The sequence below is a fragment of the Electrophorus electricus genome, chromosome 1 (assembly GCF_041902795.1).
Source record: "Electrophorus electricus isolate QZ-2024a chromosome 1, ASM4190279v1, whole genome shotgun sequence".
Lineage (NCBI taxonomy): Eukaryota > Metazoa > Chordata > Actinopteri > Gymnotiformes > Gymnotidae > Electrophorus > Electrophorus electricus.
In genome coordinates, this window is record NC_137497.1 from 39348898 (window position 1) to 39491586 (window position 142689).

General features: G+C 42.1%; 8 protein-coding genes and 1 long non-coding RNA gene across 15 annotated transcripts; 6 read left to right on the top strand and 3 right to left on the bottom strand.

The window, feature by feature from the left end:
- Positions 1-2654: 2654 nt before the first annotated feature.
- Positions 2655-4389, bottom strand: afp4 (antifreeze protein type IV). Its single transcript, XM_081695380.1, has 4 exons — positions 4315-4389; positions 3975-4044; positions 3694-3820; positions 2655-2998 (listed from the first exon to the last, which is right to left on the bottom strand). Exons 2-4 carry the CDS (start codon positions 4018-4020, stop codon positions 2779-2781), a joined length of 393 nt encoding a protein of 130 aa, XP_081551506.1. The 5' UTR covers positions 4021-4044; positions 4315-4389; the 3' UTR covers positions 2655-2778.
- Positions 4390-6377: 1988 nt separating this feature from the next.
- Positions 6378-11268, top strand: rbm8a (RNA binding motif protein 8A). Its single transcript, XM_027013600.3, has 6 exons — positions 6378-6489; positions 7069-7128; positions 7217-7294; positions 8910-9046; positions 9676-9812; positions 10895-11268. Exons 1-6 carry the CDS (start codon positions 6423-6425, stop codon positions 10938-10940), a joined length of 525 nt encoding a protein of 174 aa, XP_026869401.1. The 5' UTR covers positions 6378-6422; the 3' UTR covers positions 10941-11268.
- Positions 11269-15282: 4014 nt separating this feature from the next.
- On the top strand, positions 15283-44810 carry otud7b (OTU deubiquitinase 7B). 4 transcript variants are annotated; one of them, XM_027013612.3, is made up of 12 exons: positions 15283-15499; positions 31172-31356; positions 31805-31975; positions 32473-32700; positions 32921-33022; positions 33426-33553; positions 33735-33841; positions 34162-34289; positions 37232-37381; positions 38000-38114; positions 39051-39135; positions 39504-44810. In XM_027013612.3, the coding sequence occupies exons 2-12, from the start codon at positions 31272-31274 to the stop codon at positions 40947-40949; spliced, it is 2745 nt and encodes a 914-aa protein (XP_026869413.2). In that variant the 5' UTR covers positions 15283-15499; positions 31172-31271; the 3' UTR covers positions 40950-44810. The 4 variants fall into 4 exon arrangements, with proteins under 4 accessions (XP_026869413.2, XP_081575296.1, XP_081575304.1 ...); XM_081719170.1 differs by having other exon boundaries at positions 15283-15416; XM_081719178.1 differs by lacking the exon at positions 15283-15499 and adding an exon at positions 28170-30075.
- Positions 44811-46077: 1267 nt separating this feature from the next.
- mtmr11 (myotubularin related protein 11) lies at positions 46078-68677 on the top strand. Of its 2 annotated transcripts, none has more exons than XM_027013618.3 (17): positions 46078-46488; positions 53048-53117; positions 58511-58647; positions 59016-59085; positions 59173-59312; positions 59429-59513; positions 60001-60148; positions 60370-60457; positions 60615-60703; positions 60901-61025; positions 61887-61965; positions 62401-62471; positions 63368-63540; positions 63784-63954; positions 64866-65081; positions 65651-65953; positions 66097-68677. In XM_027013618.3, exons 1-17 carry the CDS (start codon positions 46435-46437, stop codon positions 66544-66546), a joined length of 2469 nt encoding a protein of 822 aa, XP_026869419.2. In that variant the 5' UTR covers positions 46078-46434; the 3' UTR covers positions 66547-68677. The 2 variants fall into 2 exon arrangements, with proteins under 2 accessions (XP_026869419.2, XP_081575316.1); XM_081719190.1 differs by having other exon boundaries at positions 46078-46268.
- On the bottom strand, positions 68550-71036 carry LOC145658975 (uncharacterized). The gene is made up of 2 exons (XM_081719197.1): positions 69865-71036; positions 68550-69393 (listed from the first exon to the last, which is right to left on the bottom strand). Exons 1-2 carry the CDS (start codon positions 69951-69953, stop codon positions 69039-69041), a joined length of 444 nt encoding a protein of 147 aa, XP_081575323.1. The 5' UTR covers positions 69954-71036; the 3' UTR covers positions 68550-69038.
- A 1534-nt stretch (positions 71037-72570) lies between these two features.
- sv2a (synaptic vesicle glycoprotein 2A) lies at positions 72571-102176 on the top strand. 2 transcript variants are annotated; one of them, XM_035526581.2, is made up of 13 exons: positions 72571-72739; positions 84679-85458; positions 89950-90130; positions 90569-90720; positions 91236-91369; positions 91669-91758; positions 92244-92354; positions 92620-92708; positions 93077-93241; positions 94031-94164; positions 95095-95298; positions 97448-97607; positions 98156-102176. In XM_035526581.2, the coding sequence occupies exons 2-13, from the start codon at positions 84849-84851 to the stop codon at positions 98337-98339; spliced, it is 2214 nt and encodes a 737-aa protein (XP_035382474.1). In that variant the 5' UTR covers positions 72571-72739; positions 84679-84848; the 3' UTR covers positions 98340-102176. The 2 variants fall into 2 exon arrangements, with proteins under 2 accessions (XP_035382474.1, XP_081575330.1); XM_081719204.1 differs by lacking the exons at positions 72571-72739; positions 84679-85458; positions 89950-90130; positions 90569-90720 and adding an exon at positions 90792-90804.
- On the bottom strand, positions 86769-89911 carry LOC145645304 (uncharacterized). Its single transcript, XR_014116127.1, has 3 exons — positions 89470-89911; positions 88810-89182; positions 86769-87755 (listed from the first exon to the last, which is right to left on the bottom strand). It is a non-coding gene; the product is annotated as an uncharacterized LOC145645304 (long non-coding RNA).
- An 856-nt stretch (positions 102177-103032) lies between the features above and the next one.
- bola1 (bolA family member 1) lies at positions 103033-104732 on the top strand. Of its 2 annotated transcripts, none has more exons than XM_035526375.2 (2): positions 103033-103092; positions 103889-104732. In XM_035526375.2, exon 2 carries the CDS (start codon positions 103925-103927, stop codon positions 104375-104377), a length of 453 nt encoding a protein of 150 aa, XP_035382268.1. In that variant the 5' UTR covers positions 103033-103092; positions 103889-103924; the 3' UTR covers positions 104378-104732. The 2 variants fall into 2 exon arrangements, with proteins under 2 accessions (XP_035382268.1, XP_026869414.2); XM_027013613.3 differs by having other exon boundaries at positions 103058-103391.
- Positions 104733-123271: 18539 nt separating this feature from the next.
- On the top strand, positions 123272-135552 carry nr2f5 (nuclear receptor subfamily 2, group F, member 5). The gene is made up of 4 exons (XM_027013615.3): positions 123272-124381; positions 131378-131658; positions 132209-132455; positions 134068-135552. Exons 1-4 carry the CDS (start codon positions 124015-124017, stop codon positions 134382-134384), a joined length of 1212 nt encoding a protein of 403 aa, XP_026869416.1. The 5' UTR covers positions 123272-124014; the 3' UTR covers positions 134385-135552.
- Positions 135553-142689: the final 7137 nt, after the last annotated feature.

Genomic DNA, 142689 nt, shown 5'->3' on the forward strand with positions numbered 1-142689 from the left:
GCAACCATTCAAATGAACAGCAAAACACTGGGATCCAGACAGGGTTTAAATACATGAACTTAATACTAGAAACGAGGGACAGGTGTGGAAAATCAAACGAGGGGAGGAGAAAACGAAACTATGGAACGGAACTAAAAAACACAAGTCAGGGAAAACGAGGAACACGGAACCTGGGAGGGACTGATCGTGGCACCCTGACTGACTTCTTCTCTTACTGAAACTTTGAGGGCAACGTCTACATCCTTGTCAAACTCGTTCCACTCGGTATCCTTGTGTACGATAGGGCACAAGATCTGACGATGCTTAGATGCAGCATGTGGAGACAATAGTTCTATGACCCAGAACAATGATCTAGGTGATCTGCTGAAAAAAAAAAAGGACAAGAAAAACAAAAAGACAAAAAATCTAACATGTTGGCATTATCTGTCTGTTCCTGCTTAGTGGTTGGGGCAGATGTAACTGTAAGTTCTAATTTTAATATTGATGCAGTCTTATACCTATCGTGATATAAATTCTAATATACAGGTAAATGCTAGTTTCTTCTGAATTGAAGAAAATAACTTGACATTAGGTCATTCATCAATTTCTTAATTTAAGCAAAGAAAAAAAAAGAATTTTGTTCATTCATCGATATAAAATTGAAAAAAACCCTCAAATGTGAAATTCCTAAAAGCTCTACGTGGCATTTACATCTCATCAAAGCGAAGTGATTTTCGCTCCGCCCCTCATTCATTTCAATGAAGACAGGCGGCAGTTGTACGCGGTGGATTGTGGGTTGCAGCGCATTGTGACTGGGTACTGTCTACGGTGGCGAGCCTCGAGCGTTCCTCAAGTTTATGCAAATGAGAAGCGAGCTTCTCTAGACGGCGTCCAATCAGCGTTCTGACATGTCACGTTTAAGCCACAACCTAGAATCAGTGTTGGGATAACTTGGAGGAGACTGCTGTGTTGGGTTTTCCTGTGCTCTTCGACATGACTTTGTAGAAACATGGACATAAAAAAAATTAAACATGGACGAAGGTGAGTGAAATAGTTGGTAAACACCGCTAGATAAACACGCTTTTGTTTTAGTGACAGGTCCCAAAGCGGCCAGGAGGAGGCGAATCAAGAGTTTCTCTTCGCTGCCGTGTAAATGATCTATAAGGAATTCTCTGTGCCGCTAACCAGAAATTTGTTCTGGAGCGTGTGAACCCCTTTCCAGAGATGGAAAACAGGGAAGATAAGAATACACTTTACATGGAGAAGATGAAAGAAGACATGATGGAGAAACTCCTTGGATACTGCTCCTTCCAAGTCTACCAAATGTCAGTTTCCTCTTCTGTAACTCTAAGTTCAGTGCTATATTTGAAGGACACCAATTGATGTTTATTACTCCATGAAAATTAAAGATCAGTCACTTTTGTGTTATTTGGAATGTAACACCTGACACTCTGTAACACTCTGACATTGGGGCTAGCGAGATACATAACATCAAGCCTGTAAATTAACACTGCATGCAGAGAGAATCAAAAGCCCACATCAGTAGTTTGTGGTAAGCACACTATGTTCTTACCACAGACTGCTGCTTTAGTACTTGCTATCATTTACATTTACAGCATTGGAGTAATTCACAGTGTTTAGTTCTGTCTGGACTATTTGCCATTTTAGAGTCCGCATAACCATGATATTCAAGACCACCCAGTTGTGATGATCAGCAAAACTACTTTTCAGACATATCTAATTCTACATGAAGTGGAAATACTGAATAGCCGATATGCAGTCAGGAAAATGGCAGTGGTGAAGGGAAAGAAAAAAAGGGAAGTCTGGTACCAGCTGTCTTTGGCTCCGGCTGTCTCCTTTACCATCCAGCCTGGGCTGGGCCGAGAAGCAGTGCTGGATTGAGCATGTTAGTATGTAAGGGACAACGAAGCATGAAAGAAGTCCAGAGATAAGGTTTTTGGAAGCACTGTTTCTAAAATGGCCCTTATATAAGAGAGACGAAGGGTCCAGCCCCTGGGAACAGGAGCTGCTCCAGAAGGGGCAATGTTGGTGCTCCAGTTAAACAGACATGTATATGGTATTTAAGTGTCTGTGGACAGGGAATGTATCCAGCAAAGAGAAAGGGTCTTTCTCATATGTTCTGTGTGCTTATTCTAAATTGCCACACTTTAGTTAGAAAATACAGTTATGAGCATTTCTGTTTGAGCTTAAATTTAGAGGTGCATGTTGCTGCTGTTTATGTATAATAACTGTGATCAATTTTTCATATGAAAGTTTTTGGGCCACCCGTAATGGTAAAGTGATTCTTGAATTTGTCGTGAAATAAAAATTGCAAAGCTGTAAGAAATGTTTTCATTCTTGTTTGTTCAGGAGTTACTTCAGAATGTGCACAGTGGCCATTGCATTTTTGAGCTTGACTGGAATCCTATTAGAGGTTGTTACATTTTTGACCCTGACTGGAATCCTATTAGAGGTCGCCTTTATAGATGGTTAGAGCAGAGTTGCCTGGTAAGGTTTCAGTGTAGTTGGAGACAGTCTGTTCCTGATTAATATTGTGCTGAAGGGCACAGGAGGTTTACTAATGCCTAAAAAATTAATCTGCCTTATATTTGCCTATTTGAAAGTATTTTTCTGCAGATAGTTTTTTTTTTAATAAGAAAGAGAACACAAAACAATTGCCTTTTATCCCCTTTATTGTTTGACACAAACAAATGATGACGTTTTAAAGGGGTGTTGAAGAACAGAGATTTCCCCCTATCTCCATATGCTGGTTTTACAGCATCCTCTGGGAAATTCTTTTTACTGGTTGGGCAAGATGGCCTTGGTCTGATCAACCATGAACTTGAAAAGGTCTTCAACCTGGGACTGCACCAAGTCAGTGTAGGGGGCGATCTGAGCCTGCATGGAAGCAGCCAGGGGCTTGATTTGCTGCTCAATGTTGCCGGCAAGGGGCTTCAGCTTTTCCTGGAGCTTCTCCATCATGGGCTGCAGCTGGGCTCTGCTCTGCTCGATGTAATCCCTGAAGAAATGAGCACGGTGGTGATGAGCACAGAGTGCCCAAGTCTGAATTATACTGGACACTAATATATGCATTAGCTTCAGCTGAAAGGGACAACAGTGTTTTAAACGTTCACCATAACCACTATCTGAATAGTATGTTTCTTGATGGGTATATCTGAGGTTCTATTTACACTAGTGTACAAATTAAACAAATGTCTTAAAATCAACAAATAACATAAGAAAGTTTCCCTTCCCTTTGAAATTAAAATATTAGATTCAGTTTATTAAAGTTTTGAAAAAAATAAATATCCACAAGCTAGATTTTCTGGCCTACAGCTTCAGATTTATTATAAGGTATTATCTCTTGCAATTAATGGGAAATGTAAGAATGATTTCATATACTCGCAGGTAATGGAAACCTTATAAGACTTTTAAACCCCAGCCTCCAACTCCAACTGGCCTATCAGCACTGGGCTGGCATATTAGCCACAGGCTTCTCTGCACCACTTTGTCTTCACCCACTGACTGCAGCTCTTTATTAATAACTCCTATTCCTGATAATAAACTAATTTATTCATTCTAACTATATGTGCTAACCTTTTAAATCATTTTTTCCTATTTTTTGTGTTTTTGTTGGTTTCTTTGCAGATGTTATTTTTTTAAAAATTGCCCCATGTGATTAAAAAAAGGTCAGTGAAACGTCAGAAAACTCACTTTGCTTTGTCAGCCAGCTCAGGGCCTTCCACGGTTTTAAGGTTCTCAAAAAGGTCCTGGAAGTACTTGCCAAGCTTCTCCACTTCTGCAGATACATCCCTCTTGACCAGACTTGCAGATTCTGAGCCTGTTGTACAGGAAACAAAACACATAATTTAAACTTTGAAAGGACTCTCGAAATATTGGCCTATTTTATTGCTATATATGGAAAAATCTTATGTTAGAAGTCAAATTTTAGTTTCTGATAACCAAAATGAGGTGTTAAAATGATAATGTCTTACCAATGGCCAGCACAACAACAAAAGCAGCGATAAGAGCAAACTTCATGGTTGCAGACTGAGTAATGCTTGCCTGGGATTTAAACACAGATTTGCACAGATTTAAATAATTGCCCAGATCTCCTTGTTGTTTAGAACCAGAGCTTTTATCGTTTTCAATAAATACTTTCAAGGAAAAAGGTTTTTCATCTCTGTTTGATTTAATTTGGTTCGGTTTTGTTCAAAACCAGTGTTTGTCATCTAAAATAATTAATAATATGTAGGAAAACAAAAAATTAATTTCTCTTTTCTTAAGTAGAAGATCCCTTAAGCTTGACCACATGAATGGATCAAGAGGTCTTACCTTTACTCCTGGATGTCTAGGACCCGATGGTACATTCTCTTAGGAACTGGGTCTTTTATAATGCCTGGAATGAGGTGGATTCCACCAGTCAAAGGGTCAGCTGTGTTGGCTGAACCTTGAGGCTTTATCTGAACACACTGAAGTGATCAGCTCAAAGTTCACAGCTTGCTTTCTCTCCCTCTTTCTCTCTTCTTCTTTCTCTTTCTCTCTCTCCCTCTGCCTGCAGACTAGGTGCATTTTTATTTCATGTGATAACTTCAGGACCCTTAAATGATAACATTGCTTCCATGACTCAGCAGTAAAAAAATAAGAACTATCATATGTGAATAAAACATTACATTCCTGCCTAAGTTGTAATTTTATGATTAAACACAATGTCATATTGTAGAATCATTCTTATGGAAAATAAGATGGTTTATCATTTGGTCTAACTGCTGTCATGTACATTTTCATAGTATTCCATCTCTCCCTGAGATCTTTAGAAGCAAATTACCTTTACTGTTGTGACATATTAATTTTAGTATATGATATATGTTTAGTTATAGCATGGAGGAAATGGCTATTAGAAAGTGGATTACTTACAACTTAGGGTGCTAAACGATCATTATACATTTGCTGAAATGTATTTTATTAACTATAGTATGGTAACTTGAAATAATGTGAAATCAACAACTTATGTGGCATTAATTTTAGGAATGTATCATTTTCAGTACTTTTTGGTAGTGTTAAAGGTTACTGTTGTCTCTGATCCTTGGACAGCTAGAGCTGGATGCCTTCATCTTAAAAAAGAGAAAATATATCAAATTCACTTGTTTGCTTGTTTGTTTGTTTATTTACCAATACTGCTTGGTAACTAACTACAATTACAATTAATGATGTTTTCCAATACAGTTAAAGTTGTATAAATGTTCTTTTCCTATGAAAGAATAAGTTAGGTTAAATGCATTAGGCTACTTATATATTTAACTTAATAAAGTTAAGTCTATTAAGTTACTGTAGTCTATTACTTAATATAGCTTATCTGTGATTGTGTGGAATCTTGTTGACATGTTTCTGCATTTAAAACTGAAATCCAATACACTGTGACTACACAAGAGTTACATGTAAGTTGAATGTTCATTAGGGCAAAGTCTGGACTAAAGCACTCAGCCAACTCAACTCATTATATCACCCACTGATTGGATTTATCTAAGGTATCCAGGGGTGATGTGTGATGATAAACATTCTGTTGAAGTTCATTTTAATCCACTTAGGTTAAAGGCTTGTGACTGCTAATGGTTGTCTTCTCCCTTCTTTCCTTGAAGATAGCATTCTGAGTGATGATTGGCCTCTCTTGCATAACATATTTTTGTGGTCTATTATCTTATATTTCTTTTTATATATTTTTTTTTATGTTAACCTTTCTCCATTAAAGCATTAGCTAATATTTATTCAGTCTAGACCAGTGAGTTAAAGAAGGTTTTTCTATGACACACACACACACACTCATTAAACCTGGTGTCTATTGTCTGAGTGGAGCGCAAAATGTCGTGTGAATCAGCAGGTTTTAGTAAATGTCAGTGTTGTTCTAATGTCAGTCCACCTGATCCACATACACGTGCGCTCACACATACACATTCTGTAAATCTTGCTTTTTTGGGAGGATTGGTACCATCACCTGTGAGCTGTATTACAGCAGGGTGCTTATTTAGAAAAACAAAACAAAACAAATCCCCAAACTTTTGGGTCATGTGACCAGCCAGCAAGTCATTATGATGAATTTAAAACATGAAGATGAATCATTTTTTCTGAACTAAGAAAACAAGGGATATATTAATGAGAAGCCAAATATTTGATGTTCACAAATATATAATTCGCAATTCCGCTAACTATAGACTAAAAATTATTTAAATATTTAGTGAAAACTAAGTGTTCAGCAGATTCAGAATCATGATACTAAAGGGTAGCACACGGTGTTCTTCCCCATAAATCACGTTATTGAACTGTGATTTAAACGGTAGGTGGCGGTGTTTGCGCTTTCTTTTCTTTTTCTTGCTTTTTCCCCTCAACTTTACAAGAAAGAAACGAAGACATGCGCATGCTCCAGTCTATCCCCACAACCAGACATCATGGCGGACGTCCTAGATCTTCATGAAGCAGGAGGCGAGGACTTTCCTATGGACGAGGACGGTGATGGTACGAATTCAGCAAATGATTTGGGGTTAATTTTATGTGACTTTATCGTACTGAGTAGTTGGTCGCATTTATTAGCATTTCGGTGTTCCGGATGAACGAATGTTTCGCCTGGGGCCTTGTCCGTTGGTCTCAGTCAGCTAGCCAACATGCTAGCTAGTTCAAACATCCTCGCGAGCTAGCTAACCTAGCTGTTTGCTAAGTGGAAGTTGAGTTGCTGACGTGTTAGCCGAGTAGCTAATTGGCAAAAGATAGTGCTTCGCTAATCTAACACGCATGTACTAGATTAAGTCGGCAAAACATTAGTCATTTGTTTGTAGAGAGCTCCGATTTGTGATTCCCGTCGACTTGGCATGCTCTTGGTAGCTGATAGTTTCACCACTTTCCGAATCATAGCCGTTAGCTAACTAGCTACCGTGGTAGATGATCAGCCAATGCATTTAGTTTTAGTTAAGCTAACTAGCTAACAGCCTCACATCGTTTTTCAATCACAAACAATTACAAGAGAGTAAAATAACGTTCTCTACTAGGTCTTTGAATTCCAGCAAAACAGGTTTATTCATCATGGATATTCTGTTACAGAGAGTATTCACAAACTAAAGGAAAAAGCCAAGAAGAGAAAGGGTCGCGGCTTTGGGTCTGGTAAGCTGTTTTGATTTGCTATAAAATAGCCCCGCCTTTTGCTTATGCATGTACATTATGAAATCGTGTTTTAATAATTTGCTCCCAGATGAAGGTGCAAGGTCTAGAGTGAGGGAAGACTACGACACAGTAGAGCAGGATGGCGATGAACCTGGACCACAGAGATGTGAGTTATTGCTATTGTTTTTGAAATGTGTACTGCACAGCCTAGATGCATTGCAGTAGAACTTATACAAACCGTGGGGTGTGTTAAATGGTTTCCTGTTTTTATATCCAGAGTGACCTAAAACATCGCACTTTAACGAAATGGTTTCTCATCTTCAAATGTTAATGTTACAAACAGCACTTGAAGTGGGGCACGTTTCACGAGTGTGAAAGTACGTTGAGGTTGTGGTAGAAAATAATGGATATCATTTTGTATAGCTTAATCAAACATGGCAAAAGCATTTATGGTCATATTAACCCCATCAGCTACAACATGGATGTCAAACTCAGGCCCGCGGGCCAAATCTGGCCCGCAGTGTAATTATATTTGGTCCACGAGAAAATACCAAATGTCTACTAGAGCTGGCCTGCTGGTAGACAGTGCATGCACCGCTAAAATTACAAATCCCAGAATGCTCTGTTGGTGCATTGGCGAATCAGTCAGGACCCACAAGCATTCCCTCCTCTGTTAATATTCATTAGTGACCTCATGCTACCAGCTGCACAACCTGCAGCTTCAGGGGCGTGGCCATGTCATCACAGACATGTACGCTGCTGTGAGGGCTTTTAAAATGAAATTGTGTCTGTGGGAGACTCAGATGCTGCAAGGAAACCTGGGCCATTTTCCTAGCTGCCAAACCATAAAAATGCAGATCTCTACTGCCATGTTCCCAAATGCAGTTTGCTGAAAAACTCAGCATACTCATTGCAGAGTCTACCTGGCGATTTGTCGACTTGGATGCCCAGAAATGTAGGTTTAAACTGCTTAGTAATCAGTTTGCAGTTGATGCAGAAAGCGCACCAACTAAGCTCCAAATTGAGCTTATTGATCTCCAGTGTATTGACACGCTAAAGTCAAAGCATGACGCTGTGGTTGCTCCACGGCTTCCACATTACACACTGCCCCAGCTCTGTGCCCAAGCTGCTCAAATGCTCTCCATGTTTGGCAGCACATGTGTGAGCAACTATTCTCCTTAATGAAGATGGAACGCATGAGTCGTCTGACTGATGAACACCTTCACTCAGTCCTGAGGATTTCCTCAGCTCAGAGCCTGACCCCAAACATTGATGAACTAGCATCCAAGAAGAGATGCCAGGTATCTGGCTTGGACCAGTGTGCATCAGAGTAAATCAGAGTCTAGCAAACTGTGCTTGAATTAATGTTTTCTTGCACTTTTCCTTGCTACTGCAAGGCGTGATTTGAATGGTTTTATTTTCACTGAAGGATTGAAAGATGTCTTATTTGACATTTGATTTCACATATTTATAGTATTAAACTTTGTTTGTCCCAGATTCAGTGTATAAGCAAAACCTAAGTTTGTTTCCATATGAAAAGGTTCATCGTTATATCTGATGAGAAGGAAAAACTTCCTCAATTGTAGACGTTTTTTCAATAAATATCAAAGTTGGCCTGCGTCTTTGTCCAAGTTTTTAATTTTGGCCTACTGTGTATTTGAGTTTGACACCCCTGAGCTAGAATGTGGGATGCTGTTGTCATTCATGTCAGTTCCTCTCACACACTAACTGCTGAATAAGTACCTGTCTTTAATGAACTGCGGGCCTTTCTGTGTTTACAGCTGTGGAGGGATGGATCCTCTTTGTTACTGGGGTTCATGAGGAGGCAACAGAAGAAGACATCCACGACAAATTCGCGGAGTATGGCGAGATCAAGAACCTGCACCTCAACTTGGACAGAAGGACAGGTTACCTCAAGGCAAGTCTAATTCAGCCCACCTTTGTTCGTGTTTTTGCAGTCTTTGTTATAGAATTTATATTTCTAGACCACAAAGCTTTGTAACCACCTGTTGGACCTAGGTTCAATTCAGTGTTGATGACTGTGTAGAGAATAGTGCTCTTTGTGCTCTCTTTCAAAGTCTGTAGTACTGTTCTAATTTTTTATGGGTGTGTGGTGGTTGGTGAGGTTTTTTTTGTTGTTGTTTTGTTTTGTTTTTATTATTAAATTGCATGGAATCTGTAGTAAATTTGATATTTATATTACTCCAGTCATAGTATTTTTCCCTATAGTCACTAATCTCCTTAACTGATGAGAATTTACATTTTGGGATGGCTTTTTTTCTGAGTGCCCACTGGGGGGCAGTATCTTACAAGTTGTCAGGAAGGGGTAAAATGAGAGATGTTGATTGCCTCCAACTGTTTCTGGTGGTGCCTTGTTGGTTCTGCACTATTTCCGTACTTCACTCTCAGTGAATCATACTCTATACACTGTCCGCTTCAGAGATGCTTTAGACAAAAGCAGTATGTCTAAACACTATAGGAATTGTGTCGATCCAGTTGTTTTGGGGTTTTTTTAACTTTGTTTCTTTATATCCTTGTTTTTTATAGGGCTATGCATTGGTGGAATATGAAACCTACAAAGAGGCACAGGCAGCCATGGAGGGGCTGAACGGTCAAGACCTCATGGGTCAAACGATCAGCGTTGACTGGGGCTTTGTTAGGGGGCCACCCAAGAGCAAGAGGAGGTGAGGCTGGCTAGTTGAGCTAGTCTGTGAAGTAGGGTATTGCTAAGACTGTTATGGGAGGTTTGCTATAGATTTGTGTATTTGGGCTTGACAACCAAGAAATCAAGACTGCAGCATTTTTTATTCAATACTTGTTTATTGATCCAAAAAGTGTTACTAATCTGCCTTTTTTTTTTTTTGGAATGCAGCTTTATTTTTAAGATTTACATTAATAGTAGTGTTTGAAATTTTGTAAGCATCAGCTGCTCTTTTAGCTAGTTGGCCACAACAATATTTATATTATATTGTGGTATGGCCTAGCTAAACTGAACCCTCTCCCTCCTTTGGGATGCAGTGCTCACTGCTAATCTAGGCATCTGCTATGCTACTCGAGGCACGGCAGTAGGTGTTGTCCTCCCAAGTGTTTTAAGATGTTGGATGGCTGATCATGTGCAAAGTTTCTGTGGCTTTACATGCATTAGGGAAGCATGTGCTAGCCTTTACCCTCAATTATCAGTTTCTTAATATAGCTTTACAAATGTTTATAATATACATGTTTAGTTGGTTCCAGACTGTCAGTAGTTGGCTCAATGCATTCTCTTTTTTAAGTACAGTTGTTTGCGGTATTGACTATTTTACTATTCATGTGAGAAACATGAATGAATGATAACAACAAACACAAGTAATCTTTGATATTTTAAAACCTTGGTTCTAATTCAGAGTAGTATCGTTTTTTGGGTGCCTTAGTCGTGTGTGTGTGTGTGTGTGTGTGTGTGTGTGTGTGTGTGTGTGTGTGTGTGTGTGTGTGTGTGTGTGTGTGTGTGTGTGTGTGTGTGTGTGTGTGTGTGTGTGTGTGTGTGAAACAAACCTGATCTTGCAGGCCATACATGGCTGCTATTCACTCAATAGTTTTGAATTAATTTTGTATACTTACAAAAAAAAATAAATATGCACCGCATGTTATAATAAATGGAAAAACAATCTCATAATTTATATTAAGTAAAAACTTTGGATTTCTTTGGATATATTGTTTGTGTTTGTATAGATAGATGTTTGTGTTTGTATTTGATGCATCAAATACTGTTTGTTTTTCTCCTCCCTAGGGGTGGAAGGAGGCGTAGCAGAAGCCCAGACCGAAGACGTCGCTGATTCCCTAAGAGCTATCACTGGCAATGTGCCAGCCTGTGCCGCTCTAAAGGGTTTTTTAGTTTTTAGTGCTTTTTTTGTTCTCCTGCTGTCTGCATAGTTTCAAGTGTAGTGGAATAATTTCTCAAATGGAGGACTTGTAATGCATCAGCATTTGCTGTATTAAATTGCATTGTATAGTGTTGGATTTTTGGTTTTACTTAAACTTTTTTTTTGTATAAAATTAAGCAAATCTGGTCCTTTTTAAAACCAATTTAAGTTTAACATGAAACTCTGTGTAACACACTTGTATTGGCTTGTACACTTCCAATAAATTTTGTTTTGGGCCTTTGTTTGTGTTTTGTGTCGATCTCTTGAATTTGTTGTTTCATGTAAAATGATTAATTTGGAAAAACTAATCTTACAACCTGAATATATTCAATGCATTATGCTATGGTTGTGATGGTCATATAGTTTCTTTGCTGTTACTGGTCTTGTATGAAATAAATGTAATTAAATAGCAACTTGAATGAAATGTATTATTAAAAATTCTTTCCCTTAGCCTTCTATCTTAAATTTAAGAAATCCAAATTTTCCTGTTTTGAGTTGTTTCTCCCACAGTATAGTGCCCTATACCTGTGCCTGTGGCAGTGGAGAGGGTGGGGCTTGACAGAAGGGCAGAAACTACCCATGGGAGCTTCTATGCCCTTACATTTACATTTTCTGCGTTTAGCAGACACTCCTCCATAGTGATTTCTGAAAGTGCTTTGTTGTATAATGTATCCTAGCCAGGACAGTAGGTTAGTGTTCTTGATACCATTGAACTAGAATGCAGTTGAAATATAGGGATCAATACTGGTACCTAGAAGTGTGAACAAATAAGCTATATCAGATGACAAGTGCAATGTCAAACTATACATACTAGAGTTTGGGTTGTCCAACAGGTTCAGTATCAATAGTCATTTTAAATATTCTACAAATGGCTTTTATAGAGATGTCTTCCCAGCAATGGAGTAAGACTGTGCAGACCAACTTAGTACAGCACAGCATTAACACTAGTGACAGTGCACCAATTTGTCTTGTCCCCACTGACTTCTGTTGGCTAAACAAGAGACCAAATAGCAGAAGGTGAGGGAGATGATGGCCAGGGGAGTGACTGAGCCAACAAATATACCCTGTACAGCACAAATGGTCCTGGCAAAGGAAAAGGATAATAGCTAACACCACTGCGTGTACTCTGGGCAGTTCAGTGCTGTCACAAAGCCCACTTGTACCCACTCCCAAGCATCGATAATAATTTAGATCATCTCCCCAGCTTAGTGTGGTTTAGCTCACTAGATCTGTATTGTTAAGTGGCACTCACCCCAGATGGCAAAGATACGATGGTGTTCAAGCTAAGCACTGTGTTGTGGCAAAACATAGTGATGTCCTTCAGGCTTTGTAATGGCCTAGCCACATTTGAGTGCTTGATGACGTGAATGCTCATTGTTGTGCTCAAAGAATCTGTGTATTGTCTGCCTGGCTGATATACTGGTCCACACACCCAGCTTTGACAACGCACTTGCTAGCCTGAAGCAGGTATTCCAGACTATCAAGATAGCAAACCTACAGCGGCATCCAAAGACACGCAATCTTTTTCGCTGGGACTTGAGCATCCTGGGTCATGTTGTGAGTGGAGCCAGAGTGGAATGATGGATGCAGTGCAGTGGTGGCCAATGCTGTGGAGCATAGGTGAGCTGTGGGACTTTTTGTGATTATATTTGTACTACTATTGCTTTGTGCACAGTTTGCTGATCTAGCCACACTGCTACACCAAGTCACGGTGAAGGGGGCTATGTTCCAGTGGGATGAGGAGGCTGAGTGTGTGGTCAGTGCTCTCTATTCTCATCTATGTGAGGCACCGGTGTTTGTGTTTCCCAGGGCAGATGGTGAATTCATCATGAACCCAGACGCGAGTGACAAGGGCAGTGGTGTCGTCCTTTCACAGGTGAAGAACAGGGCTCGGAGGGTCGTCGCCTACCACAGTTAATGCTTGAGCAGGCCAGAGCAGCAATGAACAGAGCTGTTGGCTGTCGTGTCAGGGCTAGGCCAGATACCCTTACCTCTTTGGCATCCCCCTCAACCTGAGAACCGTATGCCCTTCATGACTTGGCACCTGCAGTTCAGAGAGCATAATGGCCAGTTCATGTGGTGGATCATAGTACCTCTTCAACATGAAACACCATGCATCTTACTTCTTGTAGAATCTTGGTGCCATGTGTACCCAGAAAGCTGGCCAAGAGGAATGCTGCTGCTGTCATCACTCCAACTAACACTGGAATTGATTCTGGAAAAAGGAAGAGGTTGCAAAGCTCTTCTGGGCAGGAGGATGGCTCTAGACGAAAGCCAGTCTGGGCAGATGAGATGCTGCTTAGTCCCATCGCTAAGGCACTTCATGCTGGCTGGGATAGCTTCCGGGTGCACCACGAACTGTGGAAGATACTAGTGCCTGGGCAGCATGTAAGGAAACATTCTGATGAAAACTGCGTTGACTGAGTTGGTGTGGGGCACTTTGTCATGGCAAAAACACTGAAGCGGCTAGGCAGTGGTTCTACTGGCCAGGCTGTTGCCTGGATGTACAACTATATATGTAATCCTGCAACCAGTACATGGCAAGAAAGGGCTGCCATAGAAGTTCCATGCCTTGCTTCAATCTCTCTGCTCTTGTGCCTGTGGAACGACTATGTTCTTGTGGCCATGGATTATTACACCAAGTGGTCTGAGGCATGTGCAGTCCCTGACCAAAACAGGTCACAATAGAGGCTAGGGGAGGAGTTCTGCCAGTTTGGGGTGCCAGAGGAGCTCCACAGCGACCAGTGGCATAACTTACAGTCGTCAGTCATGTCTGGGGTGTGTAACTGGCTGGGTATCTGGAAGACTTGAACCATGCCACTCCACCTTCTGAGTAATGGCTTGGTTGAGCAATTCAAGCACCCACCACTCAGCTTCATAGAAGCCACCGGGGTAAAGCCAGTGTTTGCCAGAAATGAGCCTCCAACAAAAAAAACCAGGGACAGCCACTGCCAGGGGGACACACTACCCCAAGTTGCAGTCACTATGGGATGGTCTCTGCATTGTGGTGGAGCTCTTAGGCAAGGTGGTATATCAAGACATATTGAGTTCTGGTGGGGCGTTGGTCTGTTGTGGTCCGCAGGGACTGAACCACCCCATACCAGCCCCGTTGCTGAGGAGCAGACTCCCCATATTTTTCCTTATGTCTATCAAGGATCATGTCCATCAAGGATCTCAGGCTGTGGGCCTATGGCCAGGCAGAGAGGTGCATGGTGAGGATTTATAGTATGCCATGTGCCTATACGCTTGCCTTGATTAGTTAATTAATGTATAGTTCAAATAATATAGCTGTGTTTGGTCTCATTTTAGTTAAATCATGACCTTGAGCATGAGTAATGTTGAAAAAGTGCTGTACCGTCACTGAAGTGTGTTTTTTTCTGTTAATTTTCCCTAGTTTTCTAGTAATAAAAGAGCATTTCATTGGAATCAAACATGGCATTTTCTGGTTATTCTTCTCTGCTGGACTGTTTTATAGATTAGGAATATTAAAAGGGAGCATTTATTTCGTGCATTTGTAAAAAACAAAACAAAACAAAACAACAACAAAAAAAAAAACAAAAAACAAATCACAGTATTTGTGTGCGGGAAGGACATACTAATGTAAATCAGAAAAACCCTAAAACTTTAAAAAACCCGAACTGGATTACTATGATTAAAGAGATTGTTGTAGTTATTATGTTCTTAATCAGGATTAAATACCTAGCATTGATGAGTGACCTTTGTGTTTAAATTTGCTGAAGGGGACGCCTGACATCTTTCTTTTCTTACTAATCAATGTATTCCCCTCTAAACAGGGTGTATATCAGCAAATTCATAACAAATAAAGGAATTTCACATAGATCAGTGGTAATTGGAAAAAGGCTATAGTATTTTTTTTATTTCGGGAAGTATGCGTTTTTTTGTGTTGCCTTAGTATTGATGACAAAGTCTAATGTAATAGGACAACATACATCAGAATCCATGACATGTTCCAGTATCATCCTGAATGACGTCATGACGAAGTTGGTCTCCGAAAGACCAGAACTGTCACTCACAAAGCAAAGCTTATCAAGCATTGGTTCCTTAAATGAATGCCCGCCTATGCAAAATGTTATGACCCAATCAATACGACTCCACCGAGTTCTGTCTCTTTGCATTGGCCTCAAAAGCCCAACGAATATTGACTGTCTACAATCATTGGTTTAAGTTTGCGTGACTCAAACTCAGTCGTGTCTCTAATTGGCAGGTTACAGCTGCGCTCTCGGAGATGGGCGGATTTTTTGTAGCGCCTTGGTTGACATTGTTGTTGTGGGAGTAAGAATGTACTTTGTCGTCAAGTCAATATAGATGTAAAATTCAACAATAACTTTTGGATTGATGCAAAGGAGGGCAACAAGTTACTGACAACAGGTACGCTGCTGTGATAACATAAGTATAAACTGGAATGGGACGGTGAATAAGACATTCTACGAGGCCGCTTAGCTCAAGCCAAGGTAAGCAGACAACGGACACTGCTAGCTAACGGTTAGCTGTCCTAGGTAGCTTAGCTAGCTAGTCACTAAGCTGTTGAAACTGTTAGCTGGCCAAAGCAGACACTTGGGAACTAGCTGTTCCCGTAAGATATCAAAGTACCTGATACTTTCCAAGTTATTAAAACACTTGTTAGCGTAACGTTTTTTTTTTCTTCAATGGTAGGCTAAATAAGAAAATCGGATTTATTCACTTGCGTAGATTTTAGACATTTTAACTTACTAGCTGGCTAATCTCGTGCATAACGTTATAATTGTTTTAGAGTGCCAAGAATACAACATTAACCTAGCTAGGCTAGCAAATGCTGAAACTGGTTTTGTAGAGCCGCCGCGAATATTTCGCCTAAAATGAAATGTGGTCAGTGAGAAATTAGCTAGGGACTGATGAGCTGTGATCCTCCATATCTGCATCTAAGTTACAAGAAGCGTATTAGCTAAGATAGCTACACCCAGAAAGCTAGCTGGCTAAGAAAGTGGGCTCGGTTCTTGCAGTGCTAGGTTAGCTGTAAATATTTAAGGTTTGGTGTTTAGTTTGTTTAAAGAGACAGACTGTAAGTTATTTGACCAAAATGTCTAATTGTGACCTAAATAACCTACGTACACTACGACTTTTTGTACAAAATTATAGGTTTGTCATTAAAGGCACTTTAAAAGTTAAAGCTAACTTGGTGAGCTTGCAGATTTTAGTCGGGGTTTAAACCAGTAACACTATAGCAGGATCCGTTTGGTAGTAATAGACCATTCGGAACTCTGGGTGCTGCTGGCCGAGTTTCCGATGGCATGTATTAAGATCGTCCCATAGAGTTCGGAGTGAGGAGGTGCAATTTTAATCTGTAACAATATTGTGTATTATAGTGTTCATGTTAATTATGTCTTTACCACCCAATCTACCAAGTATCTTTAAAAAAATTGGTCATGCTCAGGCTAAAGCTCTTAAACAGTAGTAGAAGTAATAATAATAATTAATAATAATAATAGCAATATATTGTTGAGTTTGAGCCCCTCAGATACACCTCTGAAGGGTAAGAGTGGTTGATATTTTAATTTCCATACTTGCTGCAAATGAAGACTTCTTCACAATGTGGGCATACGGTTACACCAGTTCCTGAATTATTCAATCCTTTATTTACAAGCTCTTTTGTCATCATGTTGTTCAGAGTACGCAACCAACCCCAAACTTAAAAGTGGGGCTCGTAAATAAGGTATGTAGATTTTAAGCCTATAGACCTTGTTTTTCTTTCTTTGTGAGGGGCAAAACACATTGCTAATTGTGAAAATTGTGTGATTTCTTTACCTTTATTTAGGCTTACGCAGTCAATATTGTCATGTTTTGAAATGTGTTTAGTAGCTGTGCTATTGGATGTCACATCTTTGAGCCGTGTTGAATTAGAAAGGATTTCAAGCACTGGACCAGAAATGCACATGGGGAGAAAATTAGAGCAGGGTGGCTTGAATATCACCCTCACTTTGGAATAAATTCAACTAATGGCTGCTGAGCTGTTTTGTTGTTTTGCATTGTAGGAAACCCTCTGCTCATTTTTACAGTGCTTGCAGTAGGTACCTGCTAACATATAGCACATAGTTCTGTTTTTACCTATAGCCCAGTGCTGACGATACTTTCTGTTCTGTGATCCTGTGGTTACAAGCAAGCCAATAATACAATTTATATACATTGAAAAGGGAAATACTAGGCCTACATGGCATATAAGTACCTTTAAACATGCAGGGGTGGCATTTGTACCCTTCACCGATCACCATAAATCAGGTGTTCATATAAGTAATGAGTCACTGACAAGCATTTGTCAGCATAACTCTTGATGCGTCTGAAAGGTCATTCTGATTCCTGTTTAATTTTAAAAGTGGGCCGATTAAATATACTCCTGTCTTACTGGTTTTGTAGGCTGCAGGAAGAACCAGGGTACTGTGATGCTTTGACTCAGCTGAAACAAGCAGGAACACGCAGATCAATATAACACTTGTCACCTTGACAGGGCCTTGCCACCTCTGACCAGTAGCTGAGCTGATTCAGCATGAGTTGATGAACTCTGTTAGCCCTTGCCCATGCCACTGAGCAGGTATGAACATTTTAACATGCCACTCTGTCACTGGCTGCCACTAGGAACAGCTGTTGGGTGAGCGGCCTAGTGGGGCAGGAACCTCATATCACTTACAGGGCCAGGCCTTCTTGGAGCCATAATATTCCCTATGGATTTATCTGCCTCACAGTAGAGAATGTGATTAATACTGGATGAGATACCCCATACCCACTCCCCAGCAAATGGATCAGATCAGTAAGCAATCATACAGAAGGAAGCCGCTCAGATGGGCTTGTTTGATATAACAAGAAAAGTACCATCAATGATCATAAAGGATGTTTTCTGGCAATCATTTGCATACCCAGATGGATTTCACAGTAGCAAGTCTACCTCATTTTCAGAAGTGCTTATAAACTGTATTTCAAGTAAATTGCTTATTGCTAGCCCAATTGCTAGTAGGAATGCTTGAGTTTAGAGTTATTTTTAGTTTTATACATCAACTGGGTGCAGTGGCCCCCATATGTTAAAGTGAATCATTAGCCTACTTAAACAGCTTTCAGCACTCTGTCTGTTTAAAGTGAGATTGTGGCTCTGTGTTGTTTTTTTGTTTGTTTGTTTGTTTGTTTTTTTCTTTTTTTTAAAATGGCACTTGTTTAGGCTATTTACCTTCTTTGCTCAACAGAATTCCCACTCCTCCATTATGTTTGTGTTGCAGTGTGCATGTGTTACTTTCAGTCATATGTTTTTAGTGTTTATGGTGCAACCCACTGCAAAACACTGTAAACGTTCTCATGTGGCCTGGCTTTTAAAAAACCAATCATGGTTCTTCTGCATGCATACTGTGTGCTAAAATGCATTATTCAGGAGATGCTGATTAGCTGGGTCATGTATGATATGACTTGGAACTAAACGCAACTAGAAGATGCATCTCCTTCATGTTCGGAGATAACTGGTCAACATTGAATATTCTCAATAAGATATGATGCCATGAACTCTGGGTTGCGTAAAACTGTATGTTGGTAAGGTAGTTAAAGTCTGTAGGTGCGTTTAATAATGGTACTTTACTGCATGGCAAGTAGGCCTGCCTGTGTTTAGCTGTCCAGACATATAACTGATGTGTCTGGAGCGCTAACACAGATTGTTGTTGGGTAGAGGGGTGGAGGAGTGGGGTGCAGTGAAAGGGTGATCAGGGTCTAGTTTCAGCATGACTGCACATCCAGACATTGGCTAATAAAGCTATCTCCACCACAGTGCTCACAGCTAGATGGTGGCCTGGCAAATGATGACGCGAACTAGTGCCCATGGCTGGACTCATCAGCCCAAATAGTTCCACAACCTCGGGCTGCAGTCACACCTCCGTCTTTCTCCCTGACTCTCTCCTTTTCTAAAGTCTTAGCAATTAAAAACAAAAACAAAAGCAGCCTTAACATTTACTTGGACATATTTCACAATTATCCAAGTATTACACTGCTTAATTTAATTCAAAGCATCTTCGCCCCAGTCCTAGAGAGTCAGTATCGGAGTTTGGTGAATTCCCTACTCGGACACAGCATTAATCCCAGCAATTAACTGATTGGTTGAAGCGGGTGTATTTGAGCAGGGAAATCCTCAAACCATGCTGGACTTTAGCCCTCGTTGACTGGAGCTTTGCAGCCTTGCTCTGTGTTAAAATTAGGAGGCTCCCTGTGATTGTTGCTTGGAGAAAAATTAAACAGTGCAGAGCGTAAAGGTGGTGAAGCTTTGTCTTAAAACAGTTTATAGTGTTTATTGACAAGTCATCTGGGAATTTGACTGCTGAGAATTTTTGTTTTTATTTGTAATTTAAATTTGATTAAACTCAAGTAAGTGAGGTAATTTTGGTATTAACCCTTATCTTTTAAAACTGTAATTATGCATGTTGCAGTTGTTCCATGTTAACAGAAACAGGCTTAAAGGGAAACCATAGCAGACAGGCAATTGTTTACATAGTTAAGTTAACCCAGAAGACTAAAAAATCAACAGTTGGCCTATTCCACAAAGGGACCACAGTCCATGTTTGGGCCATGTTTTGTTTTATTTCTATTACATTTTGGGTTGTCTGTGACTTCATCACAAATCACACATATAAGATGTTAAAATCAACATAAAAAAGTAGCTGTAGTCTTTGCTTTATTAAACATGTGTTCCACATCTGAACTTTCATATAGCTGCTGGTGATAACTTTGACAGGCTTGGACTGTTTGAGTTTTTGCACTGCAAGGTACAAAGTTATGTTTGGGATTATATTCCAGGAGTTTGTTTTTATTCCATTGTTTGTGTTTGAGTGTGTGATCAGCATTCAAAGGACAACTTTGTTGTTGTCAAGGTTGTGTATTTCATCTTAATTATTATGATGTTGCAAGGTCAGCGATGTCCAAAATAAAATAACATAAAATAAGGTTAATTGAAAAGTCACCAAATGCAAATAATGTTGATTTATTTAATTATTTAGGCTAGCATCTGAAGAAAGACTTTTTGCCCAGAAGGGGAGGAGGGTTTGTCTTACTGCAGTGCACAATTTTAATACATTGAATGTTTTGGATAGCATTTAAAATTGATTAAGAACAGTTTGTTTGGCACTGCTATTGGGGTCAATAAGGCTGAATTGGTAGAGCATGTAACTGAGACGTTGAATGAATTACAAGTCTTAAAGGCTACCTATACCACCGGTCCCTGTGTGAAAGTATGTCGATCACAGGACCCTTTCCACATTTCCTTGGCCCCATGTCTGCACACACAGAGCAGCTGTAATCCAGTTCCCCTGTAGCTGAAGAGCCTAGGATGGCATCACAGGAGTCAGCGTAAAGCTGCCTTCTCCACCGGCTTCAGGGCCGCACGTGGGGACTCGTGAGCAACAATGGCCCCTAGCCTCTAGCTCTCACTTACTTCCTCCCCTGCTGTAGTGGCCCAAGGTGCCTGCTTCTGTCTGTTGCGTTGCATTCCTTAGCTGCTGCTCTGTGGTCATGTCTGCAGACAAGCTCTCTCTCATTGGGTTTGTTTACATGGAGGGTGTGTTTGGGTCAAAGAAAAAAGCAGTCTGTCGTAATACTATCAAGTATATTCTCAACTAGTTTGGCAGGCTTTTTTTGTATTGAGTTTTATTATGTATTGTGTAAGCCTGGGCTTGTTTTGTCCAACGGAAAGCAGCAAAAATCTCATAAAATGTCAAATACTGTTGATCTACTCCCTGCCACTGCCTTAAATGTGACTTTTATAACTAGCAGCCTGTTAAATTGGCATGAGGCTGGAGTGGCATATTCGTAGATGTCCCACAGCTGTAGCCTGTGGAGGCAGGCATAGCAGTTTACTCAGTTCTGACTTCCTCTCTTAGAAACCACCGAGCTGTGCACAAGCTCCGGCCAAAAGTCCTGAAAGCTTGCGTTAAAGATAGACCTTATGTATTTTTCACTTCTATGTATCAGCATTCATCCCTGTGTTCTACAGTATTCTAGTTCATTGGTATGTTTAATTCTAACCTACTGTACTTGGATATATTCTATGAGTAAATGACAAAGCACTTTTGTAAGTCGCTCTGGATAAGAGCGTCTGCTAAATGCCATAAATGTAAATGTGTTATCAGAGTACGCACATCAGTTGGTTTAGATTACATGTGTCCACCATTTAAGTATTCTGAAAAACACACTGGGCAAGAAAATTCATGGTGAATATATTGTAGAATATATTGTAAGCTATAGCCTAGGGAAAGCCCACTCAATGTTAAAGTAGGGGCAGTCAAAGAGATTTGTTCTTGCTTTGCTTCACCAGGGAGGGTGTGATTGTCCTTTAGTTTTGATTACAGGAGATGTTTGGGGTATGTGAGCCTAACATTTTACTTCTTAGGAAGGCAATGTGTCATTGAAAATGCTGATTTCACACAGATTATCTGCAGAAGTACCAGTCTAACCTAGCTGTTTCCCCAGCACTCTTAAACAACTCAGAGGTCACTGCTTTACAAACTTTGTGGACCATGGCTTGTATATCTTCCAGTTAATATAAGTTGCATACAGGTTATACATAACTTATTGTTGACCAAGCTCTATGACAGTGTTGACCTTTTCCCGCTGTTGGTGAATTCTTTTCTCTCAGTATGAGTGACTGATTTTATCATTTAAAAAAGCATTTAAAAAAATCCTTCATAGTCTGCCTCACCAGGATATGAGTCATTGCGGAGAGGCTGATGTACAGTACAGGGGGAAGCCCAGTTCATGTGCTCAGGTTGATTTGACGTCTTAACACATTGCGTCTCGTTTGGGTTGGCGCAGCTTCCCCATAACTGTGAAAACCATGGCACATTGTTTGCGCGGGTAAATGAAAGCAAAACTGCCGCTATGTCTGTGGAGTTGCTGCACAACAGTTCCCCAAGCAAGGGTATTTCTGGGGTTCTACAAATGAACATTTGAAAAGTATCCTGCCTCACACATCACCGGCCAAGAACTGTGCCAAGTGTTAGTGTGATCATAACTATTATCTTTTGAACATTTTCCTTTGTGGAGGTTTCATGTTTTGTGGTATTTAAGGTATACATAGTTTATTTAGATGTGTTTAATATGGTTTATGATAGACGTTTGTGCTTTATGTGACGGTATGGGCAGATGAAGAGAACAAAACCTTTTCACGATATGTCTGATTTACTGTACCTGTTCAGAACTCGACAAACACTGTTTCAGGGGCTGTTGCTGAGTAGGCCAGGGTGAAGGCCACACAGGGATACAAATATTGCCTGTTGTTTCTCTTTACAGTGGTTCAGGCATAGCAGAACCCACAGCAATCTTCAGCCTGCATGCTATACCTATGAACTAATTTTCTTATTGTGTGTATGTATAGTCCTTTTGATTGTCAAGCTCACGGGTCAGCAGGTGATGTTTTTTCTCGGTCAGATTTCGCCAGTTGTCATGTTATTCTGTGGTGTTCAAAGAAGGGAATTTTCAGGTTGTCTGTTTCTCAACTTTTAGCCTTTTCACTTGTCTCCCTTTTTAGACTTTGCTTTGCAACTTGCTATTTTCAGGCCCTGATTATATGTTGCTGTTTTTGGCTGTTGACTAGACTTTTCTAAACTTGGTGCAATGCTAAGAGCTTGAACATGGTGCTCAGAACTTGTGCCTTGTTTAAAAGAAAAGCTTTGCAAAGTGCTAGCTTTGATATCGCGTGATAAACAGCATTGCTATATTGCTAATACGTTAGTTTCAAAAAATCAAATCAATATAAATAAATTTAGTGCTTTTTACAACTGGTGTTGTCACAAAGCAGCTTTACAAATGTCCCATTCCAAGCCCCCAGTGAGCAAGCCAAGGATGACCGTGGCAAGGAAAAACTCCCTAGAGCATGAAGAAACCTTGAGATGAACCAAGACTCAAAAGGGGGGGGGGGGGCATCCTCCTCTGGCTGACAACGGTCACCTAAATAACAACAATTTAAAAGAGATAAATAATAACAAAGTGAAATGAGCAATTAATGACTAGTCCAATTTTCTAGAGCTCCTAGTCTTGTCCCGAAGGTGTGCATGTGAACAAAACCCATCCTGCAAGAGACTGTTCATTAAGGGCAATGGAAAAGTAGTTGGCTGGTGTGAAGGTGTGGTGGGCTACAGCAGGGGACATCAGGGGTGGTGGGAGTAGCCATGGCAGCTGAGATGGGTTGAGGCTGAGACATCAGGGGTAGGTTTACTTTGGCAGAAAGAGAGAATGGCTTATTAAGCATGTCCAGGTACAAGGGTGTGTAAATTGGGGAACTATAATGTGCAAAGATGGACTCCAGCAGATCTAGCTATGGCAGCACACTAAAAAGAATAGAGCCAGAAGGAAACACAGGCACAAGGGCACCCTGAAACATCAGCACTCTGCCGCTCTGTGAACACACTTGAGTGACAAAAGTGAGGTGAAGTGACGGCATCATAACATCCCAATTTACCATAACTCTCAATGGCCATGGACGCCCAGATCTACCTTTACCTAGGATGGGAAGTAGTTAATAAAATGCCTGATTGTACAGCTAGGTTTTCAGTCTAGCCTTAAATATTGAGACTGAGTCTTGAAAATTTACAAGAGGGTTATTGCATAGTGTGGGAGCTTTATAGGAAAAGGCTCTGCCTCCTGCAGGAGATTTTCTTTTTCTTGGTACTAGTAAAGAGCCTGCAGCTTTTGATCTAAGCAGACATGGTGGATCGTAATGCACTAGGAGTTCTTTAAGGTACTGTGGTGTGCTTTGTTGGTCGTTAGAACTATTTTATAATCAGTACATTTTTCTAAGGGCCAGTGTGAAGTAGCTAAGATAGGAGTGATGTGATCAAATTTTCTAGTTCTAGTAAGAACTCTGGCTGCTGCATTTTGAACTAGCTGGAGCTAGGTACAACCAGATAGTGAGGCATTAGAGTAGTCCAAACTTGATTTCATTTGCCATTATCATCAGTGCTAAATCAAATCCATTGGCTTCCATTACCTGTTAGCTAGGTATTTTTCAAACAGGCTTGGGGTATTTGTTACAGGCTCTAAACACATAAAGTGGATCTCTTTACTTGTACCCTCTGAATACACTTTGTGCCACTGACAATGAGCTGGTCCAGTGCACTGTAAGCGTGCGTACATAAGGATTAATAAACAACCCTGATCTTAGATAACAATGGCTTTATTATGTATTCCTCCTGCTTATGACCTCACCACAGTGGCAAGCATTCTGCGGTGTGGACTCTATGTGCTATGATAAATTCACCACCCTTGCACATTCACTCTTGAGCCTCGAGAGAAGAGAGTAGAATTTTTGCGGCATGACTGTTATGCTGGGATTGTGGCACGTGTGTGTCTGTACGTGCGCGTGTTGGGTCAAATACACACGCGGCACATTCTGGAAACGAATCAAACATCAGTTTGGAACGCTCAGGGCCATGACCTCCCAAGTCCCATATTCCTGCACGCAGCGCATCCCAGCACACTGCGTAGATCCTAGACCGACAGCATGTCCGGGCCTGGTACTCCAGACCTGCTGAATGACATGGGTCCCATCTGGTCACGGTGGCAGCTAGAAGAAAACGGGAATGTGGTACGGCAGGCTGAGAGGTGAGACGCCAACAGTCCAGCCACTGCTGTGTCACATCACTCTGTATGGAAGGGTGGGCGTGAGTGCCTCATTACTAAAAAAGAGGAAGAATGCATGATTTGGGGGGGAACCCTGCTATCTAGTTTATTAAAATAGAGAAATTCAAATTCTGACTTAAGTTCCTCATCTTGTCTGTAAGAGGGTTTTATCTTCAGCTGATTTAAGGCAGCAGGGAATTGCCAACCAAATTAACTGAATCGATCGACACCTTCACAAGAGCCATAACTGCAGAAATGCCCTAACTGCTTTAACATACTTACTTAACTGCAAGGAAATAAAATTGCCTCGAAGGGGTAATCAGTTAGTGCCTCTAGAGTAATGACTTTTTGTAGAGGATCAGACTTAAGGCAGAAGTGCAGAAATTCTGCACTTTGACCTCTTTCTTTGGGTTGTGTGGCGAGGAAGTCCCTCCTCCAGGGAGCTGCCCGTGGTGCTGATGTTAACCTTACCATATGCACATTGCACTAGTGCCTGTACATTCAAGTACTTTTAAAAAAACAAAAAAAGCAAGCCATCAAAGGGCCAGTTGGTTTGTACCGCGCACCGACCACTGCATGGCTGCAGCCCTGTCCCACAGGCGTGGGAGCTGGTGGGAACTGGGCTAAGAGCTTCACTCGCGCTGCACCCGCGGTTGCAGCCAAGTCTCCTGCCAGTCATAGCGGCGAGGTTATTTAATAATCCTAATAGACTGATGACTAAACTGATTAGTCTGTTGGCCAGCACTCAGCAGTTTGCAACAGTCTCCACACCGTTAGTGTGATTCAGCTCGGAACAGTCTTTGCATTTCCTGAACATGGAGGATCGTTATGGCATATATAAACTCATCCCCTGCCCCAGTTAAATCCCTCGGATTTTATGACAGATTTTTAAAGGAGCTATTAAAATCTGAGCTTCAGTAAGCAATCTTTGCATCTTAACAGGATCAGTATTGCTGCTTAGCAACTTTTTTTTTTTTAAATAAAAACATAAGATGACCAGTCTCAGAGGGATGAAACAATATCTGCAGTCCCTGATGGCTGTTTGAAGGTACAGTGCTTAAGGCTTTCTAATGCCACAATAGCAAGAACAGTTCTTAAATGGTTACCATCATCTTAAGAGTCACCAGCTAGGCCTGTTACTGCAGCTTCTAAAAGCTTTGCAAAGTCCTGTCACACTTACTGAAGTGGGTTGGGAGATTAAAGAAGCTCTCCTGGGTTCTCACTTCAGCAGTGGCTCCTGGGCTCTTGGCCATTTCTTGGGCTGTTTTAGGACCGTGTGCCTTTAAGAGGAGGCGGCCGGCGGCCGGCGGCCGGGACTGTGGAAGGGCAGTTGCTGACTCACTGCAGTGTTCTTCTGTTAGGTCCAGGCCCTGGAGGAATAGGTGCTTCTCTTCTGCAGGAGCCAGCATTAGCACTTGGCCCAGTTTAAGTGTGTCCATGTGTTCGCGCACGTGTCTGCGCGTTTCCACGTGCCTGTGTACATCCGTACACAGATGCGTGAGTCCGTGTGTGTGGGCGTGCTTACCTCAGGTCCCTTATCTCTTGGAGCACATCTGGGTTCAGTATAGGCAGGCGGAGATACATTCAGATTGAACTCACAGCTGGCAGGAAATGTCGGCCATCTTCTCCAAAGCAAAGAGTGGAACCCTTTCACCAAACACATCTTTTGGTGTTTAGTTATTTACAAGTTTCATGTTTATTTGATAGCAGGCTGTAGCAGTTACATTTGCCTCTCTTAAATTAGTGGATTTGTTAGTCTGCATGCTGAATTTCACACATGGCTTGGCCATCTTCTTTCATTTACATGTGAAGGTAAAGAAAATAAACTCTTTTTTGTTTCTAAATATTTCTAGTGTACGCTTTATTTAAACACATCTGACCAGGTCAGGGAAGCGGCTTCACTCTGACTCTAAAGCCTTTGTGCATAAAGTATGCAAACGACATGTGCAATGAGCACTGAGCTGGCACTTGAGAACATTTGTCAGCACTTCTCAGAGAACCTTGGCACTCTGACACTTTGCAGACCAGTTCATAAGCTCCACCCCATGTCTTTTACCCACATGGCCTGAGGCTTCAGTGACTGTGCCTCATCCCAAAACATAACCCCCTTCCCCTGACATAAAGATGCACTGTGCTTTCACACATACAACCTAGACGGTCCATGTGACAGCTGCCGCTCCTCTCAGATGACTGAGATGTCTTGAGTCAACAAGTCTGTCTGTACATGTGTGCGCACACGCGTGTATGTGTGCGTGCGTGCACGAGCAAGAGGCATACATCGTCCCTGACGGCTGCTTCCAGCTGTGCTCGTTAGCCACTTTGGCAGCCTGATGCCATCTGTTAACGCTCTGCGGTGAGGGTTGGCTCTGCTGGGGTGTTTATTAGAGCCTCACTCCTGCAGAGCTGCTTCCAAAGCGCCCAGCACATCTGGTGAGGCGCTGTTGTCTGGTGCGCAAGGCTGGGCCTGCTGGCTGCCCTCTCTCGCCCTCTGCCTTTGTGCCCATCATAGTACTCCTCTCTTGGATATGTGCAAGGATGTCAGGAGCAGCAGGACGGCTGGATGGCCCTTTTGCCCCCTGCTCCAGCCATGCAGCCTGACCTGCCTGGAAGACACTCTCTGCTGACCCGCATGCCCTTTGCACCGGTGGCCACTATCTGTGCTCCTGCATTTAAAAGGGCCTTGAGGATCGGATGAGTGGCGTAGACAGAGGATAAGTTGTTGGTGTAATAAAAGATAGCACTGCTGTTTTTGGTTTGTTTGGATTTCCCTCCCTTCACAGAACTAACCACAGTTGTTTTTTGGGCTTCAGACTTGCTCATACTTTGATGCATAAATCACATTTTGGATACCTAGTCCCTGTTGTGATCCCATACAATTAAAATCACCAAAATATGTCCCTTCCTGTTTGCAGGGTTTTGTTTTGCTGTTATCGTATGTATTAGACTGTCAACATTCAAATGCACTGTGTTGATTTAATTTTCCATTGTGAAGCCCTTTGCAGTGTTGTTTTCAGTGTTTAGGTAACTTTTGTAAAGGCTGAATCACTTCTGTTCGTGTCCTCTTGAACTACAGCTGGAGCCTTTAAGTTTCCCTTCCTAAATGTAATCCTTGTGGGTTAATGCCACCAGGCATGACCTCACTGACGTGTGTGTTCGTGCATGTGTATATGTGTGCGCGTACATGCGTGGGGAGGCAATACCAGCATCTCAAAGCACCTACGTGTTGGCCACAGTGCCCGTCACACGTTATGTAAGCAGACAAAAGCCTGCCTATCCAGTGCAGCACAATCTGCCAGGTTCTCTGGCCGAATGCTGCTTTTGAACACTGCCTTGTCTAGCTGGCTCTGGCAAAGTCCAAACCTCACTAACATTCACATCCAGCCTGTCGACAAACGGTCACCATGTATAGCATGTATGCCCTCGCTTACCCCAGCATGGAGCACTCTGTTCATCTACCCATCATAGAATGCTAATAAACCTCGCTGACCATACTTGTCAGGCTCTGGAGCCTTTATTGGTCTGCCTGTCATTTTGTAGAAGGTTTTGGTCATATTTAAGGCACTAAGATCCTTCTTTAATGTCAATTTACGAGATATTACATGATATTACAGATGAGACCACAACCTGGGTTTTTCTCTTAGATACTTGATAAAACATCTTAAAGCCAGTCATGTTTTTTTAAAAATCCTTTCTCTTTCGTTCGTTCTCATTCTCATGCGCTTGGTTATTAGCATGTTACCAACCGGAGGGCTGGCTAGGGCAGCAGCCCTGCACTGTCCTGCCACTCCCTGCCCTGCAGACTGCAGCTGAGGTATTGATCCAGGGAGGCTGAGCAGTCAGCTGCCAGGGCATACTGTGTGTGTCCATGTGTGTCTGTGCAAGCGCCTTCATGTGTCTAAGCTCCTCTGTGCCTGTAGGCCTCTGTGTGCATCCTTGGGCTGTGCACTATGGACAAAATTATATCTCACCATTTATGTTAAATACCTTGATAACAATATGAATATAAGTCTGGTTTTACACTTGCTGTTTGAAGTGATGGTTAAATATAGCATATTTGTTTTAGAAAAGATGGGTTTAAAAAAATAAAATTAAGCAGTGTCAGAACAAGCACTGTGTTGGTTCACAAATAGGCTAAAGGAAAGTAAATTCAAAAGATACAAGGTACTTGCAAAGGCCTGCATTTTCCACACTAAACTAGAAGGTTGAACAACGCATGTTTATATAAAGCTGTTCTTGTATGCTTGATGAGTTCTGCACAAATGCATAGCTCTGCTTTATTTTCATATAAAGTAGTGATAACTGGTTTAGTTCAACTTCCAGATTCTTTTGAACTTGAAGAAAGAATTGATTTGACCTATTCAGCAGATTAATGTTTGCCTCCTGAAAGGGAGAATCTATTATTTTCATCGGATAGGTGAAATGTATTGGCTCAGAAAGTGAGTCAAACTTCCCAACACTAATGTAAAGTGCAGAAACACAAGTTTGCCCATTTGATTAGTCCTATATACAGCAAAGCTGTCCTACAGATTTAGCATATCAAACTGTCCTACAAATTAAACATGTGAAAAAGAGCTAAAAATGACTAGTTCGATAGTGTAGCTCAAGTTTCTGTGCATACAATGTACATGTGTGTTTATTATGCATATGTACATGTATGAGCACTAGTTAATCTGTAGTAGCAGAGACTTATTGGTCCTCACATAAACCCCACCATGCTGACAGCTCCTTCATTCTGTGGCCTTTCTTTATTGAAACTAAATCTGCACTGCTGCCTTTTTTGCACTCATTTTTAGCATTCTTTTTCCCCCACTCTCTTTACTCGTAGCCTTCATTTGCACTCACTTTACTCTACTCTTCTCTCAGTAAAGATGTGTGTGCTTCACTACTTTGCACTGTATATGCAGTGGGTGTGACCTGTGTTGCTGTAACTGGGTAAAACACTGCAGCGTTCTGTCTGCAACGTATGTGTTCATATCACGGTATAGATACCCTTCAGCTTTAGCGTACAGGTCCGTGGGCATGCACGTGTGTGTGTGGGTGGGCATGCGTGCTTGAGGCGCCAGCAGATGGGCGCAGGCTGCAGTTTTCTCCCAGCCCCTCTCTTTCCCCCATTAAGTCTGTTGCAGTGTCGTCAGCAGCCAGCCGGCGAACGCAGTGTCCATCATCTCTGCGTGACGCGGCCTGCCGCATGCCCGGCATGTCCGCGTGCTAGCGATCGGGGCGTGCGAGAGTGCGAGGGTGCATGGCAGATGCAGAGTGCCCATGAATGAATGAAGGAGGAGAGGAAGAGAGACGTTATGAGTCACGATCCACTAGTCCGAATAGGCAGCTGAGTCAGAGCCATCGGATGAGGCCGTGGGCAGAGGCGGGCTTCTCTCTGATTGATTGGATGTGCTTCCAATCCCACCAAAAAGGCCCAGTGAGTGTCAGTGGTGTCGATACGTCTCTGCTATTGTAATGATGTTGCTTCCCGCATGCCGTCACATCTACGGTCACTTCCTGCAGCCTTCCTTATCGACTCCAGCCTACATATCGGTGCCTTTGTCCTCCCTGGACTGCAGCTTGTCTTCAGCTTGGTGACCTGTCACTCTTACTCTGCCTGGCTGCGCTGATAGGCCTACTCTTCTTCGCTGTAAACTTTACCATAGCAGCGTTCCTAGTGACATCCCCAGCACAGCCTGGTAAGTTGTATGGGAGCAGTCTGGCCAGTACCTTTTGTAGGCTCACTCCTCTTTGGTTGCAGGCTTTTAGGTCTGGGCAGTGCCATGAGAGGCCACACTTCCGAAAGGGAAAAGTGCACTGATGTGTCCTCAATTTATCAGCCCTTTGTTCAGTGATCTATGGCTTCCTCTCCGGTGCTTTCAGATGGTTCCTGTCTTCGATTATTGGTGGCCTGTCCCAGGCAGGCCAAAAACACGTTTCAGTAGGGTTTCTGATCAATTACTGAGGGGCATTATGAGAATATTGGAAGAGAGTGTTTAAGCTTAAGGGCAGAAATCAGGTTGAATTATTTCTCCAAAGAATGGGACCCCCAAACTCTGAAGCTTTGCTTTTGACTGCTGTCAATGTTTGTAATTTAGAAGTGTGTTCTATGGCTCCAGTGACTCAAATCTCAGATGTGTTGTAGGACCTCTATTGCTGAGGGCACGCTTCAAAAATATAACCTCGCACCCCTGATTGGAAATACCGAATCATATAAACACGCGAACTATTTATTTTAAAATGACACCTCAGGCCTAGTCTGTCACATGTAAATGTTTTTGAAATACATGTGTATTAAGACCATTTCACATTCAGTACAAATTGAGCTAAGCAACAGCACTGATCATGCGCAGGCATGGGACTATGGAGCTGTGTGTGGAGCTCCAGTTATGCAGACACGGCTTAGCTGTCGAGGCCTGGCAGCAGGGCCACTGATCTCTGTTTATCCGTCTCATTTATTAGGTTAAGCAAACACTCCCTCACTCTGTCTCTCGTTTTCTCTCTTCTCTCACTCTTTCTCTCACCCTCTACAGGTGTGGCAGTGCTAGCACTGGCGTCGTACGGGAGAGCCGCTCCCCCGTCTTTCTCTTGCTGCCCTGATGCCCCCCTGTCACACTGCCGCTTCATGATCACATGACCTTGGACATGGACGCAGTCCTCTCCGACTTTGTCCGCTCCACGGGAGCCGAGCCCGGGCTGGCCAGAGACCTGCTGGAGGGTGAGCACAGGCCCCCTGGACCTCCACAAGTCGCTCCTCACAGATTCCATGCCGAAAAAGAAGGGTGCAGGCCACTGGCGACTTCCTGATAAGCCTTCCCAAGCGTTTGTTGGGCTGTCAGTTGAATAATCCAAACCAAACATATGCAGCGAGGTAAAGCCAGGACAAACCCAACGGCTGTTGCCGAGCAACGCTTACAGATAAGGATAAGTGTTTAAAAATATATTGTCCTGTGGTATGCGCGGTCACTGGGGCCGCCGAGTTGCTGTTTACTCAGGCCGCCTCTGCAGAAAGTCTCGCAGGCACATGCCGCCTTTGTTGACATTCAGTTAATATTCAAACTCCGTCTCCTCTCCGACGCTTGGACAGCTGGACATCTGGCTGGCGGGCGGCCTGTTCTGTCAGACAAGCATGCTGGGACGGTAATCTATCTTCCCCCTACCCCCAGGTAAGAACTGGGACCTGACTGCAGCTCTGAGCGATTTCGAGCAGCTGAGGCAAGTGAATGCTGGGAGCCTGTCCTACACGTTTGCCGAGGAGCGCAAGCGGGCCATTGTGGAGAGGGATCTGGGGCGTGGAGGCCGGCCGCTCCTGCACCGTCAGGACGAGGTGGTGCAAGGTACAGTCCCGCTGTGTCTTGCCGCAGATCCAGGCCTACAGGAGCCAGTGCTCAGCGCAGGGCTGTGCTGCACACACACTCTCTCCTCTGGCACTCGATACACACTGGATGATTTGGAAAAGTGATTGAAAACGCAATCTCTAACCATCTACAAATATCACAGTGCAATACTTTGTAATTGCAATATGTTTGTACATTTATAAATGATAAATATTCACTTAAAATTGTTTTATACTGGTCTGGGTAAGTATATATACAAACATTTACATAAAAATAATTTATTTTCAAATTGTGAATGATAGTTTGGCTACAGTTATGAACATGCCTAAAATGAAATATAGTAGTACTCATGCGCTTCATTTCAGTTGCTTTACAGTCTCTCACCTCTGGCTTAAAACTATGAAAAATACCTTTTTTTTTTCTCCGGAAGTCCCAGCTCTTTATCCCTTTTCTGCTAAATCTGACCCAGAGTTCCGTGTGCTTGTGTGGGTCTGCAGCCACAGAGAAACGCTTGTCGCGGGGCATCTCTCACGCCAGCTCCACCATCGTGTCGCTGGCCCGCTCCCATGTGTCCAGCACGGGTACCGGCAGCAACGAGTCGCTCCTGGAAACGCCCCTCTGCACCTTCCAGCTGCCCGACCTCACTGTCTACCGCGAGGACTTCCGCAGCTTCATCGAGAGAGACCTCATCGAGCAGTCCATGCTGGTGGCCCTGGAACACGCTGGTGAGTCCCCTCCAGTGTGCCAAAGGGTGGCGTGTGCCATGCCCAGGCAGGCAGGCGGCTGTTCCTGGGTCAGTTTTACAACGTCAGATGAAGCTTGTTGACTACAGACTATCACTGAGTGATGGCAAAAGCCTGCATATGTCTAATATGAATTATGCAATATTGACTGTAAACATTTGAAAATTATAAAATACAGTGCAAGTTAAATGTTTATGTGCAGGCCGGCTGAACTGGTGGACAAAGTTGGGGCCCGGCTGTCAGAGCCTGTTACCCCTGGCTACGAGCGGAGATGGAAATTGTCTGCTGCATGCTGCGTCTCTAGGTGAGGATCCAATCTGTACCCAGGCAAAAACGTTCAGCTCTGCAGAACCCCTGAAGCCCAATATGTGCACCTGAATCTGCACTCTCAGTGACCTGCACTCAGTCCACAGGGGCTGTGAAGTGCCAGTCCTAGGCCTGAGCATGGTATGATTAAAGGAACACTCCACCCAAAAAAGAAAGTTGTAGTTCAACCTATCATTCCGCCAAACAGGTCCTGCCAACTGCCTTGTTTTTGTCTGACATATTCTGCTCATACAGTACTAATAGTATGTATTTCATGATGTGTGAGTATTGGATCTATTGTTGGGTCCCTCACCCAGTCATGTAATTGTTAGAATGCAGAAAGGCAGAAACTTGGTGCTTTAACTCTGTAGAGTATAATGACCTCTGCGCTTGTTATGCAGGTATGTGGGGTTTCCATGACCGAGACTTGATGCTGCGGAAGTCTTTGTACGCGCTGATGGACCACGGCCAGGAGAGGGAGGCACTGAGGCGCCGCTGGAGGTGGCAGCAGACCATGCAGAACAAAGAGGTGAGCAGGGGTCTACCCCCGGGTCACGCCTGCTATGCTGACCCTGACCCTGGGTCATGCCTGACCAGCAGACGGTTATTATCTTAATATACAGTTTTGGATAATCAGTCATATGGGTCAAATGGTGAATGCTCCATTCACACTCCATTAACGTATATTGTGTGTGTGTGTGTGTGCGCAGTCTGGGTTGGTGTACACTGAAGAGGAGTGGCAGAAGGAGTGGAACGAGCTGTTGAAGCTGGCCTCTAGCGAGCCCCGGATACACTACACTGGCAATGGCAACAACGGGTGTGTTGGCTTACCTTAGCATCGTTAGCTTGTTTTACCTTCTTTTGCTTTATCTTCTGTATACAAATAGTCAACCATAAATTTTGTTTCCATAATTAGTCAACCATAAATTTTGTGTAAACACAGAGGATAAATAAAGCTTAACTAAACCAGACCACATTAAACAGTGTCAAATGTAAATCACTGAGCTAAATTAAACACTGTAAATGAAAGTGACAAGAAAAAATATTTAAACATTTCTTGTGTTCTCAGTTTTTTTTTGTTCCGTCTCTGTGTGCCTGTATTTTTTAATCTCTGTGTGTGTCTGTGTGTCTGAGCAGGGTAGAGTCACAGGAGGAGCCTGTGTATGAGAGTTTAGAGGAATTCCATGTGTTTGTGCTAGCTCATGTGCTCCGCAGACCTATAGTGGTGGTTGCCGACACAATGCTGAGAGATTCCGGAGGAGAAGGTATACATTTAAATTCTTCAGGTTTTACTGGATAGCATCTGTGTAGTATTCTGAATGAGACTTCTTTTACTCAGTACTTTTTTCTCAAAGTAGTAATGTTCCACTGAACATCGTAAAAGGTGTTCCAAATAAAAACAGGTGGGGGTGTGGTTACCATGTCATGTAGTATTATATTTACATTTGTTGGCAGATTTTATACTTACTAAGAGACAGTCAATATCGATATGAATGATTTGAGATTGTATAGAAGGTATATTATGACCTTTCTTCTTGGGGCCAGATCATAGGAAGTGTCTAACCCCATTAACTACTATGTTGAAAACAACAGCATATCTTGGAGTGACTAGGAATATATTGATATTAATAAATTTGTCATATTTAAGTAATTGACCATCTTTATTAAGCAACTGATTAAGCAGCAGAATTCCATTATCAGACCATCTCTTGTTGAATAGGGACTTGTCTTTAAATTGAATTTCCTTATTTTTCCAAATAAAATCCTTGTGTGGAGAAAAGTTATGTTTTTACAATAGTAACCAGCTTAGTAACATTTGTTGACGAAAGGGAACGTTTAAGTGGTAGCTTGGATATGACATAATTGTGTGTTGGTAAAGATGGAAGACCACATATAGAGTTAAAAATATATGTAGGTCTAAAATTCCATAAAGAGGGATTTTTGATAATAGCCATTAATTGATTTCACGTCGGTATAGAAAAGTCTAATGCATTAAGGGCCAAATAGCTTGGCTCATTCATTTATAAGTTTTTACTCTTCCAAATGAAATTAAATAAAGTCTTATCCATTTACCACAATAATCTTGTGGAACATCTCATGCTATGGAAGGTCAGATTAATTTAGACAGACGCTTTCAATATAAGAATTGTTCCAGATAAGGAAAGATCTCTGTTGAGACAAAGCTTGTGTCTTCCTGAAGTAAAGTGGAAGGGGTGATGGTCTCAGTTCCACTAATGCAGAGGTATTCAAACCACAGTCCTCAAGGTCCAGGTTCTACATGTTTTCTACCCTTCCTTTATCTGATGACAGAGTGGGCAGCCAGTTATATTGATCATTTAATCAAGTAATTATGAAATCCAGCACTGAATTTGGATTTTAGGTCCAGGTTTGTATACCACTGCTTCACATTTTTGATCTTTGTAAGTTACAATGCCAAAGTACTTTAAAGTACAGTGATTGTCATATATGATGGTAGTTGTTTGGAAAGAGTTCACATTTTGCCACATTTGAGATAGTGGCCTGAAGCTTTGGAGAATGTATTCCACCAATATGGATTCTTTTCATTCTCTTTTTGGAATAATGAGGCTGAATAATGTAGATAGTTCTTTCTACTATTGACACACCCATAATACTGCAGTTTTTAATATGAATCAACATTGCTAGTAAGAACAGATAAGGTGAAAGCGGACATCCTTGCCAGATGCCTCTTTGCATATCTAATCTTTTTTTAAGTGTCTTGTGGGAGTTTAATGGAGGCGTTGTTATTCTTATAATTAGTTTTTATTTCATCTCTGTCTACGCCTACTAATGGTACACGATGTCACTAAGTGCTTCTTTTCTTCTTTTTGCTTCACATTTGGCAGTTATTGTAGAATCATTCTGAAGGAAGCAAATTGGTTACCGGTTTTCATGTAGTAATTTGTCTTTTTGCATTGTTTTACAACTGTATTAAGCCTTGAGATAAAGTAGGTGGCAAGGCTAACCATTTTCAAAGCATTTAGGAAAACCAAAATTTAAAGGCTTTCCCCCTAGTTTCCTGTAGTAGTATTATGTTGAAACATTGTTTTTCCACTATTTAATATCACAAACTATTTCTCTGTAAGAGATTGATGATTTGGAATCGGATGTTTGTAAAGTCTTTCACAGAATGAACGTATTTTCATTGGCTCTTCTGTAATAGAATTTTATGGTGATGTTTTTTGAGTTTGAAAAAGTAACTTGAGTTTTGCTCCACTTGCTCCAACCATATTCCTCTAGCACATAAGCTACTATGGTTTTCAGAAGCTAGACTGTTAAGATAAACAATGTTAGAAATTAACTCAGGTTCTTCTTTTTGCTTAACACAAGTTAAATTTGATCCAAATTTCATCATTTACTTCCTTAGTTCAAATGTAAGAAGCTCCTAGTTTTTACAAAGCTTTTTGGATAGATACTTTGCCATTTGCACTTGTACCATAACTCATTAGTAAATGGGCAACTAGTTTGGTTACAGGGGTCATGCATATTGCCAGACCAATTGACAAGCTCAGCCAAACTATGCTGATTGTTTTTACACATAATTGTTATAACAGTAATATTTGTCATGTTTTAAAATTATTTAAATGTCTATATAGGATTATTTATATTGGGCCCTTAGCAGTATGGTTGTAAATTGGCTTTGAAAAATGCTGGGTACAAGAATGTGGACCAGGTGTTGTATTCAGTTCAGTTGCACATTCACTGAAAATAAATCATCACTGGGACTGAAAGGAGGTTCAGCTAAAGGTATTAGCAGTATAGTTTCAAGTTTATTTGTAGTACAATTGTTTTCTATTTATTATGAGTAAAAAAATAAGTTGATTTGTTTCAAAAAATGTCAGTTGTAGTGTGTTTATTATCTCGGTATTGTGTGACAAAATGTAAGGAAGAATGTTTTATGATTCATAATACATTTCATTTTATTACCTAAAACAAGCATTTTACTCGAATGATTATTGAGTAAAAGAAGCAAAGCCAGCTTGTGGAGAAAACACGTCCATCTGAAAAAGTGGTGGGAACATGTCTCCAGTGGCTCTGGCGTAAATTAGACAGGTGTCACAGGCCTGTGAACTGTGGGTCACACTTTGAAAGCCACTAGTGTAGTCATATCACTTCTAGGCTTGGTAATGCTGAAGACATGCTCCTGTCTCCATATAATTTGTCTCTTCTGAACTTTCTCTTTTTCTAGCTTTTGCCCCGATCCCATTTGGTGGGATTTATCTCCCCCTGGAGGTCCCAGCTAGCAAGTGTCATCGCTCACCACTGGTGCTGGCCTATGACCAAGCCCACTTCTCTGCCCTGGTTTCTATGGAACAGAAGGATGGCTCCAAAGAGCAAGGTTGGCAGGGCAGGATTTGGTTTTCATCCGAGTATATTTTTAGTTCACTTTTCACTGTAGCCTAATGACTTGTCTAGGGATTATGAGACTCATTGATCCAGACTCCCACAAAATGTTTCATTGTTCTTATTGTCCTCTTTACATGTCTAGAGCATCCTTTGCAAATCGGTGTTGTTTACGCTTATGCTGACATTTGATATTACGATGTATCATAAACTTGGCGAATACGCAAGTACCAAATGTATTTAGTTGTTAGCACATATGAATGCATGCATTTATTAAAAGCACCCACTAAGAATCTATTGGGAAAATCTGAAACTGATATAAAATGCTGATTAATTAGAATGCTGTTCTGTCTGTTATGCTCGTCCGTGTATTGTGGCCTTATGTAGACACCAATATTGCAATCACAAGTAATTTATGATCTACTGTAAATGTATTTATTGGCTTCCAGCTCCCAGCACACCGGAGACAGTTAATCATAGTTCTGGTTATCTGTTTAAGATTTGTGCTGAGGGACATATTCCATGAAGAGTTACTTGATATATACAGCCGAGTCATTGAGTCAACAGGAATAATGGTTAAAAAGACACTAATTAGAGGCTCTCTTCTGTGAAGTGGTGATTCCTCTGACTGACTCGGATCACAAGATGCTGCCTGTGCACTTTGCTGTGGACCCAGGCAAGGACTGGGAGTGGGGCAAAGACGACGCTGACAACATGATGCTAGCCAGGTTTGGTCTCACCTCCCTTCCTTCCTTCCCGCTGAGGTTGAAATGAATGCCATGGCAGCAGTGCTTAGACACCATGGACCTTGACATGCAGTCAGATGCATGAAGTTTATGTAAAGACAATTTTCCACACTCAGTTCAGTCAGAGGGTTCACCCTAAGTATTCGTTTGACTGAAGATCTTGAATAAGTTATGAAGCCTTATGAATCAGTTGAAACAGGCAAAGACGATCTGATCCTGTACTGCAGTCTGCAGGCACCCTAGTGTCTGGTCAGAGTGAATACTCTAGCAGAACACCAGTGGCTCATTGCATCTTGGGGACCTTTCTAGCAACCTTCTCTTAGTGTCTTCTCCCCAAAAACTATATAGATGTCTAGTTCTAGAAAGTATTGCAGGAAAGTCTGGAGAATATCAGATATTCTGGATTAGCCTTGCTTTATTCTACTATGGTTCTAGGCTCGGTTGTGACTAGCAGGGATTGCCTGATGCCCTAGATTAGCACCACTAGTCCAGTTATTAGGAGATTATCTCTCAACACTTAGAAAAGTAGGGCACTGGGGAACCTGCAAATAGGACAGCACATCTTAGTTTTTATTGTCCGTTGGGTTGAGTTGCAGTGTAGAATGGCATTTAAGTGACTAATAATATGAATGTTAACCAGGAAGTGGTGCTAAATGAGGAAACCTTGCTGTGACCTTTTGTTCTTGTAACAAAAGATCATACATTTGGATCATCTATGACATCATCATCACCCTTTAGTTGAGAAACTGCTCTAAACTAAATCTTATTCAATTATTCTCATTATAGAAAGCTATTATAGAACAATTATGTATTGTGTCTAACTGGCTTTTGTAAAGTAATACAATCTTGAGGCAGTATTGAGAGATACATATCTGTTGAGCTGTGTTTAGGCTTCTGTTGTATTGTCTTCTCTTCTAGTGTTACTTTGTCTCTGGAGGCAAAACTCCACCTACTGCACACCTACATGACTGTGACATGGCTCCCTCTACCTTGTGAAGTACAGGTGAGCTAAGAGCAGTTTTGCAGCATCGAATTAGTAGTTGCTTTTTTTTTTTTTAAGTGCACAGATGTTACTGCTATTTTGGAGAGGTTTTGTCTTAAATGGCTTACAAACTAGGCCTTCTAAAGGCACAAGAAGCAATAAATCAGTAAATTCCATATTCTGTGGTTTTATGTATATTCATTTTAGAAAGAAAGGGCTTCTCCTAATGTCTGAGGGCCTGTTTACTTGAAAATGAATTGTAAACTAATTGAACTGTTTAGTGTGATCTCCCTTAATGAATCTGTCCTTAATGAACATATTAGCAATGTTGTTGTGTTGGCTGAAGCCATCATCCTCACGGTGTAATGGCTGTGTCTTCTGTCCTACAGCAGGCCCCACTGGCCCAGCCCGAGTCTCCGACCGCCTCAGCTGGGGAGGACGCACGCACGCCTCCAGACTCAGGCGAATCTGACAAGGAGTCAGTGAGCAGCAGCTCAAATGGCAACGGGGACAGCAGCATGATGGGCACCAGCGGGACTGCAGGCAAGTCTGCTGGGGGCTCCTCAAGCTCCTCTAGCTCGTCGAGCAACGGCTCCGCCACGGCAACGGGCGCAGTGGGCAAGGAGAAGAGCAAGAAGGACAAGGAGAAGGAGAAGAAGCGGGTGGACTCTGTGGCCAACAAGCTGGGCAGCTTCGGCAAGAGCCTGGGCAGCAAGCTGAAGAAGAACGTGGGCGGCTTAATGACCAGCAAAGCAGCGGCGGGCGGTGGAGGCGGAGCCAAGCCAGAAGGCGTCGAGAAGAAGAAGGGCTCACTGCGTGGCCGCAAGGACAGCAAGGACGGCTTGGCCTCAGCGCAGGCAGGGTCCGAGGACTCGGGTAAGGGCTCGCCCTCGTCCGGCAGCGAGAGGCAGAACGGGAGCAGCTCGTCGGAGAGTGACCCATTCAAGTACAGCTCGGACGTGAAGGTGAGCCTGGGCATCCTGCGTGCAGCCATGCAGGGCGAGAGGCGCTACATTTTCGCTGGGCTCCTGACCACCAGTGCCCGGCAGCCCTACCAGGAGGAGATGATCCACCGTTACCTGGCCGACGCAGAGGAGCGCTTCCGGGTCGAGCAGGAGCAGAAGAGGGAGGCTGAGCGAAAGTCCGCAACACCTGTTGGGGCAACCAACGGGGTGCAGCTGAAGAAAGAGCCATCGGATTTGGGGTACCGGAGCTTTGAGAGCAAGGAGGATGCAGTGGATGTTGCCCCGTCCACTTTCACCACTCTCAAGTCAGCCTCGTTCAGTCCGTCAGGGTACTCGGGCGTGGTGCCCATCCCTAGACCTAGCTTCATCGACCAGGCACCCTCTTCTCTCCCCCAGCACCTGCATATGCACAGCTACGTGGACGCCCGACGGCAGCTGGCGGGTGGCTCGCCATCGCCCTACCCTGGTCTGCCGTCCTATGCCACCCTGCCCCGCCACTGCCCCCTTGCGCAAGGTCATCCCCACCCCCAGTACCACCCACCGCCCTCCGCCTCAACGGTCAGTCCATCCCACGCCGTACCCTGCTTCTCCTCTTACGCCCAGGAGCACGAGCTGCCCAGTTTCCCGGGCGAGGGCTACATTAACGGTCTACGAGACCCACGCTCTGTGTTGGACGGTCGTGGCGGACCGCTCCCCATGAGGCACTATTCCCTAGGTAGTGCTGGCGGCCTGGCCAGTCTGCAGTCGAGCCGGTGCCGAACGCCCAGCTGCAACTACTATGGACACCCGGAAACCTGTAACTACTGCTCGTACTGCTACCGAGAGGAGCTGAAGAGGAGGGAAACGGAGCCAGCCATCCACCGCTTCTGAGCGCCTCATCACCCCCGGCCTCCCGAAGGATTCCGCAGCTCCCTTTTATGCATGTGGGCCTCAGGGCATCCTGTCGCGAGGGCTCTCGCTTCAGACGTTGGATAGCTCTTCCTTTGTGAGCTCACAGGGTCTCAGTGCAGGGATGGCAGAAACCAGGTGTCCGTACCTCTGATGCATTCACCATGGATTTTTGGCAGGAGCTCGACGCGGCCGATGCCGGCCTGTCCTTTCGCGCTTCGTCGCTGCCGTGCGTGCTTCCGGTTCGTTCTGAGTATGTAGGAGGTGATCTATTTTGGGGCACGAGCGTGCTGCTGTGCATTAGCATACTTAAATGCACAGAATACATACGCCCTTTGTGTCAACACCAAGCACAAACAAAAAATGCAGACATGTACAGCGGCTTTGTCAGAGAGGAATAAATAAGGTTTCAGCTTAATGAGGAGTTAACCGAGTTTTTGCCATAACATGTTAGACATCAGCACATAACACCACTAGCCAGCACTGACGGACTTTACCCTGTTGGGTTGCTTAGAGTTCTTTACCCAGATGACGCGATGCTTTAGCCCTAACCCAGTTTCTCAAGCCATGGCCTGACTTGTTTAAATCAGGCTAGCAGGAATTTTACGACTCTGGGCACTTTTGCTCCAAAACATGCTCTGTGTTTTTGTTTTTGTTTTTTTTAAGTCCTAAGGAGCAAAAACCTTGACAGCCAAAGGTTTTACTGTATGGCAAGTCACTATAGTGGATGCAGTTGTTAATATGTCATTATGTGAAGTCTTGCAGTGTTGATTTTTTTAAATAAAGAGCAGAACTAGTGGATACTACCTTAAGTTGAACCCAAAGTTAGCTAAACCATTAAGCCAGCTACATTTAAATAGTTTACATACTTTGCCCTGGTGGACATTTCACCTGTCTTAAGATATTTCCCTGATGAAAATATTCATTTATAAATGAAGACAGTACTACTCTAGTGCTAAAATGTTTATCCTGCAGTAAATATTTTGCTCAAGTCCTTGCAATACATACTGTAACACAATGATATTTATCCTAGTCAGCAAAGTTCTCAAAGTTTTGATCAGAGGTCCTTCAAAATTTCTTTTTTTCCCCTCCCTCTAGGCAATAATGTCCTATATAGCAAATTCATTCCCTTATTGTGAAGGTCCCAGGTGACCTCTATGTGCTGATGTCCCTCAGATACTGAACATGGGTCAGTGGACTTTTCTCTGCACAAAGTCAAGCACTTTTCTTAAGTCTAGAGGTTGAGTGTGTTCGCGTGCTTTTCCTTGCGTTTTTGTTGTGGTGTTTTAACGATTCTAATGAAGAGGATGGTGATTCTATTGCTCTCGACTTTGCTGTTTCCTAGTTGCCTTCTCAGTCTTGGTCCAGTCCTTGTGGAGATTGTTGAACTGAACTCAAATGTCAGGCTTTTTTCTCTCTCTCTCTCTCTTTCTTTCTCTTCCTTTTTCCCCATTAATGCACTGGTAAGAGTCTACTCATACAAAGATACTTTGTATAATACTTCTCCTTGGCCATGAGCTGCATGTCTCCGCATACATTGAATCCTGCTATTACTACAGACCTGACCGCTGAAAATCTCACACCATTAAAAATGGAAAGAGCTTCCAGAATCTGTATTCCCAGTGACTGTATTCCTTGCTAGGTGACCAAGTTGTATCGTTGGAGGGTTTCGCTGCTTTGATAACTGATTTGTGTCTTGGAATAGTTCACTTTGGTCACTGTGTAAATGCAATCAGTGTATTTGGCACCCAGTTAATAATCTGAAACGGGTCATAATGTTTCACTCAAAAGAAAATACATTTCGTGCTAAGATGTGTGATAGTAGCTGGTGAAAGACTGCCATGTCACACTTGACCTTGCTTTGGATGTCTGGATCTCATTAACTTAAGAATTCTGATGTCTCTCTCCATTATACAGTGTGTAATACAGTCTAATGTACTACATAATATACCTATTTAATATAGTATGTCTAAAAACATTCAATGATTATTAGACTGTTGTCAGACAAAACTTCTTTTTAAACTGTGTAGTGTTCTCAGTTTGTGAATGGTGATGCTGAAATATTTGGCTCACTAGCACCAGCGCTAATAACTGAAAATGTTAGTAGATAGCCCTTTGCTAACTGCAATAATTCAACTGAAGGCATATGTCCAAAACCTCAAAGTGGCTGTCTGAGAGCATATTTTAGTACCATTTTACTGATTCTGCTTTTTCAGAATTTTTGCACAATTCCAAACTTGTCTACTGACAAAAATAACATGCTTCTTTATACATGGCATTTATATTTCATCCAATGTGTTCATGTCTAAAAGATGATAATTTTCTTGTCTCTGTTTCATACAGTGCTATATTTTCTGGTCTTTTGAAGTAAACTCACACTGATTTTATTTTAGTACCATACAAAACTCAAAAGCACATCGACTATTTAATTAGTGTTTCGCTTCCATGTATTTCCCAGATGTGGCCAGTGGGTGGCACAGTTAGACAGTTCATTATGGGTAGTTCTTCAGCTCATCCAAGATCAGTTAAGTCTCATAATGCCGTATAATGGACGAAAGGATTTCCGCGCTGCAGTTATCTCCTCGTAATAAAACTTGTCCTGCTCCTTTAGAGAGTTCTCTCTGGGTCGGGCATATTTCAGTGTAATGCACGTAATTATGGATCATTTTGCAGCTTTTACCAACCATAATATCTGCTCAGACATCTTGTTACTATCCTATTAAGTCTCAGAGGAAGATTGTGTACGTTTGTGTGTTTGCGTGTGTTTTGTGAGAGAGAGGTTTTAGGGAATGTCCTGATGCAAAAGCTACAAACAAGAATATATCAGTGAAATACCAGCTGAATGGTTTTTATTTCTTGCACCATTAAATGAAACTAAGTTCCATTTAGTTCATTTATTTAAAAAATGGAATGCTTATGTAACTGAGCATTGGACTTAAACAAGACTGCAGACCTTTTTTTTTTGTTTGTTTGTTTTTTTGGTATTAAAAATGACAATGAAAATGGTTGTACAAATACGTTCAAGTTATTTTTGTAAACCAAAATGAGTTTTACAGTATTTTTAAAGAAAAGAATGTATAAATGGCAAGACACTAAACTTGAGAGGAAAGTGAAGAAGCTGCACAGTCATCTGAGTTTGTAGTCGAGTCAGTATTCATTGGATGTGTACATTTTGGCTGACTACCAAGAGCCTCTTCAACATTCTGATTTCTTGTAAACACACTAATTCCTTCCTTAATGACCTGACAAAATGCTATGATTTTAAAATCTATATTTATAGTAAGACTTTTCAGAGGTTTCCTTTTTGGAATGTTTATTTCTGAAACTATTTTGTTGTTTATTAAGAGTCTGGTCGTCCAGCAGACCTGCCTTTATAATTTCCATTCATTTTGAGTTTCTGTTTTGAACCTTTACAGGCTACCTTCTTAAATATTTTGAGCTCATGTTTTAAAAATGATTGGGGACTACACCTCCTATCGGATAAGGGTGGACTTAATTTTTGTTATGTAATGAATTTGCTATTTTTATATTATACATGTTCATGGATGTAACGGAATCAGTCATCAGCATCTACTCAGCATGAGGCTGAAACTCTTGCATGTATAGTACACATCACAGATGCAGTTCTTTCATCCAAAATTGTGCGATACTTCTGGTTAATTGAGCAATTCATTTTAGTTTATCTTTCTTTTCTTTCTCAGATTTTTTTTTTTTACTGAGAGGCAAGCCCAGGCTGTGTGGAAGTGTTATCTAAATGGAAAGAACATCTGGTTTTGTGTTGGTTTAATTTTTTTTCTTTTTGCACCATTTGAATAAAATTTCCATTGTATTTAAACACGACAACAGTATTGCTTGTTCTTTTACTTATGCACCTGCGCTTGAATATGCTTTATATACTTTTTGTGAACAATAGATGTGAACAGAAACATGTTCCCTTCTAAAAATAATTCTGTACTTCACAGCTGTGAAAATCTCGTCATATGTGTGATGGGAGTTCACTTTTATTTTTGTTTTTTCTTTTCTTAATTACACTGCATCATATTTTAGGTCATGAGTATGCAAAGACAGTTAGTTATTTCATAAGAGTTTTATCAGTACATGATCAGGAGGGCTTAAGAAAGCTGCTCACGTATGAGGAGCCGTCTTTCCAGTGTGAACATTTGAAATGCTATTTGTGCAGTGGTTCTTTTAGATCAATTTCATGTTTGCAAATAACACTTTATGATCTTCGCAGTATATTTGCTTACTGCAGCCTACCACTCTGGTCATTCAGTCTTCAGAGAGATAACAGGAGAAGGCCTTCAGGTAAATTCCATTAACATCCCCTCTTGTACATAACTAGGATGACTTTTACATTAATAAATTACAGTTGACTGTTAAATGAAATGTCCAGCTTTACACCCAACCTCTCCTGATTATTAAAGTCAAGGTATGAGTTTGGTCCTGTGGCGTGATGGACACCATCCTGAACGACCATGATTAATTATTTCTATTAGTTTAAATGTTTTCCATGCATCATTTTTTAATTATTATTATGCTAAATTTTGTTATCCATGATAAATTCAGAGTGAGGGTCTGATGAATAAATCATACAGACACAGATATCTATAGTATCTGTTTACATTTCTTTTTTGGCTGTGCTGGTATCCATTTCAGTAGAAGCCAGACAGACACAGGGTGGATGCAGAGTTCTGATCGTGAGCTGCACATCTAGATGAGTGTTTGCTGCCACCAGAAGTGATATATCTGAGTCGTGTGCAACACACCTGGAAGAACACCTATACTATGTTTTGCTGATGCAGCAGTCACAAGGTAAATGCATAAAATGCTTGACACAAACTTTTCTTTTGTATGCTTCTAAACTGTAAAGACAAAAACTTAAGTATATAATAATAATGTAGCATTTTGTTATTCGACATTGAAAGTGAAAAGTGAGTACTTTGCACTTCAGCCATTGGGCCTCCGTTTTACTATTTGGTATGAAAAAGCCTTTTTTGCTTGCAATGTGTGCTGGCCCTTTAAGAGACTTGGCCGCCCAAGTCCTTTTTTTGTTACTGTTTTAGTGCACCAGTATCATTTCACTATGGCGAAGGCGTAAGCGAATAAAAAGCCTTTTTTTTTTTTTTTTAATCGGATGGTCAGTTCATATTGTATGTCTCTAGTGACGCGCATTCCTTTAGCGAATATAAGCACTGAAGTGAAACTGTTTTTCAGAGGCAACATGAAGGGGTTCTTGAACACCACTGAACACAACCAGCCCTCTTTGCTTAGCTGTAGAAGGGCCATCTGTTCCCCGCGGCGGTGAGGCGGCCGTTATACCTTTAAACCGACTTTACCTTTACCGTCTATTTTTCGAGAGATGGGGCGGAGTAGCAACTCGTATTGGAACTCTTTTCAGTGAAAGTTACCGTGTTGCAGATTTGATGGTTTATAACTGAAAACCGATAGCTATTTATTTCTGGTCAAGATGTTGACGGGATCTAAGACAACATTTAAAGTAAAACAAATGCCAGACCTAAAGGTAAGCTACACAATTCTGGTGAGCCTAAGAACTATACGGCGTTTTTATGTCGGGAAAAAAAAAAGCCCACAGTAAACGGGAAGAATAGCTGTGTCTTTTTAACGAAATTTGGGAAAGACCTCCCAAATATTAGAGCATGATGTTTAATTAGCTTATTTAATGACTCACTTTCACAGGCATGGGACTTGTGATGCTTTATTCACTATCACTTTTGCAAAGCTTCAGCGGTCCTGACGACTAACACTCCTTCTCTTTCGCTGTCCCTCCCTCCCTCCCGATTTAGGACTTAAATTATTAAACTGAAATTTAATTCAAAAACGCAATATTAAAGAATAAACTGAAATTACAACCCATAATGGTTCGCCAGTTAATGATTAAGTTGACGATGGGGTCTCGACGTTGTTATTATGCGCTTATAGTATGAGTTTAAGCACTGTTTTCAATCTCCGCTGTCCGCTCGCCCGCCCAAACTGCATTTGGCCAAATATAGGCACTGCAGAACAACTTGCTGTCTTTATGCTTCTGTTTCTGTGACACGACTTCCATCATGACAGTACATGTGGGTGCGTGATATTTACGTGACTTATGGTCTATTGGCGCCCTCAAAACTAAAAATTGTATTGCAACCCGCATAGTCCTAAGTGCAATGACTTACACATTACATCATTTTGGAGCGTCATACTACAGAGGTCGGCACGCAGTCTATTGGGTTATTCATTAATAACCTGGGTCTTCAGGACGTACTTTCATATTCTTAAACCAGGCTTGCCTTGCTCTGCTTTTTAGTGATATAGAAGAAATTCTTAGATTACTGGCTACATGCAGTGCAATAGCACAATGTTTTTGAAATGTTATTTTTTTACATATCAGCTTTTATAGGTTTATTTTATTGCAGCCTGGTTTAGTGTGGCACAGTAGTAATTCGATTTCATCTACCCCATGTTTCGTGTGCATACACTATCATTAACTCAGCACTGTATGTAGAGGTCAGTGACCTGTAAACATAGCTGCACTGGAATTAAACTGAGGGGAAGCCATCGAGAGTTCTTGCTCATGGTTCCTTCACCTAAGATCTACAAATATATAACTGAACTTTTAAGAAAAAATAGGGAAGCTAAGAGAATTTTAGCTTCATCACTGATTTTGCGTGCATGTATGTGTGTGTGCGTGCTTGCATGTGCATGCATGCATATTTATATTTTTTGTTGGCATTAGTATCTTGTGCTGTGGACAAAGAAAAATCAACTATTGGTCCTGGGCAATGATGTGTGTTATTGGAATCTTCCTAGACTGTAAGTGTGTCCCAGTAGCTCGTTTTTCATTTCTCGTCTTGCTGGAGCCTGTTTTGCTCCTGATTGTCTTCCCTCTCCCTGCTTATGTTAAGCTGCCGCAGGGTTTAAGCACACCCTCTGGCCCCACTCACGTGCACAGTGGCTATAATGGCCTCCACATCTGGTTGTTTCCGTGGCAACTGCAGGCAAGGAGGAACACACTATGTGACGATTCTTCCACTGCTATAAATACTTATACGCTGTATTTAAAAAAGAAAATGAACTCCGCAAACCTAAATCTGTATGTGCATTCAGTTTTAAGTAGGGGATTCACTTGAGCTTTTGTTTGGTTTGAACATTTGTTAATTTGCCCATGCATATCCCAGACTTTGCCATGAAGTTATACATAATGAAATTAAAAGTTTCACCGAATTCTTTTATTTCATATGCCTCCCAGACCTTTAGATCCCTTTACCAGATCTAAACAGGTAGTTCTACTCTACCTGTAGAACGAGTGTTATTCTGTACACATTTGCACATTTAATTTGTGTGGTTTCAGTGCCGTATCCACTGAAACCCCAAGTGAGGAGTACCTGAGGGTATTGCAATGTCAGCGTTTTAATACCACTGAAGTAAGCGGGGGGAGGGCTAATTCTGTAGCAACAATCACAAGACTAACCACAAGGGGCTTGTTTTTCAGAATGTAGTGGTCCATAATCAATACTGTTGCTTTAGTAAAATCATGCTTAGTAATTGGATGGCCATGCTCCTTATATTTCAGTGGTTACTCACTGAGACATTAAAGTGTGGCTGTCTGTCTTTCTTTGTCCTGTGTTCCACGTGGAAGCGGTTAGACAGACACCCAGTGCACGCTTCTGCCTCTTCAGACCCAATACCAAACTATGGCCCAGATTGTTTCCATGTGGTTGAGATCAACCTCGATGGAAAAAGGGCCCGACTGGTATAAATATGAGCGAGACACACACCCACACCCTCTCCCTCTCAGCCCAAAACCCTCTGAGTGGAGTGAACCTTCCTCAGATGACGCAGGAGCAGGAACCTACCGATCTGCATACACAGACAGTTTGTTCTCTCTGCTAGCTTTGGTTTAAGATTGCTAAACACATTTACAATTCTTCCTCCCATTTGTCTATAACTACTTCAGGATTGATCCATAATGCACAATTATTAGTCAAGTTGTTTTTTGAGGATTCATTTTATTATTGAACAACTACAGGGCTCTTGGTCAATCCAAAATGTTAATAAACCTCGAACCTGAGTGTTTAAGAAAGTAACAGTGAAATTTTGGCTTTCTTAGGAGAATATCTATATGTGCATAATTATTGGGCAACTATTAATGTGTAGAAGTATTATGCAACTAAATCAAAAATTGAAGTTTTTCCCATCTCACTTGTTTATTTTCATCTGTTAAAGTGAGAATAATAAACAAGCAACTCAAAATCTACAAATAAACATTTCATATATATATATATATAACACACCCACACACCATTCTTTTCAATAAGTCATAAGATTTCCATTCATGGAGTCTGTCAATTTCTTACTCTGTTGATGTTCAAATTTTGTGCAGCTGCAACCATAGCCTCCCAGCCACTGTTCAGCGAGCTGTACTGTTTTCCTTCACCGTAAATTTCCTGTTTAATAAGGGCCTACAAGTTCTCAATAGGGTTTAGGTCAGGTGAGGAAGGGGGCCATGTCATTATTTCATTATCATCTTTAAGGCTTTTTCTGGCTAGCCACGCAGTGGAGTACTTCAGTACATGTGATGGAGCATTGTCCTGCATAAAAATCATGGTCGTCTTGAAAGATGCAGACTTTTTCCTGTACCACTGCCTGGAGAAAGTGTCTTCTAAAACTGGCAGTAGGTTTGGCAGTTGATTTTGAGTCCATCTTCAACCTGAAAAGGTCCAACTAACTCATCTTTAATAATACCAGCCCATAGTAGTACCCCACCTCTACCTTGCTGGTGCCTGAGTCGAAGTGGAGATCTGTGCCCGTTACCGATTCAGCCACCGGCCCATCCATCTGATTCGTCAAGACTCACTCTTGTCGCATCAGTCTATAAAACCTTTTATAAATCTGTCTTCAGATATTTCTTGGCTCAGTCTTGAAGTTTCACCTTATATGTCTTGTTCAGTGGTGGTTGGGTTTCAGACTTCCTTACCTTGGCCATGTCTCTGCATACTGAACACCTTATACTTCTGAGCACTCCAGGTAGGTTGCAGTCCTGCAATATGACAGCACTAGAGAATAATGAATTCCTGGTCACTTCAAGTTTGATTCTTCTCAAATCTTTGGCAGTTAATTTGCGTCTTTTTTTTTTCTTGACCCTGTTGACCATTTTCAACAAAATGTTTGATGGTTCTGTGATCACGCCCCAATATCTTAGCAGTTTTAAGAGTGTTGCATCTCTCTAACAGACTTTTTACAATTTTTGACTTCTCATTGTCAGTTAAATCTCTCTTTTGGCCCATTTTACCTGAGGAAGAGAAGCTGCCTAATAATTAAGCACACCTTGATATAGGGTGTTGATCTCCTTAGGCCACACCCTCCCTCAGTACATGAATAAACATCACCTGATAAGCATTCAAGTTTGTACAGCTTGGAGTTGGAAAATATGCATAAAAATGATGATATAATTAAAATGCTCTCTTGCCTAATAATTGTGCACACAGTGTATATTCATATTCCAGTGTACTTGTGTATTCAATCAGAAGTGTGACACTTTACCTTCTAATTTGCCCACTAGAGTTCTTCTGTTACTGTGAATTTTATTAGCCTAGATGCCCCTCTGTCACCTGACTATGTAAAGCAGGCAAAATAAAGCCACATATTCCAGCTTTGTAAAATCTAAACTGGCAAAGGCATGCATTTCAATGAAGTGTGTGTGTGTGAGAGAGAGAGGGAGAGAGAGAGCGTACAGGTTCCATTATATGATGCTACAGCTCAGTTTGATCCAGTACCTAATGTTTTTTCATTGTTGTTGGTAAACTGATGATATAAACTTTTTTCCCCCCCTTTTCGGGTTAATGACTATTACTTTTAACTGCCTTCCAGAAAATCACATGACCTATTTTAATACTACTGAACTATGTGACAGACATAACTTGGTGGAAGCTATCAGCACAACAAAGTTGGATTTTCCCCATCCAATTGACTAGGCAGAAACAATAGAGCTCTGTGCAGCGATCAAAGTCTAGCGTACTCTTTGTAGTGGGTTCATTCTGGTCACTTTGCATTCTCATCCTGGAACCAAGCTTTGATTGAATCACTGCCTGCTCGTTGCTTCTTTTGAACATTTCGAAAAACGTAGACTCGCACCAGGGTTGCTGAGTTGCTTCTAAAAGCTGAAAGAGACTGAGCTGCACCTCAACTATTGTTGATTCACTTAATATTGATGAAATGAAACACTTATGCTCATATTTTACTGTGGTGAGCTTTAAAGACCGGAATCTTATGTAAATCCTTTAAGAGAGGATGTTTTCCAGACTAGGTCTACATTTTGACACACCTCATCGCTGTTCTTCACATTTCCATAAATCATTGCACTGCCATTGAGAAAATCCCATAAACTGAACAACAAAGCACTGTTGAGTGAGGGTGTATACCCTTTAAAACGGTGCTCTGCACGGCTCCTATTGGCTCATTTAGTTAAAAATTGATGCCTAAAACACAGAAATGCATTGTAAATTTTAGCTGAGGCAAGTAAAATGATTGGGCAAGCTTTGTGCAGTGCCCTGCCGAGCTCCCAGTCATGCCTGCTGCTGCTGTGAGCTTAGCCTGTTTTGGCGTGGCAGCCCGGCAAGAGGAAACAGTTGGAGGTATGTGCCTTGAGGTGGATGGCCTGCATTCTCTGGCTGCAGAAGGGGAAACCATGAGCAACTGGAAGAGCTAGGAATGATGGCGGCCTCCCATGTTAATTTTGCCATTACCTACACTACGGTATGATGGAATTCACACATTCTGACCAAGTGCCATTAGAGGTGTGGTCTATGGAGTATAGCACAGTCCTCAAATTATCACCGAGTATCGTTGTATCAGATTGTTGGAAATTCTCTAAGCTTGGATGTTCAACTTTTTTCTGAAAAGAATGATTTTCTCAAGATCTGTACTTAAAAGGTCTCACTAATAGCATAACTTTTCTTGACACAACTAGACCTAGACATTTTGAAAAGAGAAACCCCAATCGATGATATAACTTGGGCTTGAACAGACTTTTGCTTGTGCTGTGTCCACAAAATCACTTTTAACCTAAATCTGGAAATGGCAAAAACCCCAGAACACAAAGCTTCTGAAAATCTTGAGCAAGTCACTACGTTTCTGGGAGTGAGCCCTCTCTGTGACTTCTTTGTCCTTTTATCTAAAAATACTGACACTGCTTTAGTCCTACATGGAAAAAAACTCTAACTCTTTTCATCTGGTAGGACTGCAGCAGCTGGCTTTAAAACCAGAATGCCAAACTTAAACCAATGACTGCTTCCTAATTAGGATATTTGACTTTTGTGAGCAAGCAGACTGCATGTCCAAACGAGAGGTAATTGATGACCTTTGACGTGTGTTTTGTCAGAAAACTCTCTCCTACAGATGTAAATTTGGTGTGTCTAAGTTGTGAATAAAATTTTCAGAAGAATACCTTGCACAGTCCCAAGCAGGACAAATGGTTGATCTGTCACCTTCACACTGTGTGAAGCTCATTCTTCTAATTCTCAGCATGCAGAGGTAGCGCGTGGAAACCTAAACACCGCCACTTTCTCGAACAGCGTTAGGCCTGCAAGGTCTCTGGGGAAACCTGCCCCCCTGCTGGGCCCCTTCTTAGCCTTGCCAGTTGAAATGCAGGCTGTGTGAAGATAGGCTAGTGCTACTGTCCCTCACTGTTTTCATGCCATTAAAAGCCATCGAGGAAGGGAGGGGCCTGCTGGGATTTACCCCTAAGTAGAGCCACAGTTTCAATCAGCTTGCCAGGTTCAGTTTCTGCGGATTTCTAAGCCTGGGTCAACCTGCCAAAAACATGAAATAAAAAAAAGTAGGCGGAGTGTTGGCTGGACCACATTAGACATAAACCCAGTGGAAGTGCTCTGGAAACTTGAAGTAAATTGAGCAAACACTGTTTTAGTAAAAGTCTGTTTACGCTGAGCAGAAGACCTTGTGGGCATATCACAGTACATGACTTCAGTGTTCTTGGGAAGAATTTAACAAGTATCTTAACATGCATGTTTTGAGATGCTGTACATATCCTTGGCTGACCTCTGCCTCTGCTGCCTCTGCAGGAAAGGATAATGAACCAGAGTGCTCTTCACACCAGAGGGAGAGACATGTTTGGATTATGCTGTTTACCAGGTAAGACCCTAATGGACACACCACTCCTAAGTGAAGGACTGAAGCTGTGGCATCTTCTGTGGGACAGATTCATACTGCCACCTGTGGATTAACCTCTTGGGAAACTCCCACAGAACGTGTAACAAATCCTCCATAGAGCAATAGTGATGATGAGTAAATTCCATATTTTTCAGTTTTTGATCAATAATTAAGTAATTGCACAGTGCCATTTTAGAAATCAGAAACAGTTTGTCAGTAATAAAACATAACTCAAAATAACAGTTGTGTCAGACTTTCCCAAAAATGCCACCATATACCACCATAGTCAAGAGCAGGCCAAATTTGCCAGTTCAGCACTCCTGTGTGCTAGCTTCTCCCTCACAGTGTTAGATTTCACTCCCCAGGTGGACTGTGGCATGGAGGTGATTTACACCCAGCCCTGTCAGCTTGCCTCTGCTGCAGGAGCCTGAACTGCAGAGCTCTGAATGGGAATATGGCCTGAGAACAATTGCTCAGTGTGCTTTGCAAGGCCCTGCCCCCACGCCCCTCCCCCATTCTGCACATAGTCTCCAGGACAGCACCACTGCAGACCAGGAACTTTACTAGGGAATATTTGTCAGGCCACAAAGGTGAACCTGCCAAGCTAACCTTTAACGTTTCATATCAAGAGTTATTGTCGGCACCTCGGTGGGAGGTGTTGCGTATTTCCTGCTGCCATTTGGCTTTCAGTTGTGAACGGCTCAACCCCTCCAGTCCCATGTGAGCCACTGTAACACACAGCCACACAATAAAAACAATCCTACAGAATACACCCCAACACACACTCCCAGCCAGCCACCAGTCATTCTTTATCAATTGTGATTGAGAAGTTCGTGCTGGCCTTCCTCTGGGCTGATCTGGCTTTGGTCTCCCCTTCGTCCACTTTCAGTGACGTTCTCCCAGTACCAAGGCTGTGTGTTGAATCCAGCAAAATGAAACCATGACCGTTTACACCATCCTGAGTGAGCACAAAGACTTTGATATTACATCTGAGGCTGGGATGCATGTAAATGGGCTTCACCTGAGCTCTAGAAACCCAAGCATGCACATGTCATTTGTCATGTCACTGATTCTCTGTTTCTCTCTCTCGCTCTCTCTCGCTCTCTCTCTCTCTCTCTCTCTCTCTCTCGCTCTCTCTCTCTCTCTCTCTCGCTCTCGCTCTCTCTCTCTCTCTCTCTCTCTCTCTCTCTCTCTCTCTCTCTCTCTCTCTCTCACACACACACACACTCACACACACACTCACTCACACACACACTCACACACACACACAATAGCTACAGTAGCATGTGAGGCCCATCTCTGATATCACAGAAGAGTGGAAACCCAATCAGCCACTGGGGGTTAGTCGCCACTGTGGAACTCTGACAGCATTGGACAGGTGGATTTATCACTACTTAATACTTAATCAGAGATGATAAACAGAACAGAAGAACCTCCACAGACCCTACGATTCCTGCTTAGTGTTCAGTTTCCTGATCTGTCAGCAAGCTTTTTGCTGTCATATCATTGCCACTAGCTTTCTTATTTGCTTTGTTGTCTGGGGATAAGAGCTTGTTTAACTTTTCCTCTGCATGTTACAGCTGCATTTCACAAGCGAGGGTGAGAGCAGATTTTTGCCTTTGCTGCTTATATTCGTCCTTTTAAGCATTTTGCGGTTTGATTTTCTGACTAAATCTTCAGATCGCTATACTGAAACCAACAATTGTTGAAGTGTCCCAGGCTGCTCAGAGCTGCACTTGCTTTCTCCTCATCTTACACATGAGGCTCTGGTGAACAAGCCTGCTACAGAAGAGCTGGGTAGAGCTCCCTCCGCCAAGGCTTGAAACGAGCACGCTACCCAATTTGCTGAGCCAAGAGGAGAGCAATTGTGAACAAAAATAAATGAAAATATGCCTAATGTGGGGTTCACTACAGCAAAGCCTGAATTGTTTTCAGGTTACCCTGTTAAACAATAATGGAGTACTACCAGACAAGCCAACCAGTTCTGCTCCTAAGATAAGACTACAGTGATGAACGGAGGGTAGGTTTCCCTAAAGCATTGTCACACAGTGGGCATGTTTATGGGTCAGAGCAAGCAGGACTAAACACTCTGTCTGCTATGAAGGCTGATTAGCCATGGCGATTAAGTGTTCAGGAAGCTTACTGTGTTGAACTTTCACTGGCATCCAGGGCCCCCATGTTACTTGTTGGCTGGGTAGCCTTGAAATGGAGAGATTATGGACTGACTGAGAGCCCAAAAGAGTACATGCCAATTGGCAGCGAAGTGTTTAATTGATTGGCGTAAAGAAAGTCTTTGATGCTTTATTCCTGCAGTGTTACTGGCTTGATTCAGTACTGTAGCAGTGTTTCACTGTGAGTCATGTCCCAGTCATGCTCGAGCAATATCTGAGCTTACCTGCGCTCTTGAGAGGCATAAACTGAAGGAAAATTCCACCAGATTTTCTTTTTTTTTTTGCCTCAAAGGTATGTCAGTGATGCACTCAGCAAATCTTTTTTTTTTTTTTTTTAAACCATAGCATGTTTGCTAAGAGTGAGAGCTCCTGCTTCCTGGTTTTGATATGAAACATCAAGAAATCTTTTTTAAGCTCATCAATGAGCTGTTGACAAATTTTGCTTCATCAGAAAAGGGGAGCATAATTTTTTTACCATATCATAGTTAAAGATCATTTCCTTCAATCATGACTTGATTATAGAAAGTATGAAATGTGAAATGTTCCTTTAAGAAGCACAGTTTGGAGGAAAGACCATAAGCACAATCAGGCTAACCAGACGCATTCAGTGTGTGTGACTTACAGGATGTTGATGGGTATCTTTCTTGAGAAGTGTAGTAGTGGCTCTGTCTAGATGACACTGTTGTGCTTGGATCCCTTTCATTACTGGGTTTTTCTTGCACAAACAGCATTACAGTCTCTTGTACTGCTCCATCTTATGACCCAATGATCACAATATAACCAATAAAGCCTTTGGACATTTTCTTTGCTTTTTGCATGAATCTTTCCATCCACAAAGCAGATTTTCATGTTTGGACAAATCTGATTGTTCCCACATTTCTCTCTTTTGCATCTGCAATTTGTGTTCTAAGAAAACTTAATGAAACTTTCGTATTTGCCCCTATGGTTGCACCACATTTACAGAATACCATATTGCTATTTCATTGCCATGTATATACAAATGTGGTAAGAATAGCAATATATTAAAAAATGCAGTGGTTAGCCATTCTGATGTGGTTGAAGTTTAGCCAAAGTTATCTTGACCACAATCATGAATAATTGTTGCACCATGTGAATGCCATGATTCATTATAACCACCAATCAACACTCACCAGGAATGTCTGAGAATGGTCTGGCTGCTCCCAACACACACCCACAAAAAAAAAAATCTGCATTGCTAAAGGACTCATTGGCACTTTGCATCTTTGTGTGAGATCAGTATTACACTTGCCAATATTGTGATAGAAATGACCAGGCAATGTATTGTGCATCCATTTTTCCCATATTGCCAAGTTGTACAGCACATGTTGTTGTGCTCTGATTCTGAGCAATGTGCTGCTACACCACTGTGCATGTTTGTTTACGCTGCTTTTATTTCTCACTGTGTGCTAAGCGTTAGTATTTTTTACATGGCCATTCTTCTCCATTGTTTGCACAGCTGCACACACTTGTTGCATTGTCTGTTTTCTATATGACTGACTGTTGCTTTGCATGGCGTCCATGTCCAGTATATTGTACAAATACAATATATTGCCACTATATAGTCATGCAGGCGTTCTCTATTTAGTATAATGCATAGTTGCTTGTAGTGTATACTGCATATATGTTGGCTTTGACTGTTGACTCTCTGGGGCTCCTGTCTAGTAATTGTGTCACACACTCCTACCAGTTTGTAGTAGATGTGTCCCTATCCCCTATCGCACCACACTAGTGCAGTGTGGGAGGTTTGAAGGCTGTAATGGATATAGTCCAGGCTACACTGTGGCAGGGGGTGATATATGGGTCCGTGACAGTAGACATACTGTGGCTCTTAAAGTGCATTCAGTTTTACAGGCTTTTTTGTCTAATCTGTTCTATGTTGTTCAGCACGACACACCCATGAACAGACACTGCCTATCCTTTTCCTGATGACAATCATTCTTTTGCTTGTTTAATGTCATATACAATAAATAATATATGTGACTTGAACTGTGGCCTGTTCCTTCTAAATTGTGGTCTGTTTGAAATAGAAGAACGCATATTGATTTGCAGATATACAAGGTATTATGGATGTAAACCATAATCTTTGTTATAATACAACAGTTCAATATTTGGCTATATTTCAGATGGTACTGTGATGCACACTGATAGGATTGATCTGGTAAGGTGCACAGTATAGGGCAAAAAGATGTCTTTTCATTTCATGGAGCTGCAATGTATATAAATTGAATATTTTAGTAAACGTTTTTATTGGCTGTTTGGTTTCATCATGTGGACATACACTGAGTAGACAGAGCAGTTTTAAAACCTTTTAGTAACATTGTAATATTGTTACAACCCTACAAGGAACATGATTAAACCAATACTTAACACAAAAATGGCACAGTGCTCATGATTATCTGTGTTCCTGCTAATGATTGTTTATTGTTGGTCATGTTTTGGTTTTTAAGTAGCATGGTAATTTACAGTCACAACCCTGGAAACTATGAACAGCTCAAGGGAATGAACCCTCCTTTATGTGAGCAAGGCCTCCAGCCCTGTTCACTCAGGCTGTGTACGTGCATGGTGACATCGTTCCACACACTATAATTGCAGAGGGGCTGAGAGCGCCTCAGCTTTCTCCCAGGAGCTAGAGATGAAAGACATGAGCTGTAAACCGGGGGTCTGCTGATCAACACCTGCAGGAAACACTGCACAGGAACTCTGCAGCTGAACAGTTCGTTTAAGGCCTTGGCTCACTGAGTAAACCCCAGCACTCCGTGCGTAAAAGTAGATAGTGAAGGACACAGAATGTATTTTTCCCTCCAGTCTGTAAAGTTTGAACATCAAGCTAACATAACATTTACAAAGTTTACAACCAAAATAGAAGTTTTTCACCTATTGGAAATGTTTTACATAATTAGCTTTCAAATAAACACCTTGTTTCCATTTATCCAATGTCTCAGGGGTTTAATTCTGCTTTATTTTAATTCTGAAACATTTGTTTTATTTGGTTAAAGATGTAGACATGGCTCACAAAACCACTTCCACTACGGGATGTTTGCGTTTATTTGGGTTTAGGCACCATTTGGTCTAATGCATGACTAAGAATTCCAATATGCCACTAAAGGTTTTTCTGAAGCATTTTTTGTGTTTTATTTAATCTGTTGTCAAATCAACTGCTTGTTGCTTGGTGTGCATCTTCAGGGGAGTGTGTGCTTCAGAGAGCCATTTTGGTGAGGAAGAAGCTCTCCCCTAAAGAAGGAGGTGGCTGGCTGTCGGGCACTCTGTTCTGCACCCACTTCAGAGTGGCCTTCGTGCCACAGGACGCCACCAAACCAGATGTGAGTAGCTATCACAAATCCATGTGACTGACCGCCTGTGAAGGAATACATCACCTAGACACGTTGCTGTGGCTAACATTCAAATTAAGGCAAAAGCCGGCCACTTAGTATAGTCACACCATTCAGTGCAACCAATGTGCTTAATGGCCTCTGTTAGCTCTGTCGGTTATCATCCAGACAGAGCCAAATCACTGACCTATCAAAGAGCTTACGGCTTCCAGATAGCCGCTATCATCTTTCGTTGTCATCTCTGTCAGTCTAACCTCACATGTATGGTGCATTGTCTGGCTCAGATGGTATTCTGATGTCTGCTTTGCATGGTCATGGCCCCCAGGGCCTCATTGGGTTCCTCTTCCCTTTCGATTTAGGACAATGCTGATCCAGTGCTGCTGGGAGACCATGATGTTGCTCTGGCCTCCATTGAGAAGGTTGTTGCTGGTAAGGCCCTCAGATTTAGAGAGCTTTGGGTGGGTGGAATTTTTGGCTGCTGGCTGTGTTAACATTGCCAGGTGTTCTCTGTAACAGTGGGACCATCGCGAACCAAACTGGTGACTGCCAACTCCTCGCTGAAGTTCACCCCAGAGAAACTGGTGCTGTACTGCAGAGACCTGCGCATCCTCTGTTTCCTGTTTGACAGACTCACTCCTGATACCCAGGCTGTGGAGGTGTGTGTATATGAATAACTACCATATTTATATAATTACATATGTATATGAATAACACAAAGATTTATGAGGTTCATATTCCTTGGTAAAGCAATGGCTGTTTCATTCCTTCACAGATCACACACACCATTGCCAAGACATACCAGCCACTGAAACCTGGAACCATCCTCTCTTTCCAGAACGCTGCTTTGGGAAGTATCGGTGAGTCAGTATGACATGTATTTGACCAAAGTCCACCCTGATGCTCATATTATTCTCCAGAGTGTTTTGTCATTTTACAACCCTGCTGTTTGCACAGTCGTGCTTATTGGGGGGTTGAATTCCCTTGTTGTAAAAAAAAAAGAAAAGAAAAAAAACAAAAAAAAAACGCCCCGGCCAAAGGCTTGGAGGCCTCTGAGCATTCAGTCTCCCTTAGGAACAATTAGAACAGGAGGTTTGTGCTACCCAGCAGAAAGAGTGACTAAAGTTTGTGTGCTGACTTTCTTTTGGTGATGACCTTCCTTCGTATTGACTGAACTCATTTACTAAGCAAATGAAATATAAAGAAATGTGAGGAAGAGAGACTGGTGGGTTTGGACTACCACCTCCATACACCATATTTATCACCAAACAAACAAAAACGAGTTCACGACTCCGCCAGATGTCTTTCCTGGCTCTCTCAATCTCTTGGTGTCTCATTGTTCTGTAGAAATGAAGCAGTTCTTGAGCAACCGGCAGCGTGACCCCAGCATGGCCTGGTTTGAGAGCCCAGCAGACTGGGAGCAGGAGCTGGAGAGGACAGGGGCCACAGGCTGGAGGGTCAGCTCTGTCAACGATCGCTTTGAAATGTCCACCAGGTACACATGCCACTGAGCCAGTGTGTGAAGGACAAGATCACCACCTGGAAAACACAATCAAGCACAGCACTAATAATCCGCACTCGCCTTACTTCACAATTTCATCTGCTGAGGAGCTGGGATTATCCCACCTGTTGCGTGCCTCAGTATTATGTTTTCAGGAATGCATCTGGAACATTTCTATTTATTCCACACTTATTTTTGGCGCCTTTGTTGTCCAGCCTGTCCAGGTTTAACGTGGTTCCTCAGAAGGTTCTTGACATGGAGCTGAAGAGAACGTTTGCCCATTTCAGCGAGGGGCGCATTCCCGTGAGTCCCCATGCCCTGCTGCTCATCAGCGAGTTTCAACGCTCTAACACATCTGTTTTTGCGTCTGCACAGCTGGGAGCGGTGCGAGGCTTTACCGCAAAGGCTGCATCCAGCGTTTTATGAAGGTAACATCTTCAATGCCATTCTCCTCTTGCAGCGCTGGTGCTGGCGACATCGCTGTGGCTGTGACCTACTGCGGACAGCCAGCTTCCAGAACAACATCTACCATGAGAAGGACGACATCCGGTTGGTAGCCTTCTGCACAGCTCTCCAGTACCTGGATCGTGACATATGTGCATCATGAGCCCAACTGACCTTTATAATAATAGTTAAATGTGCAGCATTCATTTTGGGTTTTTTGTAATATGGCAAATGAATATTAAAAAGAGAATTATTGCTGATGTAATGTCTCTAGCAGTGTCTGTACGGTCTGGCCTGTATAGGAACTTGGAGCTTATCCTCTTTGGTGGCCATGCGGAGTGTGTGGTGGTGGACCTGGGCGAGGAGATGCCTTCACTGGTGGATGTGCAGCTGGCACACGTGCGACTTCGTGCCCTGTGCCTTGGAGGTCAGTGCTAAGAGCTGCTTTGATCTGGTGTAATGCTGAAGCTGTGAATATTTTATGATGAATATTTTAGTCATATTAATGCCATTGTACCTAGACATTATGTTTTATTCTATTCTCTTCTATTGTTTATAAACATTAGTAATGAATCAGTTTGTGGCTTAAAAATTTTTCTAAGGACTGTTGGGAGTCATAATGTACCATAACTTCCAGAGAGTTTTATCATGCATTCACTTGAAAAGTAATGTAAAGAAGGCAGAATTTGTCAAGTCATTATGCATGGGACAAGTGGCAACAACTTAATTAATATTAGTTGTGGCTATGTGTAACCTTCGCTGTGTTACAGTTCTTGAGCAGCAGTTACCCACACCGTTGGGAATCTGGTGGTGTATATTTAACCCCTTCTATCAAAGGCACGACTAGAGAGCAGAATGTTTTTATGTGACTGGAACAGGGAATTGTTTTTGTCATCAGATCTCACATTATGCTAGTGGTTCAGTTCACACTCGCCCACAAAATTCCGCACAGCAGTGTGTGTGTTAGCAAGGCATCACTATATACTTCCAGCGGGGGCGTGCAGGGCTTAACGTCACTTCTCACTACTACCTAGGCTCCTCTTTGTTTATGAATTAGTTCATTTTGTTTTGTTTCATCAAACACATTGTTTACCGATCTGTTCCCGAGGGATCTCCAGGTGGTCTGCGTTTTGCTCAATCCCAGATGGGATAGAAATGGGGCTGGAAAAATGTCTGTGCGTTCCCAAGTTCATGAGTGAGAAACCCTGATCTTATAAACCCTGAATGTGGGAAATCCAGCCCAGCTGCTTCTGTATGTGAGTTAATTTCTTTTCCTTCTGTCATGCAGACATTTCATCATCTGTGTCCATACCAGATGACAAGTGGCTTTCCTCTCTGGAGGGCACCCACTGGCTGGACTATGCCAGGTATGTCTAATATATCCCTACACAGCAACAAGCTGCTGAATTCACTATATATATGTAGGTAGCTATGTATGTATGTATATATTTAAAACTTCTTCAACTTGTTGGAATTTTGTTTTGAGTCATTTGTGTATTTTGTATTTAATAGCACACGGCGCTAAATGAGAGCCCAAAAAATAAATGACTCAAGGCAGCAATTTTCTGTGACACTTTTGTGAAGCAAATATAAACATTTAAACAATTCCTTTTTAATTTTCTTCTCTTGTGGTCACCTCAAGAAAAAAAAACAAAACAACAACTTACAATAAGCAAGAGCCTAATACTATTAGAATTATTAATTTGAAAAAAAATCAGAAAGTAGAAAGCATTTTCTTGTGTGTGTCTTTGTCTGTGTGGGTGGGTGTGTATGTGTGTCTGTGTCTGTGTCTGTGTGCATAGGTGTTGTCTTAGAAAAGCTGCAGAAGTAGCCTGCTTGCTGAAAAGAGGTCATCTGACAATTGTACTGCAAGGTACCGTCTGTTGAATATTAAGGAATTCTAAAGAATTATCTAAAAATAATCTGTCCAGAAGGTTAACAGCGTAAGATGCGGCCCCCATTACATCTGCTTGTAAACAGCTCCAAAAAAGTACAAGTTTACTCAGATTTGACTCATATTTCTTAATCTGATGTCCGTGTGAAAATCATTTTCCAGACCTTAGGTGGGCATAAAAGCAAATGTGTCGGGTTCTGATGTCTTCATTTAAAAATTTAGTCAAAGATGCATGAAAATCTTGCAAGACATACAGAAGTGCCATTTTCCTAGACTGTAATAGACATTGAATTCTGATGAGGTCCTCTTATAATTCTCAGTAAAATACTCAAAAGCTTTAAACTAGTTGCTCTTGCTGTGCTTCAAAGTGATTTCAGTAGAACTCTTTATTCTCCATAGTTGGACTCCCAGTAAATAACTGCCAAAATGACTTTCTCATCAGTCACTGGGGAAGCCTGTTTGCCAGATGGGTTCCAAATGCAAAAAAGTGAATACTGCCACTAGAGGGCGCAGTGCATTAGGAATGTATGGTTTTGTTAATACACAGGGATGATTTTGAGTGTTTGGTATGTTTCTGTTTGGCTGGGTTTCTCTTTCTAGTCAGAGTCTACCACCTGCCTTGTTGCATGCTAAATGGAGCTGATGATTATTGCCTTTGGAGTTTGACTACTGCCTAACTGTACATAGTGATATATAATCAAATTATTTATTGATCTTTCTTGACTATGCAAGCGCTGTGTTGTGTTAGCAGAACATCAAAGCACACAAGAATTGGCAAGGAATTCTGTAAACTCCTTTCATGTGGAATCAAACCACTCAAACCAGGACTTCCTGCAAGTTTTCCGGTGCCATAACAGACGTTTTTGTCCCTGCAGAGCCAGAAGACCGGGACTGGAACTGTGTGGTGGCCAGCCTGGTACAGGTGATGTGTGACCCCCACTGTCGCACAGTGGCAGGCTTTCAGGGCCTGGTGCAGAAGGAGTGGGTCACAGCAGGTCACCGATTCCTCAGCCGGATCAACTACCACAGAGATAGCGACAAAGAGGAGGTGAAGCACTGGAGGATATAGGTGGGGGTGGGTTTGTGTTGCTGGGGAGTGTGGGGATGTGCACACTCGTCCGTGGCCATGTGTGTATGGAGGGGAGAGGGATGTTTTTGTACATGCACATAATCAGTCCGCACAGGTTATACCAATTCGCTGTAAAAAAACAAAACAAAACTGAAGCATCTATTGGCTGTGTGTATGATCAATGTTTACTGAATGATATGTGTGATGCGTTTCCCATGGCAGGCACCCATCTTCCTGCTCTTTCTGGACTGCGTGTGGCAGCTGTGGGCCCAGTTCCCTGCCTGCTTCCAGCTGAGCGAGGAATACCTGCTGGGCCTGCATGACAGCCTGCTCCTGCCCCTCTACAGCACCTTCCTGGCCAACTGCCAGAGAGAGCGGAGTCGCCGCTCGCAGGTACATGCACACACGCACAGAAACATGCGTGCGCACGCACACGCACAGACGCGCATGCACAGACACATGCGCGTGCACACATACACACGCGCGCGCGCGCGCACAGACACACACATACACAGACACGCATAGACATGCACCAACATGCATGCATGCATGCATGCACACACATATATACACACACACACTCTATCTATCTATCCATCTATAGATAGATCTGTATCTCTCTATCTGTCTCTCTCTCTCTTTTAAAAATATATATATATATATATATATATATATATATATAATATACACACATATATATATATATATATATATATATATATATATATATATATATACACACACATATATATATATATATATATATATATATATATATATATATATATATATATATACATACATACATACATACACACACACACACACACTCTGTATATATACTTTCACAGGGTCATTTTTGCTCATTTTCTGAAGCATTTTTGAAAAGTGTAGGGAACATATGCATTTCACTGTACATCAATTACAAGCTACTGTTAACGAGTTACATGGACTGGAATGTGCTACTACACTAGTTTGTTTTTTATATGCAGAAGTTACATACATCCGATACCATCTCAGAATTCTTAGAATCCCAAGCCTCCCGAAAAGCTGATTAAATATTTGAAAGTGCTCTTAATCTCTCTGATTATACCTGGTACCTGGATTGTATATAAATCTCAGTAGGTTGCTCATGAATTCATAATAAGGTCACCATGGTGAACTTTATTGTACATTGCAGGCTTTTTCTCATTGATATTAATATGCACCCCCATTGGTTCATCAGTGTAGAGGTGAGCTGTGTGTTGCAGAATGTGATGCAGTAAAATTCGAGATCTTTCCTTTAACCAAGGCCTTCTCCTCAGCACCTGCCCCCGAGCTACACCCCAGTGAACGGGCTGAAGGCGCTGGCCAGAGCTCCGGCCGAGGAGCCCACGGACACCCCGTACCCTCCAGTGTGGGACTGGACCCTGCAATACAGCAGCCAGAGACGTGCGCTCTTCACCCAACCTGTGGGGCAGCCTGCGTCCCCTCCGGTCGTCCTCAACGGCAACCTCAACACCAGCCCGGAACCTGAGTGGGTGAGGTCACAGAGCGAGGCGGGGTCACTCGGATCTCTCAATATTCTGCATGGCCAGATGAGGTTTAATGGGATTTACCTGGTAAAAGGAGACAGAATATGAAAGGATAATTTAATTAATTACTGAGTTGCTTGTGTTGAGTCATTGCATGCTAATTACATTTTTAGGCTGTCCTGTCTTTTTTACACTGTCCTAGTTGAGCAACAGCACAAGGGTATTCTTTTAAAATGAGGCCAGCTTTTAAAAAATACAACTGTGTCAAATTTAATTCCCTCTTCCAATTAAATTCTCAACCTTAATATAACACCTCATTGCCTTATTCAGAGTGCACCAGGCTGCCTCTCAATCCCTTTGGGCTGTAGCTCATTCTTTTTCACCCCTCCCCCTTCCTCTTTCTCTCTTTCTCCCCATCTCTCTCACTCTCTGTGCATCTCTCACTCACTTTTTATGCACCTTTCTTCTTTTTCCCACTTTCTCTGTTTTTCTGTGTCCCCCCCCCCGTCTGTCTCTGTCTTTTTTTTCCTCTCTGGCTTCCTCTGTTCGTACCTCTCTTTCTCTCCCTCTCTCAGCACAGCGACGGATCTCCAGGCTCCGTCTTCCTGCTGTCACGCAGCGCCTTCTCCTGCCCCGCAAGCCTGCTGCCGTGGCGGAGCAGCGGAGGCCCGGGCTCCTACTGGAAGAGTCACCGCAGGGCACCATCCTCCGAGAGCCTGCCCGCCTTGGAGCGCCTGGTGAAGGCCTGCTACCGGGCCGAACCCTCCCCCGGTGCAGCGGCCTCCCGTGACCCCCACGAGACCTTGCTGCCCCTACTCCTGGGGCCCTGCGTCTGTGTGTGGAGGACCTGCTACCTGCGAGGGGTGCTGCATGCGCAGGTGGGTGCATACCTTTACGCTGCATGTTCTTTTAGGGTTTGGTTTCTGCTGGTTGAAGAACATACACTATGTGCACATATAAAAGGTAATTATTTTTTCTTGTCTATTCTTTGGTGATAAACGATTTTTACTTTTTTTGGCAGGCTTTCACATATCCAATGTCTTCCAACACACGCCACCCCATGGATCAGCTGGCCTGGGAGGTGGAACGTCTCCGTGAACGCCTGGCCGAGGCCTCCGGCGGGCACCCTCCCTCGCGCCGGCAACAGGAGCCTCGCCGCCTCGACTCCAACCTCAACAGGAATGCCAACAATGGGACCTTCCTCTTCTCTTCCTCGTCCTCGTCCTCCTCCTCCTCGTCTTCGTCGTCGTCGTCATCTTCCTCCTCCTCACCCAGGACCTCTCAACAGGAGAACCCTGGGCACTTTTCGGGGCACCCCTGCGTGGCTCCGCGCTCCACCTCGAGGGACGGGACCAAGCACACGTTCCTGTTCGGCCGGCCGCCTCAGACGCAAGCCGGTCATCGCTACACCACCACCCCAAGTGCCAAACTGCCCCGCAGCAGCACCTCCACGGGGGCCAAGCATCACTGACCTCTAGGTACGATCGAGTAAGCAGGAAATAAATGCAGTGCACTCATGACTCAATTAACAGTTAAACCTGCCGGACCAACCTGGACCAGTCATTAATGATATATCTACTTATTATCCTGCTAATTATCCTACTAGCTGTTCAAGGCTTAATATGTAGCACTTTCTTATTTGCCACCCATCTCAGCGTTTTTTTAAGGTACCGATTTCCTTAAGATGTATTTTCATGTAAGGTATGCATTACAATTCAAGGATATTGAAGGTGATTGAGGGGAAAAAAAAGCACAGCATTCCTTGACTATTTTTTAAAAAATGCTTGAAAGTTACTTGTCTGTATATAGTAGTGTTGTAGGAAACTGTAGACATATAATTTTTCAAATATTCTAAGCTCCTCTTCAAAATGTGTTTCACCGTAATGGAGACATGGCCAGAATAAATAAATAAATAAATAAATATTATATAATATAATATATAATATATATATGTGACAGCTGTATGACTTGTCTAGGCCCTACCATAAGTCATGCCAAATATTCATTTAGTCATTTCTTTTTAGAATGGGAATAGAAGCACTTGATTTGAGTAGCTTAAGAATTTTGGTAAATCAAGCAGTTGCTGATATCCTATAAAAATGTGCTCTAATTAAAGCATGTAAATGGTGATAGTCTATTACAACTGTCAATTTGAAAAAGCTTTCCCTCATCACCACTAGGAGGAGACATTTTTAAGGGACCCATGAGACATTGGGTGTTAAACTGCCTATTATAATACAGTATCTATGCCTTTGGAGGTTGTCTATTAGACAGGGGCACAACTGTAGTTGTATATATTGTTCTTATCAATTTTATGTCCAATATTAACAAATGAAAATAGATTACCATAATAAGAATGAACAAACACATTTTGCATCATGTAAATTATTTATAACTTTCTTGCCTCTGCCTTTTCAGTGGATATGTAAGTATTATTTGTTAGTGTATCATTTACGGTAAATAGTGTAATTTGTACAAATGTGAGAGTAAATCATTTGATGAGGTATATAAGAACTGGATAATGGTAGACTGTCCATTGTTAGGACTCACATATTTAAAGAAATGTTTCTGTTGTTTTTTTTATGTTCATGTCACTGGTAAAGTTGACTGCTCAGTGGGGAGTGTTATCATTCATAGTCTGTATCTAAATAAAAACGGTCACAAGGTTTCCTCAGGACAGTGATGACATCGAGTGGCCCGAAGGCTCCCACTACCCTTTTAAATGGAGAAATATCAGTCATAGAAAATAACAAACATCTTTTTCATATGATGTCAGGTTACCAATCTGGTTGTGTTTTTCTAAGATTTAATGGCAATATGATAACTAATCAACAGATTGTGTTGTGTTGTTTGAGTTTAAGAAGAAATGGTACTGGTGATGACTAAGGGTACATGCTCATTTGCTCACATTATTCCGCTGACATGTGTGACATACTAGTTTATAAAGCAGAGTCCTTCAGATGTCAGAGTGTTGTATAAAAGTGCACTTGAAGTAGGTGGCAGTCGTTTTTCTTCCATGGCTGAACGGCGGGTCGAAAGCTCCTGACTCCTACGGATTGAGCAGAAGACTTCACTGTTGATGCCTGAACCCAAGCTTACACAAGCGCCACTTCCGCTCGAGGAAATAACTCTACCCTTGGCCTTGCTAATCGATCTTCCGCTGTCACCCTTCAGTGCGTGACTGAATGAGGCATTGCCATCGTATTGTGCTGTCTTCACGTCCAGCAGCCTGTTTATTTGTTCACAGAGGTACTGGAAATGGACCTCATTTCCCTTCTTTGTTTTTATCCTCTCTCTGATTTGTATCAGTGTACATTGGCTTGATATAGATTAATAAATCTAAACTTCAGTTACTACAAATGTTGTTTTTGTGCCTAAGCTCTAAATGCCCTGATATTTCATACATGCAAAAATATAACACACTGGGCTTGTCAATGTTCTACAGATTTTATATCTTATGAAAATAAATATTTACAACAAAGTTACTTCACAAGAAGCATAACATACTTCATATCCACATAATTCAATTTTACTTGAACACAATTGTTTTTTAATCCACTGCACTGGATACAAAAATGTACAAAAATAATGAATGCTGAAAATGTAAAGGCAACAGAAAAACAGAATATAACTTAAATAATCTATTCTTCAAACACCTGTTGTTGCTCCATTCACAATAAGCAACACAATAAGGTAGTAATGTATAGGAAACGCAACACTGTTTCCTACACATTTTTTTACATACATTTTTTTTTTGTCCTTTATGCCATATCACGTTTTCCATGAGTGTAACAACAGAATGATAAGCAAGATGATCAGTTAGATAATCAACTTTGGATGCTATGACTTACTAAAGGGCCTAGCTGCTTGTATTTCTTTCTGGCAGGTAATGGATTCAGAACCCTGATTAAAGGTGTCATGTTCATTATGCATTTTCATCTAATGGAAATCAAAGAGGAAACATCAGTCCCACTGGCCTCCTCTCTGCTCAACCAGTCGTTGCTTTTGGCTTCCGAAAGGCGAGCCGTGGATCATGACCGGGTAACTCTGCGCAGGTACCAAACCGCTAAGGTGACGGAGGGACTTGCACATGGGGCATGGGTACTCGGCCAGACCTTCGATGTCCTCAAAGGCCAGGTTGACGATCTGATCTGTGCAGGGGTCGCAGTACAGGTGGCCGCAGGAGAGGCGCTTGAGACGGGCCTCGTAAGAAATACAGCATTGGCAGTGGGGTAAGTCAGACCCCAGAGATAGGCTACCGGTTAGGGAGCTGCTGTCCATGCTAGCCGCCTGGCTAGAGCCGAGTTTGGTAGAGGACCTGAGCAAGCGAGGTGGGAGATGACCAGAGTGGGAAGAATTTCGTCAGATCCCTGTGAGATGTGCTTTGTGTAGCCTACCTAAGGCATGCTGCTGATCAAGAAATGTTTCAGGAGGGAAAAGGTTGCGCAATACAGTAATCCCATATTCATTCGAGCGCCAATAAGACGTTTGATATTTCAATAACCAAAATATATCATATTGTCTAGTTATGTATTCAAACCGTTCTCGGACGGAAAATAAGATACGGGCTTTTGATTGCTGTGACAAATCGAAATCAGTTTCGTAAGTGGGAAGATTTCAAGAGAGCTATTGCCATAGCAACTGTTTAATGTAAAATCAATGAAATATAATTCCGTGTCATTTGTAAATGCGTCCAAAATGAACTGTGCACGAAACACAGGTTAAAGAAGAAATGTCATTGTCAAAATGACAGCCTTCCAAAATGATATTTATAGACCGGGCAACTCACCTCTGGGATGACGACGGAGTAGCTTTTATACAATCGAAGCTCAGCGCTGCAACAATTCTCCAAAACATGTCCATGCTGTTGCCTCTCATGGCAAAGTAACACTGTGATCGGACTTCCCGAATGTTGCCTCATATTTGCAAACGTTGTACCATGTAAACATGTTGAACCTCGTTCTTGCGTTTAGACACCCAAAGTCATGTTAAATACGCTAGCCCAGTAATTGGGTCATTTGAAAGCAATTCACGTATGTAGCCGACGAAATCCCGATCTAGTGTTGTAAAGGTGGGAGGCAATCGTATGTAGATGAGCAAATACAATCGTTTTCGATGGTCCGCATGCGTCGCACCTTTAGCGACAGAAACCTTCCGCACTTTAAACGGGTTGGCGCTCCGAGCATTTAGGCTGATTATGCGCGACTATATTTTGAGTCCAGTCAAATCAAGTTTCAACACCAACCTGCCGATAAATTATTTATTTTAGGGCAGTCTTGTGACTTATGACTCTGTGTGTGTGTGTGTGTGTGTGTGTGTGGCGGGGCGGGATTGTCGGATGCCTTTTTGAGAACCTGTTTGACAAGTGCCTCTCGCAATAGACCTCATTTTAGTTTCGTTCATCGCCGTGCAACTCAATGTGCATCTTGTGGTTCGCGTGGTGCAAAAACTGTGACGCATGTAAGAAAACACATTTGTGCTTCCTCTCAACTAAACAGGCTAAATAGTATCTGTTAGAAGCATCCGATTTTTTTTTAACCAGAACAAAATAATTCACGTTTGACCTGATTGACGTTTGACCTAATAACTACCGTTATTATTTTTGAGTTGCAATGAACACTATCGTCTGCATCTAACATTCATAGTTTTGTTTCTGTCCAAAGACAAAATCAAGATGTATACTTATCTGCCTTTCAAGTCACATCACTGGCAAAGTGGTAACAGAAGATATGTACGTAAATCTCAAGCGCTTTTCTAACAATCCTGAAAGTTTGTAGTTCAAACGGTAAAGAACTTGAAGAACTATATTTCCCGCGTAAATAGTGAAGCATTTAAGTTTGCGTACATGCCTTCCTTTCACAATTTAGCGCCAGGAATCAACCTTGGAAGATTTAATGTAAATGTCCTTGTTGGTGGAGAACTAAAAATGGAGTGGATCGGAACGGAAACAGGAGATAAAAAAAATAGATATTGTTGAGACGCTCTACCTCTAGGCAGAGATGCCTCACCGTGGAGGAGAAAAAAAGGGTGCAGTTTTTGCTACGAGTGCTTGTCTTTTATATAATTTAGGTTATACCGCCACCTACTGTGTTCACAGGAATTTCAACTATTTGTTATTCGATTTCTGAGACACTATTTGTTCTGTTCATTTGTTACAGTGATTTATGTTAGTACAAATCGGGCATTTTGTTTTGACTTTCAAGCACTACATAATCTATAAACCTAGAATGTATGCAACAAATAACACGAATTCTTGAATTTTCCCACATTTCCTGAAGAAAATGAACTGTACAGAGCCCAACGTGACAACGGTGGGATTTTTTTTGTCACCAGGACTGATGTGTTATGTAAGTGGATAGGCTATATGCCGAAAGCTGACGTCTCTGGACTGCCCCCCCCTTTCCAGTTGCATACCAGTGACATGCACGAAGCTTTATTTGAAAACCTGGTCACATCATCACACCTGCCTGTTGCTAAGCACTGCATGCCGGATTGGAGCGGCAGCGGCTGGAATACCCAACGTTAGCTCTCTTGCTTGGCATTACGGTCACTGCTGGAAAATGTAATGAAAACTGTCCACATTCCCCCTAGCAAGAAATGCCTTATGATTTTATTGGAAGTTGAATCTTATCTCACCCTCCATCCCAGAGCAGGAAAACTCTTACTTTATTCAACACTTGATGTAGTAGAAGACAGTGTTGTGTTTTGTTTTGTTTTTTTGTTTTGTTTTTTTTTGGAGCGGGGGGGGGGGGGGGGGGGGGCAGTGGGTAGTTGCAGCACTAAACACCTAAGCCTATTTTCGCTTGAGGTTTAAACAAAACAGGAAATTTGTTTGGTTTTTCAATAGTGTCCATAATCACAACTCATCAAGCAAAATCAGTTATTTCTTTTACATGTTATATTAAATAATTGTTCGAGTCAACAAAAGCCCAGCTAAGATGCGTCGAATTGTTGCTAGTTATTTTCCTTTTGTTCATTTTTGATACATACTTTAAAAATACGATAGGGACGTGTCCTGTGCATAAAAAAAATGAGAAGACGAAATCATTACAGATGTATAGATCTTTCTGTGCGTCAAATCCTCGTCTCTATGGCCAATCATAAACACGAGTAAGTGCACGTTCATGCAGAATGTAGTGGTAAGCAGATCCTTTCTCCTACGTATGTCTTTAGATGGTAGGATACACATGTGCAGAATATGGCATTTAATTATATAGACATCTCGCTATTGGCTCAGGGGCACGAGTACCATATCAACCGTGCAACGGCAAAGACTGCGTTCTCTTGAAACGTTTCAAAACACGTACTTTAAAAACTAGACCGTCAAGATAAGCTTCAGAAAAAAAAGGCGCCGTACAATCCGTGCCGTGCATCCTTCTCCGCAAATCTTATATTAACTACTGATTCTATATCGGAACCCCCCTCCATTAAGCGAATGGTGTAGGCCTACGCGCGAGGAGCGAATGGAAAAGAGGAGGGGGACACGCCAAGAAGCGCGCGGTGTAGTAGGGTAGCACCCTCCTCGCGCGCGTCAGCTGTTCGCCTGTTACAGGGCTAAACTGAAGATACTAGACTATTCCACAATCATTATCCTTGCAGCTATCATAACGGGGAGATTAACGGGGAAAACATCACGAGCAACCGACTAGAGTAGACTTATTAAGGTAAGTGATGATTCGTTTTAAATATAGGTGTAATGCAGTCAGTTTGTTGGCCGAAAGCATTTTATGAAACTGTAGTCTAATATATTTGCTAAGATTTTGGTAATAAAACTCATAATTAGCTGTAATTTTTACCGGCCCCTTGCGTCCATATTTCTATCACTGCAGGCATCGTCAAAATACTGTAATAAAAATAACTATTAAGAGCCATCGTAGAAATAAATGATTAGCAATTTATCACAATGCGATGCTTTTAAATCCAGTACACATAAAATATGGTCACGCATTTCGTGCATCATTTTTGCTATTAAAATTAAATGAATGAAAGCTCATGGAGGGTTTGTTGTAAAATGCGCAATGGGTTACCTTTGGATAGGTTTATATTACAGGTTTCATGCCGATGTTCCGACGACATACTGTAATCTGAGAGGAAATGGAGAACAGATAAAATCGCTTGCAAATAAATAGGTATTTTATTGCCGTTGAGTCAGGAGTAACCTTAGCCTCGCCCCTTCACCTTCGAGTTTGACGACTGTGTGAAGTGTCAGCATACGTCTAGCCTATTGAAACTAAATTGGTAGGCCGTTGTACATTTCGTGCGCGGTTTGATCACAACCGTGTTTTAACGCTATAGTTGAGGTTTTGTGTTCCCACTTTAGAAAAGGTAGCGTGATGTCCTTTTTGGTGTTCGGCATCTTCACGCGCTAAATGACCTTGCAGCAGGCGTGAGGAATGGCAACCTGTGATAGGCTGGATGCATGTTCGCGGTCGAATGATAAATAGGGTCTGGCATATAATTCGGCCTATTGGTGTGCCAGCAGTTGTACTACAGCAATTCCAGTCGACCTTGTATTTAAAAGACATATCACGTATTGCGATTTGTTTGTGTACAGTCACGATTCATGGACAGATTGGACGATGAATAAGGTCTCCCCCCCTCTGCCGGAATAAAAAAAAAATGCAATAGACGTGAATAATGCTCGTTGCAAGTAAAAGCCTATCGCCGTGAAATAATAACCTAATAATGGACTTATGAAAATGTTACCGAAGTGAAGCGCCTTAGGAAGGCTCAGGCTGTTAACGTTTTTCCTATAAATGCACAATGCTATTATATTACATTGTTATTGTGTTGGATCACGCAATTATGAACAGACTAACATTTGCACCTTTACACTAATTTAAAATACTTTTACCCAGATGCAGATACTAAATGACTGAATCACATCAAAGGAGCTACAAATAAAGTCTTATTCCAAACACTGGTTTAGTAGACTCCTGGGCAGTTTTCTAAGGCTCTGCTAGAAGCTGTTCTTCATGGCTTTATCGACCTGCCTATGCTGGTGTGGTTCAATATATTTCGTGTTTCGTTTCCCTGCTTTATTTCTAATGTTGTTGGCGCTAGCGGTAGCTTGCTGTGGAGGTTCTCCGTGCTGCAGTGCTCTTTCCTGTGTAACCTTGAACGGAACCCTCGGAGGAGCGATATGATGCTGTGAATGACGGAAGAAAACAGGTTGAGGTTTCTCGCAGGCAGAAAGCGCATTTCTGGACCTACTGCTCTTCTCAGCTTGTGGGGAGACCACAGATCACGTGATCTGTTTCTAGGGCTATTTCTGGACTGGCCAAGTCACGGTTTGCCTCTCGAGAGGTGACTACGAATGATAGATACATGCAGTACAATCAAATGTGTTCAGCTGGCCTTACATGCAACCAAATAACATTTATCAGAATGAGACTTGTCAACACTGATATACCACGCCAGAACAGCTTTTCTGAACAGGCTTCCCGCCCTCTCCCTCTCTGGGGCCGTCGGCAGGGGGACACATGTTGGCTTCCCTTGAAGAGCGATCAAATTGCTGTCAGAGGCGTTCAGTGATAGCGCTGTATAAACCTGCTCCAAGCGTTATTTTAAAAATCACACAAATCACAGACAGGAACCAACCCATTGACTACATGTTGTTTAATAACCAAATAGTTTTTAGCATGAAAATCATAATGCAGCATCTATTTGCACAATACATTGCTGCCATTCCCGTGTGTTCTACCCAAATCCCTGTACGACAACGCCACAAATGAGCGTCGATTGTTAAATTTCCTACAAGAAAAACGCAGCAATTTAGTCTGATTAGAGTTTAAAAGATAGTTGTGTTCAGAACGTTGTCTATTCACTAAGCACTACAAGGGAAATCTGTATCACTACATAGAGAATTGTTACAGGGAACAGAATATGTTATGCATGTCAGCTCATTACTGTTTGACCGCAGACTGCATTGCATGAACAATATGAACCTCATTGTAGTCCATTGTAGCAAGTTTGACAATATGCCAGTCAAGTGGATTAAGCTAGCCACAGTCTTCATTGGTCCCTGAGCTGTGTAAGCAGTCTAAACAATCAGTTGGCTCGGTAGCTAACTCGCTATCTAGCTTATAAAAGGTTTTGTGGTTACAGAAAGAAGTTTGAAAAACAGAAGGCATTTCTTTATTGTGAATAGGATACAGCTGATGTTTGTTTTTCTCATATAAATTTTGTAGTTCAACAATAAAAGGAAAAAAACAGATAGCTTCTATTCAACAGCCTTTGTAGAACTGCACTATTACTGCAGCTGCTCCAAGCTTTGTTTGAAATGAAGACGTACTTAGCCACAAAATGCTAATTTGTTTAATAATGAATTCAGGTCATGGCAATAATTTCCTTAAATGCTAACTGGCCCTTATTAACCTTTTTTTTCATTGATAGAATCATTATAACATATAGATGAAAATGTAGAAATAGAATGTTCTCCTGTAAAGAGTTTTGTTTTTTATGTCAAAATTTGTAGTTCAAAGACCTCAGATGATTTCCCTAAACTCCAGCAAATATTGCAGGCACCACTATATCACTGGCATAGACATGTCTTGTTTTTAAGCACATTCAGGGTATTTCAAGCAATAGCAGGAGAGATGACTTTATGTCCAGAAATTGCAGGTGAAATACAGCAACTCCTTCATAATATTCCCTGCAGTGGAGTCATAGATCTTTTGCAGAGAAATTCTTCTCCTCCAACAGGCAATATGCAGTGCTCCCAGTTTGCACTGCTGGTAGTTCCCCCTTTCAGCCTGTTGAACGAGTCAGCTTCTCTCATCTCATTTGTCAGCGCATGTTCTGCATTGTAACATGAGAGCTCGTGTTTCCCCTTGGAGTCGCGTCATCAAGCACAGCCTGCGCAGACCATTTAGAAGTCAAAGGCACACATCAACGAGGTCAAAGAGGTGTTGTAAATATGACAGGTTGCTTGAGTGCTACTAACTGCAGACCGAGTACAACCCTAGGACTGTAGCCACTTCCACAGATTGAGGCTGTCCACTGTGCCTGTTCTTGTCTGTTTTGACTGACCTTGGATGGTCCTAAACTGTATTGCTCATCGTGGTGTGGTGTATTAACGGGACCTGTTGACGCGGCTCAGGGAGGTGAACTGCGACGCTGCCGACTAAAATGGATGCGCTGCAGATCATGCAGCCAGGCTGATGGAGAGCAGTGCCAGAGCAAGTGTGTCCATGGCGACAGCATGCACAGAGAGATTTGTTACAATGGCTAATGTGACTCATTGTGACTTTGTCCTCTTCTCTTCTCTTCTCTTCTCACCGCTTCTCGCTTTCGGCTCATTTTTTGCCTCTTTTCTCCTCTTCTGTTCTCATGTCTTCTCATTTTCGCCCGTGTTCCGTCTGTGCCATTCACTCTTGGCAGGTTAGTGGGGTTCACCTGAGTCTCCTGGTAGGCATGCGTCACAGACAGAGCCTGGTGTGTGCTTTATGTTGTCAATTGAAAATAAGAACACTGCGGAAATGTTCTCATTGGCCAATAGCACAGGCTGCGGACAGTGCAGAGAAGCAGAGATGGGTCCGGTAAACAGATGCCGACACGTCAGTTTACGGTTATGTTGATAAAATGGCTTGAGAGACACTTTCAGTAGTACATACTGTGATCTGCTAACAAAATGGTGGTTTCTTCCTTCTGACATTGCCTTGGGCTTTGCTCTTGGCTGGTGGAAGGGCTGTGAATGAAGCCCAGGGGGTCTTCATGAGAGGCTCTACGCTGGGTTCCTCCGCCTGGCTGTGAGGACAGCAGCCTGTTATGCTGCCTGGGCTTTGCACTTGGATGAAGCAACTTTTAATATTTTCTTCAGAAAAAGAACCAGAAGTTGCTTCGTTATGCCGCTTTTCAGGTTAGACACATAACTCTAGAAAAATACCAACTACACAGGACAGTTCTATAAGTTTTTTTTAGATGTTTAGAGCTGTATGAATTACAACAATACTTGGCTACAAAATGTGGACAATAATGAAAGTCATGGAATTAGTTATTTGTATAATGCTGATTGGCTCTCAGTAACCTTCATTCATTGCTAGAATTATTATAATATTTAAGTGAAAATTAGAAAAACATAATATTCATGTTCTATAAATTTCACAGCTTGTGCTGTGAGCTTTTTAGAAACCAGGCCAGTATGCATTCATTGCATGTGTAATTCAGAAGTTATATGAATAATATTTATGCAAGAAACCCAAACAAAGCTATTAAAAGGTAATTTCGTATCCAGAGTTAAGAGAGGTCACACAAACAGAACATGTCCTATGACCCATTGCAAATGTCCATACTTGACTTGTAATAAAATTTTACTTGTGGATTTGGTTAAGCTTTTAATATTCTTGCCATGGAATCAAAACAGGTTTTGTTTTTTTCTCTTTAGGGAAGTATTTGATAGTATTTAAGGACATTTAGAGCTGTGTAGGCCTATGCTGAATAAGCCTTATAAGGATTTTTCCAAATACAAAAAATCCTGTCATGTGTTTAAGACCAAGTAAGAATGCAATCTTTTCCTGTGCCTGGGGCTGAGTTCCGAGGCAGACTGGAGGAAGGAGCTGAAGCAGCAGTAGCTGTGAGTGCAGGCCTCTGTTCCTTCTCCACATGAAGGCCAGCACTGTGGGCCACTGTTGCTAAGCACTGATGCCATTTCTCACACAAAGATGTGCAAATCAGTCCAAATCACAATTCGAATATTCAAGGAAATCATACGCTGAATATTCGGCAGTGGGCATCCTAGCTATAAATATTACAGCCTGTTTAAGTGTTATAAGATTGTATTGACTCTATTATTTTAATAGTCATCATGTTTATGTGCAATTTCCGATTCTGAGTGTCTGTAGATTTTCATACTGTCTTATATTTAAATAGTCTAATAGATAATCAAATATTTGAAGAAGCTCTTTGAATAGTCTAATGAATAATTAAATATTTGAATATTCTATCTTATCCTTACTTAGAGCCACCCTGAAAATACCAGTAGACATAAATTAATGTTTGCTAGACAGTAACTAAATCTTTTTTTTTTTTTAGAGCAACAGCAAACTGTTCTATACACCATTTGCTGTAACATCAAAAGATGTCTCATAAACAAGCTCTTGTTTTGTAACTGCATTTTCGGAGATTGGAGGAGAATACAAAACACTTACACTGAGTCTCCCTCTGAGAGAGTGTGCATCTGCTGTTCTGTACCTGTTTGGTTGTATGCTGCTCTGGCTCTGGTCTAGCACCACATACTCATCAGCGTTTGCACCTGTTTCTTGTCTATGGGCTCATTAGCGCACTAAACATACTCTTCTGTTTGCCCCTGGCCTTTCTAAGGCCTTCCCTGTATAACAATAATTTCTAAACCCAGTTTCCCAGTTTATAGTTCCTTGTATTTCTCATTATTCTATTCTCCACCTTTTCTCCCCCCTTACCCTACCTGGTATTGGATTATGGGTCATGGTCTTTTGTACCCCCCCCCCCCCCCTCACATGTCTTGACCTGTGATATGCTCTGATAGTGCCACATGCGTACTACTTCCTATGGCTTCTGGCTTATTCACTTGGACACAGAGTAGCACAGGTGTTATGTTGGCAGTTTTGTCATGATGGGGAGAAAGAGATGGGCTCAAGTTTACCTCGCAGTGAAGAAGGCAAATCTCGAAAAACAGTGCAGAGATTGGATGAGTATAATATGGTAGAATGTAGGCCAAGCTTTATTAGGTGGGGAAGCAGAAGGAGGATCTGGCTGGAAGGTGTGTATGTCTGTGTAAGGGGATGTTGTAACTCATCAAAGCTAAAAATGACATTCTGCTGTATGGTAATAGGTGCACAACTACAGATGAGCCTTGACATGATCCATTCATTTCCTAAGTGTTCCCAGCAAACATCCTCCCACAAGCCATTGGCTCTACTGTTCCTGGTCCGCTCCTTCTGGCTTTATGTAAATCATCTGCCTACATCTAGAATCTGTTGTGGGAAAGCGTTTATTAAGCTTAGTGAATGACCGTCTGCTGCTGGAGCCTTTTGAATGAACCCTGCAAAGGGCCAGCACTGTAAATCCTTAATCTCTGCCAATTCATGATTGGATTATGATTAGCTAGTTCATAGTGAATATGATATCAAAACACCAGGACCACATGATTTTGCTTAGAAGCTCATCTTCGCTGCATTCACTGTATTGGTGTATTAGAGAGCTCAAAGGGCTTTGATTACTCAAAAGATGCTATGGAATATTTTAGTTGTATTACCCCACCTTGAATTGAACTGGAGGATTTTGAACAGTTCCCTCATGCAGAGTGTTTGATCAAGTTTTTCAGGCATAGTTTGTTAAATATAATCATTCAGTGGTCTGTTTTATGAAGCGCTATTTTGTAGTTAACCAGATAACCTAAACAAAAAATCACATATGGAATAGGTGCATCCATTAACTTTTCACCTATTGGACAAAAGTTTCTGGTTTATATATATCCACCAAACAAAATGCAAATGATCTTATTTGAATATATATTGAGTTATATTGTTGAAAGGGTAAAAAATCCTAAATGTGAATTGTTCTGATTAATATGCATCTGACTGAGACTCATGGGTTTTGAAAATATTCTCTCACCTTCTACATAATTCTTACCAAAAAGCACTTTTACTGCATCTTGTAAGCTTTTTGGGAAGTGGTGTTGGATTTCACTTCTAACACCCAAATATGTTAATAATATGCATTTTTAACTCCCTCACCTAATGTTCTCTTTCACTTATTACACAACAGCAGCTGTTGGGTGACACTCTCCCTCCACCTCCATATTCATGTCAAAGAACGCACGTGTGCATTAAGACTGTGTCTTCCCAGTCCCAGTCCTAGTCCTGGTATACCCCGCACACGGAGCATTTTAGTGTCAACTCACCTGCTCCCCTTTCTGAGGTTAAAGCAGGAGCAGGTATATCATTGCAGGGGGAACACTAAAATCTGCAGTGAAAAGTTTTACCACTGATCCACCTTAGCTTTGACATAATTTGATGCATTCCAGAACTGGCTTCAGTGTTCCACGAGTGAGCTCTGCTGGGATTTGTCAGCAGCTGTCTGAGAGCTGACTGATGACTTTGCTGCAGTGACCACGTACTCTTGTGGCTCTGCTGCTCTGCTGATGTCCCTGGCTGAGTAGGCAGCTATGCTCCCTCTGGCACTCTCATTGCAGCTTCAAAACATCCAGTTGCATAATTAGGTCTTTCATCACCACTAAACAAGAGCTGGTGCACTTGCCCGCCCCTTAACACGATAGCTGATTCACAATGAGGTCACTCCTAATGAGGTGTAGTGGAGATGTCATCTTTTGCTGCCGCCTGGATCCTGACCTGCTCCTGTTTTTATGCCTTACTGCTTCTCAATAGGACAGTTTGCACAACCCTTTGGCCACTGTCCCATTGTACCTGATTCTTAGTGTGTAGGAAGAGTGGAAAATTCCTGACTCTCAAGCAGTAGGAATTGAGTGTTACCTGTGCTGTGCCTGCAGTAGCATTTAAACATGAGCCCAGGCTCTATGTCCTATAAATATCTTTTCTCTATAGATCCTTTCTGTTGATGTCCAACAATGCAAGCCCCTTTTGTGTTACTGTCAAGAGGAAAATCCACCATCATATATTATGATGGTGCTGCCCATACACCAAGTGCTCATTTTGCTTTTATCTGCAGTGACGAATGTGCTTGAGTGTGTATAATTGAAATGTAAGAGTTCCGCCCAAAATAAGACTATAGCTCCCTGCTGCGCTGTTAGCCAGGAGGACCTCAGAAAAGCAAAAGCTGTTGACTGCTGTCTCATGCACAGGCTTCAACACTGCAATACACCATCTGCCTTTTCATCCAGCGTGAAACCAGGGGACAAAGGCTTAAAGGGAGGAAAGGCATTATCAAAAAAATACATCTGACCTCTGGTGTAGCTAAAGGAAGCTGGAGATTGATCACTAAAGGAGGGGGTTTATTGATCGGCTGAATGGCTAAACATTACATGTCACTGAACACAATCGATTGGAAGATTCTCTTGTTAACTGGCAATCTGCATATTGGAAATGGGCAGTGAATTTAAAATACTCATCTAAAAACAAGTTTCAGTGGTCTAGGCAAGTAAATCAAGAAAGGTGTCAAAAAGTGCATTTTCAGATGTGCTGGCAGTATTCTGTCATCCATGGATGAAATGTAATAGGAAGCATGTTAGCTTGATATCATCCTTTGCATAAAGCTAACTAGTCTTTACTAGATTGTGTTCATTTTAACATTTTGATATATCATTACATGAATAAACAACTAAATAAATAATAAATAAACAAACAAAAAATCCCCCAAAACATCATTAGGCCTTACTGCTGACTAAATTACACTTATCTTTATAAATTCTTTTTTAAGTCTAGGGCTTAATCTGAGTATTGAAAATAAGCCTGAAAAAGGGAGGGTCTGTAGCTCTTACCCCATCGTGAGTGGTTGGCTAATGGTGTGATGGGGTGAAGGAGATGATCCAGGCAGCTTCTGCTTTCCTTCTGCCTCTGAAAGAAGCTGATAGAAATGGGATGTGGTTTAAAGCATTAGCCTTGGGATTTTCCAGCTTTCCGGCTTGTAGTGAAATCAAACCTGACATTAGAGCTTAAAGGTTTCTTCTGAGACCATATCTGATGTTCCCTTTTAAAAGACTCCTGGGAATTTTCCTTAGTTATAATTATGTCTATGTATATCATTTGTGCAAGGCTTGAAGGGTTGGTGTAAGAAATGGGAGGACCGAATGAATGAGGTAGTCCATGGTAAGGTGTCCAAAACCCAGGACTGATGAAGGTGCTGTGCATGAGGAAAAATTGTCAATGCTGTCGAATGACACTGCTGCAAAATGACAGGCAGTTTTTGGGATATAGCAGAACAACCTAATCAATTGGAACCTTATACATAATGAGTCAACTATCTCCTCTCTTACCTGTTATACATAAGAAGGACGGGAGAGAGGTATAATTCTCATGACAATTAAACCTGGATGTGCTGCTTCCATTGTCTTCTATTGTGAATGCTCAATATTAATTTATGGTGGAGGGTCTGTCTCACCTGCTATGCTGTGGTTGAACTGAATAATGCAATGCATTGTTCCAAATATCTGCTTTCACCTAGAGCACAATCAATTCTGTTTCCATTTTAGTGAACAAATCCTGGCGTTTTTCATGTGTAGGCAGTGCAATTAGCAGAGCATTACTTTTGCAACAGCCTACATGTCAATGCTTTCTTAACAATATCGTGGAGTAGTGGTTTAGCGGTGTGTCATCACACATTACTACAAGACAAAATAAACAAAGGCTGACATCTTCACATCAATCTCTTAGGTAGATTTATGTAAGGGGTGAACTGATTAATTATTCTATCAACTAGACTCTCTCTCTCATAAATATCCATTCCCTAGACTATGGCCCCAAGACATAAATATACCCACATGTATTATTATTATAAGTATTATTATACTCATTTATTGAGTTCTCGTGTTCATTAATCTGAGATGTGGATTGCTGATTATTATTAATCTTTCACCAGTTAGAACTTAATAAAAGTTTGTTTGTTTTTGTCCATGACTTTTGAAATTCCATTATTGCAGTATGTATCTAAGCCCCATTGAGATCAGCATCCAGCAGATCCTGGCTGTTTAGTTTTAACTCATTTTGAAAGGTTACACTGTAATTTCCTCATTTTTGTGGGTCCTAACCAAGCAGGGAGAATCTAATAGAGCAGTTAAACCTGCACGATTGTGTGGTCAGAATACAGATAGTGCTCAGCTCCACACGCTCGAGGAACTATGGGGTTTTCAAAGATCCTCAGAGCCCTCCACTGTGCCATTTCAGACTCTGAGAATCTGGATTAAGAAAGGAACATTCACAATATGGTAGCATTCTGAACATATTTCTTAGTACTTGTATTAGTTTGGACATCTGGACAAATAGCTTCAGGTGGGGATTTCAGTGGGCTGTGGCTGATGGTGTAGTGGTTAGATTGCAGGTTATACAAAAGGCCATAGTTGCTGTGTCTTATGACACCATAAGGCAGGTCTTGTCTGGTCGATGACACCCTAAGGCAGGTCTTGTCTGGTCGATGACACCATAAGGCAGGCAGGTCTTGTCTGGTCGATGACACCCTAAGGCAGGTCTTGTCTGGTTGATGACACCATAAGGCAGGTCTTGTCTGGTCGATGACACCCTAAGGCAGGTCTTGTCTGGTCGATGACACCATAAGGCAGGTCTTGCCTGGTCGATGACACCATAAGGCAGGTCTTGTCTTGTTTCTATTTTGCTGCTGCCAAGTGCAACATGTCTCCACAGGGTCAGTCACATACTAAGATGATGTCATACTGTGACACATATGCGCATACATAGCCCATTGTCATCTTGCATGTTGTTCAGGTTTTGGAAAACTGTCCTGTTAAACAAAGTGCAGCCATAATGTAACTGGCAGTTAATTTATGTCCTGTCTGTTAGCACCATAAAAATCAAGGCCCTTTATTATTTGTTCACAGTGGCTGTGTGTTTGTTATCAGTGGAACAGCAGATTAAGTAGCGTCGCAGATCCTTCTCACAGATCCTAACAGAGGTGCGCAGTTAAGTGATGCCTTAAAAGCCGCCAGTTCTGCCCTGTAAGGATCTTGAAGTCGTGCATGATCTTTTCATGTGAACCATAGAGATGGCGACATTTTATATTCCCCTACTAATGTTGCGAAACTTCACAAAAATCTTGTGAAGATGGCCCATAATAAAGTGGATTCACACTACATTCACAAACCAACAGAATGACTGGTTACAAAATGGCTGTGCTGCTAGGCATATTATATCATGGGACTCTACCATAGGGTCTCTTGCCTTGAATAAAAACAATTCAATGTGACCTAGCAGCACTATAGCTAAGGAGCTGATGCCAAAAAGGGACTCGATTTGAGTAGTTTGAACAGGATGACTATGTACAGTCAGATATTTGAGTATTGTGAAGGTGATGGCCGTGTACAGTCAGATATTTGAATGGTGTGAAAGTGGTGGCTATGTACAATCTGATATTTCTCAAATCAAAGTTATCTGTAATCTTTGTTGGGCATTGATTAGCATTTTCAGAGGTAATACACCAAATCTATTAATCCACCTTATCTGAAGGATGGTTGTACATGACATTGCGAAATGATGTTTTTTCACCCAGGAACATTTTAATTGCAGTGTTTTTTAAGGTGCTGTCAGGTTCACACCTGTCTGTAAGCCATTTCTGTCTGCTTTTTAGGCAGAGAGAGACCAAGCACATTTTATGCCTGGTGATCATCAGTGATTTGCCATATCTTGTCAAAAGCACTATTTCGTTTCCTGAATCAAAGATGTTGTTTTAGATGCATCATGTTCCCATTTATCCAGGATGTATTTATTTGTTGGATACAATACAAGAAAAGAGTTTGTCTTTTTAAAATCATATTAATGAAAACACACTGTGGGAGCCAAAGCACTTTAGGCGTAAATTGTACTGTTATCCTTTACGAGTCAAGAAATTGCTTTGATTACTGCAAATTCCACATACATTTCACTTCAATATCTCTGTGAGGCCTTGCCAAATAAAATCATCTTTCATTCTGTTTTTACAGACTGCAGTTTACAGCCCCACACCCAAACAGGTGCCTCAGACATCGGGCGCTGTCCAGGGTGCTGAGCTGCTAAACCACCTCTGCTGCCCTGATACATGCACCCACACTCCTGCTGACCTCCCTCCAGCCACTGCAGTCCCACTCTACACAGCACCACACAGCTTCCTGACATGGATGAGGGGTACCGAGACCGGACAGCCTTCATCAAAGGCGCCAAGGACATTGCCAAGGAGGTCAAGCGTCAGGCGGGCAAGAAAGTGGGCCGGCACGTGGACCGCATGGCTGACGAGTACACCAAGCGCTCATACACACGCTTTGAGGAGGACGATGATGACGACTATCCGACAGCAGCCAGAGATGGCGGGTACTACCGTGGCGACAGCCGTGCCGCTGATGATGACGATGATGGCGGCGCCCACAGCGACTCCACGGAGGGCCACGATGAAGATGATGAGATCTATGAGGGCGAGTACCAGGGCATCCCACGGAGTGACTCGGCAGCAGGCAAGGCAGACGGTCCTGCAACCGGGGGTGGCGCCCTCGCGCAGTACCGCGATGTGGCCCAGTTCGAAGGCGAGAGGCGCAAAGACCAAGAGGAGCTGGCGCAGCAGTACGAGACCATCCTGCAGGAGTGCGGACACGGCCGCTTCCAGTGGACACTCTACTTCGTGCTCGGCCTGGCGCTCATGGCCGACGGGGTGGAGATCTTTGTGGTTGGCTTTGTGCTGCCCAGCGCCGAAAAGGACATGTGCTTGTCAGAACCCAACAAGGGCATGCTGGGTAAGTCACCCATCACCTATCCCATTCATTCATCCATCCATTCGTTCATTCATTTGTTTATTTCTCTTATAAAAGAATGTTTGATGCAGCCTGAAAGAAAGCCACAGGGTGCATGTAGCTCTTGCACTCTTTGAAAGCACTGAAGGCTGGAAAGCTGGACTGATTCTGGTGCTGTGGCAATGGAAAGTGCAAAGGGAGCATTTTAGAGGAGCTGTAGATGGAATAATTACATTTAAATCTGCTTGTTCGTATTGTTTACGAATGACATGTTTTTAAAAAAGTGCAAGTGATTAAATACTTCCTGCTCTCCAGGTGCACGTGTTTGCTTACACAGCCATTACAAGCGCATTTACAGTATATCTGGATACTAAAACACCTACAGTAACACCTGCCCTTAGGTTAAAATCAGCTGAGGCCAGTAGTGGCTGATGCAGCACGCACAGGGCTCAGAACTCTGTTATAGCCAGCTGACTGACTGCAGCATACAGTGGGCATGCCAAGAGTGATTGATTACAACTTACAATTGTTTGTAAAATGTATGGCATCCTATGAGGTAGAACTCTAAAGTAACTGTACCTATTACGTAGCGTATAGTGTATAATATATATCTTTTGAGCCTGGTGATATGTGATATGCCAATTAAATTCAGAGTTGTAGACCATTGCCCTGTCACATTTCAAGTCCAATACACCATCTGTCAATCCACTGGGCAAAGGCTACAGTGTGAAGCTGGGCTGTGCTCTACACTGTCTAAACTCTTCAGTGCAATGATGCATTTGGAGCGTTAATTAACAGGCAGACAAGATCAACATTTTGCATTGCAGCAGGTGCTGTAGTATAGAGAGAATGGCGCTGACTTTTGGAACATGTCCTCCATTCATGAGACAAAGGCACTGTCTCTGGTGTATTCATGCATGTAGAAGGTGCGAATGGACGTGCATTCAGGAGTTCCTGGCAGTGTGTGTAATAGAGTGTGTATGTGTGAATGTCTGGGGAAAGGGGAAGTGATCATTTGGGATCTTCTACTCTGCAATATGTGGGTTATTGCACAAGATATGTTTTGATCATTTTTGATAATTTGTCATATGTTTTATGTGAATGATGTACAGTATTACTTCTTAATTGCTATATGTACAGAACAATACTTTGTTAGCTTTATGTACAGTGAAGTACTTCCTGTAGTTACATGTGCAGTACAGTACTTCCTGTTAACTTTATGTAAAGGACATTACTTCCTGTTAGCAACATATACAGTACATTACTTCTTGTTAGCGACATTTCATATTTGCATATTGCATGCATAATACAGTTTGCATGAGGAATGTTTTCATAATTTTTAATACTTCGTGTGTTTGTGTGTGTGTGTGTGTACAGGGCCATAATTCTGTCCCTTGTTGAACAATGGCTCTTGACTCATGCTGGATTGTCTCTATTACATACTGCCTGCTGCCTGATTCTTCACTAGGTCCTAGTGCACCAGATGCTCACACACAGACAGACAGACAGACACACACACACACACACACATACACACACACACACAAACACACACAAACACACACACAGGCACATGAGTTTTCCAGAATTTTCATGCTAAGTACACACAACAGGAGCCTTCTACTCTTCATTTCACACCCAGTTTACTGCAAGCAATACATTATCACACAGGGCATTCATTATGTGACATACAGTGCACGGGCGTGAAGACATTGGCATAACATGCAAAACCTGCAGGCAGTTTCAAAGCTGTTTAACAGAAACCAGTATAGCTCTATATAGATTCACACAGTTTCTTAAAAAACCTGATTTGAAGACCAAAATTAATATTTGTAATGCTTAATAAATATTTATCTCCATAATTATGGCTGCTGGCTTGTGATACACACTTTATAATGTATTTATTCATGCAGGTAAAAAGTCAAGTCAAGTCAAATTTATATAGTGCTTTTATACTGCTCTGATTGTCACAGAGCAGCTTTACAAATGTCCAAGTCCAAGCTCAGAGCTCTTTAGTCATCACTGAGCTTGATATGCAGATACTGTAATTTCTCCTCAATCACAAGGCAGTACGAACGTGTACAACCTACACTCAGTATGGTTGGTCTCCTGAGGGATAGACAGTGAGCATTTTATCCTGCTCTGCTGTTGTGCCTTGCTGCTATTGGTTGATGGGCATGGCTTAGCTTCTCCTTGGCCCTCTCCCCAACCTAGGGGTCATATCCAGCGCAGCCAGAGGGGTTGAAGGGCAAAGTGGGGGTACCCATGCTAGCCTGGACACTGTGGACTCTGTCCATTAACTGGAAGAAGAGGTGAAGAGAGAGAGAGAGAGACAGGGAGGCAGACAGAGAAAGCGAGAATCAGTGACATGCAGACAGCTTTCTCACAGAATGGGGAGGAAAAACACTATAAATAACACCAGACCTTTCCCTTGTTCATCACTCTCTATTTCTCACTCTCTTTCCCTGGCCCATCCTCCAGTTTCCCGCACTAGCCTGATGCCTGTGTGTTCTTGTGTTACTGTGCAGGAGACTCACAACCTCCCCTGCATTCTTTCTCTGCCTTCCTCCCCTCTCTCTCCATCTCTTCTCACACTCTCTTTCACGCTCTCTTTCCCTCCCCTCCCCCTCTCACACTGTCCCTTCCATTTCTCGCTGACAGAAAGCTCAGCTGCTTCCAGGCTCCCACTCCCTCATGCCTCCGAGACTCCCACAGCATGCAAGTGGCACCGCCCACTGAGCCGTTGCTGAGCGACAACAACACTCTAATTGGCTGTGTTGCGCTGTCCATTCAGATGGTGTCACCGTGCAAATTGGTACTGCCAAACACAGGCCCTCCTGTTAGACTGAAAATTGTGGTTAACCACATAAACAGCAGCTGTTTTACATTAGTATTCCTGAATTAGAGGACTGAGCTAGTGAGCCGAATCTGGTATCATTATCATCAGTGGTCAGAGTATCACAGATAATGTGTTCTCTTTTTTTCATTTTAACATTGTCACAGTGTAAAAGCAGTAGTCTGGACTGTGCTGACATTGATACATAAATGTACTGATTGGAGGACTGTTTTGATAATATGATAATATTTGTGTGTCTGCATGTCTTTTACATCCATATTTGTCTTAGTGGCAAAAGTATTAGAATAATAAAACATTAGACTACATAGATTGATGAGATGTGTTGGAAACATTAGACAATATAGATTCAGTAACACATGGATAGTAGGCAGGTTCTGACTAAACAGCAGATTAGCATCAAATTTGCATCTTGCTTAATTAATGGTAACAGTGCAGTCTGCACAGTTATCTGGGCTAATTGATGTTTATATATTTGGATACAGTGTTTGGAACAGTACCAGTAAAGGTTCGGTATTGTCGTTCCTCTTGAATAAACAGTAATCTCTCTCAGGTTGTGCATCACAAGGCTCCAACCTTGTTTGCATCCACTGAAAGAAAGAGCTGAGAGGCTATAGAATCTGCACCATGGGCAGCGTTTTGCCTATGTAGTCTGTGCCGGGAGAGGTGTGGGCGATAACGCTGGGAGCTTCTGCATTGCAGCGATGGCAGGCTGTCTTTCATCGCCGGCTTTCTGCCACGGAGGCACGTTGTCCAGCCGAAGGTGACTGAGTGCTCAGCTCCAGTGCTGAAAGCCCCAGCCTCACAGCCTGAGTCACCTTCGCTGGTCTCTCTACCTCTCTTCGTGAGAGCAACACCCTTCACTGTGCCTTTCTGCTTTTAGAAAGGAAAAACAGCAGTCCTGAAGCCACACCTTTATGGACCTTTATGGCATTAAGAGTTAAAAGCTTTCCATTTGTAGCATGTGCAACATTTTCGCCTGCTGTATATATCATGTGGAAGTTCATATGGAAGCTCTCCTACCATGTTTTAGGTTCAGTTACTAATCACCTGGCAGATTAGACTTATATCACACAAATTACACTTACTCTGGCTCTACATCATAGAAGGAAATAGTAAGTATTTCATCACAAGCACACATATATTAATCCCTTAAGTACCTTTGTGTGAGCTTGATGGATGAAAAGTGGTCTCTCTCACAGTGGTATCTCAGAATGGTATCTCCCAAAACCTGATATGGCCGAAGGAGTCCAGCTGCTCTGACAGTCTGACGAACGTGGCCGATTCAAAAGCTCTTGAGTTGTCAGTAATACACTTGGCCAGCACAATGGACTCCAACGATGTGGAGGCACTGCCAGCTGGCTGCCGGCTCAGCTGCTAGTAGGGTGACTCATCACTGGGCTCACACCCCAAACTGCACCGGTGGTGGGACTTAGAGCTGCATGAACACCCACCAGAAAACAGGCTGAGTCTGAACCAATCTTTTCTTAGCTTGATAAGCAGGAGCTTGAGTATTATCCAGTGTGAATAAAGTGCTGTATAATTTTATATTGCTGGGCAGACATTTATTTATTTACTTAGTTATTTTCACATTTAGTTGGTTTAAGACAACTCTCTCTCTCTCTCTCTCTCTCTCTCAGGTCTCATTGTCTACCTCGGCATGATGGTGGGGGCCTTTGTTTGGGGTGGGCTGGCTGATCGCATTGGACGCAGACAAACACTGCTCATCTCTCTCTCCATCAACAGTGTCTTTGCCTTCTTCTCCTCCTTTGTCCAAGGATACAGCTCCTTCTTGTTTTGCCGCCTGCTCTCCGGTGTTGGGTAAAAATGTTTTGCTATGTTATTTATGCCCAGTAGCCAGCTTTACAGCAACACAAGATGCTGTATGTCTTTTAGTTCTTTTCTATAACATTTGTAACAGTTAAGGGCAGAGTCCCAAGGGATTATGAATGAGACCTCCGATGCTCTTGCCACAATCTAATGCTTTCTTGTAGCAGGTATTTCCAAAGTTTCCAAATGTTAGCACAAACAGAAGTTGATCTAGGTTTGTGCTATCACCTGTAATATTGCTAAAGAATGCACTATGACACTATAAAGCATTACAGTTGATTGTATTTGGGACATTGTATCTAGAATATGTTTGTGTTTGTATTTATGCACTGTATCATCATGCATATTTTCCAATAATGATAATGATATAGATATACTTACTACTTCATATTTTCTGTTTCATTCTCTCTTTCTCTCTCTTGGTTGCAGGATTGGAGGTTCCATCCCCATTGTCTTCTCGTATTACTCAGAGTTTTTGGCCCAGGAGAAGCGTGGTGAGCACTTGAGCTGGCTATGCATGTTCTGGATGATCGGTGGAATATACGCTGCAGCCATGGCCTGGGCCATCATCCCTCACTACGGTAACAGTCCCACCCACACCACTGCCATCATCCCTCACTACGGTAACAGTCCCACCCACACCACTGCCATCATCCCTCACTACGGTAACAGTCCCACCCACACCGCTGCCATCATCCATCATTATAGTAACAATCTCACCCACACTGCCGCTATCATCTGTCACTATGGTAACAATCCCACTGACACTGCCAATATCTCTCACTATGGTAACAATCGTACCCACACTGCTGCCATTGTTACCATACCTGGTCAGAATTACACTCATTACCATGATTGCTACTATGGTAACAATCCCACCCACAGCTTCAATATATATTATATTATATACACTAGGCTGAGAGTTAATGTTTTAAATTCCTGTTGCCTAATTAAAGTTCAGATATATACCATTTATGGTGCATTTATGGTCGACACTCAGCTTTGAAACAGGAGAAAAGGCGTATGAATGAAAGTATTTGTCCATGGGCACTTTTGCCACTCTTGCCTGTGAGCTCTCCTGCATCTCTCTGACCAGGCTGGAGCTTCCAAATGGGCTCGGCCTACCAGTTCCACAGCTGGAGGGTGTTTGTGTTGGTGTGCGCATTCCCATCAGTGGCTGCCATCGCTGCACTCAACACCATGCCGGAGAGCCCCCGCTTCTTCCTGGAGGTCAGGAAGTCAGCACACGTCTCCACAGTGAAGCCTAACCTCTCATTCCGTGCATTTAAAAGAACAATGTAGACCAGGGTTCCTCAAGTCAGAGAACTGCCTGTTCTGAAACATACCCAGCAGGTTTCATTTTAGGGCTACATAAGTTTAACAACACATAGCCAGGATGGGGCCTGAGCATTTTCTGTATTGTAAAATGACACAGAATTAAGCAAATAGGAAATGATGTGTAGGTAGAATTTCTTTTGAATTTGCACTCTCTCATGAAACCCTGTGGGTGAACCCTTGGTTCTTAACAGAATGGGAAACACGATGAAGCTTGGATGATCCTGAAACAAGTCCATGACACTAACATGAGGGCCAAGGGCTATCCAGAGAGAGTCTTCTCTGTAAGTACTTGCGACTCCTACAAGCCCTCAGAACTCCTCAGAAAAAAAAAGATTTGTAGGAAATTTTAATTGCACCAAGAAATTAATTATTCAGTCATGCTAATAGGTTTTCATTTATCCATTATGGCAACAGTTGAGATCAAAGTGTCACACATTTATATGATTTGTACTTAATTACATTAGTGTATAATAAAAACTGCTGCTTGATGCAAAATCTTTTGTGTGTTGCCTTGGATACGATTCCTTTATGGTCAACAGACATGCAGTGGGTGTAGGGACTGGGGTACTTGTTAAGCAGTGTGTAATTCACGTAGACGACAATTTTGATTGGTAGGAAAGACTTATCTGTGCAGAAATCAATTTAAATTTAAAGGGGGAAAGATAGAAACTTTCAGTTGGCTTATGCTTATCCTAGCGATGAAATTAAATATTAAATCTATTCTAAACAAAGTACAATTTTGCTATGTGTCCTGCTGTATCCCTAGGTGACCACCATTAAGACGGTGAAGCAGATGGATGAGCTGGTGGACATGGGAGGCGAAGGCACAGTCTGGCATCAGCGCTGGAAGAGCAAGCTCACCAATCTCTTTCATCAGGTAAAACAGTTATATAACAAATCCATTAAAAACATAGTCTTGTTTTTTGCCAACAAACTTACAGTCCAGAGGACTGACCATGTGGCTGACAAATTCATTGGTTTTGGGCTGGAGTTCTTTGAGAGTGCCACAGGTCACTGGTGAATATGTGGCAACGAGAACCTGCTATTGCACCACTGTGTATTAATGAAAAGGTCCATCAACTAACTGAGTTACAGTGCAGCTCGAAACCTCCCCAGCCAATGCTAGTTTCTTACCCTTGCAGGTGTGGAGCAACTTCCTGTCCGTTTTCAGACCAGAGTACCGTCGTGTCACCTATATGATGATGGCTGTGTGGTTCTCCATGTCTTTCAGGTAGAGGTTCAACTGAGCATCCTCACAAGCAGTCAGATTGAAATTCTGAGGCATCATTCATAGATTGATGGCCAGTATGGCTATGTCTAATCTTTATCTTTTGTCAAAGTCAGCTTTATTGGGCCTAAGAACCAAAGCAGGAGCACATAGAGTCTACCAAAAATGTTAACTGTACTTTGAATTAAAGATAGCGCCTACAGGGCCAGTTCTCATTATGCACATGAGATCATGTTAACTTCTATCCACTGGCCAAACAATCACCAGCTGTTCTGCTTTTATTGCATCTGGATATCTAAGAAAATGACACTGATCTAATGACTGGCTCATTAAACTTTTATGCTCTTATGGCCTCCCGTTCTCACCCAAAGCTACTATGGCCTCACTGTCTGGTTCCCGGACATGATCAAGTACCTGCAGAGGCAGGAGTATGCGTCCCGAACGAAGGTTTTCATCAAGGAGAAGGTGGAGCATGTGACCTTCAACTTCACCCTGGAGAACCAGATCCATCGCCAAGGAGAGTACTTCAATAACAAGTAAGCCCCCCAAGATAGCAGGGCCAAGCTCTGAGATATGTAACCTGTTGTTTTTTCTCACACTCCATGGGTTGTGTCTGTTCAGATGGTGTGAGGAATGGAACTAGTGTGATTCTGTGGTGGTGTAACGACAATTAAACGCATGTTCTTCAGAAGGAGTGCTGTAATGATGATGTATCATGTGCATTAAATTAACACCTCAGCATTAAATTAACACCTCCTCAGCATTAAATTAGCACCTTCTGTACACAAGGATGATGTTAATCCTGATGATTCCAGTATATAGATTTTCAATTTTAGTCAGACCTGTCTGAACTGTACGACACATTTTCTACATGGTATTTTCCCCGCCTTGTGTGTTTGTGTGTTTGTGTGTGTGTGTGTGTGTGTGTGTGTGTGTGTGTGTGTGTGTGTGTGTGTGTGTGTGTGTATGCTGGGAACCAAGCAGGTGATCACCAAGCCAATAAATATTACCTCCCCAAGACAGGCAATGTATGGCACTGGAAGGAATAAATATATAAATGCTTTAGTCTGTTAGTCTGATTTTTATAATTGTATTTATATTTATCTGTCATAACCATGCATATTTGTAGAAATATAGCATTTTAACTAAATAGAATCAGATTGGTGTTGATATCAAGTGACATTCAAATGAAAGATATCGGTATTGGATTGGTACCAAAGAATTGGTATTGTGCCATCTCTGCTAACTAGCCAAGTGCTGGATTACTTTCAACACCGTCGATGTTGCTTACAGTACTGAGATGTTTCCCTGGCTTTTTGCTGAAGGTTTTTGAATCTGAAGATGAAGTCCATGGTGTTCGAGGACTCACTATTTGAAGAGTGCTACTTTGAAGACATCACCTCCACCAACACCTTCTTTAAGAACTGCACTTTCATCGCCACCCTCTTCTACAACACGGGTGACTTCCTGGACACACATCCTGCATCGTATCCTGGACTGCCTTTCATATATTACATCTTATGTCCTGTTATTACATCAACCACCTAGACAGACATAGTGAACTGAATAAGAAGCCAGTCCAAATCTTATCCATCTGTAATCCATAAAGAGGTTTGCCAGATGTGTTTGACGTCATTCAAAATGACCTCTTTTAGTGGAAAGATGAAATGCACTGAAAAAGGTTTCAGGTATCCTAGCAACACAGACTGCAATTCTGTCCGTTAAGGAATGAGAAAGTGTGTTGCCGATGCATTAATACCAACGGCCAATACAAAATGCTTGCACACATCAAAGGTTTTCATTTTGTCGCCTTTGAACTCTGTTTTTAAGCTATGTAAAATGACAGATTTTCATAGACTACTTTTAGACTACTTTCCTCAAGGCCACATTATATATGCTATTCATATAAACATACATTTACATTCATACATTTACATTTATGGTATTTAGCAGACACATTTATCCAGAATAACTTACAAAAGTGCTTTAGTTTTCTACTTAAAGTATAATTATCTAGCACAAATACCCTTAACCAGCACACTGACTTTCATTACTAGAAAGGTCATGGCTTTGAATTAGCACTAGAGAAGTGGGTAGACAAATCTAAATGTGTCTTGGCCCTTTTACATGTTTGCACTCTGAGAGACGTTAACCAGTAGGCCTAGGTTTGAACATGCCCTGCTTTTAACAATCGGCCTTACCATGTCTCCTTCTGAGCATAGCTGCTCTTAAGGGAATGGCTTGACCTTAAATGCTAACAAGCTATTAAAGCTAGTGCTTAACCTTATTAGCTTTTATTTGTTATTCTTGACAGGATGTTTTATGTACTGGTAGACTGGTGTAATGAGTGTTTGGTGTTGGTTTAATGAGGTCCTTGTCTTCTTTTCAGACCTGTTCAAGTACAGACTGATCAACAGTCGTCTCATCAACAGCACCTTCCTGCATAACAAGGAAGGCTGTTTGCTGGACACCAGCGATGAGAACAACGCCTACATGATCTACTTTGTCAGCTTCCTGGGTACTCTGGCTGTGCTGCCTGGGAACATTGTGTCTGCTCTGCTCATGGACAAGATTGGACGACTGAGAATGCTGGGTAAAAAGATCTTATGTTGTCATTAGGACTAGTCTCTGATTGGCCAGATCAGTGATAGAATATTCCAACACACTAGCAGGGAGGCTTAATTCCTAGTAGTCAAGGGCCAGATCTTTCACCCTCAGGACAGGAGTCACAACACTGTAACCAGTCAGTTTGGCCAATTTTAATTATTCACCAGTGTTTAAAAAAATGACCGGATTTGCATTCAGACCAGAACTAAGTACCTTTAACTAGAATTACACAATGCATTATTTAATTGTATGGCAGTACTGGTCTTTGTGATACTATTGTCGCAGGTCTTAAAGAGAGAATGAGCCTGCCAAGAAATTGCAGAATTCCATTACTGTGTGCTGTGAGCATCATCACCGATCTCAGGCATTCCAGACGAGTGTTCTGAGGGACTGTTGGTGAATCACATAATCCAAGAAACATAAATATATTTTTCAGAATAGTCACATGAATATGTTATTAATAGATGTTTCAAACACTTTATTAGAAACTTTATCTTCGTTTGGCATATCTGTATGATCTTGCCGTGCTCAATTTAGTAGCTGTTTTCTATTCTGATCACCACTGGTCAGTGTTTGACCAGAGAACCACTGAGTGAGTGAATATTATTTGTGTATCGGGCACCATTCTCAGAAAACGAGTGCATTTAAATGCACTTAACATTCCGATCATAATTGGATTTCTCCAGGTATCTAATTATTCAAGGGGTCATGTAAACAGCATACTCTAGCAATTTCTTATACTGTATTATAGCCTAGAAATCACATTAAGAAATCTGATAGAGAGCTGGATTTAGCTCAGTAATCTGATTTCTCAGTGCATGTACTCTCTTAGTTTGATTTCTTTCAGATTTCTCGGTCTGCGCATGCTCGAAAATGTAACTGGCTATCAAACACTGTTGAGGACACTCTGATATGCAGTACATGCCCTTCGGAATTGAAGAATTTGAATTGTGCAATATTTGTAAATTAGTACCCATAAAAAAGATCCATGAAGATCCATATTTTTTCATAAAATTAGGTCCATGTTTACAAAAAAGCCACAGCAGTAAGTTTGAAATTCACATAATTCTGTGAGAATATTGGCTGGTTGCAAAGTAGAAAACCCAGAGTTTTCCTATTATCTGAATTCCCAAGTGCAGGTAGTCGATCTGAGTTGAGAGAGTTGATTTTATTATTGACAAAATCTGATTTTGTCAGTAAACACACTGTAACGCTGTTGGCCCGAGTGCCGCAGGGCGCAGGACGCACAGACTTTCTCTTCAGTGAATGACGTTTATTAGCATAAAACGCAGACAACATAGGTGGCACTCACCTAAGACATCTACGGTGGACATGATTACACATTAACATCGAACGAAGAACACATACACATTAATTGTAAGTACACAGACTGACGTTACGGCTACAGAAAGACTTTAACACATACGTAGCGACATAGCTACTTATGCTACATAGCGACAATCACCCACGAGGGTGCACACACAGACAGGGATTTAAATAGACAAACACACATAACATTAAACCCTGTGCACGTGTGCGCAATCCCGGGGGGCGTGGTTACAAAACAGTACACGTATGAATCCCCCTGCACGCAGCGGGCCGTACCACGTGACGTTTGTGGGGCGCAGCATTCCATGACACTCAGTGATTAAGACTGACATGGCAACAGTATGTCTGTGGGTGCTGACCAGGTACTTTCTTATCGGGTACAGGAGTCATGCTGGGCCTTTACACGTTTTTACATGTGTTAGTGTCAATAATTCAAATATGTCCAGCTAACAGTAGTCTGGTTAGAAACCGACCACTGATGAGTGCCGGACGATGGCTAGACCAATCTGTGCATTATAGCAGGTGCATTCTGTAGACATACATGCTGTTCCTATAGGTAGGTGTCTGTAATGGCTGGTTAGGATGTATTACAAGACATATTGCAATGTATAGCAATGTAATTGTATTAAGGCCTTTTGTCCATTAGTGCAGTCTTCTCTCAGACCCACTGTCCCTAGCATCTGCTAAAGCATGAGAGCTGTGTGCTTAGTGAGAGCCATAAAATTAGAGCCTGTGTGACCTGGGAATGAAAGTGTGCAAGCACAAAAAAACCAGTGCTGTCCCCCTCACGGCTGGTTCGTCCACAGCCGGCTCCAGTGTGATCTCCTGCGTGAGCTGCTTCTTCCTGTCGTTCGGGAACAGCGAGTCGGCCATGATCGCCCTGCTCTGCCTATTCGGGGGCATCAGCATTGCATCGTGGAATGCCCTGGACGTGCTCACCGTGGAGGTGTACCCGTCTGACAAGAGGTGGGGTCACTTCCTCTCTCTCTCCAGATAACAAAAAAAAAGGGGGGGGGGGTACTGAAAAAGAAATATTTAGACACATTTTCACACCTTTAGTTTATTAGCTGTTCATTTTACAGTTAAAATTCTTATTAATGGGCCGAGGGTAAGATTTTATCTTTATCTTCTCTGAAGAGGTGCCATTAGTGTTTTGACAGCTTGGAAATGCATTTGCTGCATACCCACTGCAGTGCCACCTCCTCTTTACAGTTAACACACCCTCACCAGTCTCTGGGGGAGCATCTGAAAATTCTCCTCCAAAATGTCTGAAATCCCGGCTGGCTTGGCACTTAGTCCAATGTGTTATCTGTGCAATAACTGTGGTCCCTGCCACAGACTGTGCCACATAGCACCCTCTTGTGGCCAGACCTTCCAAAAACAATTTTTTTTCAGAGCGAAGTTCACATATGCTTAATTAAAGGTTTCTCACAGGTTACATGTGTCTTTGTTTCCATTCAAACCACCTGATCAATCACCTGTGTATCTTGTCTGTGTATTTATGTCTTCCGCAGAACTACAGCCTTCGGTTTCCTGAATGCCCTGTGTAAGCTTGCGGCCGTGCTGGGAATCAGCATTTTCCAGTCCTTTGTGGGCATCACTAAAGCGGTACCCATTCTCTTCGCCTCGGGGGCCCTGGCTGCTGGCAGCTTCCTGGCACTGAAGCTCCCAGAGACGCGGGGCCAGGTACTCCAATAGTGCCGCCTCCCTGCCAGCAGGTGGCAGCGCTGAGTAGGGAGCTTCCCCTGCCATATGCCCCAAACCCCAACCCCCAGTCGATGAGTGAGCCATGCTGCAAGCAGTGGAAATAGCTCGTGAGAAACAAAAATTTCCCCCACTCACAGCAGGAGAGCAGTTATAGATGTTATAACACCACCCCTTGTGATTTTTGTTATGAACTTCTTTGAATGATCATTTTGAGAGGCAGTTCTTAGAAACACAGGATAGACTGATGTACAGGTCATTTTTCCTTAAAGTCGGGGTGATGGCAAACTGCTAGGAGCAATCTTAATTTCACCACATGAAAGCCATCCATTGTTCAAACAAATCTTGTGTACGTTCCTTAGCATTGGATAAATAGTGGTAAGATTCACACCATCTTTTACCTGTCTCTATAATTAAGTGGCACAGTCTTAGGGATCTCAGACTCAAATCCTAGGTTACACTAAGGTCTAGTGCCATCCTTATTGTCTTTACAGGGAAAACAGGTGATGGGTGTGGGTGTGGGTGTGTCTAAATATGTGTATGTGTGTGTTGTGCAGCTGCCATTTTAGACACATTCCAGGTTTATTTAAGGTTTGCATGTGAGAACTATTGAGTGATGAGTTTTAACTTTTCCCTTTAAACTTTGTCCAAGCCATTCTGTTAACTGGGAACCATGGGTGAGAGCCTGTGTTGTCAGTGAGTAGATATCTCTGCACGGACAGTGTTTGCTCTAGTGTGGTACTGGTGCTGGTGCTGGTTGTTGTTGTTTTCTTCGGCTCATAATATCTTGAGAACTCTTTACAGACAGTGTGAATCACAGATGTTTAGATTGTGTGTGAATGTGCAGCATAATTGTTTGAACTGTGTCTTTCCAACTGTCCTCACTTTCAGATTACAGCTGTCTGCCCATGTAACGTAATGATACAGTCTCATAGCTTGTCATTTGAGCACCCTAGAATGACTCTAGGTTGCATTAAAGACAATGACATTCATTTGTATGCCATGCAGAGAATACTCTTTTGAAAAATGGCTTTTCAAAGTGTTGTGCATGTAGGCCTAATAAATTCAGGAAACAAGTCCATCGGAATCTGTCTATGACTGCTTATGAAAATGACATAGGAAAAGAAGTGCTAACCTTCCCCATTCTCAGCTCACAATGACTTCTGACTTTGTATAAGATCTGTGCCATAAGGAGACAGAGATGGCTCTGTTCCTTTTCAAACAGACCATGCGATCAGCCCTCTCCGAAATGGCCAGTACCCGCTGTGTTGATGTGTATGTGGTGTTGCATTTGTCAAACATGGCAAATTGCACCGAGGACCACCAGTGGCAGTGCAGCCCCTCTATTGAGAGTACAAAACTGTTTTAGCGATGGAAGTTAAAACAAACAAACAAAAAAGTCATTTGTTCCATCTATACAGGTCCCTTTGAGAAAGTCAAAACAAAAAAAGACAACTTTGGGAGAAATGAAATCAAGCACAAGATGGTTTGATGAGACTATCAAAAACAAATAGGTTTATTTTGAAAAGTAATGTAAATTATGTACTAAATAATGTACTATGTTCTAGCTAATGTTAAATATATACATATATAGGGGGAAAATTCCAAATAGATTAAATTGTTTCTTTTTCAGGTGTTAAAAACTAGACCATAATGTCCTAGATAGGTTCTACTTGATGTCTGTATATATAATGGTTTGTTAAAGTAATTTTATTTTTAACAAAACAAATATTCAGAAACATGACAAAACAAGTATACACAAAAAGGCAATCCACGTAGAACATGTTTATTCTGGTTTATTTCACTGTTCTTATGATGAAGAGGTATATGTATGTGCGTACGTACGTATGTGGGTGCTTGCATGTGAAATGTTGAGTGTTCCACAGAATATTTATTTATTATGTCAATTTATATAATTGTTTTTGAGAGTTTGACTTTATGGTATTTTTTACTTTGGGTGTCTGTAGAGGTAGTGCCATATACAGGGTGAGTTTAATGCTGTCATCGTTGATGTCACATTTAGAATTGCATCACTACAACTGAAAATTAGACATCAAGATATTTTAATGGACATCTTATTTTCTATAAGAATGCTGGACCTTAAAATGACCTTAAATACTGTAAAATGAAAGAGAAATAATGACCTAAATAAGTCAGAGACCAAAATTTAAATCGGGGGCATCATAGAAGGAGTGAGTTGAATGAGCAGTACAACAAAGGTGTCCTTCAGTAATTTTACATTTGCTTTAATGTAGTCAAAACCTAGTCATATGCGTTATTCTAATATACTATCGATCTAATACACATCTAATGAGACCTAAAAAAGATGATAATAAATGCATTCAGCTGAACATACAGATGCTTTAGAGGGAAAAAAAGCACACTAGATTTACAGTCTCAGATGCTTCTGTTTGCAGCTAGTGCTTAACACCACAGCAATGCAGAGGTGTCACTCTGTACTATACTGCCATGTAGGATAGCAGCCATATTCTAGATATACTTAGAAAACAACAGACATTGCGACAATGTGGTCTTTTCTAATTTGACATCAAAGAAACTTACTAACACTAATTGTTACCAAAGTAGGTAGACATCACAAACGATTTTAAGCACAATCTGACATTTATTTCAGTTCCTCAAAAACAGATGGAGACCCTATTTTATACACAGGCCATGGATGAAACATGGGTCTGCAATTTGAAGTTAATGGGTATGTATAATGTCAGCATCATACAACGAGGACAAATTGTGCTTTACTGTGATCTGGCTAATCTGGGTAATATCATTATTATCTGGATAATAATTTTAGCCATTAACATTCTTAATTGCTTTAAATGATCCCAGTACAAATCTGACTAGAAATAGCCTTCCCTACCATGGCCTACTGTCAGAAGAGATGTGTTAAAGACAACTGTTGTGTAGGTCATGTGTGACAGGAAGCACTGATGATTGCCAGATATTTTCTTCAGCTTAGACTTGCTAAAAGCAGCTTACATTATATAAAATAGTACAAACCATGTTAAAAGGAGCCAACAAAGAAATAAATGAATGAAATAGAAATTAATAAAATAAAATCAAGAAAACACTTGCTCACGAAAGACAACTTTCAGCCGCACAATATTCCAGGACAATATTCTACTCAGTTAAAACTGAAAAGATCAGCTTTTATTTATTTATTTATTTATTTATTTATTTATGACATAGAAAATGCTTTTAATTTATCAGGGAGACCAAGATTGTTTTTAGCTCAGATGGAAAAGCACATTATTTACAGTAGTTCAAGGACTTTAGTATCACTGCCATGTCAGCCAGCGAGGACCTCTGCTTCACTGCAGCCCCACCCATATCTGTTCTCATCAGCGGTTGTACAGCATGTCACCCCTAACTGTCACGTCTCTACTGTGTTGTCTTTGTTGCGCCCATAGACCTGCAGAAGAGGATGTCAATATTGCTGTTGTATGCTGTGAAAATGCTGATTTACAGTAACCGATCTCAGTGAAGCTATGATGTATTTGTACATAGAATCAGTCCTGGAATTTGTGAACTCTGCCCGTTCAAACTTATTGGTTGTACATTTTGTTTAGGCCTATTTGTTTTGTTACAGGGTCTTTTTTGTATTTTTAAACGTGCTCACTTAGGAACAGTCAATCGTGTGCAAAAAGAAATCAAAGCAATAAATAAATGACTGACATGTCTGCTCTGCCCCCAAATTATTGGGAAAAGAAAGCACACTGAAAATTAACTCTTGACATGCAATGAGATGTTTAGTGATTAACTAATATATATATATATATATATATATATATATATATATATATATATATATATATATATATATATATATATATATATATATATATATATATATAAGCCAATGTCCATTCTAAAATATACCATAGGTCTTTTGATGCTTTTGTCAATTAAAATGTATTGCCATAATTTAAATGTGACAGTTTACCACCTTATCATTGTATTGTGCTGTAGAGATTGTAGTTGTTTGTATGTAAAAGTATAAATATGTGGAACAATAAAAATGAAAAAAGACAAAACCATTTAACCTAAAAAATGGAGTACTGTTGTATGTTGTTAATTTTGTGATTTCTTGTTATTTTTTCCTTCTTTTGTTTTTGTAAGTGAGAATGAAAATGACGTTAAAGACTTTGACATTATCATTGAAAATGGAAACTATTTCAATGTTACACCAAATGGTTCTGTATTAAGGTTTATGAGAGACCTTTGAGTCATGCAGAGAATTCCACTACACTTGTGGAGTGAACTAATCCTGTTCTTCAATAAAATGAAAAACATATATATGAAAAATAAATAAATCATGAAGATCAAATTATTGACGTTGTAATTATTGGCATAATGGGAACGCTTTATATGGCTAATTACTGATTATTTAACTTCCTTAACAGTCAACTTATTTCAGTGCATATCTCAGTTGAATCAAAACCACTTGTATTATTTAGTATGCAGAATATTTTGGGAGGGGTGGAGATAACAGGTTCATATGAATACCTTGAGTTACTTAAAACAGCTAGGTTATATGACTTAAATACTTACACAGTTTTACATCTTCTGGCTAAAGCTAAATGGCCATTTCAATGACCTATATGATGTTCAGACAGAAATGAAGGATTCTCACTCTCTGGCCTACAGAATGCTCTTAATGGTCAGTGGGGGGCAGTATGGTCTGTTAAGAGGAACCGCGTCGGAACAACGAAGAAATAGTTTGACAAGTCCGGTGAGAAATAAGTTAGCTTAGCTAACCTAACCTAGCTAGTGATCCCGTTTTGGACATCCCACTCACCTATTGAGGATTTGGATTTAGAATTTAATTTAAAGTGAACCGCTATTTCTGTTAGTTATTTTTTGGTTAGTTATATGCTTAGTAGTTGCCACTGAAACAAATGTCTCTGTGGAAACTAGCTAGCTAGCTAGCTCATTCCTCTGTGGACACTGGAAGATTAAGTGTAGGTAGCGTACTTGGTTAGCTGCGTGATTGATGATTGTCTTGATGTGGTTGATCAAAGACACTTAAAGGTAAAGAGTTGCATACCCCTGGGCTGTTAGTAGCTAAATGGCTAGCTACATAAAATAATAAAAATAATTAGCGTTAGCTAGGAGTACACTTGTGCTAGTAAAATGGGAAACAGTAGCCAGCTAGCTAGCTACATTTGTACCATGAAGGGGATAGGAAATAAATTGCATTGTGCCAGAAAAAGAAAAAAGTAAGACAGAGTCCTTTAAATGGTCATGCTTTTTTTTTAACCATTGGCTTCACTTCACCAAGGGATATATTGTTTATAACTACCTAGCTCGCTAGATTGTTAATATGTCAGTATTCTTGAGTGTAGCTATCAGCAGTGTACTGCATATTCCTGTTTGTTACATCTTTTTATTTTTAATTCTGAGGCAGTGACTTCCCAGTTGCCGCTACTGTATGTGATTGTGTGTGTGTGTGTGTGTGTGTGTGTATATGATATAATATTAGTATATTTATTTATTATTATTAATATTATATGTATTTATCCTTGCAGGTCTTCTTTGACTGAGCTGTCTGTTCTAGACTTCTGATGTTTTCCAGTGCTCACTGCTTCATACGTTGCTCCACTCTTACATTCACCACCTTTAGACAGTCATCTCATTTCATGTCACACATGGATCCAGGCGTTGCCAGGCCCGTTGAGGGTACCATCCGGACCAAGCTGACCCAGGCGCTCCAGCCGGACCACCTTGAGGTGCTGAACGAGAGCCACATGCACGCTGTTCCTCCAGGCTCCGAGTCCCATTTCCGGGTGCTTGTGGTGAGCACTCACTTCGAGGGGCTGCCCTTGCTGCAGCGCCACCGTCTGGTGAACGAGGCCCTGCGTGAGGAGCTGAGCTCCCGCATTCACGCCCTCGCCATCCAGGCTAAGACACCTGAGCAGTGGCGCAGCGACCCCACCCTGGCCAAGAGCCCACAGTGCCGCGGGGGCTCCAAACATGACAGCACTGTAGTGGAGAAGCTCAAGCCTGAACTGGAATGATCCTGGGGAACGTCCTTCCAAAGAGTGGCTTTTAAAGTGATAATTAATTAAAGTGCCCATGTTTGATGCTAATGGATTAAAGCTATAATTATGGGTTTCCATGTAAGCTCTAGGTTTTAGTAGCATTTTGGGAGATCTACTGCTTCAACGGGAAATCCCAGGTGTTACAGATTCTCGTTTAGAGACAACCAGCCTCTGTGATCTGTATATTGATTAACAATATCACTGTTTCAGGTCCTGGTTGATGATGCACATTACACTTGTGGAGTTTTCTGTTGTCTGCCGGTTTTGCAGATCTGATTTAATATTATTTTGTTGGCTTTCAATAAAGTAATATATTCCTGTGCTCTATTAAGGCTTGTCAGAAGTTTGTTGATTATCTGAATACCAAATGAAAGTAAATGAATGAACAATCTTGTTTCCCCATTTGCTTTTTTGCTGTTAGCCTCCTAGTAGGCCCATTAACAGCACTTAAAAATATATGAAATAAGAATTATAAACCATATTTACACATAGCTGGGTAATTAACAGACAAACTGTTTATTTCTCACTCTTATGTTGAGTATGTAAATATGGAAAATGTTTTGAAAAGGCGTTTGGAAAGATTGTTAAATATGCACTAGGCTCATGTGCAAGTAAATTTTGAATAAAGTAATAATAAAATGTAATCTTCTACAGTAAAAAAAACAAACAAACTTGTAATGCTGATTTAGAGAAAAGCCACTTAACGGGACATAAACTTGCATAAATAAAACTAAGACAAGCGCATCTGCATTCCCTGCTATGGCGTAGCATTTCTTTCCCTCAGTCATGAATAAACAAATACTTAATTCTGTTAGTGCTACCTCAAAACCTGTGGGGGAGAATAAAGTCAAATGCGCAAGAAAAAAGTATGACCCTTAAAAAATATGCGGGCATTTCTTGTGGAAGCGTTTTAATCAGTAAACCTAATGAATGTGCTAGGAGTTATTTACCCAGCAGAGGGCCTCATTGGTTAACATTGCCAATCGTTCTAAGCATCTCGATGGAAAGATGTAGTTGGCAGGACTGTCGGTAGTACTTGCCTCATAACTAAAGATAAAATGGCATTTTTGTAATGTTACATTTAAAACTGAAATGAAGTTGTGTAACCATTTTCCACTTGATTGGCTTAATTTTTTTTTTTATTATTATTGATTTCAAAGAGAAGCTGGATTTTGTGATAGCAAAATCACTATTGTAGTCCATCCTGCATGGGATTTGTGCCAGATAGTGTGAAGTACAAGTTCATCACCAAACACAGAACGTTCATATGTATAAAGGATCTATGAATAATGTTCCATATGTAGCACGTAGCATCATCCACACTCAGTCCAGTGTTCACTATATTCTAACATCTTTACTGTTCTAGTTGTTCTTTACAACAAGTGAAAGGTTATGTTGATTCAAACACCACTTTATTTAGTAAACTGAATAAATGTATTATTATATGATACTGAATGTCTCTGTGTGTGCCTAAGTAAATTGTTTAAATTTGTTTTTTTATGAACAATGTAAAAATAAGCCCAAATAACCTTTTAACCAAAAAAAGGAGTGTGCGTAAATTGTGTTTTGGTTCATCCATGTGAAACAGGTCAGCCTGTGATTTCCCTGAGCCAGCCAGCAAATGTTGTCATGGCTGGGCAGAATTGCGCCCATTTTATGGTCCCCCATCCATTAGAGAGAACCTGAGGGTGACCTGACACAGGCCCAAGCCAAGCGAGATGAGTACCCTCTGCCTCTAAACCTCATCTGTGTGTTTCAGATCCCAGGTGCTCCTCAGGTCTTAGGGTTCTCCATCTGGGAGATGGAGCGCAAGGAGCTGGAGCCTTTGTGCATGTGCAGGTGAGCTTCCGCAGCTCTACTGTCCGAGCTTCTGCTCCCCCGCAGGCCCCACCATGACGGATGTGCAGTACAGTGGGGTCATGCTCGAGGCCTGGCTCGGACGTGGTCTCATTGGGAACCTTGGCTGTGGTGCGTCAGAGCTAGGAGAGAGATGGTGCCAGGGCTGCCTGGGATCCTGTCCACTGCAGGGTTCCCGTGAGCACCCTGATTTACAGGCCTGCTGCTGGACCTGAGCTCCCTAGCACCACTGACCCCTCCAGGTTCAGAGGTCAAGAGGTCAGATGTCAGGGTCAGGAAGGGTGGGGATGGTGGGGGCACCAAATGGTTGTCTGAAAAATCCCCCTAGGCACCAGCCGTCTCCGTGGAACTGATGTCTGTGGCTTTCTGTTTGTGTCCTGTGGTAGGGTAATAGGTTTAACATTTGCTGCAATCATAAACCTCAATTACCGTGATTGTGCGCTAAAGTACAAAAGCAGCTGGTTGCCTGTATGCTGGACCACAAATGGCTGTGTGTAGGCCTCTCTGTGCCAGGGTTGTGATTGGAGTTGTCCTGTTGTGTTGTATAGAAAGATCAGGTGAAATGCACAGGGCCTAGTCTTCTGTGTGGAGAACAGTGATTACAACCTACTGACAAAGAATCACTACAGTGAATTTGTGGGGGATTTTTGTTTGCCCAATTATTTAGCTCTAGATATGTTTTTTGCATGGTTTCTTCTGAGGTGCTTTAAGGTGATGGTAATAGCTCATTAAGCTCCTTTGATTGGAAGTTTTTTTTTTTTTTGTCTGTTTGCCTAACGAATGGGGGCTGGTGAATAAGAAACTGTGAAGATGAAGACAAAGGCGAAGCAAGGAAGACAATATCCTTGTGTGGGAGAATTAGTTACACTCAGTAGTCCAAGTATTTGAATCAGAGAGGGGATCAGTAGGGATTAGGAGCAGAGTCCACCCAGGTGGGTGATGGAGGACTCACATGTCAGGAATAGGACAGCACCTTGTTTGGGATCCAGCAGGTCAGGCTGAGTGAGTGTGGTAAATATGGGTTTGGCTGTCTGCAGAGACTTGTATTCAAAATATAATAAGTAGTGTGAAATGTGCAGAATATGCCCATGATTGTAGAATATTCATAAAAACAAAGTGATTTAAGGTGAATAAACTAGCTTATCCAATATCAACTGCTTTATTTTAGAAATTTCCATCTGTAAGAAAATCCGGTATATTCTTTAAAATTGTGTCTGACATCTCAACTATTTGTCTAACTGTACTGGGGCTTTTAAAAGAATATTTAAAATTCACCTCAAATGTTAGCCTTTAAGCTAAATAAACTGCTGTGTTTCTTTGCAACACACACAAACACTCTCGAGTTCAAGTTGGAAACAACTCAGCGATATTCCAAAAGGCAGTGTTTCCCCGTGCTTACCTCTGAGATCCAGATATCTCTACATGAGCTTTGCTCTCTCCTCTCCGCACTGCTCGTGCCAAGGGTTCAAGGGGCGAGCCTGTGAACTGAGGCTTCACCTCCAGGAGTCCCAGTGCATGCTCCGCTACAAGACCTCCGCAGGCCCAAGTTTTGGGTCAGACAAAAGTGCAGCCCATTGTTAGTCTGTCATGCCATGTGATATATTTTACCCTGTCGAGAACAAAACACGGAGCGGCGGCCGTAGGACGGCCGGCCGCTCCCCCGTGTGGCGCGCGCTGGAGACGACGCGGGCATCGGTTGCTTGACCCCCGGGCCGCTTGACCCCCGGGCCCTTCTGCTCTTTGTCCCAGATGCCCCCCACCTCAGTTTTCCACCTCGTGCTGAACCCGCCACTGCTGTGTCCTCTGTCAAAATAAAACGAGTCAGGGGCCCTCTGGTTTATTTTCATTAAGCCCTTTGAAACGGAGCCTCTGAGAGTGAAAACGAAATAAAGCCTTAATATGGTGATTAGGTTGCGAATAAAGCATATGAGCAGGAGAGGTGAGAGGTCACCCGGGTTTACTGCATTTGGACCCTTTAGTGTGATTAATAACGGGGTTAGCCGGCTGTGCTGCTGGCTCGGACCCTCCCCGTCTAAACGCTGGCAAATTTGGAGTGGATGTCATGAGTGCTATCTGCAGAGTTCAGACCCTTTAAGCCCACAGCATAGTGGTTGATAACGCAGCACGCCCATTGGAATTCACTCACATCAAAGGCCATCGTTTGATCTTCTGAAAGCATCTCCAACAACATAAATCACAACAGCTTAGAAGGCTTTGCTCAGTAATACATGTTGTTGGTTTAAAATTTAATGAGGGAGAATCTCAGGCACTTGCCTAAGCTTGGCTGCTGTCTACTTACTGGCTAACAAGAGGCTGACTCCCCTGGCGATGGGGACATGGTAGCCTCTGACCCCTGACCAAGCAGCCACAGGGCACGGGCCTTTGTTTGCTTCCATGGAAGGGGTCGCGATGTTCATATGATTTTGAGTTTTATCGTCACTGCTGCACCGTCCTGTCTTGGCCTACTCCCAAATCGCTGCTCTCTGCTCCCTGCTTTCAGCCTTCAGGCGTTTCACAGCGCCCTCTGCTGTCAGAGGCCGGCACTGTGTGCGGCCCCGCCGCTCGCTGGACCTCTGCGCTGACCTTCTTGCCCCTCATTCTGCTCCCCGTAACCTGACACCACCTCACGCCACTCGGCCGCTCTTGAGTTCTGGGCTCCCCCATCTCCTATCACAGGCATGCCAGGGCCCAGCCAGAGTCTTCGGGACTGTGTACACAACACACTGGCTAGCTTCCTCAGAGGTCCCCAGCACCCACCCATGCGTGCATCCCACCTTGGCCACTTCCTCCAGCGCACATCCTCTTTGTTCCAGCTCTGGCCAGAAAACATCCCGCACATCACAAGCACAAGTCGAGCTTCGCCAGCTCACTCGTAAGTGCACCTCGTGTGCACTGAGGTCCGACAGACTGCTCTCTTCCCTCCGGTCATGTAGCCATGACTCCTCAGCCGGGGCTCAGAGCCATTAATTATTTCATATACCTCTGAGTTAGAAATCGGTGTGTATAGAAACAGTAGTAAGATGAGTAGTGGCATAGTGGAAAACATTTGTTATTACATTTAGTTTAATATACTGTACAAAGTAAGTGCAGAGCTTTTCTTATATCAAATGGTATATCAAATGTAACTGAAAAAAATAAGAAAAAGAAAAGAAATTAATAATATAATATAACATATTTATAAAATATATAATAAATATTTATACATATAATAAATATTTATACAATAAAGTTGAGTAACACACTTTACAGTCTTGAGGCTTTAGGGTTTCCAGCATTCTTTACCCACTCATTCAATGAACTCTCAGAATTTGTAAAAATACACACAAATATATTTATTTATTTAAAAAAAAGTCTGTTTAAACGTTAGTAACTACTGGAAAAAAAATGGAATCTATCATAAATACAGTGTGTTTATATCATTAGGACAGGATTAGGACATAAGGTTGAGTTTTTACAGCAGTACAGCTTTTAGTTTTTATTTTTGTAAGTAAAGTACACTAAGTCATTACTGCAGACATTCAGATTTTCTCAATGTCTTTGTTAAGTCGACCGAATATCAAAAAATCACAGCACATGTAATAAGATAAGTGAAACTGGGCTTTATTGGTGAGCTAATTATTTCTCTCATTTCCACAGGTCAAAAACATTTCAGCCGACTTTAGCAACCTGAGCCACGGTTGTGACCAGCTGCAGCCCAGTTTTGCACATGGTCATTTTTAAAACAACCCCTCCCCCAATTTTTAACCCTGTTTCCATGGTAAGCATGAATTTGGCAAATTGGCAGTGAGTAGCATGGTCTGGGAGAGTGTGTCGTAGAGTGACATCTTTCTGCTTAAGTGCGTTGCTTCGGGATGGACAAGTAGGTCAAGAGAATCAACACGAGGTGAAGAGACTCACGAGAGCATGAGGAGAAGGTCAACCGTAAAATCTCCCTCGCTGGGGTCTTCTGCCTCTCTACCCACTAGCCCATCTCCCCTGTCCATTTTAGCCTCTCTAACCCTCGGCCCAAGCTGCTAACGCCCCTCACCCCCTTTGCCAGGGGGTGGCATCAGCCATGGCGTTAGCAGCTTGGGCATTCTCACCCCTTTCCTTTGTGCCCATACCCGCCTGCCGTGCCGTCTCACGAGAGGCACACGCGGGGTGGCAGGGCGATGATGCCTGAGGGGTGGACAGAAGAGGCGACCCTGAGTGTCAGATGTCGGCCCTGTTTGCGTAATTGCTTCAGTGGGCGTGCGTTTTGCTCAGGAACTGCTGAGTGAGTCTTTTTGACGATCGGAAATTGCAGCGCTTGGACAGGAGTAATATAGAGAACTAGCATTGCTTCATTGTTTTTGTATTTGAGGCTGCGTGACGTGTTGAAAGCTGCCTGACATGGACTCTTGGGCACATGGAGGGCAACGGAGTCTTAAACAAAATGTTTCTTTGGACAAAACATGTCGAAAAAGTGACGGCAAAGTTTTCACCGGATAGGAGCTGTCGCTTCGCTCTGAGGAGCGGGAGCCGCTGTTTCTGTTTTTTTTCTTGCTTTGCTTTGTTTTATTTTTTGTTTTCTCTTCTGCTTGGGGGAGGGAGAGAGAAGGCGTGAAAAGGGGGAGTGAGAGAAAGACGGTGGGTTGACCGCGCTCCTCCCTTAAAAGAGGAAAGAGGATGAAACCTGTCATTAGGAAGGTTAAATGAAGAAAGCCCTCAATGGGGTGGCCATTGTCGTGGGCCAGCGAGGAGGACCAGGTCTTTGGTGCCTTCAATAACATGGCCTCTGCATTGTCCTGGGCTGAAAGGGGTCGGGGGGGCCTGAAACAGTGGTCAGCAGAGAAGCTCGGGGGGGATGACTTGGCAGGGGGGCTGGGAACCTTTAGGCCTTTTATTTTATTTTATTTTCATCTCTTGTTGTTCCTTCTTTCTTGACAGCTCATCCAGAACCAGTTTTTGAAACTCTCTGAGACACGCCATCCTGGGGGGAAAATCAGCTCTGTTGTCCTAAAAAAAAAAAATGCTTTTCTGAGTGACTGCATAGTTCTACTTTTAAGCCTGTCCTGAAGGCAAAGAGCACTGGACTACAGCCATCCCATTGTATAAGGATAAAGTGACAAGTCGAAAGGATAGAAAGGTCAATTCACTATTAAAAAAAAATTGAAATGGAAAAAAGAAGATTAATTGCATTTATGAATGGACCTAAATGATTGAACAATATATAAATAATTACATAAATTATTTAATAAATAAAGAAGAATAGTAGGTTTTGCTAATGTGGATGTCCTTTTGGTCACTCTGCATTTCCTACTTTGATCTTTGAATAATTGTTTTACTGATTACAGGTTTGCTTTCACTTAGTCACTACTGATAACACTCTGATCTTCTCCAGCCAGGAGAAGATATGCACTTTACTTGGTCACTTGAAACAGCAAGTTTACACAAGTTGCATTTTAGACACAATATTTAGAGCAGTTGACAAGGCTAATTGTGTTCTATGTCTAATAACAGGTATTTTAACAGTTTGACCGTTTATTTATTTGTAGATATTCATACAACAGCCTTAATGGCAACCATTTGCTTTATTAACTTGTATAATTAATCTGGAAAAATTGTAGTGAATTAGGTTAGACTTAGGACATCTGTGTTAAACATCTCTTTCTTATCTGTAGTCACAGAGATCTAGTGACAGCTCTTTAGCTGTGTTCAAATGACCTTTAAAAGAAAAATAAATGCATGAGTCAGGTTGCTAGTGGACTGTCAGAAAATTAGTCAGGTTAAGGCCCATGTTAGTGTTTAACTCACCTCCACCTTTTGCTTTATTCCACATGGTAGTCCCTGATCTGAAAATGAACTCATCACGAGGCAAGTTTCTGTGCCAGTGCTACTGTTCAGTCCTCTGTGCTAGAAGGCTACATAACCAAACCCTGAAAAACAGCCAGTTTACATTTATGCAGCCTATACGTAGACATTGCTATGAAGCTATGTGAAAGGTCCACAAGCCATGCGGTTATTTAAAGTTATTCAGCTCCATGGCATTTTTGGTTTCCTAGTTGCATGCATAGTTATGGTAAATCTAAGTTTTTGTAATGTTGCAACTTTGCTACACCATACTTCAGTGAGATGCTATGCATTTAATGTTTTTACTCCTTGAAATGTACTCAATTTTAGTGTAACATTTCAGTGATTCAGAAAGAGATTCTAAGGTCAAGATGAGGTCTCCTAATCTGTCTTGACTGGGAATCTCACAATCTCATGAGGGTATGTGACAACTTAACGCTCTCCAGCCCTACCTCAATACCCCATAAACCTATTTGGCCAATTAGTGACTCCATTAGGAGACGTTTGCTCGGTGCAGCAGTGCGGACGACTTTAGGAGTACAATAAAGGCCTGAGTCAGATTCCAAGCCCCCAAGGAGGACCTTAGGTCATCAAAACAGCCGTTTAAAAAAGTTCTGCAGATACAGCAGCTTTGTTCTGAATAAAGGGACAGCTGAGTGTTCAGGGCCTGTGGTGTTTATCGTTGGTGGGAGCCTTTGGTAGATGAATAACTAGATGACAAATTGAGCACTAAATAAGTGTCTGACATACTTGGTTAATGAGTACAGGGAAGGACAAAATACAAAACGGAAACATTTCAGGTCGGTGGGATGGAACCCTACAGTGTTGCCTTGTGATACTACTATAAATTCTAAATAAATTCCATCTCACTGTATTAGAATTATATTTAACAGACTGTGGTATTCCTTACTTTTTCCTCAACTGGAATAGCTCAGGTGAAAATCTAGCAATGTATATTGAATGACCAAAGGCAATGCGTATTGGAAGTGTTGAATCTGACGTAGTGTTCTTCCCCCCATTTAAAAAGAACAGCAAACAGCAATGCTTTAAAGTGCACCGTTCTCCACCGGCTGTGAGAGGAGGGCCAAAGTGGGGAGGGCTAATCACTTTCCCCACGGTCTCCTCACAAGCCGGAGTGAAAGATCACAGCGTTAGCGGCAGGGCTAGCCCGCCGTGGACCACTGCTCCTCCCACTCTCATTCACCCGCTCCTGGGGTGGCTGTTCTGGGCCGCCACGCCATTGATGCAGTGATGGATGGCTTCATAAAGCCTCCCTTCTCTCTCTCTCTCTCTTTCTCCCTCTCTCTCTCTCGGGGTTGGACACCCAGTAAAGGAATGCCACCATGCCTTGCCCCCAGGCAGGGAGACAGATGCAGCGGGTTCCCCTTCCCACCAGCTCTTTCCCAGGAATCCCTTGGGATGGTGTTAGGACAGGACCTAACGAAGCTCCCATCGTGGGGGGATGTGGGGTCATGCGCCAGGATCCCATACACACGCCATGCTTTGCTCCCACTGGGGTTTAATGACACATGTTCCACTGCACTTAGCTCTGGCTGCAGGTAGAAACATAGTCATGTGAGCTAGAATGCGAAAGCGTATCAGGGCATGGTCATAAGAACCAGTCGGTGGGTTCCTCCTCTATGTGGCCCTGAGGCTACAAGAGTGACAGCTCTCCGAGGTTTTGCTCAGAGACTCCATTCAGGCCACGGCTCCATAAGCTCAGGCGTAGTAATTGGCTCCATTGAATCCGACACGGTCAGGGTTTTAGGAAAGGCGATCAGGAGGTTTTCCCTTCATTGATTTGCCACAGTTAAGGGTCCACAACACTGAGTTACCTGGCGGGATCTCCCCACCCCCAAAATAACATAATAAGTCAAACCACATGGCGGTTTTCCAGTGTTATTCACCCAACCTGCCCTTACTCAAAATAATTTCCATAAATGCGTAAACTGAGAAAAAAAAAAATCTAAATCCATCAAATCATCGTGATTTTGAGGTGGAAAAGTAAGAAATTATGACGCACTTCGATGCCAAGATCCAGCTGGAAGGCACAGGAAGGTCCTGACCGTAACAATTTCAAGCAACACAAGGAAAAGCCATGAAAAGCAAAAGAAAGGCCACCGCGATGCTGTGACGCAGTATATCAAGTGGCCTGACACTTCCCCAACAGTCAGCGTGTTGTCAAGTGCATAAAAGGCTTTAAGCTCGGCCGTGCACAGCGGTTAAGCAGGAACTGCTCCAGCCTGGACAACAGGCCTTTTCAGGCTGCCAGAACACAGATGACATTGTAATCACGCAATCAAAGAAGAAAATGACAGAGTGGCCACATGCGCCGCCAGTAATAGCCGAATGGTTCCATGAAACGGGTTAGGAGGCTTTTAAGTTGCATGGGTCTGTGGGTAGCTGAAAAGATGTAGGGGGACAATGCTTTTAAAGTGTTCCCTTGATGTCACAGACTATTACCCAGATATTATGAGTAATTATGTCTTGTGTCTCACAGGAACTAGGGTGTACATGGGTAGGAGCGGTCCAGAGAGAGTTGTGTGTGTGCATGCGTGTGTGTGTGCCTCTGTGTGTGTGTGTCTGTGCGTGTGCGTGGGAGGGAGGGTTCACGAGAACAGGAGATTTTTTGTGTTGGAGAAAGAGAGCCTTGGACACTTCATCTTCTCTTCTCTGTGCTGCCAAAAAGGCCACAGGTCAAATGTCAGGGCGATTGAAGAATTCCGAGCTGCATGCCGACAGATCGGGTTTCGGCACTGGGGGAGGGGAGGGATCTCCCCTGGAGCGATAGGTGCCGTGTGAGCTCGTCCCAACAGCCTTTTGTTTAGGCATCTCCTAGCTGCTTTTTTTTTTTTTTGGCTCTGGAGGCTTCTGAGGTTTCACTCAGTGTTGTACATTTTTTCTCAAGTTTTCTTTTTTGATCTTTCAACAGTGCCCTGTGACCTAGACATTAGTATTTTACAGGAAATAAAAATTTGCAGTAATGTTACATTTTTAAAGACATGTCAGTGCAGCTTTAGCTGACATATGTATGTTAAATTACTTTATGTGTAGTTTTCTGAATTTCATGCGTTACTTGATAGCCAGAAGCTTAAGCAAGATTTAAATGTATTTGTTCTTTCCTTAGATAGTGGATATCAATTTATACTTTGTAACATTTTAGAAAATCCAACACTCTGTTTTTACCCAATTTCCCCTTTCTAAAGCAACTGAAGTGTCTATGTAATGTAAAAGGTCATGTACTCCAAGTCTTGTGAATTCACTGTCCTATTTCATGAAGTCTAGTCAATGTTTTGATAAAAAAATAAAGAATCCTTTAGTTCCAGGTAGACGGTAACTTCAGCTCACCAAGAAATCAGTAGAATATCTGAAATAATATCAATGAGTGATAGTAATTTTATAGGATTTCACACAAAATATGCTGCATAAAAATCTGTAAACCCTAGCTTGCCCTAGATGTTTCTAACTTCATTTTCATGCAAATTGGATCAATGCTGGTTTTTATTTAATGTATCTTTAAGTAAGTAAGCTCTTTAAAAGAGTTCTATTTCCATGTAGTTCTTCTCGGATCCTTTTCTTTTTTCTTTTTTAAATTTGCATTACAAAGGAAATGATTAATAAAACATAATTTTATAAATTGTCAGACTTTTAGTTTGTACTACAAAAATATAATGTTTAGTGTTTTGTCATCTTGTGTTTGTTTTTTGCTCCTGTATTAAGATGCACTCGTCTGAGTAAACTTTTCACAAAACAAGTCATTGCTCAACCCAGTAGGGTGAAGAGCGTTATTACATATTAACACACAAAGGCCATTTTTCCTCACTCACACCGACATTGGCTACAATTCCCTCCCTTTGCTCCAAATTCAGAATCTCCTCACCCGGTTCTTGCACACAGGAGCACACACACACACACACACACACACACACACACACGCACAGATACATACACTCCCAGAATGCAGTGTATATAATGAGCCATTTTATAGTATCACATCTTTGGCCTCTTTCATTGACCATCTGCTCTTTACATGGTTATGGGTCGTTAAGACCCAAACAAACTGCTGACGAATCAGACTGGGGCCCAGTTCCCTGGCCTGCCAACAAAACCTGCGAGCTTTCGGCCCAGCCGGGTCTGGGTCCAGCTCTCTAACTAATAGTGCACTTAGTAGAAGGCTAAAGCTTTGATGACGTTCTTTTTAACAACGTGTCTTTTCTATTACTGGGGTGAGAATTAGTCAGTGTGGTTTCAAGGGGAAAATGTAAACCATGGATTAGCTGGACTAATGGCCCCTTACTTGTCATTGATGTTAATTAACGTTAATTGGGGCCCCCTTCTCTTTGGCTTCTTTTTTTGTGGGGGAGGTACATTTTGCACATTTTTAAAAAGTTTTTAAAGTGGGCTTGTAGCAGCTCGTCCCTCTGTTTGCTCTTCTCTCGTCATCAGAGGTGAGGTGCTCTCGCCGCCCATTCTACAGGCTTGATCACAGCCCTTCAGGGGGGTCACCTTTTCCCTGTCATCATTTAGGGCCCAACCCCCATCCCCTGACTCATCCCTCTTCAGTGTTTGTATTTCCCTTCAGTTGAGATTTCAGGAGATTCCTGCATCGTTTTCTCAAACATCTAGTACTCCATAATCTGATGCTTTGTTGCGCTCTATAATCTGACAATTTGCTTAACGCCCCACATTGTGTCAGAGGGCCACTTTGCAATGATGCTATTTGTTGGCAAGTTTCATGACAGTAAAATGCTTTCAATTTTCAGAAGCACACTTTTAGCTATTTGCACAGAAGATGCAGGTTTGATAAACCTGCAGATATGGCTGTTCTTCTGAGTGGTTGCATGCTGTATCTACCGAGCTGCAAATATTCTTCTGGCTGGACAGGGTGCTGTTTAGTGGGAAGAGAGGCCCCAGCTTGGTGCATTTCTCTGGCCAACACCTGGTATCACTTTATTAACCCTCGCCAGTCACGACCCCTGAACGCTTGGGGAACAGCGGGGCCAGCGGGCCGGCCCCGTGGACGTCAGGGCATCCTTTGAAGGGGGGAAATGATGCCCCACATTGGAGCCTCGATGATGACTTTACCAGTGCCACGACCTCTTTGACCTCGGAGCCCCCCTCCCCTCCCCACAGCTGCTGGCCCCCATAGGCCTCCAGTGAGCTGCAGCATAAGAGAGAGAATGAGAGCAAGTGAAAGACAGAGAAACAGAGAGAGAGAGAGAGAGAGAGAGAGAGAGAGAGAGCGAGCTTGCAGCAGGGAACACTGGAAAAGGGGGGTAACGCCAAGAGGTCAACTGGTGGTCAGAAGATTTTTATTGGGATTGAGAGGGAGAAGTAGAGAGGGAGGGAGGGAGGACGTGTTAAAGACCACCGTCTGAGATTTTAACTGCAAGGAATCAGGCATCCCCATCCCTCACCAAGTTAAGTCCAGATCGCCATGAAGCTGAGCCAAAAGTAAGCGCAGAAACTTTCCTTTTCATAAACCGTGTTTGGGTGAGACATCCTTCTAGGTAACTCATGACAGGCTTTCATGTTGACCCTGTCACACACCAAACAATTCACCTCTTTGTACTGTTTTAATTACAGAAATTAAAGATGGCGCAGAGTCAGAACATCTCCAAATCTCCAAATACCACTATCTCTCAGTAGTGCCCTTGTGGTCTTCAATCACAGTTCTCATAGCACTTGGATGTCATAAGCTTGACCCTCAGGAAAGCCGAAGCAAAATTCATGATCTCCTCAAACATCTGCATGAAAACCCATCCGCCGCAATTGTGTCTGTCTTTCCCTCTTGTTTCCTGGTGCTGTCTGCATCGTCCGGCGGTGGAGGCGGAGATGACGCTAACAAAGCGTCGCTCCTTGAGATGTATAGACACTGTGTGTCAACACCATTCCGGCCCACGTGCTGCATGGACACCGCACATTTCTGTGGGCGGGCCACAGTACCGGGGGAAAGACTGGCAAGAAAACACAAGCTTACCAGCGGACGTGACCCTCTGTGTCACGTCCCGTTTCACCACTAACACTGTGCAAGAGTCACAAGGTTTCCCCCCTCAGACTGAGCTGCTAGAGAAATTTATGGCCTGATCGCATGACTGAAGTCCTCGGGTAAAAATGCCCATAAACATTGCATTATGGTGATGGAGGTATGAGGTGGGGGCGAGGTGGGGGGACAAAGCAAATCTATTACAGCCCAGTATTCTGCCTAGTTAAGCTCATTGGTCACAGTCTCCTCTCCTGATGATTTATAATGGTGTGTTTTTCCTTTTGTGGCTTGCTTGAGATTTCTTGCATTTCATTTGTGCAGGAGAAGGAGTGGACTCCTACTAAATGCATTTAAGGCAACACATACAATGTAAGTACACTGAAAAAGAAACTATAAATGAGCTAACAGATAGAAAAAATCATTTATGGTCTTATGTCTTCTAAAACAGCAGTTTCACCAATTATGACTTAAAATGTGACAATTTAGTTGACCAAAGTAAAACGCATTACCTCGACTTTTGCCTCTCTTTCTTTCTCTCTCTTTCTCATTCTCTCATTCTCTCTTTCTCTCTTCCTTCTTTCTTTCTCTTTCTCTCTGCCTCTCTGTAGGCATCTTTTTATGGAGCTGACATTCCTATGCCGGCCGAAACAGAAGCTCTTGTTTTGGAGCCACCCTGCCATCCAAAGCCCCTTTTTTATCGTCTTCCTAGTTTTGGAGCCTGGGAGCAAAGGTCAAGACCCCCTCCAGATTCAGAGACATGTCAGGTCATGCTAGCCACATGCTGTACTGCTCCCTCTTTAGCTCTCAAAAGCTCCTGACTCCACAACTATCTATGTCAATTCTGTGTGTACATTTACAACGACACATGCTGAACGCACTTTAGTGTCACTGAGTCAAACATTTCTAATTTAAATGTAGAATCTGCATATAGACTCATCTAGTATAAAGTCTTAATTAATGTTGACTTAAATAATGATTGCCATGCACAAAATACATTTACAGCAACACATGAACCAGTTTAGTGGTTCTTCAATAGTGCTTTTTACCGCTGAGCAAATGAAGATGCAGATTTTGGAGTTTTAAAGTAAAAGCATTTTGGTGTGTGTATTATTTAGGAATCCATGTGCTGTGGCAGACAGTGGTTAGGATACTCCTCGGTTTGCACAGAAACAGCTTCACTGCTCACACTGGACTGGGTGACTCAGTAGGGCTCTCTGACCCCACTCGAGCTGAATCAGCACCAATGTCATAACTACTACCTCCATGAAATATGGAACTTGGATGCATAAACAGGAACAAAAAAAAATTAGTGGAAGACCCCTAACCCTAACGCAGGACCCTGCTGAATACACAAACAAATAACTAAATAAATCTGGAGAGCATGGGGTTGAGGTTAGCAACCCCAGAGAGGGTCAGTACAGGAACAGATAAATCTCGGTTAAGGACGCCGTGATTCTCAGTGTTTAACCTCTTAATCAACCCCAGTGGAACAAAGGCAGGCAGGCACACTAAAGTTGTCCAAACTGAGGAGTAAGAAGACCACAGTGGAATCTTTCATTCATCACTGTCTGACACATCTTTAATTTAATCTGCCTTCACTGATGTCATAAAATCTTGACATGTTGAACTACACTGAAACATTTTGAGACAGACGACACTGAAACATATTTGCCTGTTAAATAGAGATGTCATAGGAGAATACAATGCAACTAGTTGTGAAGGTGCATAGAATCTAATTTTGACTTTTATTGTGCTGTTTAAATTAGAACACAGTGGTTTGTAGAAATTTGGAGGAAGCAGTCTGTGAGACAATGATTTTAGTCCTCACTTACTGGAACATGAAATTTAACATATTTCTCACACTGTTGTCAAATACACCTCAATAATCACCTGGTAATATCATAATAACATGCATTAACATATTTACCACCTTATGTGTGTATATGTATCAATACAATGCAGTGGAAAACATAAGTTTCAATTTTAAGTGACATAACCTAGTCCAGAAGGTATTTCCGTGATTAATGCCATAGTAAACAACTTGGTATTTAAAACAATACTCAGTTCAGAATATGCCATAATGATATCATAGGTCTTTATCTCATTGATGAGAAGCTTACTTTTTCTGTTTTATCACTATTACCATTACTTTAATACTTTTAGCTTGTAGTGTTCATAATGATGATGATGAGGAGGAGGATGAGGAAGAGGATGAGGATGACAGTGAGATTTATTAATATAATGTGTTTTATAAACCCAATTCACAGACAATTACTGTGTATTAACAACAGTGGCAGACAGTGTGAGGAAAAGTCTCATTCCTTTAAACATTTAACGTGAAGCTCAGGCTAAATATCTGATTTCCAGTTGTGAAAGAACTCTTCAGAGGATCTCGCTGATTTTCATCTACTGACTCAACAGATACTCCAGCTGAGAAGGCTTTATTTCATCTGGTAGGAAAGGTTTTGTGTCAGCTAGTGAATGTTGCTTAAACCTGCCTGACAGGCTGACAGGGCCATGTTTTGGCCCACATTCAGGTTACCTAAACCGTTCCTTCTGGATTGGGTAGTCTTATGTGTCGAGAGAGAGCAGTGAGTCATGGGTCATGTGGTGTCAGAAGCGCCATAAATTATCCAGCAAACCAGTGGCCTTTGCATTTCCTAGGCAGTTCGTTGTGTCCACGTTTACTCCCCGACCCCATTCGCATAGCGCCCGTGAGCCAGCTCGCTCAGGTCGTCTGTCACCGCATGGATACTAACAGCACTTCTTTTTCCATTTGTCACTCCATCAACCTTGGTTTCAAATGTAGTGTGCCCTGCTGATCCAACATTGAACACACCTGATCATAAAATATTTGAGTTTTATCATTTGCCTCCATTCACAACTCACTTGCAGTTATTCTAAAAATATGAGTATTGTCTGGTAATTTTTCATTCTAGATTGTGTGCAAAAATATTGTTATTTATAATCACTACTCATTCATTATTCTGTGTATATAAGATAAAATTAATCAGACTTCATTTATACTTTCTTAAAAGACGACATTGTATAGAATTACACTTAATTAGTAGCCCCTGCCAAAAATAATGCCCTTACTCAGTACCATAACAGCCTGCGGAATGATGTAATAGCAAGTCAAGGGGCTAATTGGTCAACAGGTAGGGTTACATGTGACAACAATTAAGGCAAGTTAAAGGCCAACAGTATGGCCCCTGGCACTAGAAGGGAGTTCCTCACCAGGGGCAGTACTAAAGAGGAGTGTTTTAATTTGCACTTTCTAAAACAGAGGAATGTATTTTCTATGTGCCCAAAGTTGATGTTTATTTTCCTTAATTTCCAGTGGTTTAGTCTACACATGCTTTGCCAATAAGCATAATAAGTGTATATTGATATTATGAAGAATTTACTTTTTATTAGTGAAAACTAAACCTTGGGAATGGACAGTCATAAGTGATTCGACTGGTGTACGGGATATACGTTTAGTGTCGTTTATAGAAAACGCGCATGAGAGAGAGAGAGAGAGAGAGAGAGAGAGAGAGAGAGAGAGAGAGAGAGAGAGAGAGAGCGACTGTAGGGCTATTCGCAGAAAAAAATGCCAATTAACTGCGGTCAGAACTTATAGTTCTGTGTCGTCATTGCGTGACAGACAGCCGTTTGCTGCTGTAGGATTTTTAACCTATTTATGAGTCCATCAGGAATTATGCAACTTTTAGTTTAGCCAAATCGGCCACACTGTAATTACAAAACACTCTCCAACTATTTGATTTAGATCAAGTATATAAATAAAGCTGTTTTATTTTAATCCCCAAAATAAACATCGAAATGTAACCACTAGCATTTTCATAATGTTTCCATGTTAATCTGTATCATCCATCGATGTCCCAACACGAAGTAACAGATATGTTAGTTATTTAATAGCTATTTTATGTTGAGCCCGATTGTTCTTTTTATGTCTTTTACTAGCCTATTTGTGGTCCTCGTTTAAATTAAGTGAACATAAGTGAACACGTGTATTTGCGTGAAGCAAGAGCAACACAGAATACGTTAACCACATGCATACTTCTTAAGCCACCATTAGTAAGGTCATCTCAAATAAATCAGAATCCCATGTGGACTACTGTTTAGTTAAACGGCTTCATTTAGATGATTGCAGATATATAAAAAATAGACCCGAGAATTTAAACTACAAAACAGGACAACCACCTCTGTTGGTTCTATTTATCAGTATAAGGCTAATTTATTTTACATTTTTAGAACATGCTAACTTATAATGACCTAATTAGTGATATGTCCAATTACTACGAGTTTTTGTTTTACTTGTAACGCCGTATGATTGTCCACGTGGCTCAAAACGTCTTTATAAAACATCATCATTAACATCACTGCCACTCTCAACTGCGGCCTTTTGTTCCCTAACAGCGAAATGGCACGTGAAGTTGAGGAATACCGTAACTCTTTACTGACAAAACCAACAAGAGAGGTTTGGACCCCTGTCAGGGTCCAGTATCCCATGGTGAAAACTTAGTCACCACTGTTTGGCCTCTTTCTGTTTAATCATAGCCTACATTGCACAAACAAGCAATTTAACACGTGTGTATCCACTTGAGTAGCCTGTCCTTCCACGTTCACTTCTTTAAGAAATACGTTTCACTGAACTGTTGAGGAGTTAACCTTTTTCAGCTGAGTATGCGTTGCAAAAATTAGAAAAGTCAACTCAATGTATTAAACAGATAGAAAACAACTATTAAGTTACAAAATAAATCTTTTATTTATTTTATGTGTTTGTTTGTGTAGAGATGGTCACACCACTCTGATGATATTAGAATTTTATGTAAGCTATTTTCAAGCTTGTTTTTTATCCAGCAAGCCTTTGCATATAACAACTTTAAAATGAAGCAGCCTATAAATGTGTTGGTGGCAGTGGTATATCTAATAATGCATATCAGCATCACAATAACTAAACCAATTTAACAAATAATCTTGAGATCGCTCCTGTTCACAATTAAATCGCATTAGGGCGCTAATAAAACCACCGCTGTCTAATTGGACAACTGCTTGTTTGATCAACTCCCACAAACCAATAGGCGTACTGGTTTTTATCTCAACCCCATACCAAGAGAAGGCGTCATGTCCAAATATGGTGGGTAAATCCTTATTTGGAGCGTAGTCGGTGGAGCTTCATCCACCAAGGCTGTTTAGTGTCACTTTCACCAAATTCTGAACTACGACTGTGAGAGATGGGACTGACAGCTGGCGGATGAACTACGCTGCTCTGGCAAAGATTTTCGCAGTATTCAACTTTTGCCAAATTGCGGTTTAATGGATGCTCTTTTTCAAACTATAGTGGGCTTCACGATTTGTTTCTGTCTATGTTACTGTCTGCTGCCTACAAGGAGCGCACATGTGAATTGAATTACCTCTGTTTTGCAACGCATGTTGTGCTGTTTAAAAGGGGATCTGTGGTTTATATTGAAACTGTTGCATAGCTTATGTTTTATCCGGGATTTTTATTGTCCACCTTTTAACAGACATATACCATATCTGGTATAACCGAAAGTAACCAAGACTTCATTTTGTCTTTGGATCGATGTTTATTGTGGGCTTATTGTAAAGCTCGGAGTGCCGACTATCGAGTCTTGGGCGTTAGTGACTGTATACATACTGAAACTTGTTTGAGGATTTCCGCTCGGAACATGAAAACTTGCAGAGGTGTCCTACTTCGTGATCATGCCACCGTTACCTTTTCATTATAAACTTTGTAAGTCGAGTAATTAGAACACCAGGTCTTCATATATTGTAGTAGGTACAAAATACTCAATAAATTCCATCTTCTTTCCGGGAAGAAGCCTCACAGTAGACTCGCCTTGCTTTCCCAGGACGTCAGATCGGATTGTAATCTCCTCCCCGCTTAAAGGAGTCACCCTGTATCTGTTGTCTAACCAAAGCGTTACGGGATAGCATGGCAATGGTAGTAAACCAGTGGCAAGAGAACATTTCGGCTGATCCTGGGTCACAGCTCCAGATTTGCGGCCAGGAGCCCGGAGGGACACCGGGAACACCTTCTGGTTCCACCCCAGGGAACGACGCACTTTCCGGGGACAAAATTCCCAACGTGGACTGCATGGTGTGTGGAGACAAGTCCAGCGGCAAACACTACGGCCAGTTCACTTGTGAGGGTTGCAAGAGCTTTTTCAAGCGGTCGGTGCGACGCAACCTGACTTACACCTGCCGGGGCAACCGCGACTGTCCTATCGACCAGCACCATCGGAACCAGTGCCAGTACTGTCGGCTTAAAAAGTGTCTAAAAGTCGGAATGAGGCGAGAGGGTGAGTCTGTAAACTAAAAACTACAACGTACTTTGTTTACAGTGCTATTACACGATATTTACACATCCGAATCAACAAAATTCTATACGAGTGCTTATCGCAGGCTATCAAGTCGACCAAAATGTCACTCTGTAACCTAAGTGCCTTTCAGATCAGATCTAACCCCGTCAATAGTCCGAAATTATGGTCGCTAATTAAGCAGATGAATAGATATGTTGGCTACTTAGATTTTGAATGTTAAAGCCCGCACAGTTCAATCCATACAGGCTATTCAATCCCCTTATTTTATTGCCCAGTAAACACCTTTGCTTTCTTATTAATTATGGTGTTTGTCTCCCGATACTCCAGCTACTACCAAAGAGTCCTAGTGCGTGTATTGCATTGTGCGTAGTTAAGGATGGTCGCCTAGCATAAAAGAGACTCGTTGGTTGCAAGTTAGCAGCACGAAACGTTTTGCTTTTAATCGGACGGTTCCTAATAGTTCTCGTAGAGTTCTGTGCGTACAAGCGAACGTGTATATAAGGGAACAAGCGTCACTAGAAAAGCGTGATACTACCTAGTCCACTTTTGGTTAGATATGGAGATTTCGTAGCGCTCTTAGAACATTACTCAAAATCTGTTTTGAATTGAAGGATGGAGGGTAATCGCTTGCTTGTTGTCACCACGTCTTTGGCGTTCTAAAACCGGAGTAGCCAACTGAGGTCGCATGTGCGTTATTGTTTTCTGTGTGATAGGCCTGTGTCGCTATGCAATCAGAGCAGTGTTCCTTCGTAATAGACTATCTTGTGATTGGTAAATAGGTGTAATAGGCTATCTAGTGGTCGCAAATAGGTGAAGTCTTACATGAGACATTTGTGGCACAGAATAAAATACCTTGTACATAAAACATTGTTAGTATTTGCTGGAATGTAATAAAAAGTGCAATAAAACATAAGTGCAATAAAACATTTTGATGACTCGAAGTAGGTTCGAATTTTAGTTTCTTGGTTCTGGACTGTGTGACCTATACAATTAATTTGGTCTATAAAAATATACAGCAGTGTCTACATTTAGTGTCTAAATGAAAACGAGATCATTTACCACACCAATTTTGGCCTTTATCAAAGCAACTATGGGTAATATTTTGATAAAGTGTACAAGCCGGTGTCTTAGATGATAAGATGACAAACAAAACCACCTGAAATTTTGAGCTGTTTTTTGGTTCACAGTGCCTATACAGTTTGCGCTTTTGTAACCAAAGTGGACAAGATAAATAACTTTAGAATAGATGCATGGATGTCACAAGCAGTGTTGGACATAGAGAGAAACAAGTCATCCACAGATCGTGGTCCCCGTTTCTCTTCCCTCTTTGCTATCACATTAATCTATTCAGTGCTCAAAAGTAAAAATCCATCAAAATTAAATTTAGGGAAGGAAACTACAATTTCTCAGTTAGGATTCAGGATAGTCTCTTTATGCTGACCATAGCCTAACCATAAGTTCATTACTATAGTAGCTTACATTTCATGACATATTTTCATTTTTTAATCAAATGTAACACTGTTTTTAAATATTTCCTTATGTAGGCTATTACTTGTAAAAGTTTGAGTTGGCAAATGTAGCACCACAAAAGCTTATTTTATCTTTGCATGTTTGGCATTAGTCACAACAAAATGTAAAGAATGTTCCTAAATTCAGTGTACTGCCATCCTTAGGTTTTATTTGTCATTCTCACGTAATGTTTAACATTGGAAACTGACAGAGATCGCTTAAATGGAGTATTGTCAGACACGTGTACCGCCTGTATATACATATACCACAGTTCATACATAAGTTATATTTGCTCTCAATTATGCAGCGTGGTTGCCTGACAGGTAATAGATAAAGAAGCTCCTTGCACGGCGTTCCGTGCCTTAACCAAACTATCCCCCAGAGTAGTATTTCAAATGCTGTATTCCCCTAAGTGCATCAGAACCGAACTAATCTCTGTGTACTGTATTCTGTATGGAAATAAAAAACACTTGATTTAAATAAAGGCCTCCTCCTTGGTTCTGACATGTTAAAAATGTACAAACACAACTACTGAGCTAGTTTATGGTTTTCTGGTAGGCATAATGTTTTCATTGTGTCCTGGGAGTTTACAGACAATGATTATAATTAGAGCAAATTAGATTGTTAAACAACAAATAATATAAAGAAACCCATATGGAAAACATTTGAACACCTTCTAGCTAAATTTGCTGAAGTATTTACAAGAAAGTTTTATAATATTTACAATCATATTTAAAGGGCTGAAGCAGATATGGTCCACACACAAACACAAATAGTGTATATTAGTTCTGTATTCAAAAAGCCTTCATGCCAAAATGTTTTCACCACACCCTGAGGTTAGGTATAACTACAATCAGAGAAGCAAACCATAGCTCACACAGATTTTGTTTTATGTTCACTGGGATGTTTGCACGTAATCAAACCAGCAGTGCATCAGAATTGTTTCTTAACTGAGTAGATGTGTGAGAGATTCTGTAGGTGTTGACACTGATAAACAGACATCCATTAATAGCCCTGGAAAAAAAGGAGCTCTTGTCTCATGAAGAGACACCCTGAAAAGTGTGGTTGAACTATTGTGTGGTTTTTTTCTGAAGAGGGCGAATTCAGTGCACTCTTTGTGATCTGAAGTGTTCAGAAATCCTACTCATTACTCCTACTGATGCATCACATGTGTTTGCCGATGAATGAGGGTAAATCATGATGCACCCTCTGTCATGCCACGTAACACACCCCCTGTTCAAGGCCTGTTAAGAAACAACATTTTCTCCCCTTTTGTATGCCAGTATTTCGACCACCAGTCATCTTCGTGCAGGCATACATGACCTCAGGCTGGAGCTGGGTGTGTATATGTGGAGCAGGTCAAGGGCCCGAGCTGCTGGGACTTTGTTTCCCTTTTCAGCACATCACTAGGTCACGGCTCTGTCCTCCCTGCTGACGGCTCTACCTGTTTTCGCACCTTGGGCTGCTCTCAACGTGACTGACATTCCAGGTTGACAGCGGGCCTCCCGTGATGGAGAGAGAGTGAGAGCAACCGGCTGACAGCAGCCCCATGGGCTCTGCAAGCGTGTGTCTTTCTAGAATGTTCCACATGCTTGACCTGTGTTGGGGGGGAAAAGGCCCGATATAGACAGAAAGAGAGGACCGGCATTCAAGCATTCACCCATAGTCTATCTCACACTTCTTTCACTCTCTCAAATTACTCTATATCTTTCTCACGTGCATGCAAATACTCTCATGTTCGTTAAGACTCGGTATCTCCCCAGTGATGAACATTGTAGTTTGGCTCCTAAGATGTGTTGTACAGGGGGGAACGGAGAAAAAAATTCACCTCCCTCTGGGCTCACACCCGAGCAATGCCCTGAGCGTAAGTGCTGATGGGGCTAACAGTGCACATGCACTGCCTGCTGGAACTCCACCATGCACATTCACACTGGGGAATTATCCCACGACCCGGAACACACAAACACGGGAAAATATAGGTCAAAGGAAAATAAACATTAATAATAGACAGGTTTCAGGCAAAGTCCAAATGTGACAGCTCTCTGCGGGGCTTGGGTAAATATCACCTCTCTACCCGCACAGTCAGCTAACCCTACCCTGCTGGTCTGCAAACAGACATGGATGTCTTCCCTTTTGGGGCTGACATGGTGGCAGATTCTTTGACTGTGTTTTCTTTTAAGACCTATAATGTGAACTTCAGGCCTGCAGATCTGTTGTTTGAAGACATTTCGCTAGCAATAAAGGTAGAAGGTCATGCCTTTAGAGATGACCTATGCCGTTGTTATAATACTCAGAAATGCTAACTGATAGTCATGAATTTTGTGCAGTAATTTCTCCAATTATTTGCAGTGCAAGCATTTATGGGTGAAGCAGCTTATTCCATTAAATGTTTCAACAAGGTTAAAGTGCGCATAACAGATTTCAAAGTACCTCGGCTCAAGAGCACATAGTCTTGTAATGTACTTGTCTCCTGAGGTGAACTCTTGCTATTTTGTCACCATTTGATTGTTAGACTGTACCTTTCTCCCTGCCTTGTGTGTGGTGATGGAGGTCCTACATAATGTTATGAAATGTGTTAGTCTGGACCACAACAAATGTGTGTTATAAGAGAGAGAGAGAGAGAGAGAGAGAGAGAGAGAGAGAGAGAGAGAGAGAGAGAGAAACAAGGTTGGTCTGCCTGCTGAGATACTTAACCTACAGCAAAAGACTTCCTCTAGCACTCCCACCACCACACCTACAGGTTTAGCATATTCTCTTAATAATTCACCAGTGCTTCATAAGTGGTAATATAGAGCTGTGGAGACTTAGCAGTCAGAGTCTCTCCACTCAAAGCACTCCTCCAGTCTCTTTTCTGTTGTGTGCCGCGAAGATAATACTGGCTGTAACGTGTCAAAAACCTGTTTGGCCACCATTTACCCTTGTCTGACCTTTTGACACAAGGTTTATCAGTCCTGGTTGTCAAGGAGACCCAATGAAATGCACATTCTTGTATTTCTCTGGTCTCATATAAAAATATGCAGTGCATGGGATCCTCAAAACCACATTTGAGGACTCCTTCAATAGCCAATTCTCTCATGCTGTCACATACTGTGCAAATGTATGTTAAAGGAATGGAAAGGTTTTTCACTGTCTCCGAGATGTGTACATCATTTAACATACAACCTGAAATTTCCAGTAGAAAAAAAAAATAATTTAGCTGTTCATATAGACATTGAATAACTCACTGCTCTTTGACTGGTGCCTGGCACAGGGGAATTTGCCTGGAAGGCACATTTGTTAGCAGTAATGACATCATCCTTACAGGAACGTCTTGGGCTTCAGGTCACTTCGAAAGGACAAAATGGCTATCAGTAAAATAAACACTTCAGTGAATCGTCTGTTATGTTGTAAAAACCTCCCTGTATGTGTTAGCATGAGCCTCTGAGTGAACAGAACAGTGTGCTAAGGTCAAGACAACACCCCTGCCGTCATAGCATGCGTGCACATTTCAAACTCTGCCTGAACTCCTCTTTGATGCCCTCTCCATACCGCCGCTAGAGCATGACATCCCCAGAGCAGGATGGGGGGTTGAGCCCACTCTCCCGAAGGTGCAGTCACTTCTTCTAACTCTGCACCCCCACCGGCTCCGGCTGGACACTCCGAGATGACTCTGGCAGCTGGCTGGTTTCTTGGTACTGCTGAGTGTGATTCCTTGCTCCCTCTTTCTAAGTCCTTTTGTCCCATGTGGTCAGACTGTGATCCTCTTCACACACTTCCCACCTTCTCATGTTTAATGGCTTTGCTGTCTATGGTGTGTGTTTTTGCCCTCTGAACATGCAGCTTCAAACATGCAGCTTCAAAGAATACATCTGCAGTTAGTGAGAAAATTGAAATTGTGAAAATCACTGGTTCTGAGAATAGTCTGCTTGTATATTTATTGTTGTTGAAGAACATTATCAGTACCATATGCCTTAGAATCCATCGCTGTAACTAGAAGTGAACATCAATTAAGGTTTATCCAGGTGAGGCGATATCGCACTGCATCTGCAAGTCATGATGATAAAGAATAATCTCCACTTTAAGAGTAAGGTTATGACCATAGCCCACAATCCTCAGGTGGTACAGTTAATCTATTCTAAGAGACACTGGGCCATAAAACATTTTCCCTGCACTCCTCCCCCCGTCCCACCCACGTTCGCCGTATGTAACAGTAGATGGAGTTATTGTTCGGACAGCGGGGTGGCTGAACAGGGTGTTTTCCAAATGGACTTTGAGTGGTCCTTTGCCTCCAGCTGAGCCATTTGTCAGGGAGAAGTGTGAAAAGCCCTTCTGCCTTAGCAGGCTTCACGCTCTCATTACTCAGTGACGCAGGCCAAAGAAGAGCTTATCTCTCTGATGGGCTGCACAGATAGTGCCCGAACACATCGAAGGGTTCCGTCTCATTTCTCATGTTTTTATTCAGGAATGAGCAAAACGTTCAGGTATAATATACACAAAACAATAGAGTTCACAATAAAAGTTCATTTTGGCAAACTATGTTTGAAATGCAGTTATGATTTGGATGTGAGCTAACTTTCATATAGTGAGATCACCACTTATATAGTGTGCAGTGGGAGGAAAATGATTTGTTTCTGAAAATTAAGGAAATGTGTGTTTGTAAATACAGCAAGCTGCTGGTGCAGTGACACATGGAACTTAAACCTGTGATAAGTTTATATCTGTATTCAGAGTCGTAGTGTCACAGTTCACCTAGTAGGAGGGACATGCCCACTACCCCCCCCCCACACACACACACACACACTACACCACACCTGCCCTGTTCCCAATCTTCCAATTATTGATAATCACGAGCACCTGTTCCTCATTTGCCCTCTTTTGTTCTCCTCAGTATTTATAGCCCACAGGTACCTTCTGTCATTGCTTTGCATTGTCGGTTGTCCTGTGCCTGGTGCCCACTGCCTGTACCTGCTCTCAAGCACCTTCATTCTGCATTCTCAAACGTTTTGAGTTATTACTGCTGCTTTGTCAGTTTTGCTTAATTTCGAGTGTGTTCAAGTCAAGTAGAACATCATGGAGAATAAAATCTTTCACTCACCTCTTGCTCCGTCCTTGCTGCCAACATCACAGGTAGCTTTGTATTAGTGCATGTCCTTTGGGGAAAAAAAGAAATTCTTTTTGTTTTATTGCCTGCAAAACAAATCAAAGATGAAATTGTTCAAAAACTATTGCAAATTGCTATTATAAGCAGTTTTAAGAATAAATCTATTTAATGAACAATGTATAAAAACACTTTCTCCTTAAAAAGCTTATATATTGGGTTTAAATGAAAGTTAGTAGAAGCCAGTTAGCCAAGTTAATTATGTTCACTGATTCTCACTAGTTTTTGTTCACAACTAGAGAAGTATTCCCTTGAATTGTCACGTCTGTTCTGAGCACCATTCCAGTCAACAGGCTTATCCTCCCTCCCTTTCTGTTCCTGTCTCCCAGCTGTGCAGCGGGGACGCATGTCCAGCTCTCAGTCCAGTCCCGGCCAGTACCTGACCAACGGCAGTGAAGCGTATGGTGGCCAGCCTTACCTCTCGGGCTTCATCTCGCTGCTGCTGCGTGCCGAGCCATACCCCACATCCCGCTATGGCGCCCAGTGCATGCAGTCCAACAACCTCATGGGCATCGAGAACATCTGTGAGCTGGCGGCACGTCTGCTTTTCAGTGCTGTGGAGTGGGCCAAGAACATCCCCTTCTTCCCCGATCTGCAGCTCATGGACCAGGTAGAGCCAACAGCTCCAACACAAGTACTGCTTGGGGTGGGCTGGAACCCGTGCTGGTGGTGACAAATTAATGCGCATAGCTAGACAACTGCATGAAAATGTTGTTTTATGCATGATCAGGAGTGTTGCTTCTGTTGAGGCTTTCAAATCAAAACAACACTCTTACAGGCACTCTGAAATCTTTTCAGATATTGTGTTGCAAGAAATGTTGCCTGTCATTGCAAGAATTGGAAGAATCATTATTAAATTGAGATAGATGTGATAATGCATTATGAAGTGAACTTTCAATTATATTAATACACTGAAAACAGTTATACCACCAGTTCAGCAGTTCCTCCAGAAAAAAACATCAAACAGAGTCAATGTAGAGTTGTGGGTTCACAGAATGAAGTTTGCCAAATCTCTGCTTTGTGGTCCTTCACTGCTAGTGACCCAAAACAGTCATAGTAGTACAATAGATGCGGTTCATTCAGCAAAGCTGGTGACACTTCACCTCACCAGCTAATGTCTCATCGTCACTGACGTCCTGCTCATGATGACTGCCCCATAGGTGGCGCTGTTGCGCATGTCGTGGAGTGAGCTGTTTGTGCTGAACGCAGCACAGTGCTCTATGCCACTGCATGTGGCGCCCCTGCTGGCTGCCGCCGGCCTGCATGCCTCGCCCATGTCGGCCGAGCGCGTCGTCGCCTTCATGGACCACATCCGCGTGTTCCAGGAGCAGGTGGAGAAGCTGAAGGCACTGCAGGTGGACACGGCTGAGTACTCCTGCCTCAAGTCTATCGTCCTCTTCACCTCAGGTAAGTTGCACAAAATCCTTCAGCTCCAGCTTTTTCCGACTGATTTCAGCATTGTGTAGGCAGTTTGCCACGTCCACAGATCTTGTGTTCTGAAAGGTGGTCAGTCCTCATTGTTCATTGTTCTCCAAAAATCTGTGTAGCCATCAGCCACTACCAACTACAAAGACCATTCTTAATTATTTATATGCCCCTAAGTCATAAGCCTTCTTCAGCCCTGGGTCTAGAGTTCTAAAGCTGAGAGAGACCTCCTCTGTGACATTGGAGCCCTCCAGGGCTAGAGAACATATGAAGTTGCTTGAAATACTATCCATGCACTATGTGCAGCAATATTCTGTACTCCTTTATACACAAACCCCAGTTATTATTGGCTGGGTGATACATTAACAGGCAGAGGCAGGCCACTAGCGACACCTCAGACATAACACTGGAGGTGTCCTGTGCGCATCATTTTAATGTTTCGCCAGTCCAGTTCTCTCCCCTGACTCCAGCTCCCACTCTCGGAAATGCACCAAGCTCTTCCAAACGGCTGCTGAATCCACTCTTTTTTTCTTTCCTTCATCCCTCGTTTCTTCACGCTTCCATCTATTATTGAAAGCAGGCAGGCAGGCTCCGCCCTGCTCCCCCCCTACCCTCCCACCAGCATGCCTGAATTATGTATGCTGAGCTACAGCGAAGGGGATTTGCCCCAACCCAGGCCTGACCTACATAACCTCTGTAGAGCAATCCACAGGTCTCCTCCAGCCCCAGCCAGGCCAGCTCCACCTCCCCAGCCCAGGGAGAGAAGCCATGACCCTGTCAGCCCGCGATCGCCCGGCAGGCGTCCAGCGTCAGCGGTCCCTGGGTGCAGAGTGGTGGGGGCTCCTCCGTGCATGTTCTCAGTGGTAGACAAAGACAGACAGCGAGAGAGACGGAGAGCGACGGAGCAGGGGAGCAAGAGAGAGAGAGCGAGTGAGAAATAGAGAGAGTGTGCCCGTGGCCATAACAGAAGCCGCACAGAGGCATATGAGTATTATTACTGTACTGCCGTTATTATCCGGGGCCGGTGTATCCTAGTCACCCTCACACACACGACACCCAAAATTCTGCATACAGTAATGGAGGATATCTTTCTGTGCATAAACATCATGCTGACACACATGCATTTGCATCCATCCCAGGACTCCAGGGGTGGGAGAGGAGGCTTCTTATTCCTGTTGAAATATGAAGCAATCAATCTTTTTTCCTCTAAACCAGAAACCCAGCAGGACTACTTTTGTGTTCCTGGGCTAGAAAGCATAAATAGTCGTAGGGAATGAGAATGAGGGTCATGGGTTGAAATCTTGAGACAATTTTTCATACTCAAGCTTTTTAAAGAAATCTACTCTCCTTATGCGTTCAGAAACACCAAATGGCTCTTATCCTGGAAAGAGTGCTGCTGGTGTCAAATGTTTGCATTTCTCTTTGAAGCGAGAAGCTGGAGTACAGCCTTGGGCTGTTCCAAATTCAATGAGCTCGAGTGTTTACAGGGCTACATTGTATTGTAATGAAGCCCTTATGTTCTGGAGAAACACCCATGCCACTGTTGGCGGCTTGCTCTAACGTTTCCTTCCCCATCTCTCCATCTCTGCTCCAGACGCCATGGGTCTCTCAGACGTGGCACACGTGGAGAGCATCCAGGAGAAATCGCAGTGTGCCCTGGAGGAGTATGTGCGTAACCAGTACCCCAACCAGCCCAACCGATTCGGACGCCTGCTTCTCCGCCTGCCCTCCCTGCGCATCGTTTCCTCGCCCGTCATTGAGCAGCTCTTCTTTGTGCGCCTGGTGGGTAAGACACCCATCGAGACCCTACTGAGAGACATGCTGCTGTCCGGCTCCAGCTACAACTGGCCCTACATGCCCATGCAGAGGGACCGTCCCATTTCCCTTCACTACAATGAGAACGGGCCCTGAGCATCACCCAGGGCCACTGAAGCCACACCCTCCTCAGTGGGGTCGCAGCCAATAGTTGGACTCTATTCATTGGCCACAAGCCCCCCTCCTCAGTACCCATCAGCACCACTTGCTATTCTGATGCACCAGCTGTCCGTGCCGTGGTAGGAAACGGAACTTGCCATTCGCAGGCTGGTCTTTTAGAGCCTCGGCGAGATTTCTGAAGCGGCTGCTCAGCAGTGCTTTTTGATCTCTGACTGAGGACATGCATACAGCACTGCTTGACTGAAAAAGGGCTGAGTCCATTCCTGATTACTCAAACAAACCAGAAGCCGTTAAAGCCAATACCAAATTGTGTGTTTTTCTTTTTTTTACCAGGATTTTTGAGAAAAAAAGTTATGCTGGGGGGGGAGGGTTTCGAAGTCTGCAGCTAGTTTTAAAGGCAAACTCAAGGCCATGTCCATATGTGCGTGAAAAGCTCCGAGAAGACTGTGCCTGCAGCTGAAACTGAAAGGTTAGACAGAGGATAACCCTCTAGCCCCAGAGAACCAGAGAGGTCAGTGAGTACCTGAACATGCTAATGTCATTGCCAAAGCATACGAACCACATGGAGCCGGTGCTGGTGACAAAAGCCTATTTTGGCTCATCTCAACATTGACTTTGTATTTTGAGTCTCTGAAGGGATTCTTATGATGTGAAAGAGGCACTTGCTATTTGAAACCAGGCCCCCTCCTCTCTCTGTGTTCTTCTCAGCTACCACCAAAAATTCAGAACGGCTACACAGAGACATTGTAGACTTGCATTCAAGATCTGTCTACAGTGTTTACTGCCAGTATTCAAACTTTCATTCCTTTTATGAAGGACTAAACATTCTAACAGTAAAAGTCAGAACCTCAGTGAAAACATATAGTCGGTTCTTTCGAGGACAGGGCGCCTTGCTGTAGCAATAGATATCTTCCAAGTTTTCTGTTATTTGGTTTGTCAAAGTATGTCAAAATAAAAGTCCAATTGTCACGGTTTTAACATGGCACTACAGCTTTCAAAGGCAACATTTGGATCTAAAAGCCATAGGAGCTTCTGAAAGCAGGATCTGTTGTATTACTTCACAAAATATTTCTATGATTTTTTTCCCCTGCATTTTAGGTTTGAAAAAAGTGAATTGTTGAAATAAAAGCTACCATTCACAAAACTCTTTGTTATTTTGTTTTATACAAAATGTTATAACTCTCATAGTGTACTTTTAGCATAAAGAATTAAAGATGCTATATAAAGTCTAAATTAACTTATATGGGACTATATACTAAAAATGGGATTCAAAGCACTTTTGTAGGTCATTCCTTCTAAGTGCTCCATACTGTATTAGCGCTATATTATTAACATAGATCCCCCACTGGGCAAACGTATGCTGTTTATCCCCCTCTATACCCCCTCCTCTCATGGAGGACAGAGATAAGATGTTCCACCCTGTTCCACCTTGTGGCAGAGGGGCAGCTCCTTTGAGGATGACTTATGCCTTCATTTCAAAGCTGTCATTCGCAGCCTGACACAATGACCTATCCAGCACTGGCCAGCAATATGTTAGCTCCTCGCAAATGCACAAAACACGTGTCTCATTGCCTATAGCAGGGGACGGGTGAGTGTGTAAGCGAAGCGTGTCTATGGGTCAGTGCTGCATATTGACATGTAACCTTATAACCTAGCATTTTGTTGAAATACAAACACCAGGTTGCTTGTTTACCAAGAGTATTAATGGGAAGCTATAACTTACCCTAATACATATATTATATAGCACAAGTTACTAAGTTGTTATAGAGAGCAGACTTAAGACAGATGGCTGGAATGTCCAATCCCAGCCCTTCTATATAGATCATTCTCAGTTGAAATTAATTGTCCCAGGTCCCACTATCACCCACTGCTGTGTCTGCCACTGCCACATGGGTTTAACCTCAATGCCTCGATCTGGTATGACCCATTTTCAATTTAGCCAGAGATGTGGCTGGATCTAAGTGAATTATTGCTGTGGAGGACAGAGCTCCAATAGGAATCTCTTCTGTATATTAAGTAGATGAATGAAGTGACACAGCCACTGCTTTTTAATGTGAATGCTAGTCACAAGGGCATGTTGTCCTCGTCTCTGGGGGATCGACTGGGCCACAGTGTCCCAATCGATAGGCAAAGTGAATTGAGGTCACTGTTTGTCCATAAGGGGTCCCACTTTTCTGGCTGGCTGTCAAAAAGCCAGCTGGGCTGGGCGGAATTTTTCTCTACTGCTCACTTTAGTCCTGAGGATGGATGGGTGGATGGATGGATGGATGGATGGAGGGATGGCTGGATGGATGAGTAGTATGTGTATCTGAATTCTGATGAGAACATACAGTATATGGATGCCAAAGAAAAGTGAACAGTGCAAGATTGATTGGCTTTGCCGCTGTTAAAAGCCAAACAATCTGGATCTTAAAACTATATTTCCTTCTCCTTTTAGTGGCATACATGGTTCCGAGCGTGGAAAATGCAAGCTGTCAGAAGGTTTTTTGCAGTCGATTCTTCTGCCAACGCAAGTCCCTGTTCATGGCAAAGAGTAGTTTGGTCCAAGTTAGCATCCATAATCTCAGTGTAGCTTCCCAGTCTGCTGCACACATCCGTGCTGCTAGTGGAAAAACCCCTGGTTCTTTAATTATAACCAAAAGCCACTGCATACCAGAACATTCAGTCAAGACGGAGTGGTAGCAGCATGATTCGACTGTTGGTGATGAAGATGTACCTCTTCCCTTCACCTCTTTGGCTTTTCTCCTGAGAATCCCGAGTGCTGGAAAAAAACAAAAGAGAGAGAGAGAGAGAGAGAGAGAGAGAGAGAGAGAGAGAGAGAGAGAGCAAAGAGATCCTAGTTGTCATGAATGTAAAATTCTATTTGGTTTGAATAAAATCATGCACTTCCTCCTATAAAATCTTAAAGAGGAGAGTCACTCTGATACGTGCCAACAGCATCAATACTAATGTGTTAGAAAGTTCTTTCAAAAACCAGTTTAAAAAAGCAGCAGAAAGTATCAATATTTATAGCATCGTGCTACTTCCTTACCATCCTGGATCTCAGAGGGTAACTATTAGTAAAATTAAAATCAAGCATCCCCATTTAGTGTAACATAACAGTATTCAAATTTGGATTGTTAATGTATTCTGACCACTTCAATGGACATTAATAAACAATGGATTTTTCAGTGGTACAAGACAGACAAATATGTTTAAGAACTTTTATAAATACTTTTTTAAATTAGTAAACTGTCATGTGATAATACATAAAATAATTTCATTTGGATTGACCTAGCTTTGTAAATATTATGTAATAATAGGTATAAAACATATAACTGTTCACAAAATCACTTATAGCCATGCTGCATGATGAACAATGTCATCAATGATATATGCTGGATTTTATTTTATCATCCTTATGTTTGATCGGCCAGGATGGGTGTACTTGCTATTTCATTACGGTTTTCTTTATCCAACACTAATCATATCATGGTCTTCCAGGGCTGTATTTTATTTGTTGGAGATCCAGTGTGATGACACTGTGCACGTTTCTGGGTCAGTAAGTTAAATATTTCAGATGGTGTATTTTTAGACATGTCTGTTTCCACTTTGTGTACTCATGTGTGCGTCGCAACTCTCTCTCTCTCGCTCGCTCGCTCTGTGTGTGTGTGTGTGTGTGTGTGTGCATGTACGTTGAGGCTGTTATGTCCTAAGGCTCCATTTGACCCATTAAGTCATGCATGCTTACATGGCCTGGAGGGATATCAGTGGTACATGGAGGAAGAAAAGTAGTGACTGACTTCAAGGAGTATAATAAATAAGACAGAGGTTAGCTGATATATATATATATATATATATATATATATATATATATATATATATATATATATATATATATATATATATATATAATAGTGTGTGTGGGTGTGTGTGTCCTGTATATAGCATATTACAGCATTTTTAATACATTTTTTTGTTAGCATGCTATATTTTAGTGTGGGGTTACTATGTGCAACTGAGGTACTTGCTGCATTAGATTCCATTGAATTCTAAGGTGCAGTAAGACCAAATATCTGTAGAGATAAGATTCCACACAGATTTCCATATACTGAAATTTCTCCCTGGGTCCTGAGGCTAAAGCTCTGTGATGTTTTGTGATGTGAAGTTTTGTTCTGTAAATTGTGTCCTGTAAATACTCTGTTTATAAATCTATCAAGTATATAACTATAGGGAACCATTTCACATATCTTACATAATTGAATTATTCAGAAGCTATTTTCGTTTTGCATATAGAAAGTGTGCTGTGTAATCACAACAGGGTTTTGGAAATGGCCCAGACCCAGCTCCTCACCTCCAGCTCGGGGTCCACTCGCTGAAGGGTAATTGGGGACTCACATTCTGAGAGCAGCTTTCTCTTTGTTTCCATGGCTGAACGCACTGACCCAGACATGTGAGATCACCGTCATGTTAACTGGCACAAGGGTGTGTAGCTGAATTGTGTGTGTGTGTGTGTGTGTGTGTGTGTGTGTGTGTGTGTGTGTGTGTGTGTGTGTGCGTGTGTGTGTGTAAAAGTGTGATTGGGTGAGTGAATGTGTATGTCAGTGCTGTATACCAGCATCAAACTAAGTGACAGCTGTGCTGGAACAAAACAAATGCCTATACTGACAGGATGACAAACCCCACCAAACATACAGCTGCTTTACTGACTGCATCTGCATCTCCCATCACACTGAACAAATAAGCTAATTGCTCATCTAAATATCTCTACTGAGAAAAAATGATCCTTTAAGTAGCATGTACTCAGTGACATAAGTAACCAACAAAACACTTGTCACTCTCGACAGAACTGCATGCGCATTCACAATCTTTTCTGTCTCTGTATAAATCATTTTTCCATCTCAAAGCAGCTTGTCTCTCCCGCCGCTCCTTCCCCAGACTCTGAGGGCTGAAATCCGAATCTGGGGCATGCAGTGGTGTTTGACGGCTCCTCCACCTGTCCAGCTGCCATTCCCAGCAGAGCCGTGTCCCCGGGGGGGCTAAGCCACCCCCACCCACACCTGTTCTGCTCTCAGGGCCACTCTGAGCCCAGTTGGTGTGCCACTTGTTTTCACCACATTTAGGAAGCCTCCGTTCCCAGCTGCCCTGGCAAGCAATGATAACATAATGATTTAAGGCTATTTGTCCACAGATCTGATGGATGCTTTCAAAGCAACTGACGCAGGTTCCTGACTCCATGATTAAACCTATTTGAGATTCGTAGCTAAATCTAAAGTGTCATGCATTGTCAGATTCCACATTCCAGAATATACAGTCTCACTAAGATTTTGAAAACTATTTCAATTTAAAGGTTGTATACTGTAGTAGAAAGTAGCGTTTTTTCTGTGTTGAAAAGCAAACTGTCAGACAGCATGCTTACCATCTATGTGTTATTTTCCAATTCTATTTATTTATTTGTTTATCTATTTAGGCAGTTAGTTATACAGTTTGTTTGTTTAGTTTGTGTATTGCTTTGTGTATTATATTGTGAATTTGGCTTTTGGAGTATTTTAAGAATTTATTCTCACTACATGTACACAGTTCCAGTGAAACATTTGGAAATACCTACTCTTTCTTATATTTAATATCTTCTACATTTTAGAAAAACAGTGACGGTATGAAATAACTAAACAAATATTGACTATCTTAAACTTTAGATTCTTCAAAGTTCTTTCAAGCCACCTATTACTTGATTGCTTTGGATGACACTCTTGGTGTTCTCTTAACCAGCTTCATGAGAAACCTATGATGTCTTGAAGACATTCTCATGCATGATGAGCACTTGTAGGGTGAGGGACTACATTTCTGAATTTATTGGGAGAGCAATTAAAGTTCATTTTAAATTTCATCATCATTATTATTGTTATGTATAATTAATAATTATACTGTATATATAGTTTTAGAAAATATTTCCTAGAAGAACTAGAAGAACAACAACAAAAAAAAACTAGAAGAACAAAACCCCCTACAGGAATATTGTTTTTTGGAAATTACTTCAAAGAAAAGCAATGCTAAGCACTTCAACAATAATAATTGGGTCATGGGAATGAAAGCGGGGTAACTAAAATTTAATAGCATTTTTAATGTTAAAATCTTCATGTAAAACACCTAAGAACCTGGGCACCTAGAAACCATGAGGCATGTTTTGCAGTAGTAAAGATGCCCTTTTGCACTGAATGGATGGTATACATCTGTGATTATGACAGTGGCAATGTAAAAGCAAGCACTCCAAGATGTGATATCAGCAGGCCACCTGTGCTCTTCCAGAACCCTGAGTGTGAAGCTTGGACTCTCCCGGCGAGGCCACCCAGCTCCGAGGGCTTCTCTGGAGCTGCTGGTATCCAGGCAGCAGGGGCCAGGATGACCCAGTCAGGATGACAGAGCGCACTGTGGCCCATACGGCTCTTTGTGTCCCACATAACTCCTGTTCTGTTTGCTCTGGCTGATATGTGGATGTGGGAATGCTCTGTCCAAAAATGTGTGGAGAAAGGGTCCTGGCTTTTCATGCTGATGTGGTGGCAGCTGAACTGTGAAACAGGCGTCAGAGAGATCTGTGCACTGTCATCTTCTAAGTTAAGAAAAAACAGTACACATGACCCTTATTTGGCTGTGCGCTGAGACAACAAGCAGAATCCAATGCAAACAAGCCACACTGGCTTTTGTTTTTTTTGCTAATTTTTCCTGAAGTCTTCTGCAGCTGCACATTGTCATTTTATGTCATGTTGCCAAAATCAGCCCAACAAGCCCAGCAAGGCTTTTGTTGAATAGCATAGTTGTTTATGACTGCACAATAAATCACGGACATAATTTTACCATGTTCATAAAGTTTACAAAATGTTTAAGTAGTTATACTAAGTAGTGATAAAAATATCGCACTTTTTAGATGCCGCAGGCAGGCCCATGTGTTCTAGTTTAGTACATCAGTGCTCTTACTGAAATCTCCTTTGTTCCATTTTCCCAGAGCCAATGAAATGAGTCTTAAATTGAACAAACTCACATATTCATCATCTCAGTGTCTTAAAGTAAGACACGCTATTAAAAAAATCCCCAGGTACCCAGGCTCTACCTGGCCCAAATTTGAGAAATATGCAGGTTATAATCTACTCTATAGACTTCATACAAGCTCTATAACTAAATTTGTTCATAGTACATTGGACCTGGCAAAGACAGTTAGATTATGTTTATGCAGATGAATCCTCCTAATATGATTTAATACTTATTATGTATTTAATTATTCCTTTGATAGTCCCACTAAAACATGTACATATGAAAAAAAAAACTGGTTGTTAAATTGAAAGTTTGGATCTTCTTAGGCTCTCTTGAACTGCAGTGTTGCAATGCTGTGATTCCTTTGTTTAGATTTCACTACTGGGGTACATGGGAAAAGGTCATTATGGAGATCTCTGCATTACTAGGTTACCGAGGTTGTGGCTGCCATAATGTCCTGCAGCGTGTAAGCCTGAATGCTGTGAGACTCTCAAACATCCAGTACAAGACTGCAGACCACTTCCCAGTACTGAAGCACAGCCAATTTCACTTAGCACATATCATCGCTGCATTACATCTTGATACTCTTTACATTACACATACTCATATTTATGGGATGGGGCACAAAAATAATTTCTGCATATGTATTTGTGTGTGTGAGATTTGCTGCTAGAACACAAGCCCTGTGCAGGCTTTAACAAGATGTTTGGACCTTCTTCCTCACACCGGGACTTGAGTTTTCTCTACTTCACAAGACATCAACGCTGCCCTCATGAGTGCACACAGCTCCGGTCTCAGAGTGGGTGGGTCCTGCAACTCCTGTCTCAGAGTGGGTGGGTCCTGCAGCTCCGGTCTCAGAGTGGGTGGGTCCTGCAACTCCTGTCTCAGAGTTGGTGGATCCTGCAGCTCCTGTATCAGAGTAGGTGGGTCCTGCAGCTCCTGTCTCAGAGTGGGTGGGTCCTGCAGCTCCTGTCTCAGAGTGGGTGGGTCCTGCAACTCCTGTTTCAGAGTGGCTGGGTCCTGTAGCTCCTGTCTCAGAGTGGGTGGGTCCTGCTGATGGGCATTTGTCCTGCTCTCCTCCCTGCTGACATTTTGCAGCTTAATGCCAAACAGGGATGGGGATAGTATATTTAACAGTGATCTGTCCATGACCGCTGCGCTCCACTTTACTTGTTGCCTCATTAGGCGTGTTGAAGTGTCTGGCATTAAAGGCTGTTGTGTATGTGTGATTACTTTATGTGTGTTTGTATGTGTGTGTGTGTGTGTGTGTGTGTGT

Coding starts and splice junctions, on each gene's coding strand:
- afp4 (XM_081695380.1), bottom strand. CDS start 4,020: ATGAAGTTTGCTCTTATCGCTGCTTTTGTTGTTGTGCTGGCCATTG. Junction 3,821..3,974: donor TGTTGTTGTGCTGGCCATTG/GTAAGACATTAT, acceptor CCTGTACAACAG/GCTCAGAATCTGCAAGTCTG. Junction 2,999..3,693: donor GAGCTGGCTGACAAAGCAAA/GTGAGTTTTCTG, acceptor TCATTTCTTCAG/GGATTACATCGAGCAGAGCA.
- rbm8a (XM_027013600.3), top strand. CDS start 6,423: ATGGCGGACGTCCTAGATCTTCATGAAGCAGGAGGCGAGGACTTTCCT. Junction 7,129..7,216: donor GGGTCGCGGCTTTGGGTCTG/GTAAGCTGTTTT, acceptor ATTTGCTCCCAG/ATGAAGGTGCAAGGTCTAGA. Junction 9,813..10,894: donor CCACCCAAGAGCAAGAGGAG/GTGAGGCTGGCT, acceptor TCTCCTCCCTAG/GGGTGGAAGGAGGCGTAGCA.
- otud7b (XM_027013612.3), top strand. CDS start 31,272: ATGACCTTGGACATGGACGCAGTCCTCTCCGACTTTGTCCGCTCCACG. Junction 31,357..31,804: donor GGCCAGAGACCTGCTGGAGG/GTGAGCACAGGC, acceptor CCCTACCCCCAG/GTAAGAACTGGGACCTGACT. Junction 37,382..37,999: donor GGATGGCTCCAAAGAGCAAG/GTTGGCAGGGCA, acceptor TCTTCTGTGAAG/TGGTGATTCCTCTGACTGAC.
- mtmr11 (XM_027013618.3), top strand. CDS start 46,435: ATGTTGACGGGATCTAAGACAACATTTAAAGTAAAACAAATGCCAGAC. Junction 59,086..59,172: donor CATTGAGAAGGTTGTTGCTG/GTAAGGCCCTCA, acceptor TCTCTGTAACAG/TGGGACCATCGCGAACCAAA. Junction 61,966..62,400: donor CACTGGCTGGACTATGCCAG/GTATGTCTAATA, acceptor CTGTGTGCATAG/GTGTTGTCTTAGAAAAGCTG.
- LOC145658975 (XM_081719197.1), bottom strand. CDS start 69,953: ATGAGAGGCAACAGCATGGACATGTTTTGGAGAATTGTTGCAGCGCTG. Junction 69,394..69,864: donor ACTCCGTCGTCATCCCAGAG/GTGAGTTGCCCG, acceptor TCGCTTGCTCAG/GTCCTCTACCAAACTCGGCT.
- sv2a (XM_035526581.2), top strand. CDS start 84,849: ATGGATGAGGGGTACCGAGACCGGACAGCCTTCATCAAAGGCGCCAAG. Junction 91,759..92,243: donor ATCCAGAGAGAGTCTTCTCT/GTAAGTACTTGC, acceptor CTGTATCCCTAG/GTGACCACCATTAAGACGGT. Junction 97,608..98,155: donor GTGTACCCGTCTGACAAGAG/GTGGGGTCACTT, acceptor TGTCTTCCGCAG/AACTACAGCCTTCGGTTTCC.
- bola1 (XM_035526375.2), top strand. CDS start 103,925: ATGTTTTCCAGTGCTCACTGCTTCATACGTTGCTCCACTCTTACATTC.
- nr2f5 (XM_027013615.3), top strand. CDS start 124,015: ATGGCAATGGTAGTAAACCAGTGGCAAGAGAACATTTCGGCTGATCCT. Junction 124,382..131,377: donor AGTCGGAATGAGGCGAGAGG/GTGAGTCTGTAA, acceptor CCTGTCTCCCAG/CTGTGCAGCGGGGACGCATG. Junction 132,456..134,067: donor TATCGTCCTCTTCACCTCAG/GTAAGTTGCACA, acceptor TCTCTGCTCCAG/ACGCCATGGGTCTCTCAGAC.